The sequence below is a fragment of the Amyelois transitella genome, chromosome 21 (genome assembly GCF_032362555.1).
Source record: "Amyelois transitella isolate CPQ chromosome 21, ilAmyTran1.1, whole genome shotgun sequence".
Classification (NCBI taxonomy): domain Eukaryota; kingdom Metazoa; phylum Arthropoda; class Insecta; order Lepidoptera; family Pyralidae; genus Amyelois; species Amyelois transitella.
In genome coordinates this window covers 6,039,130-6,155,547 of record NC_083524.1, presented here as the reverse complement: position 1 = coordinate 6,155,547, position 116,418 = coordinate 6,039,130, and the positions used below count along the sequence as shown (strand labels likewise).

General features: G+C 34.7%; 1 protein-coding gene across 2 annotated transcripts; it reads left to right on the top strand.

The window, feature by feature from the left end:
- Positions 1 to 5,321: 5,321 nt before the first annotated feature.
- On the top strand, positions 5,322 to 94,294 carry LOC106135562 (synaptotagmin-10). Of its 2 annotated transcripts, XM_060950298.1 has the most exons (11): positions 5,322 to 5,439; positions 44,154 to 44,307; positions 45,795 to 45,936; positions 57,778 to 57,921; positions 69,385 to 69,507; positions 75,023 to 75,177; positions 84,468 to 84,636; positions 86,133 to 86,253; positions 88,696 to 88,867; positions 92,840 to 93,040; positions 93,314 to 94,294. In XM_060950298.1, exons 1-11 carry the CDS (start codon positions 5,328 to 5,330, stop codon positions 93,315 to 93,317), a joined length of 1,497 nt encoding a protein of 498 aa, XP_060806281.1. In that variant the 5' UTR covers positions 5,322 to 5,327; the 3' UTR covers positions 93,318 to 94,294. The 2 variants fall into 2 exon arrangements, with proteins under 2 accessions (XP_060806281.1, XP_013191364.2); XM_013335910.2 differs by lacking the exon at positions 93,314 to 94,294 and having other exon boundaries at positions 92,840 to 93,044.
- Positions 94,295 to 116,418: the final 22,124 nt, after the last annotated feature.

Here is a 116,418-nt window from a genome sequence, read left to right as displayed (position 1 = left end):
ACGGTTTTTTACCGTCTCTATTCATAATAAATCTGTGGTTTCCCATGTTCTGCATATTCGCCTTCTCTGCCAGTAATCTTCAGTTGTCAAAACTTAATTTAGAGTATAAAAGAGATCTTTATAAAGTGCCAACTGCGTAATTGAGACTTTTTAAGTAATTAAAAAGGCACGTTAATTTAATTAACTTGTAATTAGAAGGAACATTTTGAGATTTCTCAAAATTTTACTTACACTAATTAATTACTATAACATGGTATTTTTGTACTTATACTCGTAAAATAGGTTGATTATAACATATGTATATTGAATATAATTAATTACCCAATGGTAGACTGTTAGATAATGCTGTTAGCGTTAAGTCCATCTATTGTACTTTACAAATTGCAATTGTTACAATAAATAAATAAATAATATGAAAAAATTTATAGGTCTTGTTACTATTACAATCTTATATATAAAATCCTCGTGTAACAATGTTCGTTCCCGTACTCTTCCGAAACGCCTTGACGGATTCTCATGAAATGTGATGTGATGCATACTCGTACAGAGTAGGTCTGAGAATCGGCCAACATCTATTTTTCATACATACATACATAAAATCACGCCTCTTTCCCGGAGGGGTAGGCAGAGACTACCTCTTTCCACTTGCCACGATCCCTGCATACTTCCTTTGCTTCATCCACATTCATAACTCTCTTCATGCAAGCTCGGCGGTTTCGGGTACTTTTGACCTGACCCTTTACCAGGACGTCCTTAATTTGATCAAGATATGTTCGTCTAGGTCTTCCCACCCCGACCTTTCCCTCCACACTCTCCATGTATATCTGCTTAGTCAACCTGTTTTCATTCATCCTCTCCACATGACCGAACCATCTCAACATACCCTTTTCTATTCCTGTAACTACATCTTCTTTCACATCACAACATTCCCTTATCACGCTGTTCCTTATCCGGTCACTCAATTTCAAACCCAACATACTCCTTAACGCTCTCATTTCCACTGCATTTATTCTGCTTTCGTGCTTCTTTTGCCATACCCAACTTTCACTCCCATACATTAATGTCGGGACCAACACGCCCCTGTGCACAGCAGGTCGAGCCTTTTTATTAATTAAGCTATTTTTCATACCCCTTAGCAATAAGGGTTGTCCACCCTTAACATTTTTTTTAAACTAGTTATAACTTCAAAATGATTTATTTGGCAAAACAACGTTTGCCCGGACGGGTAGTAATTAAAAAAAAATTTGAATTTAGAATAAACTTTTCACACATTTTCGTTTCCTAATATTACCTATATCGTTTGATTAGGACGATACAATAATAATGCTATCACAAGTCTACTTAAACTGGCGGTAAACGATCGCCGGGATTCCGATGAGATTGCGCAAAAATGGCGTCGTTTCGATTTCTCCTCCATTTTCATTTACTTTCATATTGCGTCTGTTGCCTTTTTTCCTGGCAATTTGAGGCCTTAAAATAACAAACACCATACTTAAATGCGTTCTTTCCTGTTAAACATAGAAAGTCTACTTAGTAGGTAGAGAGTTTTTTGGAAAAATATTGAATGCACACAATTTTTACTGTCTTATTATATCTGATGATTAAGGTCTAAAAATACCCAATGAGCTTCTAGTTTTATATAAAACTTAAGTAAATTCGTTTATTAGGTATTTTAAAGCTTTTGTCGAAAAATGTATAAGTCGGCTTTGACCTATTATAAAATCAGATGTTTTTATTATTGTAAAAATGCTGCAAATGTTTTTAATAAATTATTAAAAGGTTGTGAATGTACTAATTACATGAAATAAATTAAATTGAATATAATTCAATTGGTGAGTTGCACGTTTGTGCATATTAGTTTTAATATCAGAAAAATCTCATGATGTCTCATTAACGATATCAATGGGTAGGAGATAATGTGGTCTTAATCTATTATAGTGCCGGGAACCACACGGCACATGATGACCAACCGACCTAAGTTAAAACCACAAAAAACAAATCAATCGGCCATTCGTATGGAAAACAAAAGAACAAACTACTTACAAGTTCGACACAAACTCGCGTAAATTTACACACCTGGATACATTTACATAGTTAGCTTACACATATCAATACATTTACATAGTGAACTGTCAGTTACACGTGCCATCGATTGGCTAAACCGCCGGTGCAAATGAGTTCCAGCGCTACGGGTGCTACGAGCTACGGCGCTACGAATGTGCTACGAGGGGCCTACGATTTCTGCTACAAACTATTTCTTATTACAATAGTACAATTGTTAATAGTACTTTTTTTAAACTGATAAATTACACTGATTGTAATAGTGGATAATACTTAAAGTCGAAAAAGTTAAATTAACATCATGTAATTGTTATGGAAGCGACCTAGTGTATTGCGTTTTCCTCTCTAATTTTTCAAATTGCCGTGCCGCGTGGTTCCCAGCGCTTATAAAAAAAGAATAGCACCACTCCATCTCGCTTCTACGGATGTCCTAAAACGCGACTAAGGGATAGGCTTATAAACTTGGGATTAATCTTTGCTAGGCTATGTGCTAGCAACCTGTCACTATTTAAATCTCAATACTACCATTAAGCCAAATGGCTGAACGTGGCCTATCAGTCTTTTCAAGACTGTTAACTCTGTCTACCCCGCAAGGGAAAAAGACGTGATTATATGTATGTATGTATTTTTGAAATATGTATGTTTGACATTTGTTTTTTTTCTATATTACCTTCTACTACGCTCCGTATCACAAAGTCAGATATCTAATTATGTATAAAAGTATCTGACTGATTGACAGACATTTCTGGGCGAATTTTGATATAAATAAGTTTTTTAAAATAAATGTTAATAATGTTTGTTTTGTTTTAAAATAAATGTTTAAAATAAATGTTTTTTAAAATAAATAAATAAGTTTTTTGAAATAAATATTTCTTTTTTAAATATCAGGTCTTATTTATTAAAATTACACTTATCCTATATTAGCCATATTATGAGCACATCCTAGGAAATACACATGTAAAATACACATAGTAATAACATAATGCCCATCTGTTACTAGGTCCAACATCCAAAGTGCTTTCGCAATTTGCCATCAACAAAGGTCAACGACCGTGTTCAATACAAGTGTGAGGGAATTGCGTAACGTTGTAATTTTGTATGATTTTAGCGTAATGTAATTACTGCTTGATTGATGGCCAGCTCCTTGTCACGTTAATTAATCTAAGACATAGACTAGCCTGTCATTTGTTACTAGTAGTTACTAGCCTGTAGGCTAGAACAGTTACTGTTGGTATAAACGCTAATGATCGTAGCTATTGAGCGTAGAAAGAATATTTGTTTTTTTTTCAGAGTGAATTTGTTCCCATGAAAACTTTCGTACTTTTCAGCGGGAATTGAAACATTATTGATTTTACACACACATAGTCACGTCTTTATTCCTTCCGGGGTAGGCAGAGCAAACAATCTTGAGAAGACTGATAGGTCACGTTCAGCTGTTTGGCTTAATGAAAGAATTAAAATTCAAATAGTGATAGCTTGCTAGCCCATCGCCTAAGAGGAATCTCAAGTATAAAAGCCCAATCCTTAGTCGCATTTACGCCATCTATGAGAAGGAAATGGAGTGATCCTATTCTTTTTTCTATTTGTGCCTGAAACCACATAGCTTTTTATTAATATTATGGACGTCAATTAATATTGTAAATAAACACGCTCAACTGATTATATCTTCATTTTATTGTGTCAATATTAACAAGGACTAACATTATCTGCCGAGTGCAAGTTTTCCCTCTGTATTTAGAGCATCTGAAAACCGAAGCTGTAATCTTATAATAATTTAATAAGTAATAAACATTTTTTATTACTTAAATTTTATTTATCTTGTTACAGACGAATACACATTTAATACCACTGACTCCAGAGAGTAATTTATACGAAATAAAGCGTTCAGTAGCGGTGCACTTTATGTGGCTGTTAGTCGGTAAATGAAGGTAGTTTCGGTATTAAATTAGTGTTTCTGAAACCACTTGTTGATAATGAAAAGTGTAATAAAATCCCTTTATGTTATAGCGTAGTGTTGCTCGTGGCTTTGCGTGAAAGAGGTAAAAAGGCAATGAAATATAATGAAAAGTGATGTATATTAAGTAAGATTTTCGAAACAGTCTAATGGATAGTAAAAAAAAATAGTTTAACAGTTAGTTTCAGTTTTTTTATGTTTATGTAGGTATGTATGATTGAGTATATTGTCATAGGGCTAAGGCGAAACTAGCTTTTTTACACAATATTCATAAAGTTTCATTCATTCATTCATATAGTCACGTCTATATACCTTGCGAGGTAAACAGAGCCAACAGTCTTGAAGAGACTGATACATACATATAAATACGTGTTTATCACTTACGGGGTAGACAGAGTTAATAGGCCACGTTCAGATGTATGGCTTAAAAATGGAATTGAGATTTAAATAGTGACAGGTTCCTTGCCCATCGCCTAAAACAAGAATCCCAAGTTTATAAGCCTATCCTTTAGTCGCCGAGTCTTACGACATTCATGTACAAGTTTGTGTATTTTTTTATCAACTCTCATCAATATGTGGCTCCCTAGTGGCTCCCGTGGTAGAGTTATCATATTTGTGTGGAATCTTCAAACTTAAATATAAACTTCACCCTTATTAACATACTGCTAACTGCGTCACACTCATTCCACCTGTAACCCATCCTTCACGTCCAAGGAATAAAAACAAAACCTCAAAATAGAAAGAATGCAGAAGAAAAATTAAAACGAGGGATAAGCTTTATGAAACTTTTGAAAGCTCGTTTCACAAACATATTTCGTGGTTTTATTTTACTCGTTACATTTGTAGGCGCTTTGGATGCGGTAGTACATAAAATTAATTATTAGATTAAGTTATGTTGACGTCAGTTAGACCTTGTATCCAATTTTTGTCAATAACTTTTTTAGTTCTATACATGCCAATTCCATCATTAAGCCAATTATATAAACGTTTTCAATCATTCAATAATATCAAGAATATGACTATTTTCTTTGTTTGTGTGTATGTAAATATGAAGTATTATTAAACTCTTACCTGAACGCACACGGTAAAGCTTGCGATCTGAATTTGTAGGTTGGGGAAACTTAAAAATATGTTTTTTCCAAGACTTTCTAAATGCTACGAGTTGTCCAAATTAGTAAGGTACTTAATCATTGAGCATTAAGAGTAAAAGGCAAGGCATTCTGTACGCTCAATATTTTGCATCAACCCTCCGTCTGCCGCGTCCAATTTCACCTGCGTCCCAGCGTCACTCGCGCCCAGTCCGCCGGCGAATATGGGCGTCTCGCGACTCAGTACCACCCCGCCTGCCGAGCTGCCGCTCGAGCGCGCCAGAAGACCCCACCTGTTGATCGTCGACGACTCGAGGGAAACGCGCGCGAGCGAAGGTTAGTTGCTTTTGAATTTGGAATTTTCTTTTTTAAAATGTAGTTTTTTTACAGGTAATTTTTTTGTTTTATAGGTAAAAATAATATTCCGGTTATCCGAAGATTTTTAAAGGCCTTTCGATAAAAAATTTGGTGTTAAATATTAAATATTTTTTTTTATTATTTGTTATTACATACAAAAATAATAAAAAGGGAAGGTATACTATACAAGTGTGAATAAAAAACGTTTAAATAAAAGTTAGTTAGAAATGTATATTTCTGCCCAAAAATGTAAGTAAATACTTTATTGTTCACAGAACAGTACAAAGACTTATCCCTAAGTGGGATTTATATCTTTTCCTTTGCAATTCGATCTACGCTATAAATAAAGTAAACTTATTATAATTAAATCATTGAAATTTATTTTAAATGATTAAAATTGTGGCTTAACGAAAATTCAAGATGTGATTAATGACCAGTCTAATGGCAGAATTTTTTTATATTTCATGAAGACAAGCATAACATTTTCAAGTCACATGATATTTTTAAAATTATTCTTTTTTTTAAATAAATGAATGTAAACGTACCTAATTACCATTGGAATTAAGAGTTCAGGTAAAATAATTTTTTTTAAAAGGTTTTAATTTCGAAATTTTTTTAAAGTTGTTTTTTTTACATACCTATTTCATTTAGTTGTAGTTGCTTTAAATTCTGTGTCATTTAATGCTCATCAAAAACATACACGGAAGAAAAGTTCATTAAAATATGTATTTATGGTGTTTTTTACCAGATTATGTTTTTTTTTTGCTTCAAGCTTTGTTCTCATGGTTTCCAGAAACTGGAACTATAATGGAATTCTACGAAACAAACAATACGCGTAAAGTGGAAACTTCCTGAGTTAAAGTCGGTTGAATATTATTTTTTACTGTCGTACTTATACCTTATATACCTTAACTTCTAAGTACTTTTCAAATAGCCCTCCAAAACTAAGGAGACTTAACAAATTTATAATCAAATAAACAAATTTACAGCTGAATAAACTTCTGTATAAGGTATGTATTAATTGAGTACAATTATTTGAGTAAAACATTTAGTCGAGAATGCTGAACTACAACCTAGTAACATACACGCGATAAAAAGGCAATTGTGTTAGTAACGATATTATTATTTTAAATTTTGCAAGTAATTCAGATATATTATCTATGACCGAACGAACAGTTGAAATATTTGCACGTAATTCGTAAGATGTTTTAGGCGATGGGCTAGCAACCTGTCACTATTTGAATCTCAATTCTATCATTAAACCAAATAGCTGAACGTGGCCATTCAGCCTTTTCAAGACCGTTGGCTCTGTCTACCCTACAAGGGATAAAGACGTGACCATATGTATGTATGTAACTCGTACCGACCAAGGATGGAAATGAATAATATAAGGGTTTCAATATTCGCCATTTGCCCCTCTCGTCTGTCATCCGTTGAAGTTTTGTTAAAAATAATTAAATTATATCGGAAATTTTCCAACTGTTTTATTGATTCACCACAGTTATTAATTATTCTTCTATAATTACTCATGAAACCTCGAACAAATTGTGAGATATAATAATATATTAAAATGTTTAACTTGTTATTTGTGTAAAGTTATATTGTGCTTTCACAATTCACATGCATATATGAACCTATCACGTGTATCTTTATTCCTTACGGGGTGGACGAGCTAGCAGTTTCGAAAAGACTTAAAGGTTACGCTCAACTGGATGGCATAGTGATGGCATTGCGATTCAAATAGTGACATTGCCTTAAATAGCCAGGAATCATACGGCACGGTTGAAATTTGTGTAGAATCATGTACTGTTTCTGGATAAATTGAAAAATAATTTATTGTAATAATCATCTATCATCAACACACAATAAATATTTTTGGTTGAAATTTGGTAGACAGGTATAAAAATTTAAACTAAGTAGACTTCTAATCATTTCCCACTGGAATAAAGCCTGAAAAAGAAGCAAAGTTACAAAGAAAACTTTCTCAAGTAAAACTATCTCAACATATTTCCACAGTTTTTATGTAAAGTTCTAAGTAAGTTTGTCTTATAGAAGCCAGTGACTTGTTAGTTCGTCGCCCATACGAGACTTTATTATTTATTTATATATTCATATCAAGGAAAAAAAATAGAACTTTAATTAAAGAGAAAGTCAGTACAAGGGCACTACTTATTTCTAGAGAAATTTATTCCAGTAGGCCCACGACAGGAAAATGTAAAGAAATTTATATTTTATATAATTTGCTTAAACTACATATCTACTGCACTTAAGATATAATATAGAAAAGTAGTAATTAAGATAGATATTCATTAATATTTATTTTACTGATCTGCACTCACAAATATAATATTCTGTTTGTAAATAAAAAGTGTAATGACACAAAAAATAACTTAAGGTCTTGAAATTACCATTACATAAAGAAAAATCTAGAAAACGTTCAAAATAACGTCTCCAAATATGTTAATCAGATCCCATTCACCTCTTAAATCTCTCTTCGCAAACCCGGATTTCTAGATAAATCTCCGAGCACATTGAACGACATAGCAAAAAAAAAAGAAATTAAACCGACTTTATAAAAACACTAAATTGCTAATTATTAAAAATTAAATTAACAAAACTTAGTATCTAGGCGAATAGTGGATTGGTGCGCTACCTACCGACATCAATTTCTGGAGCCACTATGAGAATTTCCCAAAAATTGTCGAGGGAACAGAATTAACTATAATTTTCGGTATAAGTGAGCGGCGAGATGGCATCTCTACTGATTGACTGAGTGACTAACGTATGACAGACTGAAATTTGATATGTACGTGTATCTTGGTCACAATATGTTTTGTAACTTCGCAAACAAACTTTTTTCTGTACACAATTTTTCGATCTAACATGCAGTCGCGTCGTGTCGCATCGCATCGTGTCGTAAGTGCGTTCACACACCCGGATTTCCAGATAACTGTTTCAGCCATTCCCCTTCGTTTCACCCCGCGTATGTACGTAAACTGCCTGCCAATTTACGTTCAAAATTTATGGAAATGCACGAATTGCGAACGAAAATTTGTCTTTTTTCAAACGTCAGCAGCAATGTACCTACGGATAAAATAACCTTATTTACGTAGTGATTGTTTGATTTGTTGTTTGGTTTTAACGCGATGGAATATTTTATTAAGAGTTTGAGAAAATATTATGAAGATGTCAATGTGTGAGTACCTCGAAATAAAGCTCAGGTTATTGTAAAAATAATATTAATTAAACTTGGAAGCCATTTCCAAGCGGACTACGAGCTTGGAAGCCATTTTATGTATGAAATTTCACCTTTTATACCATGAAAAGTATACTAAAATATATATTTTTCAAAACCTTCGATGTTGACTTTCAAAAAGTCTAAATAAATCAAGGATCAAAATAAATATTTTAATTAATTAAATTGACTTAATCAAAAACGTTTGGGAAACTCTCATTTGATTTCACCTTCTACGAAATGATTTTACTCCCGCGAATTGATCTTACAGAACAAACAGACAGTAATTCCTTTAAAAGGTATTGTGAAATAAAAACATTGCAGAATAGTTCCTACCCATTAAAATCATTATGTAAAAAACTAGCCAAGCTCGATAAAGCTGCTTGTTTATCTCTAAAAAGTAATGAAATCTGGATAAAGTCGTGCCAAGTCTGAGGTTCTTTAACTGTGATTTCTTTAACATTATAGTTATTTCTGCGTTCTGGTCTTATCCAGAGGTTTTCAAATAGGGCCTGAAAATGCGGCGAAATGGCTCCAGAAAAGGATAGAACGGCAGTGTTTGCTTCGCGCTTGACTTGGCGGTGTCACTGCCGTGCCCTCAAGTTTAATTTTAATAATAGAGTAATTAAACTTTCTTTTACACTTTTTCTTAAAGGCGATGGGCTACCAACCTGTCACTATTTGAATCTCAATTCTATCATTAAGCCTAACAGCTGAACGTGGCTTGTCAGTTTTTCAAGACTGGTGGATCTGTCTAACCGTTAAGGGATATAGACGTGATTATATGTATGTATGTTAACTTTTTCTTCTAATTCACTTGCGTTCTTGCCAGGATTGCCTTATTGCATATTACAGTCTCACTTTTGCACAAACATTAGTTATACACAATCAGTGCTCTTAGAGTAACGAGATTTCTTGGAACGAAGAATATAGTTACTTACTATGCACCTAAGTACATTTCGTTGTGAATTTAAGTAGTGAGATGGTGTTTGTACAGTACACAGAATATAAAGCTACCAAAATTCACTGCAATTTCGCCTCTACTACCGCTTCATAGAGTTACAGGTTAGGACACTTGATATACGGTTGACTGTATTTTTTATTATGTTATGCTATTTATTTCATTTAATTAGTTGTAATAATAAATTAATATATGAAGAATGTTACACATGTGACAGTACACAATATAGTTAAAATTGTGCTTGTTGATTTAAAATAAAGTAAATGAAATAATGCATTATTAAAAATACCGTATAATAAGTTCACAGGAATGTGTACATATAATTAAAATGACATAGCTATTTTCGAGAAACAATAAAAATCGTTTAATCTCTCTCACTAAACTTAAAATAATACACACACATACATACAAATAATTAGATCTATATCCCTTGCGGAGAAGACAGAGCGAACAGTCTTGATTTCAAATTACTTCTAATATTAAATGCGAAAGCAACTCTGTCTGTCTGTCTGTTACGCTTTCACGCCTAAACCAGTGAACCGATTTTAAATAGTTGACCCGAGAGGAAGAACATAAACTTTTAATTGCGAAGAAGAGACAGATGTGGTTAAAATAGGGATAAACGCGCGGGCAAATGCTAGTTTGTTTATATTTTGACTACATTACTCTACTTATATAGAACATGACACCAATTCAGAGGTAATTTGTAATCCAATTTCGCTCATAATGAGAATCTTCAAACAACATTGCGTTGCTAATTGGCCGTCTTTTACTGAATTATAATTATGTTTGATAACAATACAAACGGTTAACCGTTTTCGTAAGAGTAGAATAAGACTTCATATTTTCTTTTGGGTTCGTAGGAAGAGAGTTAAGGGCAAAGTTTGTATAAATTTATTACTTGAGCAATACAAAATAATTAAAACCTTGTGTAGTAGATCCAGTTTATCTTTTATTCTGGATGTCGTAGAAAGCATATTAAGATGGAGTCTAATAACTATTCATATTATAAATTCTCAAGGTGAGCTGCTTTTGCATATTCAGTGAAATTCAGAAAAAGTGTAAATTATTAATTACGAACTCTTTTATAAAATAAAACTTCGTGTTCGTATGTATGCATATGGAAAATTCCATAGAATAAAGCCTATATTTATTGTGGTTATTAACTTAAGCCATTTAAAATTTCATAAAATTCTGTCTAGTAGTTTAGCCGTGTAAGGGTTTCATATAAACAGACAGACAGACATGTAAAACGTTCGTAGGCAAAACCACCTTCACAGGAATTTCAGATTCCATTAAACATATTGTGGTTCTGTTTTGGAAGTACCGAGAACCACGCGACATATTGTAATTAGACAATAATCCTTATATAAATATTTTGTCAAGCCATAAATTTTCTCAAACGTGAATGCCATTTTTCATTACTTAAGGCACACCTGTGTTTCAAAACGAAACATGAAAGTTGTTAAGAACATATTGGAGTATTGCGTATGTAAATTAAGAAAAATACATACACAAATGTACGTCTTTATCCTTTTTCTTTATCCCTTACGGGGTAGATAGAGCCAACAGTCTTTTGAAAAAGCTATGACCAAGTCTGTTGGCTCTATCTACCCCGCGGTACAAATAAATATTATAAATTGACAGTTAAATGTTCATATAGTTTTTGATAAAGTCGCCCGTGTGAGAGAAGAACCTGCAATTAAATCAAGAATTTGACTAATCATACAACTTTTGATTTACTGAATGACAGATAACGTTATAGCTGAAACAACTGAGCGTAGCGAATTGAAATTAGATTATGTATGATCTTTTGAGAGTTCTAACAAAGGATATTCCGAAATTACTAAGAAAATCGAAATTTATTGGTGAGATTCTAATCATTTTATCTAAATAAAAATTAAAAGATTCTGAAATATTAATTATATAGTAATTTCCCATCAGAGACAATTCACTCAACTTTAAAACTGTACGGAATTTGTATACACGGCTTTTTTTTGCGTCACCTGCTGGTCCAGATCACAGATTACAATTAATTTAACCTTTTCCCCCTTAATCTGTCTGAGAGTTTTTTATAATTATTTATTTTGTTTACCTTCTTAACGCGATCTTTTAAGAATTCTTTCTTTCGAAGAATAAGAAATAAGATCCAAGGTAAAATTGATCCCAAAAATTTTAATAAAAAGATCTTAAATAACAATAAAAGTGAAGTATTTGTTTAATAGCCGTTATTAGGAGAATTTACATCGTCTCCCAGTGGGGATGAAATAGACGTTTCTTAGGCAGGGAGGTTGAACCCAAAATGCAGCACACATGCAGTTGGCCATATGTTTCTGAAACCGTTTCTTCCAAAACTCTGCTGAGATTGAGATCTCGGCCCAGTTTTGGAAGACCCTGAGACTTAATTAAAATGATTAAGGATGCAATGCTATGAGGGATATCAATGTGGGGTAAGAGTTGTTAAGCACTAGATCATAGAATAATCCCATTGAATACGTATAAAGCAACACAGGAGAATCATAAATACAACATGCTGGAAGAAAGAAATCACTGACATGTACAAATTAAATTCTATTGTCACAACTCACAGAACACTAACGTCACATATGACTAACATTGCGGATCAACTAAGCCGTAATCAATTAAATCTTTTGTTTCTTTCAAATTCAATAGAGGAACCGATTGTATTTTTAAAAGCTATTATTTTATTGTAGGTACATGTTACGTGATTCGATTAGATCCAATTTTTATGATTTAAATTGAAATACTTTATCCCGAGGTGGTCCAAAATTTACCATATCGATAGTCTGATTATAGAACCATGAAGAAATCGAACGCACTCTTTAATATTTATAAGCACACATACAAACATACATATAGTCACATCTATATCCCTTGCGGGGTAGACAGAGCCAACAGCCTTGTAAAGACTGAAAGACCACGTTCAGCTGTGCTTAATAAGATTATTTTTTTTTGTAACCTTATCGTTCAATAAGAAATAAAAATTGATTGGTTTATATTTTTACGGGTTATTTAAGCACCGTGATCTTAGCCTATACAAGGCGGGGGTCGTTTTCAAGGGCTATTGTTTGCCCATTAGGGGTCGTCACGCCTGCAATGGTCCATTAGTGAGATTCGAAACCACGCTGTGCTATGGAAATCGTTACGGATATTTGCAAAGAAAGCGAAATTATTTTATGTTAATTGTTTATGATAAAAATTCATTGTTATTATGATGGTGGCCGTCCAGTTAAGTTTCATACTTCAACCAATATGCAAGAAATATATTCAGCCGCTTATTAACTTTTTAGATAAATGATATCGATAATGTTTAACCCCGAAATTTTCCAGTAATATCAGTCTAATTCAACTAATTGAGCTTTATGATTAAACTAGCCCTAACACGCAACTTCGCCCGCGTGAATTTGGCGCCATGAACAAAAAGCGACGAATGTAATACCACCTACACAAAAGCGATGAAATTAGCACCATCTACAAAGGTAGGATTCGAACCTATTGCGCCACATGCATTTCAACCGGGCAATTACCGATTCAACCGCTGACGCTCTTGTTGATGATAATTGTAAGTTATGTTTTATTTATAAATTGTGTAATTCAAGTAGGTACATTTTACTTGGTTTGAATCCAGTACCTCTGAGTCATATTACCGCTGCGCCACAAGGGCCTTAAACATAAAAATATACAGCGTAATTCACATTAATATTTATCCAAAAACTTTTCATTTCCATCAATATTGATGGCCCTCGTCTTCTTTAATAAAACAACCGACTTTCTACACGATATGAATTAAATATTTTCCCGGATATTATACTTGTCCTTGCGGTCGGGAATACCCGGGTATCCGTGAACTGGACGATCGGATATCCGGGCAAGGTCGGCAGATGGTCCGGATCATTATTGAGGACCGATGGATGAAATTTCGGACTATTAAATATACATAAAATTCTCAATTTTATTCAATATTATATATTAGACATTGCTTTTTAATAAGATTGTACTTTTGTTTACATATACTTAATACATAATATGACGTGTTCCTAACGAAGTACTTTACTTATATACTATTCCTACACATATATATTTTCTTGTGCTACTTCGTAAAAAAAAATTCTGCGTGCAAATGTCCGTGATGTCAACCCGGGCACCCCCAGTAGGTCAGCGCTGGCCGTGTAGCATATTTTTTACAGCCAGCATTATGCTGAGACCCCCTTTCGGAAACACCATCCTACCTGTCTACTTTTGTACATATTTTTGTTATTTTTTTGTCTTTTTTGTTATTGTGTTTTTATGAATAAATTCTTTTTACTTTTACATTTTAAGTAGACAGAGCCAACAGTCGTGAAAAATCTCTAAAGCCTGCGGTTAGGGCCTAGGGAATTCCGTTAATATAACATTCTCCGACCTGAACACTTTCTGTTTTCAAAATTTTGTCGAGATTAGTCCAGTGCCTTTGGCCACATATACAAACACACTTTCATTTATGATCCTTTTCTTGTATAGATATAGCGAAATATAATTGACAAGGGTGCAGTAGTTAATATCCTTAAGTCCTATCTAAGGATACCGGACCACTATGACCTTAGTTCGAATCCCAAAATGTAAATATTAGCCCACTAGAGAGTAATCTCTCTTTTCAAAGATATGTTCGAAGTGTCCTCTGTTCATTAATTTGTATTTATCTCTATGGGACCGACCAAATGGACCGTTTAGTTACATTTACTTAGTTATTATTATTATGTCACGTTGTAAGATAAACTGAACTTAATGAATCGCACAATGATACTTATGACTTTTATGGTGCAGTTTATTTGAAATTTGAGCGAATTTGCGCCTTCGTAAAAGCTAGACAATCCAGGATTTATAGTCATAAAGCGCACACTGGGCTCATCTCAAAAGAGCTGAGATTCCAAGAAGGAAGACAGAACATAATAGACAGACTTACAAATGTCATGACAGCAACTATATCACATATATGTGCCATTCTAATTAAATCCTTATAACGGAAGACTTTAGCTTCGAAATTACCTTGAATATTCTTCCATGCAGCGTCCTTGTGCCAGTTTCCTTTTCAGGAAAAATTAGACGAGTTATAGCGGGAAATAACGATGTAAGAAAAGCTTACAGAGCTTCCGAACCGAGCTTTCCGATAAGATACTTGACCTTCCAGGTAACGATGCGTTTACAAAGAACTTTTATTCAATCGATGCGCCACTAGAAGAATAAAAGCATAGAAGGATGAAAGCGCGTAATAGTTGTTCATTTTATAGTCATTTCAAAACACTAAGTAAGAAATAGTGATTTTATTTTACAGATTTTGAGTTTACGTCTTGATTTTACAATTAGTATCAAAATATTCATATTCAGCTATATGGTTGAATATATTTGATTAAATTGAAGTAATGAAAGGATTAGATTGGAGAAAGGAAAGGATTCGATTGAAATAATGAAAAGGTGCTAGCCCATCTTTTATATTAGGAAAAATTTATACAAAAAAAATTAGAAGAAACAAAATGTTAGACTTAGGGCCTTAATTTTTTTAAAGAATCACCTCAAGTAAATGAAACCGTGGAGGCTTTTAACAGTAGCTGAACAAAATATCTAAAGATTATGAAAATAATATCCCTTACTCCTTATTATTTTTCAATACCTTTAATCCATTGTCTAAACATAGCAATTGATTGTGCCGAAACAATAACAAGTTATGTATTAGGACGAAGGTGACATCACGCGACCTTAATCATAGTATATCAACAAGATTGGATTGATTTATGATTGGGAATTGATTTATTATGGATATCTTCGATTGACAAGTATGATTGATAATAAATAAGTCGAAATGGACAACTGTTGTAGGCTTTTCTGAGCATTTGAATAGGTCAACCTTATGGATACGCTGGAGAAGACCTGGGGGGTCAAATGTTTACTCTGAATTCTACTAGAAATCGAACCCAAACCCTCGAGATTTCATCCTTACGTACTCGGCAATATGCAGACAATACTATATTTAGCTACATTTCGCGTGGGCGTAGTAAACAAACATTAAATATAACTGGGCCACGCGAGTCACTCCCACGTTGAATAACATTGACTCAAATTGTGGGACGATTTTGAGATATAATCATATTAAATTATTATACATACATACATCAAATCACGTCTCTATCCCTTGCAGGGTAGACAGAGCCAACAGTATTGAAAAGACGCTAAAGTAATAAGTTGCATGATGAGAGTATTGACTGTGTATAAAAAGAAAGAAGTTTATACGTTCAGCTGCTTGGTTTATTGATAAAAATCGCCTGGAGATGAACCCCAAGTTTATAAGCCTATTCTTTAGTCGCTTTTAACTACATTCATAGGAAATAGATGGAGTGGTCCTATTATTTTTTCTATTTTTACCGGAAACCACACGGCACATAAATTATAATATAAGATAGATTTTGGAAACTGGAAAATTAATTATGCTTTTAGACGATGGGGCTAGTAACCTACCACTATCTGAATCTCAATTTCCGTCAATAGGCCATCCAGCATATTCATTGATTGAGTTCTACAATGTAGAATAGGAATGAAAACAGCTACGTCTTTTATTCTTAATGGATGCTTTTCTTTTTCAGACATGTTATGATAAAATATGCATTCATTCCGTTATATGAAAGTGAAATTGAGTTAAAGTGCACGAGTTTGTTACTGTTTATATTATCTACTTAAACAATCTTCTTGAATATATGTACATACATTATAATCATGTTATATCCCTTGCGGGTTAGACAGAGCCAACATTCTTGAAAAGACTGATAGGCCACCTCCAGCTTTTTGGCTTAATGATAAATTGAGATTCAAATAGTGGCTGTTTGCCAAAAGAAGAATTTTAAGTTTATATGCCTATCCCTTAGTCGCCATTTACGAAATCCATGGGAAAGAGATGGAGGGGATCTATTCCATTTTTCAATTGGTGCTTATAGATTTTAAATAAATCTCCGTGAAATTATGATGTACCTACATATTTACAATTCTGGAAGGTACTATTTTTGTGCTCCCTATGTTCAAATTACGTAAAATTAACATTGGGTGAAAAGTCTTATAGGTAAATACCCTCGTGACTCAAGAGAAACCCGTATACCCGTGATTTGAAACTAGAACGATAATGCTACGTGCAGGATTGATAATAATTTTTATACAGAAAAAAAATTCGAAGGTTTTCTCTGCCTGTAGGCCAAATATCATTAAAATCGGTCCATTAGTTTCTGAGTATATTGTTCCCAACAAAAATATCTTTTATTTTTATAATATTGACCCAATGGTTGACTGGTAGATAATGCTTCTAGCGTTAAGTCCGTCAATTGTGCTATACAAGTATATTTGTATAATGAACAATAAAGTTTACACATTTAAGATTTTGCCTGGCAACTCTATCTTAAACGTACCACAATTATATTGTATCCACGAAAAATGTATTTCAAAATTCACAATATTTTTTGCATTTCATTAAACGCTTTGATATTGAGGATGTATCTGTATAGGCTGTAATCTCCTAGTTATTTCCTGTTTTCACTGCACAAATAAAGTACTGAATTTGGTTTGATGAAAAATTAGTATGGCATTTATTAAGTAGTACTTATAACATTTTTGATGTAAATTTCTTAAAAGTGGTTTCAAAAATACACCTTCATGTAAAAAATACAATACATAACTACTACGATAACAAAACGACATCTTTAGCAAATTATCCGGAATAACAAAGCAATAATTCATACTTGCACCTCAATGAGAATCGAACTCAGGACGGTGCGGCTGACTATTTTCTTAACCACTACGCCACAGAAGTCAGCAACACAGTGAGCTGTTTATGAAAATCAGACGGAAATTTTACGCAAAATGTTGTTTTCTACCGAAAACCGAAAAATGAAACAGGACAATGTTAATTTGAAATTTTTACAACATTAGCCTCTCTGTTAGCAAAATATTATTTTATATGTTTGAAAAGGGTATCGGGAGCATTGTTTGTTGTTTTGGAAGGGCCAGAAATCAGGATTTGTTTCATGTTTAACATTTTATTTTATTACCAAAGACAATTTCATTAGCAAGAGGCGTTTGTTCAAATGTTTGTGTTTCATATTCTAGTTGTCATCCTAGAGAATTCTAATAGGAATAATTCACTTGAAGTTACCGTCATCATGTCAGGAAAAAGAGTGAATTGATTAGAATATAAAAGGAGAGTGTGAATGGTAAGGTAAGAGTGGGAAGGTCTAGACGACCGTACTCTGATCAATTTTAGAACGTCCTGGCAAAAGGTCAGGTCAAGAATACCCGAAACCGAGCTTGCATGAAGAAATTTATGAATGTGGATGAAGCAAAACAAGTATGCAGTCGTGGCAAGTTGAAAGATCTCTGCCTATCCTTCCAGGAAAGACACATGATTTTATGTTCATATATTAATAAGAGCAGTGATTAAGTACATATAAAATCCACCGTGAGAGTTTGGTGGCACATTAAACCCTTTGAAAGACGTATAAGAGCCTGTTAAACTGTATAACAAAGCATAGTGAAATCTGACAAGTAAAACAGATTAGGGTGCAAAAAATTTCGAAAGTTTCGTCCGCATCTAATAGATACTTTACGACTAAACAGTCTTCCAAAGGTCCAGCCTAAAGTACACACATATATACATACATACATGTAATCATGCCTTTGTCCCTTATGGGGTAAACAGAGCCAACATTCTCGAAAAGACGCCAAACGAATAAGAAAAGAAAGAAGTTTATGCTAGAATCGTGGCACGTGAAAGATGTAGTCTCTGACTGCCCCACTGTGAAACGGACTTCATTTAATGTATGAACCCGGACTTTATTGGGAAAATCCTAAATACCAGAAAAAAAATGTTAAACAGAAATTTACATCTTTAGATGCTAAAGAACCTAATGTTAGACCTAAACTGAACTAAAGCACGGTATCTACCTCCAACAGGTATATAAATTGAATGAAATCTATTTCAGTTCATTCAGGTAGCAGGTTGCGCGCGCAGGACCCGGATGATCTTGACCCGGAAGTGGGTCAGGAGCGAGTCACACGCAGCCTCTGACCTTGTTCTTGCTGGGTCTATGTTGCGGCCGCGTGAATGGACAGCTTTATCTGAATCAAAGGCGAGATTAAATCGGAATCGTGTTGGCAATAGTTTGTTAACTTTTTAAGATTTTTTGACTAAATTTCATGATAATTATAAATATTTAGTAGTCAAGTTTTTTTTTACCAAAGGTTCCAAACTTAAATATATATTTTTTTTTGTAGTTTAGGTGTCAATTTACTACAAAATAAACAAATGTGATATGTATAATACGTATATTAAAATTACTATACACTTAAACGTTACGCAATAACTTGTTTTTAAATTAAAAAAATTCTCATAAATTCTCATTCTCACTACTTACCTATATTTTTTACAAAGGAAATTTTTATTGATACATTATTTATTTGTTTTTTTTTTTGTGCAAGAAACATTTCGACATACATTTAATTTTAGATACTCTAGTGACGTGAAACATGCAAAATGTAACAACTAATATTTTAATAGTGTTATCGGAAGTCGTTCCATACAAGCTAACAAAGATGTTAAGCTTTGAGTTAGGCCTCAAAATTAATGTAAATCTACTAACTCAATATTTACTTCAAAGAAAATCTGAAACATACGCATATAATTGTCTTGTGCCTCCCAGTTTTTTTAAGAATACGACCACCCCATAGCTATGGATGTCAAAAAGGCGACTAAGGTAATGAGCACATTTATGCAAACTTCCATGCTACTCTGGTGGAGATGAAAAACAGCTGCTCTTCAAATTAATTAAATCAAGAAAAAAGCTTGTCAACTTGAGAATCTTCTTTTAGGCGATGTTATGGTTCTGCCTTCCCCGTAAAAGATAAAGACGTACGTAGATGTATGAAAGTAAACAACGTTTCATTAACTGGCTCATTAATATGTTTCACAGAATTAGATTCGATGCGATATATTTGGTGTGGAAACATTATGTCATCTTGTATAAATAATTAATTTGCGTTACGCATCCATTGTTCCAATTCAGTTATGACGTAATGGGGAAGCCAGTATCTCGTTACTGTTTATGTTATGTATATGTATAAAGTCACGTTTATTTCCCTTGCAGGGTAGACAGAGCCAAAAGTTCTGAAGAGACTGAGAGGCCACGTTCAGCTGTCTGGCTTTTGATACAATTGAGATTCAAAATAGTGACAGGTTGCAAGCCCATCGCCTAAAATAAGAATCCCAAGTTTATAAGCCTATCCCTTAATCGCCTCTTACGACGTCCACGGGAAATGAGATGGAGTGGCCCTATTCTTTTTTATATTGGTGCCGGGAACAACACGGCTATACTATTAAGGCATTGAAATTGATTCAATTCCTTTCTCATCTTTCTGTGTTCCCAGTTGTACCATCCGTTACTTTGTCCGGTTTGCAGATATACCTACATACACACATCATAATCCCTTACGTGGTACACAGAGCCAATTATATCAAAAAGACGGGACGGCCACGCTCAGCTACAAAACATAGAACTGTGACTCAAATAATAATAGGTCGCTAACCTATCGCCTATAAAAAAAATAGTCTCAAGTTTTTAAGCCTTTCCCTTAATTGACTTTTACGATTTACACGAAAATTAAGCGGCTGGCCCACTCTATGTTTCTTCGGTGCTTCCAGACCAGCATGGAAGATATACCTAAAAAAACTATAAATAACTGAGTTAGTTTGGCGTTACACTGTGATTTGATGCACTTAGTCTCTGCCTACCCCTCTGTAAAAGCGGCGTGATCATGTATCTGTTGAAGTTATTAACAACTCTTTTCTTTTAAATGGAATTAAAAAGATCTTTTTGAGTGTAATATTTTGTAGTTATAAAATTCTTAGAATCTGTTTATTTTCCCTATGTGTAATGCATGGTAAGTCAGAAAGGGGTTTAAAAAAGATAATTTAAGTAAAGAATATAACTAAATACAGAAGTGCACATTTCCTTTTCAAAAATAATTTCTTTACATTTTCCCGCAATGGTTAATTGTTGGAGAATTTTATGAAGAAGCTCCAAACATCTTTTAGATCTTGAAATATTATATCCTATATCCTAACTAGGCCCGGTAGAATATACAACCAAGCACGCAATGACTGCGGGACAACTTTTCTTGATAAATAATAAGTCTTGATAAGAAAATCATGAATATACAAACTTAGATACGGGTTGAATAAAAATATTCATCATTTCGCTAACACATTATATTAAACATAAGAAGGATTGATAAACGAATAAATAATTCGACTTAATTTCCCTAGCGGACTGAGATAAAACTTAAATTTATAAACGAACGATTTAATCTACCTAGATATTACATGGAAAATACCTCAACCTTTAAATAAGATAATAATCTCAATGAAAATGGTATTAACTGTAATTGAATAATATTGAATATCAAACCGCAATTTAAATAGGTATCCCCAACGCTACGGTACCATAGTATCGATATTTTCATAAAAGATATTTAAATTATGAAATTCAATAAAAGAGGAGAATAAAATATAGAAAACACAGAAAAAACACTATAGTTCAGACATAAAACATTGTTGTTATTTTGCATGTTAGATATAATGGCGATCAAGATTTAATAAAAACTTTTCCATTTAATACTGAAATAATTCAGCTATTATTTATATCAATATTCTGAGTCGTAGTATATGTGATCTTAATAGCTTTATGCACTATGAAACTGTGTAAAACATTCTATATAAGATACTTGTAAATATTTAACATATGTACATACAAACATAAAATCATGCATCTTTCAACTTGTCATGATTCCTGCAACTTCTTTCGCTTCATCATCATTCATATATTATTGTATGTATTTTATGTTTATTCACTAATTTTTACCTACCAGACAACGATTTTAAATGAATACCCTTATAACAAACTTACTAACTTTTTGTACAATTTTTATATTGTGTCACGGGCCGCTAATTATTATTTTGCAATTACTATGAGTCCGAATTTTCCAATAACTCAAAGTCGGCTTAACGTATTCATTGTTGACACATTTATAACATACAATCATCGTACTTGTATTTTTTTTAAATACAAACGAACATACATGTCACCGAAAATGTATATATCTGTCATGCATTTCCTATTATTCAATACATCGATTAGCAAAATTAGACGCTATAATGTGTGACAAAAGATATACAAGCTTTCATCCCAGCTCCATTCGCGTAAATTTTTATCGCAATAGGAATAACTTTTTTGTGATTATGATAATTTTTTTAACCATTATCGTTCCTATTACTCCTGTGTGTATTTACTCTATAGACTCATTGACTCACCTAATCTAGGATCCATGGTCAAAAGCATACCCCGGGCTCTTCTCCAGAGAGGTGAGGATGCAACCGGGACTAAAGCCAGGAGGAGGAAGACTTCTGTGTGAATTTACAAATATATTTTTGTAGATAAAGCCCGACAACTGAGCGTATCAATATTTTTAAAGACTGTTGGCTCTGTCTACCCCCCGTGATTGTATGTATGGTATGTATGTAAAGGTCGAAAAGGTAACAATCAAATATATGTATAAAGTAATTTGTCCCGCAATTCATACTATCTCTTTCCCCCAGTCCGACTGCGTTTATCTTAAATTTTAGTTTTCTTTTTAAAATATACCTATGTTTGTCTTCGGATAATAACTTTATTAATTAAAAACTAGATTCTTGAACAAATTTATTTAATTCTGAATGATTACGGTTAAGTCGTGAAAGCAACTGACCGAAAGATCAATTTCGAAAAACAAACATAGAATTACGTACATAAAATACAAGTTGGCATAAATAACATTCAACCGGCTTCAGATATGTTAATCACATAACTTTACGAGTAGAATGTAAGGTACTTCAGAGGGAGATTAACGAATATTATGCTTAAATTATCTTCCTTGCCGTGAAATGATGATTGATTCGCTCCAGACGGCTTTGGTGAGATGTATCGCATATTTAAAGGATTATTAATGAATGAGAATTATTTATCAGATAGGAATATAAAGCTTGAAAGCGATTAGAAAATACCTTAAGATGTATGAATAAGTTTTTATACAGACGCATAAGTCATGTTTTTATCTCTAACTGGCTTTATAAGGATAGTAAGAATCAAGCAGTTGATTAATCTTTCGCAATCTTTAAAATGTTACCTGCGGAAGGAATTAAAAGAAATTTTTATAATTGATGTACAAGTTAATTTAAATATTTATTATATCACACACATTATATCACAGGATTAATCCATCATTCATTTTAATCTACAACCTTATACATCGCAACCTAATTAAAATAACGTTTGATGTATAAAATTTGTATAAAAATATCAGAAATCTTTGAAATAAAAAACAAAGTGCTAATTAAATTATTATTCTTATAATTTTCGCCGATGGAATTAATTGGAACGTTTTCTATTGTTGTTTTTCTGTTGATGTTTTTATTTATTGCCAGTTCTAATGTTCTAATTCTTCTTAATTTTATGTAGATACTTGGTGTATTAGGAAAATTTGTGTATTTTTTTTTTAATTCAGTACTGATCATTCTCAAAGCGTGTACGGTTAAATTAAAGAGTTAACCTTAAAACAGTCTAATCTTGAGTAGTCGTCGATTCCCTCTAATACCTCACCTTTTACGAGTACTTACTGAAAACCTTCTTTAATTAGTTTACTTTCTTTAAAAACTAGCGCATATTTTAATATCTCAGAAAAAACATAAAATTCTTCTCCTTACCCTTAAATGAAGATGTAACGAGCTTACCAGCGTTACCATAAAACCTTTGTTTTAAGTATTCTGAGTAAAAGCTTATTATTATTTTACGACTAAAGCTGTTTCATCACAATGACCAATTAGGTTTTTGCTTTTTTTTATGGACAACAACCGTCACATCGACATTCTAAAATACGTGCATACATACATATAACCACGTCTTTATTACTTACATGGTAGACAGAGTTAATAGGCCACGTTCAGATGTATGGCTAAAAATGGAATTAAGATTCAAATAGTGACAGGTTGCTAGTCCATCGACTAAAAGAAGAATCCCAAGTTTTTTGGCCTATACCTTAAATGCCTTTTCCGACATCCATGGGAGTGGTCCTATTCAAATGTGTCGGGAACCACACCGCACTTTTTTAAAATACGTAACTTTTCCTTTTTTATTTAATGAGTAGGTATATCATGTTAATGAGCTTATTCTTTCATTAACTTTTACATCTGCACGAAGAGAAGCAGATGGGACACATTATGTTTTTACATTGCTACCAAAAAAAAAAAATATTCAAATTAAATTATCCATCTTAAATGCTCCAGGAACAAAATACAGGTACCTACATCATAACCTGTCCATCTGTCACAACAAGGGACGCGATGCGTCAGGCGGGTCAAGTGCACGCCCGGACCAAAACTGGGTCATGACCAACGTTCGGGTAAGATCCCGGCTGGGAACCGGGAGTGCGCGCGCAGTAACCTAGAACCTTCGGTGAACGATACCTTTGAAGTTCTTCGAGTCGTGTTTCTATCAATTTATGTTGACATTGAGCTTTTTATGTCGAGAACTCTGGTAAAAATAGTTGCGTTTCTTTGAATGTATAGTATTTTTGGAATGAATGTAGAATATACGAAATTTGATCGTTCGTAAGTACGAGTACGTTTTCAAATGTCATAAACGCAAAGGTCTCTTTGTTACAAAATATACCTTTCAGTACTATTTTTCACCACCCAACTTGTCTTCGAAGCAACTTTGACAAGGCACGAAATGTTCCTTAGAGATGCACTCTGAGAGAGAGAGAGACGAGAGACTAAGTGATCTTCCCGAAATTCTTACCAGAACGGGAACAATATGTCATTTTTCATTTTATACGTTTTATTTTAGGTCTGTTTTTCTCAAATTATATTTTCTCATCACAAAAACCTCTCTTCTTCTTCGAAATGGCTGCAAATGTCACCAAGCCCTTGAATTTTGTATCGCCAACTATTCTTTTGACGCCCAATGAAAATGTGGGTCATATCTCGAGTTATCGCGGACTACGTGACACCAATAGCGAATCAACGGACCGAAGTAGACTGAATTTTTCATTTCACGTCCCGCTCTGACAGACTTTTGGACCTCAGTTGTCGAATGCAAAACTATACTACTATTTCCTGAATTTGTATGTTAATATGGTATGTAGGTTGGGAGTTTAGACTTCGGTTGTGGGCTGGGAATCACTAGGAATGTCAAATTTTATCATTGAGTCCTCAAGGTTATGGTGTTCTTTTTTTCAGATTTGTGACTTTTACGTTTAGAACAGCCTTCATAATATGAATTTATGTGCCGCATAATTTATTATACATATAAACTTAGGTGCAGCAGATTTAGGAAATCAATTATTCAGTATTTGTTCGTTCCGCTGGGAGTCTTTGACGGCGAATTAATATTTTTCGGGTATGTAAGGACCCGTGTCTCTTATCTTTTCTTCTTTGCCAGCCCTTTTCTGGAGTGGGCCCGTCTATCTCACTATCACTAACACTATCTCCGTCGTCTTCAGGTTTTATTAAAAAAGTGGTTTAAAAACCTTATTGTGATTTTTTTATCAAATATTATTCTTTCTACTCTATCATGCCTGTAAGGGATAAAAAATGATACTATACAGGCTATAATAAATAATAAATAATAAATATATACGGGACAAATTACACTGATTGAGTTAGCCTCGAAGTAAGTTCGAAACTTGTGTTACGAGATACTAACTCAACGATACTATATTTTATAATAAATACTTATATAGATAAACATCCAAGACCCAGGACAATCAGAAAAAGTTCTTTTCTCATCATGCCTTGACCGGGATTCGAACTCGGGACCTCCGGTGTCACAGACAAGCGTACTACCGCTGAGCCACAGAGGCCGTCTTGAGGCTATGAGAGCCTCAAGCCCTTTTGTCATTTGAGAAGATCAGTATGCAAGGCGCGGTGACAGCGGCAAGGGCATTTCTAAGCTAACGGTACCTTTTTAGGAAAAAAATCGAGAAGACTATTGTAATGTTTTCCTATATTAAAAAAATATATATTTATAAGTACGGAACATATTTTTATTTTATTAATACTACGGATGGCCTTTCAGTCTTATCGAGACTGCTGGCACTGACTATATATAACGGGACGGGATAAAGACGCGATAATGTATGTATGAATTATGTATGTAAGGAACATTTTTCACAAAATGATCTAGCTCCAAAATAAGTACGAGACTTGTAATATGGTACACTAAATCGACGATACCAAAACGTATACAAATAAAAACCGATCAAGTATGAGTCGGAATTACGCACGAAGGGTTCCGTACCATCGTCATGTTTATTGTAACACCTATTTATTAAAACACTACCTGTTGTTATAGATTTATATGCAATAAAGGCTATCTATGCAAATGTTTTATACTTAAGAAGTTGATTTTTCTAATTAAAATGTTAATAACGTTTTCGTAACTGTTTACAATATAATATTAATCTAAAGTATCGATATTCCAAAGATGTTTAAAGAAAGCCCTTGTTAAATAAACTTTTGATCGAAAGATCCAATTAATCGATCAACTGCACCCGTTTTTAATCTCCAACAACTTAGTTCACAGACTAAAGAAAATAAACTCTTCATTTTAACTCAACTAAGGTTCTTTGAAGCGTTTAACTTACGCACAACTAGCTGTTGCTCACGACTTCATCCGCCGTTTAACGAAATCTGATAATCTTAATTTAAAAAAATCTTCCTCCCTTCGAGGGGGTGGGAAGAAAAATGTTTGAACCAGGCCAGCAACCTGTCACTAGTTGAATCTCAATTCGATCGTTAAGCCAAATAGCTGAACGTGGCCATTCAGTCTTTTCAAGACTGTTGGCTCTGTCTATCCCGCAAGGGATATAGACGTGACCATATGTATGTATGTTGGATTTGTACTGACATGATGACTGGCGTCTTTCGTGTATCAAACCTTGCGTGTCAAAACCACGAAAGGACTTATAAATATTTTACGCCACTTTTGCATGCCCTTGTTTTCATTCGCTGGCGACGATTTTGGACTTTAGTATTAAAAGTATAAGGTAGATATTTATGTGATACTGTAGGTAGTCGTGAAATATAGGAGTATTTACTGACGTAGAAAATGATATTGGCAGTAAACTGTAGTTAACCTCTTTTATGCTTCTCCTAAATTATTATCAGAATCACCCATTTCGATTAGTCATAAGAAGTCGGATATTATTATAGCATGATCAATATCTACACTTTGTGCAAAATTATTAATGCTACATTTATAACATACATATAGTCACGTCTATATCCCTTGCGGGTAGACAGACCCAACAGTCTGGAAAAGACTGAAAGACCACGTTTAGCTATATAATGGAATTGAGATTCAAATAGTGACAGGTTATTAGCCCATCACCTACAAGAGGAATCTTAAGTTTATAAGCCTATCCCTTAGTCGCCTTTTACGACATCCATGGGAAAGATATGGAATGTATCTATTCTGAATTGCCGGAAACCACACGGCACATTACATTTTTAGTAAATAGGAGGTTCCCCTGCAAAGGTTTGGATAGAATATACTTAACTTCTGACTTCTTTATCGTTACCTTTATTCACTCTTTACATGGGGTCAACACATTTTGTTAGATTTTCCCATCGGTTCTGTCATGCCATCATACTAGTCACTCTTTTTCTATTCATACTTTACGCTATCCATACATCTATCTTTCTTCGATCATCATCTATTTTTTGCATAAACCTTCCACTTCCATATTTAAGGCTGTCTCTGTAATACTTTCTACATGTTGACAATTGGTGTCTAAAAAGGAAAAAGAAATATATAATCGGGCTCAATACATAATAAAATTAAAACGTAATTTGTGTAATCAAAAAACATTTATCTGTTATTAAATAAAGTACTCCCTTAATTGCGCAGCGCGGCCTTCAAATTCTGCCTTTGAACCTTTGTTCGGGAGAAACGAAAACACTAGTGTGTTTGTTCAAATAAAATAACGCGCCTTTTTTAAAAGCGTTTTTTTTTTGTTTACAACGCCATGTGCCCAATTTATTACTTTTTTACCATTTTTTACCAAATTGTTACCAAATTGTATTTCGTTTTTGTTTTAATATATATTTGTAACAACTAAATAACTTCTATGTAGTACATTTTATAATGTAAACTGTAAAAAGGAAATTTAAAATTTAAATACCAAATTGTATAGTCTATTAATTAAATAAATAATTACTTTTTAATTATACATGTGGGCATAATTCGATTAATAACGACTATTTGAAGGTTTACAACCATTTGATTTAGGAAATTATCGGTTAGAAATATTGATCAACTTTTATTGTAAACGAATGTTTGAAAAATGAAAGTTGTTAACTAAAGTTGTCACTCACATACAAACACGCATGTAGATCTTTATCCCTAACGGGGTAGATGTAGTTTGTCTAAGTAAAGGTCGGAATCTAATTTAAAATTTATCATACAATTTAAAAGTATTAAAAATTGTATGATAACCTCTTTGCTTACCTAAGGTTTTGTTCTCTCAAGACACACATAAAAATCTACATGACTATTTTATATGAAATCTGAATGAGTTACGACTAACATTTTCTTTTCATAACTAAAGAACAATAAAATTTAAATGAAAAAATGGAATGAATAGCATGAAGGTTGTTGAAGATCTTAATATTATTAGGTAGTAAATTAAGTCACCTCGAAAGCTCTTTCCACGGAAACTTAAATTAATTTATGGCCACTTTACGTTTTCGTAGCGGTCGCTTAGTGGCCTCGTAGCGGTCTCGTAGCACTCTCGTAGCACTCTCGTAGCGGTCTCGTAGCACTGCTATTTGACGAGTGCAAAACAATCTACGTCGCGTTATTATGATTGTGATATAGTCCAAGCTATGTTAGGAATATATTTTTATAATCACAACCGTCTTTAAGTGACTTCTATCTATGTAATACGAACTTATAACTGGAAATAATAAGAATTTGGCGCCTTTTTCTCTCCCATATTTCCGTGTTCCGGATTCTCACTTTTTTCATGACAGCGTTTATCTACCTGTTTTGTGGTTATTAGGTATCCTTCTGACATTTCTTTCTCCATATTTCCAGGTCTCTGCCATTCTTAATTTTAAATAAAAAAAATGTTATGTCAATTTATTTTTAATATAAAAAACAAGAGGACATTTAATGAAATCTAATAATACTTATAATCACAGAAATCGAAATATTTATATTTAATTATTTATTATTTTGTCTCATATCGTTTCTTGGACTATAAAGGCACTTTAACATTTTATATAGCAATTACTTCTTCCTAGTGGTCTCGATATAAGAGTTCTTAAGTCGATTAAATTCAATTTACAATAATAATATAAGTATGCACTACTTTAAGTAAATACTGTCTAAATTTTGGTACTTATTTCAAAAGACAACTTAATTTTTAACGAGAAATTAAATAACCTTTCGACGAAACCTTAATCCATAAACCTGTCCAGCTCAATGTGGGCTTGCAATTTTGTGACCACTGGCTCTGTCTATCCCGTAAGGGATCATCCACAAAGACGGCAATAAACAAAATTCAACCCACAGTACATCGCACTAAGTCTTCATCTAAAAAATACATAAATACCAATTCCCGGTAACAAAAGCGTCCCTCGGGATGCGGTCGGCCTCAATCCTGACGTTCAACACCTCATCTGCAAATCACTTCCCGGGTTAACCTAAGGAGGTCGTCTTTTAAGGGAAATAGTGAGGATTATTTATATTTACAAAATGCTGTGCGATGTGTTTACGGCCTCTGTGGCGCAGCGGTAGTACGCTTGTCTGTGACATCGGAGGTCCCGGGTTCAAATCCCGGCCAGGGCATGATGAGAAAAGAACTTTTTCTGATTGGCCTGGGTTTTGGATGTTTATCTATATAAGTATTGTATTATAAAATATAGTATGGTTGTGTTAGTATCTCGTAACACAAGTTTCGAAATTACTTCGAGGCTAACTCAATCTGTGAATTTGTCCCGTATATACTACTAGCTGTTGCCCGCGACGTCGTCCGCGTAAAGTTCGAGTTGAATCTTAATCATACAGTCTGATACAGACAGACAGACAAAAATGTAAAAAAATTCTCTATTTGTTTCAGTCAAAATATTAAATGTACAGACAAAATATTTTTACCGTATGATTATATGTAGTATTTTGATTTTCAGTTTTTTTAATAAATACTCAAACAACACAAAAAAAAATATTTTTAATAATAAAAATTAATATATATCTTGTTATTGTTGGGACTCGAACTCGGACCGCCAACTTCACAGTCTCACGCGCTAACCACTGAACCATCGAAGCCGTTGCGGTGGTGTCGAAATTAAAGTAGACTACATACATATGGTCACGTCTATATCCCTTGCGGGGTAGACAGAGCCAACAGTCTTGAAAAGACTAAATGGCCACGTTCAGCTATTTGGCTTAATGATAGAATTGAGATTCAAATAGTGATAGGTTGCTCGCCCATCGCCTAAAAAAGAATCTCAAGTTTGTAAGCCTATCCCTTAGTCGCCTTTCACTTATATTTATATGTTATAGGTTTACTATTACTATACTATTTTTTAATTGTTTATGATTTTATTTTTACGGAAAATTCTGCCAGCAACGACAATCTAACTGATGATGAAGATGATAAAGAGACAATAAAATAATTATTCAATTGATTAATCATAATTAATTATTTTTTTATTGAAATTATTATAATAGATATATTTTTTTAAATAAAATAAAAATCATTCTTTTTGAAAGGCTATTGCTACAAAAAAAATCATTTTCCCCTATTTATATGCAATATATTATATTATTTTAAAAATCATTAATTATTATTTTAATTATAAATTTCATCGTATTTGAATAGATATGCAAAAATATGAAATTGAAAACAGTAAGTACTTTTCAAATATTAGATATTTTACTCTGACGCGCATGCGCATTGTGCTATCGCGCTCATACTCGAGGCTGAGTAATTCTTGTGTTTAAGGGGTGTTTGGTCATTACAAACTGTCTGACTGATTTAATACAACTTTGTAATAGTTATCTGAATAACATATATGAAAGTAAGACATTTAAAAATAAATTAAGTAAATTTTTTTTTGATAGAGCTTTAAAGCGTCTGACAAAAGTTCTGGCGCATGGAAAGCGTCTGACTTCTCTGATATGACTTCAGAGTAATAGTCTATAAAATATATATAAAAATCAGTCATAAAAATTTAAGTTAAGTAACTGTGATTTTTAGTTACCTTTCTCGCCTGGTACCTGCGCAAGTGTCACCGGGCAAGTCTCACAAACATGCAGGTATTAAAAGTACATGAAAGACTACTGAGAATCGAAAGAGCCATTCTTTAGAAAATAAGTTGTGTCTTACGGCTCTGGGATCTTGGACTATAACGTAAAATATAAAATATCTGAGCCGCGTGGCATGGTAGGTACCTCGCAAGCCACACCTGTCTGTCTTCCTATCCTTGTTCTAGTGAGTTATCTTAAAAGATGGACATGTACTGTCGCAGACATTTTTTTAGATTATTTTAAGAGAAATAATTCTTTCTTACATATATTTTTGGTATCTTGAACCGTTTTCGCAGCGCACGCAACGGAAAAAGGATGAATAATTATCCCCTTTTTTTTTCACATTTTCCATTATTTCTTCGCTTCTTATAGTTGCAGCGTGATGTTTTATAGCCTATAGCCTTCCTCGATAAATGGTCTATTCAACGCAAAAATAATTTTTCAATTCGAAGCAGTAGTTCCTGAGATTAGCGCGTTCAAACAAACAAATAAACAAACTCTTCAGCTTTATAATATTAGTATAGATTTAGCAAGCAAAGCGAAGCTAGTTATTCAAATGAAACAATCAATGAAATGAACGAACAAATTAATAAATAAGTAAACAAAACCAAATTGCTAGTTAACTTGCGCGACAAAACGACATCGGGTCTTCCCATACTCCCTAAGGGGAGTCGGAGTGATTGGTCAGGGCTTTTGGCCCTCTTCAATCATCGCTGCCTGCGACTGTAGGCAGGTCGATGGGGCGGCCGTGGCGGCCTGGGTCTTTACGTCTTCACTGGGAGTTCCCATCGAAGGCAGCGAGGGGAGGGTTTCACCCGACGGTCCGGAGCGGCGCGATGCCGCGCAGGTGGTTGTGTGAGGACGCGTCCGCCCTCTCGAACATCTTCGTGGCTAGCCGGGCCACGAAGTCGTATAGGCTCTCCCACTTCAGGTCCCTGAGGATCGTCGAGTTCCTAACGTAGCGCGGGGCTCCGACGACTGCTCTGAGACTTTGGTTTTCTTGTGCTCTGAGTCTTCTCTTGTTGGTCTCAGAGCAGCATGCGTACCACGCCGGGGCCGCGTACGTGAGGCGGGATCTGACATACGTTCGGTATTCATAGCGCGATTTAAAATACACGCAGGCGCCATCTAGTGATTATGTCCCGAAGTTATAAAAAAATATTTGTTTGTTTTATATATTTTTTTACTTTTACTTTTTAATAACCACTAATGTAAATCCAATATTTTATGGCGCTTACTTCAAAAACGACGACTTGCAACCCCTATTTCACCATTGTGAAAGATTTTTTGAAATTCCTTTCTTTGCAGACGTCTCCAAGTCATAATCTATCATACTGCCATCTTGTATCTCCATTGATTCAAAATTCACTCCGCGCATTTAGCGCCACCTATGTAAGAGAGCACAGGTTTTCGCAAATTCCACGGGAACGATAGTTTTTTCCAGAACGAAAGGTATCATATGACCGTCTCCATACTCTGAACTATATATATGCGAAATTTCAAGAAGATTGATTCTAAATTCACTCCGCGCATTTAGCGCCATCTACGTAATTAGCGCCATCTACGTAAGAGTGAATAGGTTTTTTACTAATCCCACGGGAACGATAGTTTTTTTCCAGAACGAAAGGTATCATATGTCCTTCTCCATACTCTGAACTATATATATGCGAAATTTCAAGAAGATTGATTCTAAATTCACTCCGCGCATTTAGCGCCATCTACGTAATTAGCGCCATCTACGTAAGGGTGCATAGGTTTTTCACTAATCCCACGGGAACGATAGTTGTTTTCAGAATGAAAGGTACCCTATGTCCTTCTCCATACTCTGAACTATATATATGCGAAATTTCAAGAAGATTGGTTGTGTAGATATCGCGTGAAAAGAAAACAAACAAACAAACAAACAAACTTACTTTCGCATTTATAATATTAGTTAGGATTTTTTACTACAAAAGACCTATTCATAATATTTATTTCATGCATACATATAACTTCGTCTTTATCCCTTACGGAGTAGACAGAGACTTATTATTGATACACAAATTTTTTAAGTAAGCATGTGAATAAAGTTTCCTACATACATACATATGGTCACGTCTATATCCCTTGTGGGGTAGACAGAGCCAACAGTCTTAAAAAGACTGATAAGCCACGTTCAACTTTTTGGATTGATGATAGAATTGAGATACAAATAGTGACAGGCTGCTAGCCCATCGCCTAAAAAAAGAATCCCAAATTAGTAAGCCTACCCTTTAGTCCATTGGAAAGAGATGGAGTGGTCCTATTCTTTTTTGTACTGGTGCCGGGAACCACCACATCCTTATCGAGTTAAATCGATTAGCGAATGGCAGTCAATGAGAAATCGTTAAACAATAACATTACATTATCTTTCATTCCAGACTATGAATCTGAATACTGAAATAATATTGATTCGGTAATACAATAAAGTCGACGATAGTCTTTTGTTTCCGGTCCTGGGATTGGACCACAGAGCAAGAGAAGTATAAGGGTGGAGCAGAGTCGAGTTGTATGCTCTGTGGTTGATAATACTGGTATCGGTTTGGAAATAGTTATCAACAATAGACATTGGTGCCGCTTCTGAAGAGTCACGTACATAATATCTACTCTTTATTCATTATGGGTTAAGCAAAGCTAATATTCACGTGAAGTCTACATTTAGCTGTAGGCTTAATGATAGAAATAGTGATAGGTAGATCATCGCCCCAAAGAATAATATGTATTAATTTCATAAACCTTTCCCTTGACTGGCTTGTACAGACTACGAAGGGAGGAAAGCATGTCTGCTTTGGAGTTGAGGAGAACCAACAGTCTTGAAAAGACTGATAGGCCACGTTCAACTTTTAGGCTTGAGATTAAAATAGTGACAGGTTGCTAGCCCATCGCTTTCAAAAAAGAATCTCAAGTTTATGAGCCTATCCCTTAGTCGCCTTTAACGTCATCCATAGGAAAGAGATGGAGTGATTCTATTCTTTTTTCTATTGCTGTGGGGAATCACTCGGGACACCTTTATAAGTGCAATCTACCTTAAATTATTTATTTTAATTAAATAGCTGTTCTTACTCTTTTTAATCTGAGAAATTACTCGTACTCCCAAAATTATTTATACCTGCATTAAAAGTGAAAAAAATATCCAAATAACAAAAAAAAACCGATGTCAAAGAAAATACAAAGTAAATAACTTTAAGTGAGTGGCATTTGATGTTCTCGCCTCGTTAGATTCGAAAGGAGACGCCGTATAACCACCTTATTACGAGAAAATTATGAGGCGTCCCTCGATTCGACTCCATTCATCTAAATGAACATTTCATCTAAGTAGGTAATTGGTTCAAGTGGTTTTGACCCAAGACTAAATAAAAGTACGTGTAAAAATTACACAGATTGATTTAGCGTCGAAGTAAGTTCGAGACTTGTGTACCGAGATACTGACTCGACGTTACTATATTTTATCATAAATATTGATATAGATAAACATCCAAGACCCAGGCCAATCGGAAAACACTTCATTTCTCACCATGCCCTGGCCGGGATTCGTACCCGGGATTTCCGGTGTCACAGACACGCGCACAAGCGCTGCGCCACAAAGGCCGCCAAGAGAGTAAAAAAGAGCTTATTAACCTATCCCTTAGTCGCCTTTAACGAAATTAATTTAAAAGTAATGGAGTAGAACTTTACTAAATTGCCAGTAACCACACGTCATCTCGCCAAATGTTTACTTAATGTAAAGTTTCACTTACATGCTACTCTAAAAAAAAGCTTATAGCTATTATATTATTTTAGCTAGCTGAGAATTTAACTGAGACTAGGTACACGATGAGAGAGAGCTACCAGAACCACTCGGAAAATAAGTAATTTTATCTAGAAATTACTTATTTTCCGAGTGGTTCCAGGAAAATTAACTAAGTTAAACTAAATCGTCTTCAGTTCGCTCGTGTTCACAATGTTCTAATTAATCTGAGATGCTGATTGCTAAAGCTGCTAAATTAACTTCAGACTAATGTGCGAATCTATAAAATGAACTTGTTACATACATACATAACATAAAATCACGTCTATATCCCTTGCGGGGTAGACAGAGCCAACAGTCCTGAGCGGACTGATAGGCCACGTTCAGCTATTTGGCTTTAAGATAGAATTGAGATTCGAATGAATTCGAATTTTTCTACTAAATGTCTTCAATACTTCTAAATCTTTAAATACACCGTAAAATTATAAGAAAAAAGGTTTCTTTGTTTTTTTTTGTTAGTTACAAAATAATTCTCATTTTGATGTTAGCACGGAGACGGAAAAATATCTTTAAGAGTAACAAAGGATTACGATTTTTTTTTCGAAATATCCCATACTAGAGGCCGCCCGCGACTTCGTCCGCGTGGAATCAATCCCGCGGGAACTCCGGGATAAAAAGCCTATATGTTATATAGCCAAATAGCTGAACGTGGCCATTCAGTCTTTTCAAGACTGTTGGCTCTGTCTACCCCGCAAGGGATATAGACGTGATCATATGTATGTATGTATGTATGTTATATACCAAATTTCATCGTAATCGGTTCAGTAGTTTTTGCGTGAAAGATTAACAAACATCCATACTGACATCCTGACATACCAACTTTCGCATTTATAATATTAGTAGGATAAGTTCAGCATAAAGGCGTAAGTTCGAATACACATTAGTTTGAATTCTAACCGATGCTTTAACGGTGAGGAAAACATCGTGAGGAAACAGCACTTGCTGGCAACTGCATTTGTAATCATGGTTGGTAAAGGGTCAGGTCAAAAGTACCCGAAACCGCCGAGCTTGTATGAAGAGAGTTATGAATGTGGACGAAGCGAAAGAAGTATGCAGAGATCGTGGCAAGTGGAAAGAGGTAGTCTCTGCCTACCCCTCCGGGAAAGAGGCGTGATTTTATGTATGTATGTATGTATGTATGTTGACCCAATACGAGTTATGTTCACCTGTAACATCCTGACCCACTTAATCCAGGATCCATGGTCAAAGCCATACCCCTCCAGAGAACACGACAGGACTAAAAGAGTATAAGTAACATTTCATTTCCAAGCGTCACCAACTTACTTTATTATTTTCAACCCGAGTAGATTTTACTGTTTCTGTGAAGCGTATATTTTTAAATTAACTTGACAAATACTGGCAATTTCTTATATAACAAATTACATAAATAGCAGCCGTAAGCTCAATATTATTCAGACCTTAAGTTCAAACGAAGTATTTAAAGTAGAATTATTCTATAAATAACAGCTGTCCGTAATATTTCAATGTTAAGGTTTGCGGTCCAATATGGCATTTTATGTGGTTTTATCAAATTCGGTTTTAAATGTGAAAAATAATTGGTAAAGATCAACAATTGAAAAAATTCGTTATCCCAATTCCATCTCGGCTTTAAGAATAAATACGAAAGATTTTTGTTTATTACCACTTCACAGTTAAACCAAAAGCCATAATTTTCATACATATAGTGTAGAAAAAGACACTGCGCATGCTAGTTAATATATATATTTCCATTCGCATGACGTCATCGTCGTAGAAGTTTCGGGTTTCTATGTTTTCCGACCTTTAGCTAAAGTTTTTAACGTAACACAACATAACTTATTAGGTACACAACTAACTAAACAAAGAATAAATGAAAGTAAAACCAGACCACACTTCACTTCACTTCACTGATGGGCAGTTACTTGAGAATTAAAGTTTATATTCATAAAATATTAAGTCGTACATATAAAATATAAATAACAAATTAAAAAGACGTAGACTTTATATATTTTTTCCTAATCATAGTTAAAACTACATTATTATTACATTCTACCGAATGTGAAAATTCAAAGTTGTGCATACTTCCACTGAAACTTTAGAAAAATGACTTATTCCTGCACCTTCTTATTCTATCGCTTTATATCTTTGTGATACTGAAGTCAAAGAAGTATTGTGCAGTCGACTGTACAAAACCCTATTATTTTGACGCCTACGACGTCCATTATTATAGTCCTTAGATGTAAAAGTTCAATGACCTTAGGTCAAAGATTCCTTAATGTGGTCCCTAAAATTTTATGACTACAAATTGATTGCACAATAAATTTTGTAATTTCAGATATAAATTGACATTTTTTTCATTAGACCGTGTTACTGTTAATTAAATTAAAGAATGATATATGGTACTTATCAGCATTCACTTGGGTTAGTGAAGAGGTAAAAAGGGAATAAATGAATGTAAAAAAAATTTGATTAATTTTCTTTTCTTAATAAAATTTTGTATTAATATAAAAAATATATTAGGTATTCAGTTGTAAAGAATATATTATTTTTTTAATTAAGACTACAAGACTATTTTTAAAAATATTCTAGAAAATAGAATAATCTTTCCCATTTTTTGACAGGAAAGGAAGAAAACCTAACGTCCCGGCCCCCTCACACAGGGTTCTTTAATAAAAAAGACAGTGTTAAAAGAGTTTTTATTGAAAATACGCCCCTTTAGCGTGCTCCCTCTAAAAATAAAAAGTGGTAAATGGTACGACGGATTATTGGAGCGTGTATGATCGATGGTGCAAGTAACATGGCCGCTTAATCATTAAACACTGTGTTAAATTGACAAAAAAAGCACACATTACATGCAATACCTACTTCTTATTCAACGCTAGATGTACGAGGCTTCGCTTCGTAACTTACTTTACTCCCGAAGTTTTTGTCATGTCTTCGTGCCGAATATCGTCGAAATTTTGAGTTCATTGCAAAAAATCAATTAACGCCTCTTTTGCAAACGACGAAACCTGTATTCTTTTGTAGGTGGTGATTCACGCGGGCGGAGCCGCGGTAACAAGCTAGCTAACATTAAGCAGGTGGTACCTTATAATAATAATTAATGTTTAATATAATAATTTCATAACAGACGCAAATCTAACGAGAAACTGCCAAATAAAGTTTCGTAATATGATTAATGCGGAAAGTTGGTGCCGCTGGTTCAATTTTAATAATGTGTATTTCTAAAATCGGTTTGTCTAAAAACTTTACGGGTATAGGATATAGGAACTTAGGAAGTACTTGTTACTTGCATATATTAAGTCGAATTTTAAAGCCATCTACGGATGCCTTAACCTAAGATTGCTACTGTACTCAAGGGCAAGACTTGTAATCTTTGAATTCTAGTAAACTGCCACAATTTGAATCTCAACTCCATCATTGAGCCTTAGAGCTGAGCATCTAGTCTTTCCGAGATTGTTGGCTCTATCTAACCCGTAGAGAATAAAGACGTGATTGTGTGTGTATATATTGTCCAACCTTTCTACGTTTCATAGTTGTCATCATACTCCGTGGTTTTCACCAGTACTCAAAATAATGACAAATATCTATGTTGTAGGTATAAATGAACCCCTATTTACGAGTTGAGCATTTTCGAGCTGTATCGTCGGTTACATAATGCATTTGACGAAGGCTGTACGCTCGAAATATTGAGGATTATAAGCTCAGTGTGTTTGTAGTTCGGAGAACGGCTAAATAGGGTGCAATTTCGTGCTAGCAACATGCTGTTTTTGTTGAATGTGGGTAAATACGTTGAGCTGTCGTAGGTATAATTAAGGGTTTTTTCGCTTTCGTTACAAAAAGGTACGAATTTCTAGTAAACAACGATCACGTAAATAACATAAACATAAACATCATGTTTTTGAAAATCGAAATATGATTCCATTATATATAAAATTAAGAAATGAAATATAATTCCATCGTTTAAAAAAATTGCTCTAATTAATATCACACAAAAAGATTTCTCTACTTTGAAATTATTTCATAGAAATTGAATGTATTTTATATTTGGAAATGAAAGTGAAATTAGTTGTTTTAAATTTTCTTCTTAAAATTTTCTTTTCTCCACGATTATTTACAAATGTTTGATCTCGATTTTCGCGATGTGACAATTTTATATTCACCTTAACGAATTAGTAAAGGTACCCCTTACAGGATTGTCATCAATCAAACTTCTTAACCACTAGACCACAAAGGCAGATGACCAGCATGTGAACCCCAATAGCCAACAATGCTGGTATTCGCGGAATGGCAAAACCACACCGATTATTGATGGCCTACGTCCAACTCACCACAAATTGCATACTTACTCGTATGTTACTATATGCATTGTTGCAATACGAGTTCTACAAAAATGTTATTATAAATGAAAGAGGAAACTGATTGATTGACTAACTGACTAATATAACAAAGAGCTATTCTAGTGATTCGATATGAAGATTCCTTAACGTGGCTTCTTTACAAAATGTGCCTATGGGAACGTGATGGAAAAAAAGGCAACCCTTCAAACTTTATATTAATTGAAAACAAAATGTTTAATCTTTCCTTAAAATTGTTATATGATCCTTATATTTTAAGGCAGTTTAAGAAAAGTTAGTCTTCCAAGGGCCATTAACATCTCAAGTTTAAATAAAGTTAATGTTTAACTTAGAAAATCAATTACACGATGTTTAGTTTCTAAAATCCGAAGATAAATTAGTCGACAACATTAGTTAAAATAATAGAGATGTTTTTACATTTTTTTTAGTGATATGTGTAGTTTTTCTCTGATTTTTTGCAAATATTACTATAATTATATACTTGATCATTCATCGAGATAAACAACCCTTTGTTTCCTTTACGCAACCTTATTTTTCGACTAATTAACTTCAATTTACTATAGTTAAAGGGTTCGTAGAATCGCAATCTTACATAGTTTTAATAAATCACAGCACTTTTCTTAAATCCTGCTCTTTTATCTGTTTAGTTATGCCAAAAAATAAATACAATTTTTCCGCGCCACATAATATCATAATAATAATGTGATTTTGCAAAATGGTCGTCTAGGGTAAAATGACAATGTTGGCAATATAAAGAAATTTTGTTTGTATTCCTCCTTACTTGAGAGAATTTTCTTCAAGAAAAATATTATTTGAAAATTAATTCAAAATACTGGATTTTCGGTTGGAAACAAAGTTTTCTTTAAATTTATTCTTCAGCGATGCATAGTTACACTTCATCGCTTCGTCTCATATTTATTTTAAAACTAGCTGTTGCCCGTGACTTCGTCCGCATAAATTTCGATTTTTTTCGCGTAAACTTATTTGCAGGCAAACTCATGCCTTGAGTTCATTCAAATGACGATAACTTTTTTAAGTGAACCGATATTAATGAAACAAACTTTAAATGTTTTTCTGGTTTAAAACAAAGCAATTGGTGAAAGTTTGAAGTAAATCGGTTCAGTACTTTCGAAGATAAGCGTGATCATACAAACAGACAGACAGACAGACAAGAAATAAAATAAAAATTTTTTTTGCATTTTTTTCATCGTTCTAAGTGTCCCTGTACCAATTTCAGTCAAAAATACTAAATGTACAGTCAAAATATTTTTCCTGTTTTATTATATGTAGATAACTTGAACTATATGAAAAGTACCCTTCTCTATGTCCTTCTCCGTACTCCACACTGTATGTTTTGACAAATAAACACACTTTCACAATTTTATTATACAAGTATTGATTATTGAAACAAAAACCAGTCAACGTATGCAAATGTTACCCGTATACAAATCAATCAATTAGTTGTTTTATTTTTGTTTCTCTAAACCTATGTACTGAATTGATTTTTTATGTATTTAATCAAGATTACTTACTTAATTCGTAATATATAATATAACTGAATTCTAAAATTCACTTTAATATCATAACAAACGAATTAAAATATTATCCTCGTGTTTAACGTTAAATTTACCTATAAAAAGTTTTTTCAGCGAAACTGAAATCCCTATTTTCCTGGGAATACTCACAAATTTCACGCCTCTTCTCGATATTATTTATTTTTAAAAACAATATGCTTTTTGGGAACTGTAGAAAATACGTATATAAAAGAAAATCACGCCTCCTCCCGGTCAGGACAAAGAATCACGCCCGAGGGATAGACAGAGACTACATCTTTCTACTTTCCACGACCCCTGCATTGTCAAATAGGAGATTGTGATGGGGAAAATGATAGCATATTTAATCCAACATGATGAATTTTTCAGAACAATAATGAAAATTTTTTTTCCTGTATATAACAGAACAGGATCAGGAAAGCCAAAGATGAAATGTTTTGATCAAATTAAGGAAAAAAGACGTATAATGATACCAGCAAATACACACAAAGACGGTAAAACGAAAACAATGGACCATACTGCACTTAGCCGACAAAGAGCTCTCAAATATAAGAAGTGGGATGTTTACATAGAATCGGAATAATCTGTTCAACAATTCCGATGTATATGATGTTTACTTTGACAAATGTTTCAACCGGGGAATAACAGGTTTATTTGTCGTACAATCTGCGAGCAAATCTGATAATCCCTGGGGATTTTAGACACGTCTGAGTCCATACTCCGGGGTCGGTGACCTTAAGATAATAGCCATCTTTCGACCATCCCTACGGGAGTTTCCTAGTTTTCGGTAATGTAACTCAAAGTTTTCTTAATAAAGACATCTTGGGGTTAATTTTTCACTTTTGTTTTTTAAAGTAGGAAATGTTATTTTTATTATAAAATGCTGGCTTTTGCCAACAACTGCACATTACTCTAAAACTAGTCTAATAATTAATAATTAATGTTTTTCCGTTTCCTGTAGGAGTGTTCAGAAAAACCTTTAGCCTTTTGTAACCGCGGACGCTAATATAGAAAGACAAATTTTTCGCTTTTAAAAAAAAAATACGGATCTAAACGTGGTCATTCGGTTTTAGTCGTTGGGTCTGTCTTCCCGTAACAAATGAAACCGATTTACATGTATGACATACATACATCTGGACATAAATTTGATACCACATGCTAAACCTAGAATAAAAGGGATTTTTTAAAATAAATAACACGAATCCGCCTTCGACAAAAACCATGGACATTTTATAAAAGTAAAAAAAAACTTTACATTAATTAATTGATTCTGTGCAGTGACTGAGAAATTTTTAATATTAATATTTTTAAGAAATTATATTTATAGAATTATCTTTTAAGAAATTTAAATTTACTGTCTAATTCTACTAACTTTAAATGGTATAGATATAAAAAATATAGATTGTCTTCTGCACAAAGGGTAATATTTTACGCGTATCATGCGTTTATCTCAGTCATATGCGATAAAGAACGAGACAAAGCTAAATAGCTTAACGTCATCACCTGATGCCGACAGAATATGAACTAGGGTGTTATCCGTGCATGATTCTCGGAGATTATGTGTGAAGACTATATACAGTAAATACGTTTTATTTACCCCACTTCAAAACTAGAAGTATTAAACTTGTTTGTGGCGGTGTCGTTCCCGATCCTCGGTAAATATATACAAAAAATCACGTCTTCGTCGGTCACGTGGTAGACAGATCCAACAGTCTTGAAAAGACCGAAACGAGCTGTATGGCTATTTGATGGAATTGGATGGAAATGGAATTTAAATAGTGACCAGTGGTTATTTCATTGCCTAAAAACCCAAGTTTATTATACCAATTCCCGTCTGATTTCCTTAACCTTTGCAGGAGAAACTTACCCGTATTAGATCTGCACTATGTAAATGTCACCTTAAATTCCCTTAGATACCGTTTACGACATCATTGGGCAAGCTATAAAGTCCTATTCTAAACGAACCACACGGCGTAAAACGTTTCAGTGTTTTTCCGAATTCATGCCCAATACTGCTTAGCAACAATACTCTTAAGCACATAATTGAAAATAATAGCTTTCCGCACCCACGTCTCATCACCTGCGCGGCCCCGTGAAATCTACCATCATTAATCTACGCCAAACGGCCTCCCTGAAAACGGAGTACAGATTTCGGGGAAATAAAGAAACACTGTCAAGAAATAAGGGCCTTGCTACATTGGGGCAACTCGACACCTATGATACCTGTAGTGTATAAAGTGCTTTATTTCCTGATTTGATTTTTATGTATCGTGAAAAAAACAATGATCAATGTGAAAATTTCTGTCATATTTCGCGGGTATAGCGCACACAAACAAAAGTTTGCAATTAATTTCCGATCACATCCATCCAATATTATTCTTACTTAAAATCAACTGACATACATGCATTCATATGGTCACGTCTATATCCCTTGCGGGGTAGATAGAGCCAACAGTCTTGAAAAGACTGAATGACACTATCACGTATTTAAGGCATAGAGAAACGCGTACTAAGTAACAAAATACTTGTGAGTTCCCTTAAGATATAATTAAACTTGGACAAGTTCATGTGACCCTTAACACGACGAAAAGCAATTATTTTTTTAACAGCTATTTTTATCGTGCTGTGTGGTTCCCGGCACCAATAAAACAAAAAAAGAAAAGGACCACTCCATCTCGTTCCCATGGATGTCGTAAAATGCGACTAAGGGATAGGCTAATAAACTTGTGATTCTTCTTTTAGGCGATGGGCTAGCAACCTGTCACTATTTGAATCTCAATTCCATCATAAAGCCAAACAGCCGAACGTGGCCTATCAGTCTTTTCAAGACCGTTGGCTCTGTCTACCCCGCAAGGGATATAGACGTGACTATACGTATGTAAATCATTCATGGATTACCTTTCTCAGCTTCCATTAGCAAATGGATCATGTCGGGTCTTACAATGTTCCTCTCCTCTCTGTCACCCATTGTGTTCATGACAATGCTGTAGAAGAACTTCTTTATTCTTTCAGAAAACAATAAATATAAATAAATAAATATATACGGGACAAATTACACAGATTGAGTTAGCCTCGAAGTAAGTTCGAGGCTTGTGTTACGAGATACTAACTCAACGATACTATATTTTATAATAAATACAGATAAACATCCAAGACCCAGGCCAATCAGAAAAAAAAGTTCTTTTCTCATCATGCCCTGGCCGGGATTCGAACCCGGGACCCCCGGTGTCACAGACAAGCGTATTACCGCTGCGCCACAGAGGCCGTCAAACAATGACACTTTCAACAGCTGAAACAAACAAACCACTATCTACAAATGATCCCTGATGAATGATATGTATGTAGATATTTTTTACCATTCTTTCCAGGAGCGTGGCCCCCGGAAGGCTTGGAGTCCCAGACGGGCGTCCGCGGCAGTACGGTAGACTACGCCGCGGCGCTGCTGCTGGCGGCTATGGCTGCCGTCTTGTTAGCCGCCGTGGGGTACCAATGTGCAGCCACGTGGCGGTGGCTAATGGGCAGGTGAGAACTGGCTGGCAACAAAAAAAATACATACATATGGTCACGTCTATATCCCTTGCGGGGTAGACAGAGCCGATAGTCTTGAAAAGACTGAATGGCCACATTCAGCTATTTGGCTTAATGATAGAATTTAAAAACTATATTTACTAACTAACAAAAAAAAATGATAAAATTAAAGTAACTATAAAAATATAAAGGGATAGGCTTACAAACTTGGGATTCTTTTTTAGGCGTTGGGTTAGCAACCTGTCACTATTTGAATCTCAATTCTATCGTTAAGCCAAATAGCTGAACGTGGCCATTCACGCTTTTCAAGACTGTTGGCTCTGTCTACCCCTTAAGGGATATAGACGTGACCACATGTATGTATGTATGAAAATATTTAAACATTTTAATTATGGCAGTGGCAGCCGTGCTGTAAAGCACACATACAGCTTTAAGTGTGTGAGTGAGAAGGAACTGAAGAGAGAAGTGTCTCTAGGGAGTGCCCTAGTGTCCCAAAGAGGAGATGTTTTTAAGTTTTTTTGAGGTTTTGATGATCACCATGCTATTTCAATCAGTTGACTTAGATTTTGATGCAAAAGACATGATAAATCTGTTAAAGATACTTTTGCCTGAAAGTCAACACTATTAGTTAATGAGGACATGGATAACACAAATATTGGGGTTACGTAAATTTTTGGCATAAAAGGTGCGGTGCGTGGACGCTGAAAGGCCTCCGTAACGATATACAATGATTGCCATATAATAAATTGTGTCCCCGGGGATTGCCTGCAAATCTAGGCAGAATCAATTTATTTTTATGGACGAAACGGGGATACTGCTATTTATAGAACCAGGTTAATGTTCATTTGAGTTTTATTCTAGTAGTTAGTTTTATTTGAGGTTCTTTTCTTTAAAATGCAACAGCAGAGCCTTAAAGATTGTGTTTGTTTCTGTGTTTCATCATCTTTATAGTCCTTACAATGAAAAGAAAAAAAAATGATTTCACTTACCATTTTAATCGAATTGGGGAAGTTTTGGCAAAAGGTCAGGTTAAGAATACCCTAAACCGATGAGCATGCACAAAGATAGTTATGAATGTGTATGAATCGAAATTAGTATGCAAGGATCGCGGTAAGTGGACAAATATAGTCTCCGCCAATCGCTCCATAAAAACTACTTTTTTGAAGTCCTTGAAATAATAGAAATACATAGATACATATGATCACGTCTTTATCCCTAGCGGGGTAGACAGAGCCACCAGTCTTGAAAAGACTGATAGGCCACGCTCAGCTGTTTGGCTTTGTGATAGAATTGAGATTCAAATAGTGACAGGTTGCTAGCCCATCGCCTAAAAGAGGAATCCCAAGTTTATAAGCCTATCCCTTAGTCGCCTTTAACGACATCCGTGGGAAAGAGATGGAGTGGTCCTATTCTTTTTTGTAATGGTGCCGGTAACCACACGGCAAATAGAAATATACTTATTTATTTATTTTTCTGATTAGGAGCAGACGGGAATCTGAGGACAGCAACTGCGACTCCCTGTCCCGACAAGCAGCCATCCGCATCAGCCACTCCCTCCCTGATCTGCAGACGGAGCCTCTCAAGCAGGAGTACGTACAGGAACACAAGGATCAAGGGAAAAAGGTAAATAGATACTTAATACATGTGAAATAGAATGTTTTTTTTCATGTACAAAAGATTTTCATGTTTACACAAGGTTCTGAAAATTCCAGTGTTGCAGACTTCTATAATCTTCTATAATTATTTAAGGGTAAGTGAACCGTATATCTGTTTCGACCGCTAAACACTAAAGATTATACATCTCCTTCCTCCTGGCTTTAGGCCCAGTTGCTTCATCTCCACTCTGGAAAGCGGCCCAGGGTATGCCTTTGACCATGGGTTCTGAATTGAGCGAGTCAGGAATTTACACGAAGCGACTCCCGTCTGACCTCCGCAACCTTTGCAGGGAACCTAATGTTGGATGGATCATGGTATATTCTAGTTGCTATATTCTCACTCTTCGTAAAAACATCGGTTATTTAAACATTATAGGTTAGTATAATTAAATACTTAAACATAACAAATAATACAGATTGAGCCAGTCAAAGAAAGGGCAAAATACTTACATATATAGATAAACTTCTATTACACATAACAGGCTGCCTAAAATATGAACGACATTTTACGAAATTGTCTAACTTGCTAATGTTGAGATTGTATTAAGTTGAAATTCAATTAGACAATGACACTCTTGTTTGTAGAAGACACGAATATATTTCAAACAATACCTGTTGGAATGTACACTTAATAGTTCATAATGAGTAAAGAAAATGTAAGATAAAGTTTAAAGTACCACTTACGAATTACGTTAGGTAAGCCGTAGGGAATAATTTACTAAGGGCGTAGGTGACACCGCCGACGTAAGAAGAATTAGGTTTAAAAGACAATTAAATTTTAATTCGGCTAATCCTTTTAAGAACGTTGACACCTGGGAAGACGATTCGGGGACCTGTTAACCTTGATTAAATTTAAATTAATGAAAATGAGGCAAGATGATTAAGATAAAATAGATTTTTGTGTAGGTAAATTACGTATAATCAAGAAAACTTAATGAATACAAGAAGATATGTCAAAAGTCCCGAAATAAAAAGCATGGCATACAGTGTACCAATGAATCTATTCTGGGTTATAGAGTATAGCTGCGGATATGCCCGCGTTCTTCAAAAAAATCCTTGGATTTCCGTTACCGTGGAATTTTCGAAAAATGCTCTCTTAGTGCAACTCTCGACGACATAAAAAACCTACAAACCAAAATTAAAGAAAATATTTTAATATCGAGCGGGATGCGATAATAATTCAGTCAATCGGCTAGTGTCCTTTAAAATTTTAATTAAACAAAGCTGTAATAGAGTCAGAGTAGGAAGAAATCAATATGGTACATACTGCGAAACCCAGTAATGTGCAATACATTTTTTCTCAACTTAAATATAAATCTTCAGTCAAAGTTCCTGCCACAAATTGTAAGATTGTTTGCCGAAGCCCGTATGGCGTTTATAAATAAGCTGAAAGCATTCCTGTGTATGGTGAAGTGTTTCTTTTGGGATGTGTTGTGAATATATTTGCTATTTTGTAACAAGTGTATTTATACTACTAAGTAGGCTAACATTATTTTTGTGCTTAAAGACCTTCCCTACCTCCCACAACTCTGTTCATGTATAATGTTATTGGTAACACATTTTTTAAAACTGTATCTGGATTTTATTTTACGCGAAGTACGCATCTTTTATCTAACTTGGACTTCAAGACTTTGATAGAAATAATTTTACCTCACATCTTACACAATCTTATCTAACTGTATCTCACCTTTAAATTAGACCGTGAAGTTGAATTTGTTATGGAAAATGCTGCAGTGCAGTTTGTTACCGCTTCTTCTGCGCTGACGCTTTAGAAGCGGCCGTAAACTTAGTTTTAAGTAAGTTATTTGACGTCGACCAATGTTGTTAATCGATATGACAATTATTGAGTGATATGAAGTGTCACATAATGAAAAAAAGTTTTAAATTTGAGACCAAATTGCAGATAAATATGAAATTTTGTTAAAATAAGTCCAATCGTTTTTTTATTACACAAAAAATATCGTAGTTCGAAGTAATATTGATAAACTTCGTGACAGGAGAATTACGAGATATACATACATACATAAATCAAAAAACAAACAACGATCGGAAATGGTTCTACCTATATAAATATTACTAGCTTTTGCCCGCGGCTTCGCCCGCGCAAATGTATTTTAGATTATAAGGATATGCCATAAAATTTCACCCATTTTTTAATCCCGTATCGTGCGGGACTGTTTTAAGTTAATATTTGATTTAAATTCATAATGGCTTCTCCCGTCTTGTCCCGTCTCTTCTCGTTCTGTTCCGTCCCGTCTCAAACTGCTGTGTCTCGTCCTGCCCCGTCCAGTCCTATCCTGTCCCATCCCATCCTATTTAGTGCCATCCTGCTTTCCGCAACTGATACGATTTTTTTACTAACCAATATTTAAGACTTCTCGCACTTCGACGCCCATCAGAAAACGAAGTTTCATACAAACTTCCAACCCTCATTTTTCGCCCTTAAGATGCAGTTTTCAAAATCCAATGTTTTAATGATTATTTCATACTAACCAAAATTTAATTCTAAAATTTCATGTGCCCAACGTTAAAATTGTCGAAATTTCATACAAATTTACAACCCCTATTTCACCGCGATAGGAATGCAATTTTTTAAATCTTATTACTGTATTCGAATTTTTTACGTCTGTCAGTTCGTTTGTCCGCTCACCCATCCTCCTGTCACCAGGCGTGTCTCATGATAGCTAGACAGGTGACATTTTCACAGATCATAAATTTCGGTTGACGTTAAAATAAAAATACTAAAACTACCATACACATAAACATACCAAATTTCATCAAAATCGGTCTAGATAGGCTGTAAAAGCGGAACGATGATTCACCCCCCTTTAACTGTTTTGGAGGTTATTTTTTGAAAAAAAAAGTAGCCTATGTTTGAACGCGTATCTTAATCTATATGCATTTCAAATTTCATTAAAATCGGTTCAGCGGTTCAGGCGTGAAAGCCGAACGATGATTTTCATACAAACTTTCACCCCCCCATTTGACTTTTTTGGAGGTCGATTTTAGAAAAAAAGTAGCCTATGTTTGAACGCGTATCTTAATCTATATGCATTTCAAATTTCATTAAAATCGGTTCAGCGGTTCAGGCGTGAAAGCCGAACGATGATTTTCATACAAACTTTCACCCCCCATTTGACTTTTTTGGAGGTCGATTTTCGAAAAAAAGTAGCCTATGTTTGAACGCGATTCTTAAACTATATACATATTAAATTTCATCAAAATCAGTCCAGCGGTTCAGGTGTGAAAGCGGAACGATGATTTGGAATACTTTGGGGGTCGATTTTTGAAAAAAAAATAGCCTATGTTTGAACGCGGGTCTTAAACTATATAAATACCAAATGTCATCAAAATCGGTTCAGCGGGTCAGGCGTGAAAGCGGAACGATGATTTTCATACAAACTTTCGCCCCCCCATTTGAGTATTTTGGGGGTCGATTTTTGAAAAAAAAACGTAGCCTATGTTTGAACGCGGGTTTTAAACTAAATACATACCAAATTTCATCAAAATTGGTTCAGTGGTTCAGGCGTGAAAGCGGAACGATGATTTTCATACAAACTTTCAATCCCCCATTTGACTATTTAGGGGGTCGATTTTTCAAAAAAAACGTAGCCTTTACTTGAACGCGGGTCTTTAACTATATAAATACCAAATTTCATCAAAATCGGTTCAGCGGGTCAGGCGTGAAAGCGGAACGATGATTTTCATACAAACTTTCAACCCCCCATTTGACTATTATGGGGGTCAATTTTTGAAAAAAAAAGTAGCCTATGTTTGAACGCGTATCTTAGTCTATATGCATTTCAAATTTCATTAAAATCGGTTCAGCGGTTCAGGCGTGAAAGCCGAACGATGATTTTCATACAAACTTTCACCCCCCCATTTGACTATTTTGGAGGTCGATTTTCCAAAAAAAGTAGCCTATGTTTGAACGCGATTCTTAAACTATATACATATTAAATTTCATCAAAATCAGTTCAGCGGTTCAGGCATGAAAGCGGAACGATGATTTTGAATACTTTGGGGGTAGATTTTTGAAAAACAAAAAAAGGCTATGTTTGAAAGCGGGTCTTAAACTATATAAATACCAAATTTCATCATAATCGGTTCAGCGGGTCAGGCGTGAAAGCGGAACGATGATTTTCATACAAACTTTCATCCCCCCATTTGAGTATTTTGGGGGTCGATTTTTGAAAAAAAAACGTAGCCTATGTTTGAACGCGGGTTTTAAACTATATACATACCAAATTTCATCAAAATTGGTTCAGCGGTTCAGGCGTGAAAGCGGAACGATGATTTTCATACAAACTTTCATCCCCCCATTTGAGTATTTTGGGGGTCGAATTTTGAAAAAAAACGTAGCCTATGTTTGAACGCGGGTTTTAAACTATATACATACCAAATATCATCAAAATTGGTTCAGCGGTTCAGGCGTGAAAGCGGAACGATGATTTTCATACAAACTTTCAATCCCCCATTTGAATATTTAGGGGGTCGATTTTTGAAAAAAAAAGTAGCCTATGTTTGAACGCGGGTCTTTAACTATATACATACCAAATTTTATTATAATCGGTTCAGCGGTTCAAGCGTGAAAGCGGAACGATGATTTTCATACAAACTTTCAACCCCCCATTTGACAATTTTGGGGGTCGATTTTTGAAAAAAAAAGTAGCCTATGTTTGAACGCGGGTTTTAAACTATATACATACCAAATTTCATCAAAATCGGTTCAGTGGTTCGGCCGTGAAAGAGGAACAGACAGACAGACAGACAGACAGACAGACAGACTTTCGCATTTATAATATTAGTACTAATCGGTTCAGCGGGTCAGGCGTGAAAGCGGAACGATGATTTTCATACAAACTTTCATCCCCCCATTTGAGTATTTTGGGGGTCGATTTTTGAAAAAAAACGTAGCCTATGTTTGAACGCGGGTTTTAAACTATATACATACCAAATTTCATCAAAATTGGTTCAGCGGTTCAGGCGTGAAAGCGGAACGATGATTTTCATACAAACTTTCATCCCCCCATTTGAGTATTTTGGGGGTCGAATTTTGAAAAAAAACGTAGCCTATGTTTGAACGCGGGTTTTAAACTATATACATACCAAATATCATCAAAATTGGTTCAGCGGTTCAGGCGTGAAAGCGGAACGATGATTTTCATACAAACTTTCAATCCCCCATTTGAATATTTAGGGGGTCGATTTTTGAAAAAAAAAGTAGCCTATGTTTGAACGCGGGTCTTTAACTATATACATACCAAATTTTATTATAATCGGTTCAGCGGTTCAAGCGTGAAAGCGGAACGATGATTTTCATACAAACTTTCAACCCCCCATTTGACAATTTTGGGGGTCGATTTTTGAAAAAAAAAGTAGCCTATGTTTGAACGCGGGTTTTAAACTATATACATACCAAATTTCATCAAAATCGGTTCAGTGGTTCGGCCGTGAAAGAGGAACAGACAGACAGACAGACAGACAGACAGACAGACTTTCGCATTTATAATATTAGTACTAATCGGTTCAGCGGGTCAGGCGTGAAAGCGGAACGATGATTTTCATACAAACTTTCATCCCCCCATTTGAGTATTTTGGGGGTCGATTTTTGAAAAAAAACGTAGCCTATGTTTGAACGCGGGTTTTAAACTATATACATACCAAATTTCATCAAAATTGGTTCAGCGGTTCAGGCGTGAAAGCGGAACGATGATTTTCATACAAACTTTCATCCCCCCATTTGAGTATTTTGGGGGTCGAATTTTGAAAAAAAACGTAGCCTATGTTTGAACGCGGGTTTTAAACTATATACATACCAAATATCATCAAAATTGGTTCAGCGGTTCAGGCGTGAAAGCGGAACGATGATTTTCATACAAACTTTCAATCCCCCATTTGAATATTTAGGGGGTCGATTTTTGAAAAAAAAAGTAGCCTATGTTTGAACGCGGGTCTTTAACTATATACATACCAAATTTTATTATAATCGGTTCAGCGGTTCAAGCGTGAAAGCGGAACGATGATTTTCATACAAACTTTCAACCCCCCATTTGACAATTTTGGGGGTCGATTTTTGAAAAAAAAAGTAGCCTATGTTTGAACGCGGGTTTTAAACTATATACATACCAAATTTCATCAAAATCGGTTCAGTGGTTCGGCCGTGAAAGAGGAACAGACAGACAGACAGACAGACAGACAGACAGACTTTCGCATTTATAATATTAGTACGGATTCACATAAGAAACATTGAATCTTTCCGCTGCTGACATTTCAGAAAGGAAAGAATAATAACTTCGGAAATATTTTTTCTTAATTGGACGCCCATATCTTGCCGTTGTCATGGCTAATCTTTTACTAACAGCCTAATTATCAGTTTAAGACAATTCAAATATTGGTCCAAAGTTGCTGAGATTTCTTGAAAGCTTTCGCTTCGGCGAATTCGCGAATAATGCCTATAATGAGATCACAAGGAGTTTGAATCTCGTTAGCTTTAATACGACATTGATATTCTCAAACTTGCTCGGAGATATTGTTATGGCCTCAATACCCGTTTTTGAGACGTCTTTGAGTATTATGATTTTTTTTGTGACGTAATAATATAAATTCATCTGATTCATGATCCTAGTTGTATAAAGTTCTCCTGCCAATAAGTCGTGGAGATCAGCTTCGAGTTATTTCTTATTCCACAAATGGACTGAAAATTTTCATTTCTTTCCCAAAAAGAAAGTAAAGAATATATGCTTCTAAAGACAACTCTAGTTTGCGATATCGTGGGTCACAAGTACAGTGCACATCAAACAATTGCCACCACTTTTCCTACTATGAGAAGACTCTCGACATGATTTCTTGGGTCTTCGGCTGTTTTAATTACTAACTTAAGAATTACATACGTACATAATATAATCACGTCTTGAAAAGATTGACAGGCCACGTTCAGTTGTTTGGCTTAAAATGGAATTGATATAAAAATATTGATAAGTCGCTCGCCCATCGTCTACAAGAAGAATCCCAAGTTTATAAGCCATCGTCTAACTTAAGAATTTTTGGTGAACATTTCGTCGTACGCAGTATAAATTTAAGTCCTATTCTGAAAAGTGGTAAGGTGCATGGCTCACCTACTTCAGAATTAAATAAAACTGTAAGTCAGCAGCGGATTTTTTACCAATTTGATTTTTCCTCACGAGAAATATAATTGCGAAGTCAGGTCAAGGTCGTAAAATTAATGAAATTTTTGTCCACAAATTCGGATATTAAGATCGTCTGACGCCAAGTGATACTGGAAGCTTCCTCAAGCAATATGCAAATAGTGCTCGGAGCAAAATTGTTTGCCTCAAACAGTATCGTATCGGTCAATAGTATCGGGATGAATTCTTAAGGTCACTGACCTATCTATTGTGTCAATATAGACCTCAAGGTTTATTCCACTTTCCTGGGTCCAAATGTTTTTTACGTGGATACAGTTTTAGTTCTCTTGGGGTGAGTCTAAAAGTTGTTAAGAGTATTTACATTGATTACATTGTTGGAGATTTGAATGATAAGTGCCTTTCAAGAGCATAAATGTTCCGTGCTTCTATTTTTTTTCCTTATCCGTAGTGAATTATTTATTGAATCATATTGTTCTATGATTGATATGATTGATTGATTATATTGTCCATAATGTGCTATGATTAACTTTCAAATTTTTCAATCAGTTTTGATACTGCTAAACACACAGTAATTTTCGTTGAAGACAGAATATTTCCACTTTCCTTTCACTCAATATTGAAAACAAACCCTTTATGAGGGACAAAATAGAATATTCTATGGGCACCTGAATGATCGATTTCTTTCGTGTTAAATGTATTGGAACGTTTTAGACGCGGTTAAACGGCTCCTTTATTTTTAGTATGGTTACAATACCCTTTTGTGGGTTGAAAAATGGCGCTCAGTTTGACACATGGATAGAGTTATGAATTTTGTGTGTATATCACCTTGGTGTATCGTAGGAGGTGACTGAAGGATCGAGGACTAACTGCATCAAGAGTTCTTAAAGAAACTTTTCAAAACCTTTTCCCTTGTCACTTTTGTTTAATAGCAGAGATTTAAAAAGTCAACAGCTAAGAACTAAATTACGAATATCCAATGATGAAAGATAATAATCTGGCCTGGGATATTTAAAACTTTAGGCTTAATGTTATCGAGAGGAGACCACGTACCGGAAATACCGTAACCTCCCGCGAGATGGACCTCTACCAACCTAGTGAAGTCCGTGGTGAAACCTTGGATGAAGGTTGCCTCACAGAAAGCGTGGTGGAAATCATTGGGGGAGGCTTATCTTCGGCAGTAAACATCCTACGGCGGCCATGATTCATTATCAAAATGATAATGAATCATGGTTTAAAGCCATTAATATGACATATCTGCTAAGTATGACAAAAAATCTGTTATCTGTACTTGATAGTTTTCGTCCTGAGTACAGACATTTTTTACGAGGGTAAAAGCTTCCAAAGTCTAACAAGGTGATCTTATGAAGCAAGGTAAGTAGCCTATAAACAGCCAAATACATATAAAACAAGTTTGTTATGAAGAAAACAAGTTAATTTTCTGAATTATAAAAAATGTATTTGTATTGTAAATCTGGTATTTGTTTAATGAGTGATTTCTTAAAAACTTAACCTCAAGTTACATTTTCGGATTTATAAGTCAAAGGTCACGGGTTCGAAACTAACCACACCATGTATCAATTACTCTTTTAGAATTTACCTGCAATTAGAGCGTTTACGATGCGGGAAAATGTTCTAAGGAAACCTGGATATCTAGGCAAAGTAAAGTCTAATTATGGTCCAAGATAGATTTCCCCATAAAAACAGAACCATTAAGCATATTTTCTGATGAAGTGTCTTTAATCTGGATGAAACAAAAGGAGTACAAAAATATTGTTACAATTGGAAAGGTTCAGCTATTTGGCCTATCAGTCTTTTCAAGACTGTTGGCTCTGTCTAACCCACAAGGGATATAGACGTGACCATATGTATGTATGTATGTGGGAAGATACCTTTCCAAGCCTATTCCTTAGTCGCCTACTATGACATCCATGGGAAAGAGATGGAGTGGTTGGTCCCATTCTTTTTTGTATTGGTGCCGGCAACCACACGGTTAGATGCCTTCGAGAATAAAACGTATTCATAATATATTATGTAGAATGAATGAATATGTTTAACGTTTAAACGTGGCAACTAATATAAAATTCTTTATGTCTACAGGCACGTGGTTTCAATGTAACACGTGTAGGTAGTATTTTCTTCTTTTGTACTTTCATTTTTTCGGTTTATTATACTCAGAACACAACTAGCTGACACACATAAAACGTCATATTTCTCGTTACTGGGAAATCGCAATATTCCCCTAGTCGTATTGGGAACAAATAGAAAATAAATATCTGTCTGAAACAAATTTGAGTTGTTGGCTTAATAAAATGGCATATACTCGGATTTTGCGGTGTTAGCATTTTACTGAGTCATTGTTTTCTGTAAGAAAATGGTCATCTTGTCACGAACCGAGTGAGTTTTGTGATTTGCGACCTATTAACTTTTTAATTACTTGCCGTGTGGTTCTCGAGAATATGTAATATGTGTAATTATGCCCTATATATACTATATATTATTTATTAAATTCAAATAAACTAAAATACTAAACCCATAATGTCTATTTTTTATGTATTGAAAATTAAAATTAGATAATACGTATACTAATCCAACTAAATAAAAGTAATTCCGGTCCGGTCCTTAAACTCAAATATATTTTATTAAACCTATTTGGAAAAGCTTTTACTTTGGAATGTTTCATAACTAGCGACTTATACTGAATTTAATACCAACTTAATAAGAAAGTCAGCGAACCGCTGTCTTTTCAAAGATTGCGGAAATACTAGATATGTCATTTTGTGAAGGAAAAGAGTAAAATTCGGATCTAGACAATCTGACGCAGACTCTCCTCATCAAGTGAATCATGGTTCAGCTTTAAATGTAATAGCTGAGACTGCAAATTAAAATAAGGGGTATAAGTTAAATACATGAAGCGTCAGGTCATGTGGGGTAAGGTGCCCAGTTAAAATCCGTGATGCGCAGAAAGGCACAGGTTCAAATCCCACCTCGGTCATGTACCAATGACTATTTTCGAAGTTATGTACATTAGTTTGAATACTAACCGACGCACTTGCGGTGAGGGAATACATCGTAAGGAAACCTGCACATTCAGGCAACTGCATGTGTAGCCATTATCGATCCAATACGGGTTAGGTTTACCTGCCATGGTTGGTGAGGTCAGATGGGACTTGTTTCATGTAAAAACTTGACTCACCCAATCCAGAGACCATGGTCAAAGGCATACTCTGGGCTCCTCTCCAGATTAGTGAGGATGCAACCGGGACTTAAAGCCAGGAGGAAGAAGAACTATATATATGTATGTTTTAAAAGATTTTCCATGATACAGTATCTACATTTATCTTATAAGCAAACAAATTGAAATTCAAAATTGTAATTCAAAATTCAAATTCAAAATTTTTACATATTCATTAGTATAGGATACTTCATATCGCTTAATAGTTGTCAAATCTTTTGGTTTCATAACATTGATTGACGTCAAAAAAAAATAACTTAAAACTAAGGTTACTGCCGCTTCCAAGGCGTCAGTGCAGAAGAAGCGTTAACAAACTGCACTGCAGCATTTTCTTCAACAACGTCAACGTCAACTCAAACCTCTCTCCATTAACGTAATGACTTCTTTCTCAAGACCAACTACAAACCGAACCAATATATCTTATCGCGTCGAAATAAAATAAGAAATTAAAATTATTGCATTCATATTTTGTTTCTCTGGTTTCTGTGAATGGTATTTTGACTTACATATATATAATCACGTCTTTATCCGATACGGAAAGACAGACCCAAAAGTTTTCGCACAGACTTTTTGACTTGCTTATAAAACTTATGTTTAATAAACCAAGCTTTAATTTTAATGCATTAAAAAGAAAAAAAAATAAACTGCGAGATGGCTTGTACATAGAATGAGCATTTGTGTGCACTTCCAATTCAGATATAGTATGTCCATGGCATCTTGAAATTTTTAAAAACCCGTTTAATATTTGCACTTATTACTAAGTGCAACTTACTGAAGCTTAACGCCGAGCTTTTCATTAAGACCCAGCTTTCCGTTATAACTTCCAGCAAATAGTTTCCATCCAAGAAGATATTTTTTAATCCTAAAACATTTCATTATTAACTTGTATATTATAAAGTAAGATATTAACTTGCTGTTTTATCTGTTTAAGCGTTTAACTTTGAAATATAGTGTTAGCCTTAAGAATCTCAAGCTTATAAGCCTATCTCTTAGTCGATCTTTACGACGTCCATGGAAAAGATATAGAGTGATCTCATTCTTTTTTTTATTAGTCCCTGAACCACACGGCACATAAAACATGTACATTTCCTTTATTTTAGATAAAATCCGTGGTTTTATACCTGTAGCGTTTATAAACACATACATTCATATTATCACGTCTATATCTCTTGCGGGGTAGACAGAGCCAACAGTCTTGTAAAGACTGTTAGGCCACGTTCAGCTATTTGGCTTTAAAATAGAATTGAGATTCAAATAGTGACAGGTTGCTAGCCCATCGCCTAAAAAAGAATCCCAAGTTTGTAAGCTTAGCCCTTAGTACCCTTTTACGACTATCGTACGAGTGGTCCTATTCTTTTTTTCTATTGGTGCCACACGGCGCTTTATAAACACAATACAGTTTAAATAAGTGTTATTTTTATTGTCATAGGTCCTACGTCAGACCACTCTCCCGATCGTGCCAACCCGCCATCAGACCTTCCAGAGACAGCTCTCGCATCGTCTAGATCTGCCCTCTATACAGTTTAGCATCTGTAGTCTGGAACGAGCAGACTCCTCCATTGGACTTATAAAGGTGAGTAAACACTGGTTGTAGCGGGAGCGATGATTCGGCTCGACCGCCACCAAAGAGAAGATCTTCTGTCAGACTAGGTGTTATGCTTGGGGAACCGCGTCTCCGGCTACGTTGAGTCGGCGGTTGTATCTATGCTCCAGTCCATGAAATCTTTGTAATAGCGATTTAGATTCTTCGCTGCTATTGGCTGGAAAGTCGCCACACTTCGTTATATTAAAAAAAGCGGACTCACTTCAAGGTACTTTCACTTTTATACTGGGAAGAGGAAAGCGACATTCAGGGAATGCTACAGTCAAGGAAATTCTTTAGAAACTGACCAGACATTCCGGTAATAAGACGTAACGTGTCGAAAGGATTATTTAAGCTAAGCCTCTTCTTCGCCTGGCATAAATCTAGGTCATATTCCTCATTTTTCTGGACAGACCCAGTGCCTTTGGAAATGATCCTGGTTTGACCAAGTCATGTTTTTTTTACACTTATACATAATTCTTCTAAAACCTCGTTTCAATAATAGTAAATTTATTCATACTTCTTTTGTACAAACACGTTGATAGATAATTATAATTTATCCTGTTAAGTGGTTCTAATCTTAAGTGCCGAAAACCACACGGCACAGCACGATAGATGACAAAATTTTGCACTAAAATTTATTTTATACAAATTAATTCGTGTTCTGATTAAAAAAATGTCTTCAATCATGCTATTAATAGGTCCAGGAAGGTAATTTTAACAAAGTCATCATATTTCTCCGCAGTCGAAGTTGTCGGCAAAGCAGAAACTTATTATTACACGGAAACAAACTCCAGAAAATAAATACAAAGGAGATACAGAATAAAAACTACGCAAACTTTGCCGAAACACGTAATTACAAAAAAAAAGTTCGCTTTTATAAAAGCAGTACTCTTTCCTCTTTTAATTAAAGTCTTTGCTTCGCATCTGGGTCGTATTACAGCGTAATTACTACTATCCTTTGTAAATAAAGACGGTACAAAAGAGTCACTTCTAAGTGCAGTGTAAACATACTTCTTAGCACAAATAGGCATGAGGATATTGTGTAGATTAAAATTTTAATGCACTTATTATTAAATATTTTTCAAAAAATATTAGTTCTAAAGTAAGTTTTCATCGCAAAGCTCGCTACAGCAAGAAAAACTGCTTTATCGATCGTTCCAAGATACGTTATTCGCCTTCTAATAGCTGGTGTGATTTTAAAACCAACAAACTAAAAAAATATTTCCTTACTAAGCGTTATATCACCATGGATGGACATGGATAAGAAGAAAAATGGCTGTCTATTGAAATATCCATTTTTCTTCTTATTTAAAACAAATTAAGTGACTGCAAAAGTAAATAATGAAACAAATTGCTAATTGTATTAAAATAGAATATAGTTAGGAATACCCATAGTCATTGAGAACGGATGAAAAGTGTAATTATTCCTCCACGGAAGCGAGCGAACTCAAGGGAAAATAAATTCCATCATCTCTTTGGGATACAGGCGTGATGGGAGGTACACATGTTTGTAAACAAACAAATAAGAATAAAGCCTTGTGAGGAATGCCAACCGACTGTTTTCAAAATTGCTCTTTTCAAAAACTATTATGTCACAAGTTCATGAATAGTTTATTAACACAGGGTCCTTTAAGTATCATCATAGTGAGTTAGCAACTTGATTATCGAAGCGTCGAAGACTTTGTAGCGAATCCCCAATTAAGGTCGACCTTCGACAAGCTGGGAAATGCGATTTGAAGTTTGAACACAGTTGCGACACGACACGATGTGACTTAATCGATTAAATGCAAAATTGAACACCTTATTGAGAACACTATGTTTTAATTAGGTTAAACAAATAATAATTAAAATGAACTCAAATTAAAACTAAAACCAAAAGTACTTATAAAAACAAAAGAAAAAAAATTACTACAAACTAAAATTAAATTTACAAATAGTACAGTCCCTGCATAGCATCAACATGCGGGAGTGTGCCCAGAAGGCCGACACGACACGATGTGACTTAATCGATTAAATGCAAAATTGAACACCTTATTGAGAACACTATGTTTTAATTAGGTTAAACAAATAATAATTAAAATGAACTCAAATTAAAACTAAAACCAAAACTACTTATAAAAACAAAAGAAAAAAAATTACTACAAACTAAAATTAAATTTACAAATAGTACAGTCCCTGCATAGCATCAACATGCGGGAGTGTGCCCAGAAGGCTGGCAGTATTATGTAAATTTGGCTTGAATTAATTTTCTCAATTAACTTGCGATTAAGGAATTCAGAACATACAATAAAAATAATATAAAGCTATGAATTTAAATAAATATTAATAATTCAATCGCCGTATACTAATATATAAAAAATATATATATCGTACTTTTTTATTCTAATTATGTATCGTGTTTGTTTTTTTTTTAATTACGTGTGGCGGTTATTCGATGGTTTTGTGAAAAATAATTATTATCCACGACGAATAGAGCTAAAAGGAGACTTTTGTTGATACTTGATATAAGATCGCCAAAACTTCCAGTAGCTTAAAGTTTATTCAGTCCGGTAACGTCCGTCCTAACGGACAAACGGACCCATTTTACGAGTTAATATAAACTTACTGTGTGCGAGTTTGTATCTTCTGGAATCCTGACCAACTGACCATAGACTCAGTAATGTTCAAGAAGTGAATTTCAATTTTCTTATTTTAATGACAATATCAAGTCAAAGATGTATAAAAGAGAGCAGTGATTTGTCGAAGAAATATTCTCACTAAATAAAGCAATCAATTGAAGTAGTGTTCTTCGAAGTTATGTATTTTCAGTGGATTCTGTCGGACTAATAATAATCGAATACAAGTTTTGTTGAAACTCAGTGTGATACTGTCGAAATAGTCGACTCTGTAAATTCAAAATGACGTTTTCCATGATGAAATACAAACGTGATGTCTAAAATTATTAAAGGAACATAGATTCAAAGATCCTAACACCCTATCGATATTAATTTCACCCTAATATCACAGTTGCGTCTTCTAGGAGTTGCCTGTAATCCGCCTTTGACCAGAATCCTAAAAGAAGTCGTTTTTTTATGTACACAGAAAACATAATTAAGTAATAATGATAAAAACTATAAACAGTAGTACATAGGTTCTGCTTATTTCTACAGAAATTCCAGCAGATCTGAGACAGGAGACATTCTTTATAAAAATACATAAATAATATTATAAAATATATAACATGTCTTGTATTACAAGGAGCGACTTGTGTTTGACCCTTTTAACAGGGAAACCTAAAGCTTAAATCTTTTGAAAGTTATTGCACTTAATAAAACTAGTTATTCCCTAAGTCGTCTTTAACATCCATGGAAAGAGGTTTAAAAGCGCCATGAAATATACGGCTCTATGTATAAGTATGCTCTGTCTGCCGCTATTTACGTCTGTGGTAAGTTCGAATCTCTAGAACTTACATCGTAAACTAAATGATACAATAAAGTTTACGCACCTGATGTCCACCTCCAGTAATCAGCCTCCGGAGGTTTTACGATAATGAAATTAATTGTAATTTATCTTTATTACAATTTAGAAATTCTAGTCCAAACTTAGGTACATATTACAACCTAATATAATAAATAGACCAGGAGAAAAGGTAGTCATTAATAGTTGGTATATTACTACGAATATATACACACAAAAACATAGTGTCACGTCTTCGTCCAGGCCGGAACAGACTTAACCAATAGATTTCCGCGTTAAGTTGATTGAGTTGGAGTTAGATTTAGATGAAGATTAAAAAGAAGTCTAAGCCCATCGTCTAAGAAAAATCAAAGACTACATTATTCTAGGTATTCTGGTTATTCTGGTTACATCAATCTCTTAATACTTCTTTTGCGACATCCACTTTCTTCATGCAAACTCATCAGTTAAGAGTACTTTGTTCATGTTTCTCCAGGAAATTCCCTAAACTCTTATTAATTAAATATTAAGATTTTTTAAAATTATATTTTATACCCGTGCTACAAATACCAAATAACACAACATTACGTTATATAACAACTTACTTATCTTTCCTACACCAAGCTTGAAAATAAATCTATGCAGACAATATGGAAAATACCTGATTCCCCTTTACGACGTAATAAAACAGGTAATTCAAAGACTTACAATAATGTCCTCGACGAATATTTTCATTACGTTCGCCGCAATTTCTGAGCGGTTTCAACTTTATCACCCTTTTACAAGATAGTAAAACAAATAAATGTTATGCCCACGCATTAAATAAGGAGTTTGATTACAGTATAAAAGTTAATTGTTTCATAATCTCTTTAAATTTGGAACCTCCACCGAAGTTACTTGGTAATTGGAATGTTTTTTTTTTTAACTTTTAGTTATTTAACCTGTGCTATTCAGTTCTCTTGTAACAAATAATAAATCTCTGGCAGGAAAGATCTGAAAAAATTTAATAAACTCAATATTGCTCATGCTATTTCTTAAGTAATTCACATTTCCATGATTATTTTATGATATCGCTCAAGAATATTGTCAAAGGCATACTCCGGGCTATTCTCCAAAGAGGTGAGGATGCAACCGAGACTAAAGCCAGGAGGAAGAAGAAGAAGATCGCCCAAGAACATTGTAGTTTTGTTATTACATTAGCCATTGTAGTATTGACTTCTAAATCCTAAAAGTAACTTCCCAAAAGTAAATTCTGCAGTATGGTCACATTTTCCGCTACGACTTTAGTACCAACCACCACGCCATAAACACACCAATCAGCTCAAAAACTAAACAGAAATACGCTATGACAAATTGAACTCATTCTTCTTAATATTCAAAAGGTGACCCTCCCAAATTAATGATCAATTTAACCTTTTAAGCGGCAGCGAAAAATGTTTTATTGTAACTCGTTAAAAATTTATGCTCGGTAAGGTATTTCCCTTGCGAAATTTGTACAAAATCCCCCAAAATTGTTGGTGTTTATATTGTTTGATGGGCTTTACCCCACTGAATATTGTTTACACTTTTTCCCAAATTGGAATCCGTCAATTGACGGGAATGAATATAAATTACTAGCTTTATTCCAACGGATACATTTACCTACAATATTTTCTATAATAAATGAATCTTATGTTTTTTCCCGTATTTCCGTGAGTATGTTCACTCGTAAACTGGAAATTTAATATTAGTTGATTGCAATTTATTTGCGTTATTATCTTCTTTATTTTGTTATCCCTTGGATTATTGCCAAATGTTCAAGATGCAACTGGAAGGAATACTTATAAATATAATCGATATGTAAAACTCTTCCGTTACTGAATGACTGACGGACAACGCACAACCCAAAGTATGATGGGTCTAGCGACTTGAGATTTAGTGTGAATGTTTCTTATATTGTCTAAAAGAGCATCAAGAGAGGATTTCCCGAAATTCATACAGGAACGGGAATTAACGGAATTAACGCGGGCGTAGCCGCCAGCTCCTCTCATAATCATAACAGAAAAAAAAATTGTATCTTTTTAATGAACTAAACTGTACCTATATTTCAATTCATACACATATATAATTCTAGTAGTAACTCAGGGTGCTTATAAATTTCTACGAGAGTCTAACAAAGTAAATTTGCATTCACTTTGTTAGCACATCTACAAAAGTAGAAAGACTTTGTACGATTTATATGCCCAAAAACAGTATCGATTTGAAAGCGGCTTCGTAGACCATGTTAGGAATTATTCAAAAATTTTCAAAAAAGTATGTCTACATGCAAAATCTTTGTTCATTAAAAACAAAATAAGTAATGCTCCTAACAAAACAAAGGAAACCTGGAGTGTTATAAACAAGGAAACTGGTAGAAGTAATTTTAAAGAAAATATTAATGAAATTATATTTAATGATAGGAAAATTACCTCTACAACAGAAATAGTAAATTTATTTGAACATTTTTTTACAAATATACCGTTGGAATTAACTTCTAATATTGACTCATGCCCTAATGAAGCTGAAATACTACTTAAAAATAATGTCAGCATTTGCAGTTACAAATTTAAATTCTTAAATATTGACCCTACTGACATTATTAATACCTTTAAAGAACTTAATCTGAAAAAGTCTGAGGATTATTGGGGTATGTCGGCTGTTGTGATATGTCATATTATAAATATTATAGCTGGGGACTTAGCTTATATATTCAATAATTGTGTTGACCAAGGGATATTTCCAAAATTAATGAAGTATAGTAAACTAATTCCATTATTCAAGAAAGGTGAAAAATCAGATCCTGGTAATTATAGACCAATCTCAATTTTACCAATTTTGAGCAAGGTGTTCGAGAGAATCATGCTTAATCAAATGCAGCGTTACTTTAAGTCTAATAAATTATTTCATAGTCAGCAATACGGCTTTACTGAGGGGAAATGTACAACAGATGCAGGTGTGGCTCTTGTCACTCATATTCTCAATGCATGGGAAGACTCACAGGATGCCATCGGAGTGTTTTGCGATCTGACCAAAGCATTTGATTGCGTAGATCATAGAACTCTTCTGCTCAAGCTCGCTCATTACGGGTTCGATACTGCTGCCGTTGAACTAATTAAATCATATCTTAGTGATAGATTACAGACGGTAGATTTAAATAACACAAAATCGAAAGGAGCGACGGTAAAAATTGGGGTACCGCAAGGTTCCATTTTGGGACCTTTTCTCTTTCTGATATATATCAACGACCTGCCTTGCATGATTGAGAAACAGACTGGCATCGTGTTGTTTGCAGATGATACGTCACTAATTTTTAAAATGAACCGCCGTAGCGAAATCTGTGATGATGTGAATAGCACTTTAGCCGCCATCTCTAACTGGTTTACAATCAACAACTTACTGTTAAATGCAAATAAGACCCAATGCATTAAGTTTACACTTCCCAATGTGCGGCAGGCAAATGTGGATATTAGTATAAGTAGTAAAAGATTAGATTTTGTTGATAGTACTACTTTCTTAGGAATAACATTAGATTCAAATTTGAAATGGCATGCTCACATTTTAAAACTTTCTAAAAGGCTTAGTTCTGCAGCATACGCTATTCGTCGTATTAGGCATTTGACGGATGTGGCAACTGCTAAGCTAGTATATTTTAGTTATTTTCATAGTTTAATGTCATATGGTCTACTGCTTTGGGGATCAGCAGCAGACATACAAACTATTTTTATTTTACAAAAAAGGGCAATTCGATATATCTACGGTCTTAAACAAAGAGATTCCCTTAGAGATTTTTTCAAAAACCTAAATATTTTAACTTTGCCCTCCCAATACATATTCGATAACATCATGCATGTTAGGAAAAACTTAGACTCTTTCAAAAAAGTAGGTGAATGTACTAGTAGATCACTGCGGAACAATTACAAGTTGTCGATCCCAGCACATCGGCTGGCTAAGGTAGGGAAATCTTTTCTGATTAATTGTATAAGATTTTATAATAAATTACCAAAAAGTGTTCTTGAAATGAATGATAGAAAATTCAAACAGTATATTAAAGTTGAGCTTTGTAGGAAAGCCTATTACAGCACGGATGATTATATTAATGATAAACATGTGTGGCCCGAGCTGGACATAATGGCCTCTTAAATGCTTGTGTATTTTTGACATGATCTTGACATAATTTGTACAGTATGTACATATTTTATTTTATATTTATTTTATTTGACGAAATATTCGTATTGACATAATCAGTTCTACATTCATACATGTTTTTTAATGTAGACAATGTGCATTCGTCCACGATTTAGATTTAAGAGATCTATATTTGTAAATTGACGTCCTATGAAAATGCTGCAGTGTAGTTTGTTCCGCCGCTTCTTCTACACATGCGCTTTGGAAGCGGTAGTAGTTATAATTAGATTTAAGTTATGTGACGTCAATAAGTGATACCTTGTATCCAATTTTGAAAATAAATCTATTCTATTCTATTCTATTCTATTCACTTCACCTTGAGGCTAAGAAATACAAGCACTAATTAGTATTGCAAGCAAGAAGACAACATTGATATTATGCCAGTATAGCGAAAGCCAACATGCCAACATTCTATGATCAATATTATCTTTAAGCAGTCAGACAAACTTAGCATTGAGAGAAATAATGTGCTATTTTTTGTATGATTATTAAATTAATTCGCACCCTTGTATCCTTGATTTTTTGGAAACTTTTCTCACTCTATTCGATTCCAAAAAAAAAGAACAAAAAATATTCAATAAACATAATATTTTTTTAAAATTAGATATTACATTCGATTTCCCGAATGTAAAGCAAATGCAAAGAAAGTGACAACACTGACAGCGGCGACATGTACCAATCATACGACAATCAAAGTCGGCCCGTATGTTGCCTTTTCAGTTACCGTCTGAAATCGAAGTCTGAAAAGAATTTAATGTATTTTTAAAGCGGTAATTTTTACACCCTTTCTCGGGCGAATAATTGATAAATAGAACTTTAACTACAAAATAAAGTTTGCGAATCGAGCAGGGTTTCTTAAAAAGTTCACTGGCCGACTAATTGACAAAATTTTCATCTTACAGCCCAATGTACATGCATATATACAATCACGTCTATATCCCTTGCGGATTCAGCTAGACTGCCAGGCCACGTTCAGCTATTTGGCTAAATGATACTGTCCAAATTATTGGGTATAGATGATTGAAATTCGGAATGTAGATTTTTTATCTAGTCAAGGGGTCCAATATGATATGTTAATAAGAATATGTTTCGAAATTCCTGTAGAAAAGAAAATTTTCGTTGCACGCGGGTGAAGACAATGGCGTGCTCCAGTCCCAACTGATATTATCCCAACCATTGTCATAAATGCAAATGTAAGTTTGTTTGTTACCTCTTCACTGGCTATTTACTTAAACAATTTTCTAGAAAGTTTGCGTATATATAATTAATTAATTCTTTCAGACTCTAAAGAGTCTGGAGAAGGATATAGGGTACATTTAATTCTGGTAAAAATAAAGTTTCCGTGGGAATTTAATAACGCTAAATTCATAACTTTTTGTTGGTAGCATTTAATTCGTTGCTTTTTATAGTAGGTGTTAATTTTGTCACTTTCTGTAGATTACGCCACTAATTCACACGGATGAATCGAGTATACAATAACTTCACTAAAACAAGTATTAATTAGTACTGTAAGAAGACAAAATATTATTACACAGCATCAAAAGCCAACATTTTCCATGATCAATATTTCCCAGCCACCATGTTGTTCTAGTCTAGACCGCTATAATTACCTAGGACGCTCACGTTACGGTTAATTTGCATACAGTTTCCCAGATCTAGGTTGGAACAGGGTTGACTAGGACGAGATAACGGTTATGTAAGTCCATTTTATGCGATGTTTTGGTATAGAAGAGTTACTTTTTTAAATTTACTTTTAATGCTAGTCAGGAAGCAAAGAAAATACATGCTCCTAAGCAGAGATTCTAAAAATCAATGAAAGCTCCATTACCTAAATCTATATATATAAAACTCTTCCGTTACTGAGTGACTGACTGACAGACAACGCACAGTCGAAACTACTGGTCGTAGACAGCTGAAATTTGGATATGTAGGGGAGCACTAAGAAAGGATTTTTGGAAATTCAACCCCCAAGGGGGGGAAAAGGGGTAAAAACGTTTCTATGAAAAATCTTATTCCTTGGGTTTATAAACTTGAAACTTGGCATGAACACGTACATAGGCAAGTAAATATGTTTGACATTATAAGTTTTTTCAAACTACCCTCCAATCGTGATTTAGGGGGTGCGATTGGGTGACTGATTTATTAACGCACAGCCGAAACCGCTCGGTATAGGAGTCTAAGATTTTGAACAGATGTTCCTTTAGTAACATAAGTGAGCACTAAGAAGGGATTTTTGAAATGTCAACCCCCAAGGGGGGGAAACGGGATAAACTGAGCCGGGGCTGCGGGAAAGTTCTAACGAGATACCGTGGCCCCGGAACGCAAAGGGCAACTGAAGGAACGAGGTGGGTTTTAGTCAGTAAAAGTCTGACACTCCCTTCCGTTCCACCCAGAGCGGGAGAGGTCATTTGATGATTTCCCATCCTTAAAAAAAAGACTTTGTATGACAACTTTCAGTCGTCTCTTTAACATACATAATAACATACATAATTATGTACATACATGCATAACATTAATAACATCACGCCTTTAAATCCCTATTTTGTGTTAACACTACCCATACAAACAGCTAAAAGGAAACAAGTGAAGAGACGAAATTTGTCCGCATCCATTTTCACCTAAATTCTTAACGTTAATGAGATTTACTTTTTATTATCATGTCAACCTAATAGCCTCACATGTACGTATAACTTCGTAAGAATTTTCTTTCAACTCCTAACCGTTGAGGAGTTGTACCTTCCATCATCAGCTCATTCACATGGGATGATGACTATCAGACGCAAATACTTAAACAGATCTATGAAATTGTCAAAAACGTAATTGCCTGTAAATTTGAGGTTTGCCCTTGACTTCCCTGGAATACCATCATCAGATCCTGACTAGGTAACAAAGGGACCAACTTGAAAGTATACTCTACCGAACAAAAAAAGAATCACGTAAATCGGTCCATAAATCTCGGCGTAATCGGTATGCATAAATAAAACACCCGAATTTTATTTTCTATTAACTATCACGAGTTGTCTCGATGCTCGATAGATGGCGTTGGCATCGAGATAGATCGCGCTATGGTTTCGTTACCGTCATTTAGCTAGGTAGCGTAAAATATTTTAATTTATCGTGTAATTTTAGCAGCGCCAGCGCCCCTAGCGGACATACGCGAAACTACATATTACACACTACAAATATTTGTATGTATACTAATATTATAAAGAGGAACATTCTATTGTTTTATATGTTTGTTTGTTTACACATGTAATCGATAAACTCAGAAACTACTGAATCGATTTCAAACATTCACCATTAGAAAGCTACATCATCCCTGAGTAACACAGGCTATATTTAATTCCAGTTGTAACAAGATTTCAGCCTGTGGAGTGGAAGAAAATGCCCTGTCGAGATCATTAAAAAACGCTATATATAACCGAATTACACGTGGGCGAAGCCGCGGGCGGAAAGCTAGTTAATTTATAAAATAAGGACTAAAATCTAAGCTTTATTTTCTACCAGGCAGATGTTAAATAATAAATAAATGAAACCACATATGCCGAAAAGACGGAACCTAATATGCCGAATATTAGGTTCCGTCTTTTTTTCGGGAAATCCTCATTTAATGCTCCCTAGCACGACCCAAAACAGTATGACAAATTTAAATTTTTTCAGCTATGTATTGATCGATCATTCAGTTTCAACTTATACCGCCCGTCGCTGAGATTGCATTATACTCAGCCTCATATAAATTTACTTAAAAGACTTACAACTTTGTTTGAGTACGAGAGTGAGAAGTGAGTTTTATCACACCACTTTTGTTCGCAGCCGGAGTTGTACAAGAATGAGCTGGTTCGCCAATCATCAACCGACAGTGCAGAATTGGAGTTCTGTGGCAAGCTGCATTTCGCTCTCAAGTATGATCAGGAGGTCGAAGCTCTGGTAGTCAAGGTAAGTTTCGTCAGTATCATTTAACACCCAAGCGTGTCGGGATAGACAGAGCCCATAGATACGAGACACGAAGCCGTATTATAATTAGAGCACCCACTAAAATTACATCTTGGCTAGGTGTAACTTTAATGCCACTTAAAAGCAATGTGTAACTGAGGTAATTTCATCCTCTTAAGAAGATAGGACCACTCCATCTCTTTCAAATGAACGTCGTAAAAGGCGACTATGGGATCGGCTTATAAACTTAGGATTCCTCTTTTAGGCGGAGGACTAGAAACGTGTCACTATTTGAATCTCAATTCTATCATTGAACCAAACAGCTGAACGTGGCCTATTAATGTTATCGAGACTGTCGGCTCTGTCTACCCTGATATAGACGTGATTATATGTAAGAAACAATGTATGTTATGTAATGTTAGAAATAATTACTTCAAATACATACAAAAATTGTTATTTATTAAAAGACTGTTGAGCATAATAATCACATTAAAGCCAATATATAAATTTAATAGCCTTAATAGGGTTTTTGTTCATAACAGCCCACTTGAACTATTTTGATTTTTATTATAGATACAAAAGTTCATCTTATGGTAAGATACCTAGCCCTATAAAAAGTTTTTATACTTATTACAGTTTTAAAAGGCTCAGGACGTAACATTCAATATAAATGGAAAAGAAAATTTCAAGTCACATCACAAACCAAGAAGTCGTGATTGCGGAGGCCCTCCCTAAGTTCTTGCATATATTATGGAGTCAATAAAGAACTCTGGGCCTGAATCCACCCTTAAGCCCAAGGTCAAGGACCTTTACAATGTCAACGACTCCGGCAGGTGTCGCAAATGGTCAAAATTCCAGACTTACTAACGAGAGGATACGATTTATGACTTTGTAAGCTGCGGGTTAGACAGTGCCGCGTAATCTCTTTATAATTCTTTCAGTTTCTGGTTATTAGTATATTCTGAAATGAATTACTTAGTTAGGTTATACCTGAAGGTTTTATCTTAAATTTACCTATTTTTTTGAGTAATTAAATCATGGCCTTTAGTGTTATACATTATTTAGCATTTGTATGCAAAAGATTCGGAAACAATATACGGAATTATAAGTTAACCGAAAATAGTAAAGAGCATTACAGATGTTTTTTTTTGTCTAGTTTATAGAAGGAAGTATGCAGAGATCGTGGCAAGTGGAAAGATGTAGTCTCTGCCTACCCCTCCGGGAAAGAGGTGTGATTTTATGTATGTTTATAGACTTCTATAGGCTTTAAAGTTTACTTTATGTGAAAGCCTTAGTTCTGTCGCGTTGTTCCTCATAGACCGCGGTAGGTACTTGAATTATGTTTATTCAAAAAAATAATTTTCTCCAAGTATCTGATTTCATTTTGACTAAATTTATATGGAATATGAATACTTCCTTACTTTCTTAGACAAAACTCGTTCATCATTAGCCGAGTTATCGCGTAACATACAAAAAAAAGTACATATTGAAAAAAGCCTCCATTATGAAGTCGTTTTAAAAAAGCCGACATTTCCTCAAAACCGTTTACAAAGTGTAGTAAATTTCGCGGCCCTTATCCCTTGATGAAAATCTGAATAGCGCAGGTATGTACGTTTATATTATGTTACAATGGAGTTTTATTCAGGATGGGGGCTGTAAAGAGGCGAGTTGATTGCACGGCTCCCTCATCATGGTGGAACGGCTCCAAAGGGATGGTTAAGATTATCTTTGTACCTTTTATATGAGTACAGTAAGTCACAATGAGAAGTGTACTTATATCGATATCGTAGGTACGATATGTCCTTCATGGGATATGTCTATCATTGCAAGTAATTTATTTCTATTTTAACTACTATTTATACGCAATATAGATATTACAATACAATTTCGTGTGAGGTTCTCTGTACATATAAAAGCCTATTTTCCAGAAGTGTCAGTGGTGTCCTGAGTCACGTAACTTCTGTCATATTTGATATAGTTTGTCTCACATTATAGTTCAGAGATGTTACTGCGAGTTGTACTCGATCAAACGCGTCGAGCGAGTAATCACGAATTTGTATGGAATTGCATTGGTGCCAATGTGTTACCACTAGATGGCGCTTATCAAATCACATACAAATGCGCGTTTACTTGCTCGAAAAATCTCTAAACAGCCATGCTGATTTCAGACTCCAATGCTTATAAGGCGGCCGCTGTTACATCGTAGTTAGACAATGAGTAACGCAAAGGCCATATAATTATAAAAAAAAATGTTAGTTACAATGAGTAAAAGATAGGTTATATAAGTATGCCTCTTACAGAAATACCAGAGTAAGAAAAGTCATAACATTTCTGGGTCAATGTGAAGCTTTAGTAAAAGCAGTTTCCAAAGTATGCTATTATAAAAGTTCCAAGATTATATCTAATGTCGGAGATAATGAATTCCAGGATCATAAAAACCATTCCTAAGATAACGGAGAACTTTGCAAAAATTCCACTGAGATTATTGAGTTAATAGGTACAGAGATAACATTACCGAGCTTTGAATTGGATAAGTAAACTTTATTCTAACCTATCAATTTAAAAAATAATTCTTGAAGAAAAAGCACATATTAAGCTGGATCCATTATTTTTTTTACGATTTACGTACTCTTTCATTCATAAAAAACGTACCTAAAAGTTAAAAACGGGATCCTATTACTAAGCCTCCGTTGTCTGTCGGTCCACCTCTCTGATACCAGGCTGTATCTCATAAACGTGATAGCTAGAAAACTGAAATTTTCACAAATTTTGTATTTCCGTTGCCGCAATAACAGCGAATACATTAAAAAAATTATTATTCATAAAAAAAAATATTATGAACATTTTGCGTCAAATTTATTATTTTAAGAATATAATTTTTATTGTCATGTCTATTTATTTATTTCAATGTGTGGAAATCTCACCCTGTTGCTAATTGGTCAGGTCTGGGGGGAGCGAATTAATTAAACGTATTGCGCTCCGACTGTCGCCGGTTTGTATTTGTACAGATTCTTATGTTCGTATTAATATGTGCCGTGTGGTTCCCCGCACTTAAGAATAGGACCACTTTGTCTCTTTCCCATGGACATCTTTAAAGGTGACTATGGAAATAGCAAGCAACATGCGTATAAGATAATGTCCTGATTGTATTTGTGTATGCACATTTTTGGCTTCTCTTGGTCATTTTTCTTTTTTTTTTAAATATATTCGGGACAAATTACACAGATTGAGTTAGCCTCGAAGTAAGTTCGAAACTTGTGTTACGAGATATAACTATACTATACTCAACGATACTATATTTTATAATATAATACTTATATAGATAAACATCCAAGATCCAGGACAATCAGAAAAAGTTATTTTCTCATCATGCCCTGGCCGGGATTCGAACCCAGGACCTCCGATGTCACAGACAAGCGTACTACCGCTGAGCCACAGAGGCCGTCGATTAGATAACCCATATCAATTTTTGGCAATATCTTTCAGGTATTCATACATCGGCCATTTTATTATATGTATGGATTCTAGGTAGAGCTTCAATATCGTGTTACATTCAGATTTTGTGATAAGTTTCATAATTCAAAGAAAAATACCTACCTTAGCGCTGTAAACTTGATACTTCACCAAACTTGACACTTTACCTAAAAAAACTTGTTAGAAATACGAATATTTCTAGTCTTCCCAAGGTATCTATGATCAAAGCAAAAGATTATCCCTGCCCTTTATAATGCTGATCAAACCCTTTTTGTGGAACGTGACAATTTATTCGACAACTTGTACCTGCATGTCCCATACCCAATTTAAATCTTTTTAGAGAGATTTTGGGCTGATTACGGGTTAAATTGAGACTAATGTTACCATGAGAAAAATGGGTTTCGCGACTTCTCAATCTTAATTTTATCAGTCGAACATCTCTGTCTACCTCGTGAAGGTTAAATTGATTATGTGTTTGTGTAGTATTGTATCATGGGCTACTTTATAACCACAGGTAAATCTGTTTCCATTAAAAAAACTAAACACTATACCTATCCTTCATTAATTTCAACAATGAAACGATACAGATATGTCATTTTTGATTACAAAGTCATTTTTTTTTAGTTTATTGTTATACAAAAATATTATTGTTTTTCACTGTTCTGTAAAAAAAAAATCCTAACAATTTTAACTAATAAAATTCAAAGGTCAAAAGTTACTCAAAGGGTTCGTTAAAAGTATTGAAAGAAACACCAATTTAACTAAAGGTTAATGATTTAAAAAGTTGTATCCCCCTTGTTTGAAAGCATATCCTTGTTTCAAATAAATAATGAACGTTACAGTTGAACTTCTAATTGAAACTTGTAGTTCACTCAACTTTTAGCTTAAGCTTCGCTAGATAATCTCTTCTTGGTATTATCATCAACAACATAACGTGTCAAAATAAAGTAATATAATAAACATGGAACTATGAATAAAAACTTTTGCATTATATTTTCTTAAAAATTGGAAAATACGAACTTGTTTACATATACATACATAAATTTACATCTATATCCCTTGCAGGGTAGACAGAGCTTACAGTCTTGAGAAGACAGAATGGCCGAAACAGTGACAGGTAGTTTGCCTTTCGCCTACAAGAATAATCCTAAGTTTATTAGCCGATCCGATATGGATATTTTGCGGCAAATTAGTCAAGGGGCCATATTCTGTCTTCCTGCAGACTGCGTAAAATATCCTGCAGACTGCATAAAAATCATCGTAAGTCAAGATTCAAAATTACCAAAAACATTTATCATCTCATTATTTGATTCAGCCGTCGTGGTCTTGCCCCTGAACCAAAAGGGCCCGGGTTCGATCCTGAGTCAGGTCACGATGGTAAAATACTTCTGATTGGCCCGAGTCCTTGATGTTAGTCTATTCTGCATTTATTATAAAATATTATGAATGTGGATGAAGCGAAGGTAATATGCAGAGATCGTGGCAAGAGGAAAGAGGTAGTCTCTGCCTACCCCTCCGGGAAAGAGGCGTGATTTTATGTATGTATGTATATGTATGTATTATAAAATATGGTATCGTTAAATTAGTATTCCAAGTCTTGAATTTTGGCGTTAACTAGTCTGTGTATTTTAATTTATCTATTCAAAATTCAAAATTCAAAATTTTTTTATTCATTATTATAGGATACTATTATATCGCTTAATAATTGTCGTATGGTTTAACAACTTGGTTGACGTCAAATAAATTACTTAAAAACTAAGTTTACTGCCGCTTCCAAGGCGTCAGTGCAGAAGAAGCGGTAACAAACTGCACTGGAGCATTTTCTTCAACAACGTCAACTTCACAATATTAAATTATACTTAGAATAGAATGTGGACGGGAGAATACATTGTTCACGGGAGATTTATATATTTATGAGATTTAATATTGAAAAAAGAAATATATATATATATATTATGGATTGCCAATTTTAAAAAGATTTATGTACAGAGTGTACTGAAATTTTGATTTGTGTTCAAATTCAAAATTTAAGTTATTGTTCCAGATCTTCGAAGCACGTGACCTGCCGATCAAGGACGTGACAGGCAGCAGTGACCCGTACATCAAGGTGTTCCTGTTGCCCGACCGCAAAAAGAAATTCCAGACTAAAGTCCACCGCAAGAACCTGAATCCTGTCTTCAACGAGACTTTCCTCTTCAGGTTAGTTTTGAGGCTACAGAAAATGCGGTTGCATCTTCTCTTCTTTTTGGCCTTTGACCATGATCCTATGGTTAGTCACATGAAGCAATTCCCGTCTCAATTGTAGTGGATGGCTAACAATGAAACATGGTTACAAAAACGACAAGTAAATTAATATTCGTGACTGATTGTCAAAAAAGATAAAAATCCATGTTCATATCTGATTACCTAAGATCAACTACGACAAACATGCATAATTATAGTTCATCTATACCCCTTGCGGGGTAGACAGCCTATAATCTTGAGAAGACTGAAAGGCCATGTTCAGCCCCTATGGTGGAATTGAGACTCAAAAAAGTGACAGGTTGCTAGCCTCCTACAAGAGGAATCCCAAGATCACAAGCCTATTCCTTTGTCGGCTTTTACGACATTCATGGGAAAGATATGGAGTGGTTCTATTGTAAAGTGCTGGAAACCACACGACTCTTCAGCTACGAACGTGGATTAAAGGGTCTGACCTCCACAATCCCTGCAGGGGAAATTTCAGATCACGGTACACATCAATTATCACATGTCCTAAATACCTGTGTTGGAGCTTATTATTTTTGTAAAAAAAAAACAGTTTTTAATCTGTAAAATAGCACTCATACAATTACAGTAGTAGGTCCCCGTCTCACGTGCACAGTCCCACGTGTAGCGTGTAACTTGAGATAAACACGTTTAACGTGATTAGTTCGTCGATCACTACCTAATTACGTTAGTTTTGCTCGACACTGTATCATGTGAAATTAGGAAGTACACGCTTTCCTTAAACTTTATAAGTTAGCTAGCGCACTCTAAGATGAATTGTGAACTCAAGAGACACGGAATATACATATAATAAGTTATTGTATCAGTTATGCCGTGACATATTTTTCAGTTCCATTGTTTCTTGTGCGTGTTTTAATAGACACATATAATCACGTCTATATCCCTAGCGGGGTAGACAAAGCTACCGGTCTTGAAAAGACTGATAGGCCACGTTCAGCTGTTTGTCTTAGTAATAGAATTGAAATTCATATAGTTTTTTCGCAGAATAGTACAAAGAAAGTCAAATTAATCAAACGAAGAATGTAAGTTAATTTAATTACACCTCAGATACTGATGACATTATTACACTCCATCGTTAACGAAGTTTTGCCAAACTTTGGTATTTTATAATTGAGAAATCAAGAGTACAGCCAGCAAGTTAGTTTGCGCACTAAATATTGTGATATATTGTCTGGGAACTTGTATTATAAATTTTCGCAGATAGTAGAAACATCTTTAAAACAAACATACATCTGAAACATTATTTATTTATTTATTTTGACTTCAAAATTAAGATTTTTGTGTGTCCAACGGTCGACTGGTAAATAATGTTTTTATAGTATTAAGTCCGCATATACGCTACACTCCTGTATTTTGCAAATTAATTTGAATGAAATAAATTAAAAAAAATATATTATAAGCGCATATTAAAAGGGTTATAAATATTAATTCGATGAATGATTTGAAAATGATATTTTATTAAAGTCAAAGTCATTGATTTGGTTTTCTTGGAATCTTGGCTTAACTGTAAAAAATAACCAAAATATAATCATTTTTTATCACAGCCACAAATGTTACGCATAAAATAAAAATATATAAGAGTAGAAAAAAGATTTTCAAAAATAAGTATTTAAATATTTATGTTAATAGGTCGTACGAGCAACCACACCCCGCGCCTCGAATCGGAAATATAACATTTTGTTGCATTCCTTAAGTCAAATTCAAAAACCGCTTTATACTCGTATTTTCCTTTGACATTTAGGACTTGCAATTTTCATCACTTCTTTGGCACTCGGATATTATGCATGGAGGTTTTACTTTGACCTTCTTTGAGGTAACTTCCTTTAGAGCTGACTTGGGTTTAACTTGCATTATAAAATATTTCGTTGACTTTGTAAAGTTTGTATGTTTATGAGTACAACGTTACTTACTGAAAGTGGACTGTATATGGTAGAGTGTTTGACTTTGTACTACATCCCTGAATCTAGAATGCGCATACGCACCCCTGAAATCCCGTTAATTTCCTTTCCCGTAGGAATTGCGGGATATTTTCTTTTTTAGCACTCAACACTTTATAAGAAACCTATATGCATTTACATTCAGAACCAGGCATAGGCTATTCGTTAATATATCGGTCAATCAATTAGTCAATTTCTTCTCTTATATAAAAAAAATGTGTGTTGCTTGAACGCATTAACATAAAAAATGTTAAGAACCTCCTGCTTTTTTGAGCTTGGTTGAAAATATCAGTCCATAATTCCTTGTGTAGCAAAGTTGGTTACAGGTTTTCAGGTAATTCGATCAAGCAATCAAAAACTTTTATGTCATTCCCGTTAACTTTTGTTTGTGACCCCTAACTCATAATACAAAGTTAGGTCATACTATAGTCGTTGAGTGCTTTCCATTTATTTTATTACTAGCTTTCCTCTGAGACTTCACTCGTATATTAATAATATGCAAAATATCAAGAAAATGTAAAAAATACTAACGTAAAGTACCCAATGTCCGACAGACCTCCAATGATCGACACATAAAAAGTAAAATAAAAAAAGGATATACTAATGTTGTGTATTTGAACGTAAACGAAGTATAGGTTTAGACAAGATTCATCCAGCTCTCATTGCAAGTGTCACTTTCTACATTCGGTTATTTTGATAAAAATGGTGGAGCTTTAAATATCGACCGGCAGAAGTTTTTAACGGAAAGCCAGTTTTATTAGTGAAATCACTAAGGAGGTGAGTAAGGTTTATTGCTCATAACTTTTTTCGGTTTAAAGCTACCATTTGAAAATTTTAGGCTGGGTGCACGATTAACGGACCGTTAAATATTGGGTGTCCATAAATAGAACATGTCGATTACTAGATCTCGATTATTGGAACATGTCGAAAACGGTTGTCGGTAAATGGATTTCTGCAGTCGAATATTAGGCCAAAAATACCATAAATCTATATTGGTATATCTTGTAAATTTTTATATCACATTCATTTCTATCTATTCATTTCTTATTAAAGTAGAAATGAATGTGATATAAAAATTTTACTCAAAACTTCAAAATATGATAAAATAATAAAAATAAAACAAATATTGTAAAAATACTAGAGTTCGTGCGTTAAAGTGTCGATGATTGGGGGTTTTACCGTACCCAGTTAGAATAGAAACACTTAATATCGTTCCCATGGATGTCGTAAAAGGCGACAAAGGGATAGGCTTGTAAACTTGTGATACTTCTTGAAGGCTAGCTAGCAACCTGTCACTATTTGAATCTTAATTCCTTTCAGTGTTTTAAAAAAAAAAGATAGTGTGTACCAGCTGCTTCTCTTGCCGTTGAGATTATAAAAGTCATATCATCATGAATAAGGTTTATAAACTTGGAATTACTTACTCGATGGGCTTACAGCCTGTGACCGGTTGAAACTCAATGCCATAACGCTAGTCATTGCCTTTTAATCTTTTCAAGACTGTTGGCTCTGTCTACCCCGTTATGGATAAAGACGTGATTATATGCATGAAGGAAGTATAGTTACCGGATTATATTACTGTACATATGTAATCTATACTCATTTTATATATTGAAATTCATGTTAGCACCTTTAAATGGAATTTTTTTGTCATATCCTAAAATTTAAGAGTACATCGTGTGTCATCAGGCTTCTATATACATACATACATACATAAAATCACGCCTCTTTCCCGGAGGGGTAGGCAGAGACTACATCTTTCCACTTGCCACGATCTCTGCATACTTCCTTCTATATAGAAACAAAAATTACGGAGAAAAACAAAAATTCTATGCAATGAAGATACTAAAACAAACACGATATTTGCATTATCAAAATTTTTGAATAGCGTTTCTGCGGTACCTTGGTTAATTGTGTAAAATTCGATCCGTTATTTACTAAAAACTTTTAATTGACAGCTTTGGAGCGCTCACAAAAAGATACTTCAAAGATACTACCTGATCACTTTCACAGTTGATATTCAAAATGTAACTTAAATAAGGAAGTCGTGATTCAATTGTCTTTTAGCAGCCATTAAAACTTCAAAAGTCCGTTAACCCCGGACACAGAGCTTTTTGGTAAAGTTTTCAAGTGGCAATAAAGAAACAAACAGTCAAGCGCATTAAATTAAATAGCAATTTATTCTCTTTTCGATTTCGATTTTTAATGCCGTTTGGTTTCTGTATTTTAGAATAGGACAACTCCATATTGTTACCGTGGATGTCGTAATAGGCAAATAAGGGCTAGGCTAATAAACTTGGGATTCTTCATTTAGGCGATGGGCTAGCAACCTGACACTATTTGAATCTCAATTTCATCTTAAAGCCGTACAACTGAACGTGGCCAATCAGTCTTTGCGAGAATGTTGACTCTGTCTACCCCGTAAGGGTTAAAGATATGACAGAAAAATCGCAGAAGTACTATATATCTCATTAGACTTCCGTAAACTCATTTAAATGCGATTTTTAAGTACCTGTCTCCTTCCTCCTGGCTTTAGTCCCGGTTGCATCCTCATCACTCAGGAGAGGAGCCCGTGGTTCGCTTTTGATTATTGATCCTGGATTGGGTGAGTCAGATTTTTACACGAAGCGACACCCATCTGATCTCCGCAACCTTTGCAGGTAAACCTGACCCTGATTCGGTCATAGTTACACATTCAGTTGCCATAATATGTATGTCACGATGTTTAAGTTGAAAGATCAGATATTTCTGGGAAAGTACTGGATTAAGCGAATGAAGTATGCAGTAATCGTGAAAAAATGTATTCTCTACCTACCCCTCCGGTAAAGAGGAGTAATTTTATGTATGTATGTATTTTACCGGTACTCTGTACATTACCGGTCTCTTTTTCTCTCCGCCTTATACTTACTTACTAGATCTGTCACTACCTGAATCTCATTTCTCCATCATTAAGCCATCGGTCAGCTTTCGCCGCTTCTCTGACTCTTCTCTTCTCAGGCTCTGTCTACCCTGTAAGATGTAGTCGTTGATATGTTGTACTACTATTGAGAAAGCCGGGATCTGCTTTCTGATGGTCGATTTAATAACATAACTATGTATATGTAGGTTAAGAATAGTGATTTATACGGGCTTTTGCAATTTGGTAGCGAAATTCTGAAAAGATACTGCTTATTTTGTAACTGTTAAACGCTGACTTGTTCGCTATAAATATAGAGATTTTTATGAATTTTAATGAGGAGCCGCCTATAAGGGCATTAAACTTTAGTTATCTAGTTACTAACTCGTTAACCGCGTTTCTAATAAGTTAATATTATCATATAATTCAACTTAGTTTGATTGCCCAAGCCCTTCCTAAACCTCAAAGATAACTACCAACCCTTTAAAGAGCCACTGAAAATTTTAATTACTACGTGGGCACTGTACCTCAGGGCAATTATATGGAACACGATAATATTACTTCGTTTTGATATTAAAACCAACAGAAATACATACATACATATAATCACGCCTCTTTCCCGGAGGGGTAGGCAGAGACTACATCTTTTCATTTGCCACGATATCTTCATGATTCTTTCGTTTCATCCACATTCATAACTCTCTTCATGCAAGCTCGGCGGTTTCGGGTACTCTTGACCTGAGTTACTTTGAACGTCCTCGATTTGAACAAGGGAAAATATCTGATTTGTAATCATAGAAAATTCTAAGTTTATGTGTTACTAGAGGCCGCCCGCGACTTCGTCCGCGTAGAATCAATCCCGAACTCCGAACCAGGAACTCCGGGATAAAAAGGAGCCAATATATTATTCTGGGTCTTCAGCTAGCTATATACCCAATTTCATCGTAATCGCTTCACTAGTTTTTGGGTGAAAGAGTAACAAACATCCATACTATTATACTCACAAACTTTCGCATTTATAATATTAGTAGGAAACTCGTAGGTATATAATAAGTTTGTTTATACTAAATCTATGACTGAAACGCAACTGAACCTGTTATGGTTCCGCTAATTTTTTTCCTATCTTAGCATCGATCTCTCACATAGGAACTAAAGTGAAAACCAACATTGCCGTTTCCAAAACAACAAGTTTTCAAGAGATATCAGAACCTCGCCGGCAAAAAATACAAGAACGATCGAAGTTCAGTTGCGCTGGCACAAGTTGTGAGCGGTAACTGGGGGTTATTTAACTTATGAAAAGACCTTCCAATTGGCTAAGTTAAGTTTTCCGTACCTACGCCAAATTTAGTAGAAGTTAAAACTGTATTTAAAAATGACCTTTTATCTTTTGCATTGCAATTACCGGCACTTAGAATAGGACCACTCCGTAGCTTTCCCGTGGATGTCGTAGAATCCTCCGTTCTTCAAGTTAACTCTTGCTACCCCTTTTCACCGTACAGGTTTTGCCTCCAATTCTTTCGCCGTTATGGCTGTTAGGCTCTGGAATTCACTTCCCGAGTCCATTAGGACAACCTCAAGTCGTTCTAGTCTCAAATCACGGGTATACGGGTTTCTCTTGAGTCGCGAGGGTATGTCATACCTATAAGCCTTTTTACTCATTTCGGTAATCGCTGCACCTATTTATTTATGTATATTGTAGTTTTTATGTATGTATATTATATAAATAAATAAAATTTGAGTGTATAAAGTCTATGATCGGTTTAATATGCGCGTTTTATTAAGAAAAAAATTATGTGCTATGATAGAAAAAAGTTCATTTGTCCAATTGCCATGCGTGTAGGTACTTTATGACTAAGAGTTTTACACGTGTTCCCGCACGAATTTGATATTCCAAATTCAAATCACTTAACTCCCTAGGGAGTTCCATACAACTTTACTACTCTCCTGATATTGAATAATTTATGTAATTTGGACATTGTCGATCAAACGGTGTGAAAATTATATTGCTACATTTCAAAGTGACGTCAACTCAGCGGAATAAACGTGTAAGGAAAATGTTTTATTAAGTACAGGCGAGGATAATAATATTAAACTTATAAAATTACAGATAAATATTAAAACTATCTCTCAACCCGGGTGGAAATCTTTTTGTTAAGTGAAACCTGATGTAATTCTATTACAGACTCTTAACGTACCAAGTCGACACTACACGAAGTCGCGGACCAACAGCAGTAAAGATTTATTGGCAATAATTAGCAAAAAAAAATTATTTTTGGAATATTATTACTGTTACAGGAATGAACTAACTGTTATAAATACAACTGTATTATATGTTGCCAACCGGGAACATATTTAAACTGCAAGTAGGTATTGTATCATGTAAGCGACGAAATAAATAAATAATGATCAAGTTTCTCTGCGCCGACTGTACCGGGTACAAATAGTTTGAGTAGTATTCATCCGTCCGTAATCTAAGTTGGAGACTTTCATAAAGTATCAACTCTTTTTCTCCGTTGCGCAATATTTCTACGTTTTCAACTTTGCAGTGAATTTATTCATTGAGTCTAGTTTCTTTGTACCCGTTTAGAGGTCCCGTGTTCCTTTTCGTGAGTAAGTTGGTCATGCAATAGCTAAGCGATTGTTGGCTAATTGTAGCTTCTAATGCATATTAAATTGATTTCTATGTTATTAATAAAATGAAGATGAGGGAAACGGTCTAGCGAAACGTATCTATTTGACTTAAAATTATACATTTGTAGAAGCTGACTGATTAATACACAAATAACCAATACAACCGGTTGTATAAGAATCTAATTATTTGGTTTAACGATTCCTTGGAGAATTTAAGGAGTTAAAGGAATTCGCTAAATAAGAACTCTGTGGAAGGAGATTTTGTCAAATTTAGTTTTGTGTTAAAGTAAGTTTTGAGTTACTGTTTAAACTGCTACAAATATTAATAAAAATGCAACTAAAATAAAGTACTCTCTTACATTTCAAAGTAGCTAATAACTAAAATTATTCTGAGTTTTTTATGTAAAATACTTCACTACTTGATTTTCTCTCATATTTTTTGTAAATTTCAAACTTAATTTTGCTATCAGAAAATATTTTTCAGCTGTGTCCCGACGCTGTTATGGGTAAAAGTTTATACTTCGTGTTTTCTAAGTGGTTTTAGGGCGTTGAACTCATTTTGCGTTTTAGACTCATAAATTGGCTTAACGGCTTAAAGGCGGGATGTTTACTTCTATTCAAACTTGAATCTTTGAGGATAACTGTCAATAATCAAGATTAGATCTTTGTAAATTAAACATAAATTTGTTTTAAGGCATCTGATGAGCTGAAAGGCAGTTGATTTTAAGTAATTTAAGTGTAAATTAGGTTTACAAAGCGCTCGTTTAATATAAAGTATACAAGTCAATAATGAAAAATTCTAAGTCTAAGTTTATTTATAATTCATATAGATTCCAAGACTTGAAAAGGACACTACAACTTGACTTACTTACTTAAGGTCCTATGTCCCCTAGCTGGGGCAGAGGGCATCCACAGTGCGTCGCCATCCCGCTCGGTCTTGAGCTTCGCGTTTTATTTCGCTCCAAGTCTTCCCTAGATTCTTCACCTCTGCGATGATTGTCCGCCGCCAGGTCTGTTTAGGGCGGCCACGTTTAAACGTAAACGTAAACGTGGCCACACTACAACGCTTAAGACTTATTTATTAGTGCAGTGTGACAAATGCGGATGATAATTTCGGCGCTTCAGTAAACTTACATTTATAACTAAGCTTATGTGAAGACGGTTACTGAAGTTTCCCAAAGTTTGACATATGAAATAATCTGAGTAACACACAGAAGACACTATTAAGATTTCGTAGGGAGTCAAGAAAGGTTGGGCTATTAGAGAGCAACGCGGGAGCAGCGTACTCCTCCCATGCTTCGGCGAGTGGTGATCAAATCGTCTTTGGTATAAAAGGTGCCGTGTGGTTTTCGGCACCAATAGAAAAAAGAATAGGACCACCCTATCTCTTTCCCACGGATGTCATAAAAGCCTATCGCTTATAAACTTGATATTCTTCTTTTAGGCGATTTGCTTGCAACCTGTCGCTATATGAATTTTAATTCTATGTTAAAGCCAAATACCTGATCGTGGCCTATCAGTCTTTTCAAGACTGTTGGCTCTGTCTACCCCGCAAGGGATATAGACGTGGTCATATGTATGTATAAAAGTTCCCCATCTAGAGGAGATGGGGCCACCTTTAATTAAAAATTTTAGTCAATATGTAAAAAAAGAGAAATATTATATTTCAATATCAGCCTCAGAAATATACTGAACTCTTGATTCGCATGTGTTCCTCTTTAATACAATCTCCATGGTAACAAAGCCTGTTGTTGCAGCGTTCCGTACGAAGAACTCCGTCAACGCTATCTCCAGTTCTCCGTGTACGACTTCGACCGGTTCAGCCGACACGACCTGATCGGCCACGTGGTGCTGAAGGGCCTCCTTGAGTCAGCAGACCTGGTGCAGGAGATAGAGTATACTATGAACATCTTAGCAGCGCCACAGGTAATAGTTCAGAAATGCACTTTGATATGAATATCTGTTTTGTAGGGGGTAACTATTACTGAAAAGAATATTTTATCAGTGGTGTACTACGGTTACCTCTATGGTACACTTACACTTGTGAATAAATCCTCTGATCAGCCACGTAGTGCATAAGGACCTCCTGGAGTCAGAAAACCTGATGCAATAGAAAGAGAATACTATGGACATCTTTACAGCGCCATAGTTAATTGTTCAATCATTTATGTACTTACTGCTTTTTTACCGCCTCTGTGCCGTGTGGCACCCGGCACCAATACAATAAAGAATAGGACCACTCCATCTCTTTCCCATGGATGTCGTAAAAGGCGACTAAGGGATAGGCTTACAAACTTGGGATTCTTTTTGAGGCGATGGGCTAGCAACCTGTCGCTAGTTGAATCTCAATTCTATCGTTAAGCCAAATAGCTGTACGTGGCCATTCAGTCTTTTCAAGACTGTTGGCTCTGTCCACCCCGCAAGGGATATAGACGTGACCATATGTATGTATGCTTTTTTACATCTATAAATGCTGCACTCCATCAAATTAAAATCAGCAATTTTTAAGAGCTATTTCGGTAGCGGTATGTGGTATCGAAGATTTTTTTAAATATATTCAACCAACATTCTGAAAGGGATGTTAACCCGTAAAAAGGAATGTTATTATGTTGATTTATAAAACAGAACTATCAATGCCAATCCCAAGGGTTTCATTTTACGAGAAATGACAAAGGTTTCTTCAGAAATGCGAACCCGAAGGTCTAAGGTCCTTCGTCTATGAAAAAAAAAGAAAGTAATATTGAGAGTTGGTGATTAATGATCGTGTTTCAATGCTTTCAATAACGTTGACAATTTTCAATGCTGTTTCTGTACCTAATAAGAAGTTTGAAAAGGTTGTAGGAAGAAAGAAAGTAATAAATTTCAACATTCTTAGCTGATATTTACGTCATTTTAACTACACTATCACGTCTTTAACCGTTACGAGGTAGGCATAGCCGATAGTTATGAGACTAAGGCGACGTTTGAAGGATAAATGATTGAATTAAGGTTGAAGAATACTGTCAGGTTGTTAGCCCGTCGCCTTAAGTAATCGCGGAATTGAGATTAACACATAGCTTCAGTTTGCTAACCCATCACCTAAAAGAAGAATCCCAAGTTTAATAATTCCTCTTTTAAATCTGACCAGAAAGAGCAACTGCACACGCACTACATCTTTTGCTTCCAGACCAGCGTTATGCTTTAAGCTAATTAGATTTATTGCTTACAGTTCATAAAAACTCAGTCAGATTTTTCAGATTTTAGTGAAACAATTACTTTTAAAATATTCCCTGTTACCAATAGTGGGAATACAGGGACAATAGATATCCACTTTCAACGATCTCTCTCGCTTTTACTACATTGTACATTCCCTTCAAACGAACTCGACGATTTTGCATTTATAATTATTTCATTTTATTAAAATAATTTTGGTTTGTCGACAGGAAAAGAAAGATTTAGGAGAACTGATGCTCTCACTATGCTATTTGCCCACGGCTGGGCGACTCACGGTCACCGTTATCAAAGGAAGAAATCTTAAAGCGATGGACATCAATGGATCTTCAGGTAAAGCCCAATTTAGTTCATTACGATAGTAGCGACCCGCCTTAGCTTCGTACAGATAGCATTTTTTGACACAAACCTTCCTCTGAAAATCCTATATATTTATCACATTTTAAACAAAAAAAAAATTAAAATGGCGGCCGACCGATGAGAGGTTAAGGTTAACCATTATACATATAGTTGAAGTTCCGTTAACCTTGCATTTCTTAACTTTTTGTTATGCATTACGTTAAAAGTTCACTTTGTTATTAAAATTAATATTATTTTCTGTTGTGGTCTTATCGTTCCAGACCACCTGTCTCGTCTGTCTGTCTGCGGGTAGACGGAGATTAGTCTGAAGGATTTAATTAATGGTTGGCTTTATTACAAAAGCGATATATTAACTGTTTGCTATTTTAATCGCTAATTTTAAATACTCTCAAGGATTTTGACAGTTATCATGACTCTTGTTGGAATAAGAATAAAATTGTTGTAATGGCGGTGAATCTAATATATTAATATAACTCGAACAATCTATTTATTTCGCCACAACAATGCTTTATTTTTATCGTCTCATCCCGCCGTAACTTCGCTACGTGCTGCTCAAACTTGTGTAATCTTCTGAACTTTGATCCATGGTCCGTGCAAGCTCAGTATAAAATATTAAGAATGTATGAAAATACGTCGTGTGGATACACGCATATAGGTACAGTCAATGTGTTACCCTTGATCCTTTATGGGGTAGATTTGCCTGAAAAGGTAACGGAAGGTCAGACGGGAGTCGCTTCGTGTAGAAACCTGATTTATATAATCGAGGTCTTGGTCAAAAGGTGCACCCAGGGTTCTCTCAAGAGAGGTCTCGTCGCCAGGAGGAAGAAGATAAATAATGTTATGTTAACTACGTATTGAAGTGCATCTTCGTTTTAAATTTTATTATTATCAATTGTAATACATTCACAGTATAGAATTAACTTAATCATAGCCTGAGTAAAAACATACTTAAAAATAACCCATCTGAAACTAAAGTACCAAGAATATATTTTAGCTGGCATGCATGCAGACCTCTCCAGAATTTATTGTATATTTATTTTTCATCATTACTGAATTTTAATTTAAAGTTAGGATGACATTTGTGCACAAAAAAATATTAAAGTGATACCCGATAGACGTTTAGTCATCTCTATATCATTTTGCATTACCTTCAGCAAAAATAAAATCTGGGGTTGTTTAATAAATAAAAGGTATTAGTTATAGTATAGTATAGTATAGGTTATAGTATTAGTCAAACAAGTTAATAAACCACAAAAAATAAATTGTTTAAAAAAAATTTAGAAAATAGACTTACATTCTAGTAAGACTGTACTATGCTATTGCTGTCATCTCAAACGTTTCGGGATGAAAAATGTCGGAACACCTATTGTTACCAACGTATTGTAAAGTTCAAGGGATTCTACTCTGTAACCCTTTGTGAAAGGGTAGTCTATTGTTTCCACCTGAAAGCAATAAAGATGCAAGATAAGTGGCTTCTTGGAAGCATGAGGTTTTTGATTTGAGTGACATTTGTAAGATCTATAATATCCTATGCTATTCATGTTAAAATTGCAACGCACTTAAAGCGTTCATTTGCGCACTAATATTTTATAAGAACTAATTGTACATCAAATTTAGCAATAAAGATTATGATTTATGAATAAAATATATTATAAAATTGTAACTAATCAATGCATTATATTTCAATGCAATGCGGTTTCTCAGATGTATTTGACGTGACTTAAAAACAGGTTTACTACAATTTCTCCCTCATCCCTCTAAGGATGCAATCAAAGGGTGTTAGCTTTTGTTATTAAGATTATCAGTGAACTATGACAAATTTCGTTTTACAGCGGACAAAGTCGCGGACGTCAGCTGGTACGATAATATGACAAAAAGTCGTACAGTGAATATAATAAAGAGGGACGAGATGATATATTATTATTTAGTATGACATGTAATTTTGTCTGCTTACAAAGAAGTCAAACAAATTGATTTTCCAGACGAAATCAAACACTTTTACCCTCGACAGCCTTCTGAATGACTGAACTGATTTTTATTACGAGACTACAAATAACATGTCTTTTAAACATGAACCTTTAAAGCCTTTGTAACTGAGGCGTATTACTTATCATGCTATTGCTACCCTCTGCATATGACACATAAAATTAAAATATAACTGAATATCATATCTGCAGTAAAGAGCTTCGATTCGACGAAAAAAAGTGATTTAAAAAAGTCAAAAGATTTCTCTTTATGTTTGCAAAGAATTAAATACAAATACTACTTTACTACTTATGGTATATATATACTAATTTGACACAAACGAAATCTCCAGAAGTGACACATTTTTTCTCAATATGCAAAAAGAAACATTCAGTTGTTTTAAAAAAAAACAACAATACTTTCCGTTTAAACTATCTTCTTTCTTCACAGATCCTTACGTGAAAGTCTGTCTCATCTGCCAAGGGAAGAGAATCAAGAAGAAGAAGACTACGGTTAAGAAGAATACCTTGTGCCCTGTCTACAATGAGGCGTTGGTATTTGACCTGCCCGCTGACAACGTGTTTGACGTCACGCTTCTGGTCAAGGTCATAGATTATGACATGTAAGTAATTAGAATCGTTTACTTATTACACATGTCGCTGGTCGATCGATGTCCCAATGTGGGTGGGTGTTTCGTGAAACTGGCACTTCGTGATTTGGCCCACTATATTAAAAATGTTTAGGGATTTTAACTATTCCGTTTAAAAAACCTGGAGACCATACACAGACAATATACTTTAGTATGGATGGAAATCCATAAATTAGGAACGCACGACTAACATTTTAAATAAGTATAGTTAATGATCCGCCTTCAAACATAGGCTTCTTTTTTCTGAAAAATTCTACGAAAACGTAAACATTACACATTTCAGTTTGCTATGCATAGATGGGGCAAAATCTAGCTTACAACAAAATTCCGACCGCATTTTGTTGAAAGCTATTAGCAAAGGAAAAATGAGCGAATTAACTGGACTGTAAGTAAAACTTGCATACAAATGTTAGTATAATATTTGCATATCATTATCACAAGGAAACTGGTTCATAACAAGATGTTCCCTCCATAATGTGTACAGTCCCCCGCCAGAAAGTTGTGAGAATATCGAGTTTTATTATTAGAGACCTTTTTAATTACTTGACTAAAACATCAGTGATAATAATATGTTTTTTTTATAATTATTAAAGTCATCGAAAAATATTAAAAGAAGAATCTCAAGTTTATAAGCATATCCCTTAGTCGCCTTTTACGACATCCATGGAAATGAGACAGAATGGTTTTATTTTTTTGTTATTGATGCCAGGAACCACACGGCACAGTAGATAATCCGTGAAAAGTTAACAAAAAAATAAACTTACTTTCGCATTTATACTTAATACTAATTTGGGATTGGGTAGACAGAGCCAATAGCGACAAGACACGAAAAACAGCACTCTGTGTCATAGTCCTTTATATTTCTATTCGAGTGTACAGTCTAGCGCTATAGAGGGGCAATGGAATGTTCGAGATGTTATGAAAACATATCTCAACTACCCGGCAACATAAAAGTTGTAGCAATATTTCGCAGTCGAATAACTATGCTAACTCGAAGTTCCCAGAGTAACATTCATTCTCAAAGATAAATACATATGTACATATAGTCACATCTATATCACTTGCGGGGTAGACAGAGCAAGAATGTGACGGTTCTGTTCAGCAGAATTTTTTGCCTCGATTATAAAATTAAGTAAGAACAAAAAACTACTACATTACAAATCTTTTTGTCAGAACGAATTCTATTGGTAAGCTAGTTCTTAATAAGACTGAAAGGCCACATTCAGCTGTTTGGCCTAATGATGGAATTTAGATTCAAATAGTAACAGGATACTAGCCCGCCTAAAAGAAGAATCACAATTGTATCATAACTTTTCCTTTTATTGACGTTTTTAATCTGCATGAGAAGAGAAGCAGTTGGCGCACACTTCTTTTTCTTTGCCTCCAGAACAGTATGAAAGCTGTTTTGATCCGCGAAAAAGGTAATCGGAACAAATGCGAATCCAATAGCGTCTAAGCGTGAACAAGCTGATCAATTAAATCAGTGATTCCCAAAGTGGTCCTTATCGACCCCTAGGGGTCTATGACAAATTGCAAGGGTTCTACGTCAGCGAAATGAAATTCGGGGGTCCATGAAATGAAAATGAGGGTCCACGATAGTAGATCTCAACACATACAGTGAAAGTACCTATTTACTTACATCATACTATCTTATAATATCAAAACATACATTCAGTCAGAAAAGTATCGGGAATGGATTATTTATTTATGGTTCCAAATTCAAATTTTTGTTTTTTTTGTTGTTGTTAGATTGGCACAACTGTTTTCCATTTTGGCGCGGAGTTTGAGTTGCATCTGTTGTTTACATTAAATACAGTGCTATTTTTAGTTATATCATATCTAGTGTGTATTGCTAATTTCATAATGGATAAAAACATCGAACAAAGAGTTTGTCTTAAATTTTGCATTGCCAATGGAATATCGTGTTCGGAGTCACTGAAAATGTTACAGAAGGCTTACGGTGAATCGACTTTATCAAAAACTCGTGCTTATGAGTGGTACAAAGCGTTCAAAAGCGGTCGAGATGTGATGGAAGATTTGCCTCGCTCTGGTAGGCCATCAACGTCTGCAACTGAAGTTAACATCGCAAAAGTGAAGGAAATAGTGACTGAAAATCCTCATTCAACTTTGAGAGAGATAGCCACCGAATTTTCTGTATCTCACGAGTCGATCCGTACCATTTTAACTAATAATTTGGGTATGAAACATGTTGCCGCTCGGCTAGTCACAAAAGACCTGAATTTTTTTCAAAAACTCAATCGCATGAGAGTCGCTGAGGACATGCTAGAACGAGTCAATTCCGACCCAACATTCATGAAACGCATTGTTACTGGTGACGAGACGTGGGTTTACGAGTTTGACATGCAAACTAGTCAACAAGCTTCGGAGTGGCGCCTTCCAACTGAACCGAAACCGAAAAAACCACGCTAAAGTCGTTCAAAAGTCAAAGTCATGTTGACTGTTTTCTTTGACTATCGCGGTGTTGTGCACTCGGAATTCTTGCCGGAAGGTCAAACGGTAAATAAGGAATATTATTTGAGTGTTATGCGGCGTTTAAGAGAGCAAATCCGACGAAAAAGGCCAGATTTGTGGAAAGAAATTTCTTGGATTTTGCACCATGATAATGCACCTTCGCACAAGGCCATCATTGTGAACGAATTTTTAACCAAACACTCAACAAATACCATCGAGCAACCACCATATTCACCAGATATGGCTCCAGCCGACTTTTTTCTTTTTCCTAAACTCAAATTACCACTTCGTGGCACCCGTTTTCAATCGGTAGAAGACATAAAAGAGAATTCGCGGCGAGAACTGACCTCAATTCCGGAAACAGCGTTTAAAAAATGTTTTGATGATTGGATTATTCGTTGGCGTAAGTGTATCGTTTCTAAAGGAGCATATTTTGAAGGTGATAAAATAAATTTGGATGAATAACAAACAGTTTGTGTATTATTGATCTTTTCCTGCTACTTTCTTGACAGAGTAGTACATTATTTATAAAAGTAGGTATCTATGAAGTTAAAAATTTAATATATATGATTATAACATTGTGTAAGTTGTAGGATACAGGAAATCAATATCACGTAAGTAGGGGATCTACCCAACACGGAAAAACATGGCAAGGGGTCTACGATACAAAAAAGTTTGGGGAACTCTGAATTAAATCAATCAAATCAGTCATATTAGAAACTGAATATTTTAACTTCACACTTAACACTTATACCAATTTATTTTTTTAAATCTTACAAATTATTTATCTTATTCTTTTAACGTTCAAATTCCAACAAAATGACCCAGTTCTACTCAAACTTACTTATCAAATCCACAGAGCTATAAATCATCCAGAGCGCGCGTTTAATCTCAGCTATCCCGTCGCTAAAAACGATTAATTAATCTAAGTTAACACTTGCACCCATTGCTTTGACGTATATTCATTTATAATACAAGCGGGGCGTGAAACTGAGCAATGATTACATTTCTCAAATAGTCTTTGAGAAACATGATTAACATTGCTCTATTCGTTTCTGTTGATTTCAATGAATTATACGTGTGAGTAAATTTTTATTTAGAACCATGAATTCTTTAATCGATATTCGCATGCTCCTATATCTTACTTCAAAGGGATTCTTCGATCTCTCTTAAGGCAATGAGCTATCAATGAGTTACATTCTCTGAATCTCAATTCGATAATCGGCTCTGTCTACCCTGTTTCACGTCTTTATAACATATAAAACAGACCTTGATCACATCGGGTACATGTATTCTGTCAAAAGGTCGGTACAAGAGAACATTCAATAAGCTTGCATGAATTACATCATATAATGTAGGTGTAGTACCAATCTGACTCTATATAGGGTCACATTTATATACATTGTATATGAACAACTCCACCTTAAACAACTTCAAGAGCCAATGACCGTTAAACATTTGTTTGTTCACCAGGATAAGTCCCAACGAGCTGATAGGCTGCACAGCGATCGGCTCCAGCCTGATCGGCATCGGCCGCGACCACTGGCTGGAGATGCTGGACAATCCGCGGAAACCCGTCGCCCAGTGGTACCCCCTGAACAAGAGCCCACCAGCGAATGTCGTACTGCCGGCCAATGATCACCAGAATGGAACCCTGAGCTGCTTAAATGGAAGGTGAGCCCAGTATAGAACCACTTCATCTTTCTTGAGTTTCGGTAGTTTTTGAGGTAACGTGGATGTTCCTCCATGTAATTACCTGAATTTTTGACCGTGGTCAAATCGAGACAATCCGACTTGAGGCAGGAGTTACATTGCTGACTCTGAACAAGTTGCCCCGGTTCTATGTGAATCTGATTATTGGCCTGTGTCTTAATAGTTTATCTACAAATTATATTTTACAACATACAACGAAGTCAATCAAATAATACATGTCTTGTCTTGTTTCAGATGAAGAGACTAATATTATACGAACAAGATTGACAATCTATTTACTGGATGGCTTGGCGTGGCCTCAGATAGTGACGGCCGTACTCTCTCGATGCCAAATATTTAGCCGTGATTAGAGATTAATTATTGGTTGTATGTCCATTTACTGTAGCAAGTCGGAATCTATGTAAGTGATATTGAAGTAGACTTAGAGAATAGATATATGTTCAAGTAGATGATGAATTTATCCCGTAAATATTCGTTTGAAGTTAGTCGAATGGTATCATTTAGTAGCAGTAGTAATTGAAAATGTACCCCAAAAAATATGTTACGTCAAATTGTTTCATCAAACCCATTGACTGTCTCCTTGCTTACCTTAACATCTTAACCTGCTTTAGTTAAATTTTATATGATAAAATAGATCTTACTACCTAATATACACTGTTACTTCTATACATTTTATATTTATATACTTATATATCTAAATACGCACATCTCAAATTCAAGACTTGATCGTGTCATGTACATACATTGTAATTGTAATTATCATAAATGTTGTATACTTGTTGTCGTTTATAATATAATAAATATATGAGCTGCTACTATCTAATTTCAAGGTAAAAGCATCATATCAATGATAAGTGTTTTTATGATTGCGATACTAAAACTAAATCATTAAAAATATCAAATTGTTTGTAAAAATAAAATGGTGAATGTATCGGACATTCTTTTAGTGTTGGACAATAATATAGACGGGTTTCGAGAATGAAAAATATATGATTTATACTTAATGCACAATATAAAAACTTGTTATGTATGTTACAATCTTTGTAATATGAAAATGAAGCTTTAAATCGTGTTAAAATTATAAATATTAAAAATTGTATTTATCGGAGTATACTCAGATTATGATCTAACATTGTTAAACTGTCACATGTATAAGAACAGGCATTTCAATTTGATTGAGATGCATTTTGAAAATATTATTGTTTCATTGAACTTTATTGTATCAGTAACCGCAGTTTTTAATATATACATATGATAATACTTACATTTATTTAGCAGCTTTAGCCAATTTAATTTCGGAATATCATAATAAACAAACCGGTTTATATTTGTTCTTTTTGTAATTATCAACAATAATTTCCTACCGAAGTCTTACATTCCGAGATATGTCTTTTTGTTATAATTATAAAATTAATTTGTCATAGGTTCTTGTGGAAGACAATTTAAAGCAGCCTTTAAACGGGCGGAATTATTCGGTACGCTGAATACTTCAAATTTGCTTTTTAAATTGCAACAAAGACTTTATAAACTTATCAAATCATGCAAAGTACCAATTACTCCTATCATATGCTAATTATGATAATAATGACACACTATGATATAAGAAAGAGAGAGATAGATCTGCTTTCAAAAAAGGAGATAAAAAGTAAGTAGTAAAGAACACAGCTGAACGTGACCTTTCAGTCTTTTTAAGACTGGTGGCTCTGTCAACCCTGCAAGAGATGAAACGTGATTATATGTATGTATGAAGTCTCTAGTTAATAACACTTAAATATATTAGTATTATGTCATAATTGAATCAAATTATGAGGGTCTTCGTTATGGTAATGATTTCTGAAGGAAATCCTCTATTTAAATACAGCAAAGGGTAGAGTTTGTAAACAGATTTAACATTTAGAGATGTTGGCACAGAAAAGGTCGCGTGAAACGCAAATTTGTTTCAAGTCTCTGTAAATTTCTTCTTTGTAAACTTTTAAACTGTTTCCCAATGGATGTTATATCAATTAATCGAATATTATTTTTTTTGTTTCACTATTAGTTTGCTTTGTCCAAATTACTTAATGTTTAAATATAATTTTGTTTTCATTACTTATCGATATAACTCACGAGATGACATTTTTGACTAAAACGACTAAAACTATATTTCAAACGTGGTTGCCAAATCATAATAATGTTAATTAATACGGTCATATCTGTTAACTAGAAGTTTCATTTTAAATTAACATCTACGGTGAATGTAAATTGTTTTATAGATATACTTGTTCAACTATGAAATTGAAGATTTTTATAAACAAAAGAATTTAACATAAAAAAGTCACTTGTAATGCCAAATAGACTTTAAGCACAATATTAATATTCATGCATTTGTCAAACATATCGACAATGATTCATCTAAAATTGATTGGTTTTAAAACCTGAATTGTAATGATTTAAGATTTAAAATAACTGCTTCGTAGTAGCTAAGGAAAAGTTTCAGTAAGTTTCTTTATTTGTCAATATTATCAGTTATTGACGTCAAGTACGAGTAACCATATTTTACTTACTTATTGAAAAGCGCAAGTGTAGAAGAAGCGGCGTGACAAACTACACTGGAGCGTTTTGTTCAAAATAAACTGTAATTTTACCGTCATGTACCTATTTCTTCAAATTTCTAATGCGACGTTTGAGCTGCATTGAATTATATCAATGATCTCAATTAAGATATTATAATATCACAATAACTTAAAATATTATTGTAAGGAAATTAGTATTAATTCTTCCAAAGTATTTTTCCTTGTTCTTTTTCAGACATTTTACTTTTTACACCTATGCTTAAAAAATTATACGTTTTATGTATAACTTTGAGAAATTTGATAAGAATTAGAATAGTAGGCATATATTCAGAATTAAAAACAAAAATTTAACAAAAAAAAAATGTATGGAAAAGACAGTACAAGCGTTGGTTGAGCAAGAAGGAATATTTTTGTATGAGAATAGAATACTTGTCGTAACTAAACGATACTTTAGTCTTTATACTGTAACTGCAAGTTTAATTGGATGTAAGTACTTATACTGATTTATGAATAAAATGTTGACATTTTTAAATATTGTGATTTTCATTTCTAATATTTTTCTTACAACACGAATTAGATTTTCTAGTTTTTAACCGCCTTTTAAAATAAATTGGTTCTTAGTTTGACCTGTACGTATTTTTGCCATTAGGTATTACGCGTTTGCGCATTTCCGATTTTGATGAGGTTTGAGGATAAAGTTTATAACATAGGAGAATATTTGAGAAATTTTATCGGTTTCATAAAGAGAGGATATCAATTGGAGGCAGTTTTTTTTATAATTCATTTTATTTGCCAAAGTTATTGCGTTAATTGTTTCAAATAATGAATTGATAGCTTGATTCATTTTGCGTCAAAGTGAGTAGAAGAAAACATACTATAAATTGAATACACGGCGCACAATCACTCCAAACATTTTAGCTAATAGGATTCTTCTTGTAGACTTTGGGCTAGCAACCTCTCACTATTTTAATTTTAATTCCATCATTAAGCCACACAGCGGACTTTCAGTCTTTTCAAGACTTTTAAATATATGTATGTATCAGCTTATCACTCAATTTGTACGGTATGCCAAAATGTATATCGTTCGCTTGACATTTCTCTGAAGAATTAATAATTTTCTTGCGAATAACTCTGACATTGTTCAATCAGATAATTGACCTTGTAGATTGTTCAGATGAGACTTTTCATCTGATTTGCTCTTTAATTAATTAATTGTTAATTTACGGATTTTTACCCTTAGACTGCGTAGCGCAGTAGTTAAGTTCTCGCCTCGAAGTCACAGGTTCGTGTTCGGTCCTCGGTCAGGCCGTGATGGCAAAATACCTTTTTTATTGCCTGGGTTTTGAATGTTTATCTTAAGCTTTATATTACTTTTATGTTAAGCTTTACTATAAAATCATTGAAGTATCCCATAAAACAAGTCTATAACTTGCATACATATTAAATATAACTATATCCCTTGCGAAGTAGACAGAGCCCACAGTCTTAAAAAGACCGAAAGGCCAGCTGTATGGCTTTACGATGAAATAAGATTCAAATAGTGACAGGTTGCAGGCCCATCGCCTGAACGAGGAATCATAAGTTTACAAGTCTTTTCCTAAGTCCCAAACTTAATTCAGGATAAGCTCAATCTATGTCATTTTTCTCGTATATTTTTACCCGCAATTTCGCCCGCGCGAATTTAGCGCCGCCTACAAAAGAATAAAGGTTTTTCACAAATCCCACGGGAACTATAAGTACCCTTTGACTTTCTCCAGGCACTTAATTACATAAACGCAAAATATCAATAAGATTGGTTTTATAAATACCGCGTGATAAGAAAACAAACAAAATAAACTCATTTATAATAATCAGTAGATATATTCGTTGAATTTCTATATCATTTTGAAATGACATTGACACACGTTCATTACAACGAAACAACTTCTGCGGGTGTTAGATACTTTGTGTAACAAGCGATTTCAGATACAAACAAAACACGATCCACATCATAAAGTTTTAGCTTTGTACAAACTTTATCGAGTGAATTATTGATGATGATAAGTTTGTTGCGATACAATACAATTCAACATATTATGTTATAAATAGGACAGAAGGACTAGATATGACTGAAGAATATGGAACCACTATATCACCCCATGTTTCATTATAAGATGCGTAAATGAAAAGCAATTAATACAATTTTTCAGCTCCCGTAGTGTCCCGTTTTATCGCGGAAAAACTACCGCTGTCTTGTCACTCATTGTCTCCCCTTCCAGTCATAATAAAAAGCGAATAAGAAGCGCGCTTGTCATGCTACGGAGGTTGGCCACTGTGATTATTTCTGTTTTAATTTAGTCATTATGCCATTCAGCCATGAGGGATTATGGTCTCAATGTCTTGTGACAATAGGTTCTATCTACCCTGTGAAAGAGTGTTGATATCATGTGTGTGTGTAAGTATATAAATTTTTAGATGTTGTTAAGCAAGAAAACTTTGTTTTTATCTATTATAGAAATAAGAAAGAGATGAATACCATCCACTGTTTATCCACTTGAGTAAAAATAAAATAAAATCAATAGCGTCATCGCACCCCACGCCCCAATTAAAGGTGACACCCAACTCTATCAACTTTTCTGCTAACAAGAAACGCTTTTAATGAACTCTTTGACGGCATAATGAGACAGTCGATAGTCCTACACACAGAGCAAAGGGGACTGTTCCAGCAGACTTTTATTTTGCTCGTGCTCTTTTTTGTAGCTTAATTATAAAGCTTGTAATCGAAAGAGTATATCTTAGTCGATCTTGCAATGAATTTTGGACCAAATTGTGCACACACCTTTAGTCGGATGAATGCTTTAATTATCACGATAAATAAACTTGTAAAAAAAAATGAGGCTTTAAGTGTAACGCACAAACTGTATGACATTGTCACTTGCTTATCCTTAGAAGTCATCTTCCTCCTGGCGTTAGTCCTGGTTGCGTCCACGCCGCTCTGGAAACGAGCCCAAGATCCCCCTGTGACCATCCTGAATTGGATATGTCAGGTTTTTATACAAAGCGACTCCTGTCTGATCATATCCTTGAAGAGAAATCTAACCTAGGACTCTTGCTGTGTAGTTTTTCTACCACGACTATTTTATCCAGGTCATTTATCTGTCTCCGAGGTGGTAGCAGAATCTAGTTTCAATTTTCAGTTGCTTTGGACTTGATTTCTTCAAGTTCAAGTTCAAAACCGTGACCTTTGCAATGAGTGAAATGAATTGAACTCCGTCATAGGTAACAAACAATGTTCTCTCAATGGCACACAGGGTCTGTATAACGCTATATCGACTCGAATACTCGAAGGAAATCAACTTGGCTACGAAAATAATTATACTGGAACGCTGCTCGGGGAACAGTCTGATAAATATTTATTAATAATATTTACTTACGATATTAAAAATATTTTTTGTATTCAAATGAAACGAATTAAAAAAACACATGTTTTATCAATACTCACATGTATGTAACCAGTTATCTTTTGTATTAAAATGTAATGTACCGATATTGCGCACTCTGGTCCAAATTATTTTAGTCTGCCTATTGAAGTTACATTGCGTAAATCATAGATTTTACACAAAGCAACTCCCATATCAGCTGACCTCCGCAACCTTTGCAGGGGAACTTAACGGATACTGGATCCTGTTAGCACATCCACAGGCTTATCCCATTTAGGGATCACTTCCAGTCAACCATAGAATAATTAAGATGAGAGTTACTTGAAAAGGGCAGAAGTACGTACGTACATCCTATATAATGTTACATATATACACCAAAATATATATGTTAACAAAAAACAAATCTCTGAATAAGTTAACAACTTTAAAAGAGATTCTCGAAGGAAGAAAACACATTGAGGACATTCAAAACTCGATTAGGAGCGATTTAAATGTAGGACAAAAGTTCAATTTCCTTTGAAAAAGTTTTTGTTTGTAATTATGTTAACAAGTTTGTTTGCATGACAAAACACTCCATTACTTTTGAATCGAATTCCCTTAATTGCAAATTATTATTGTTTTTACACAACTTATGCCCGTGACATCGTCCGCTTTTAATCTCTTTGAATTTTAACTTATATTATTCTAATGTCTACGATGTTTTTACGTAGTTTTAACACGAAGCAACAACCATTTGACCTTCGCAACCTCGCTAAACCTTACCCAGTTTTGATCATGGTTCACATCCAGTTGTCCGAATGTGCAGGATTCGTCACGATATCTTCCCTCTCTAAAAGCAGAGTGAGAACCAGATTTTTACTGTGGAAAACTTATGTCTAATCCTATGTGGTTTCATACTACAAGTATGCAAAAATGTAACGAAAATCGGTTGAGTGGTTTATTTGTGAAGAGATAACAATTTATTTTAACCATGGAATATTAGGGATGTGTTCCGTAAAATCATGAGATTCGATCCTAAGTCAGAATTAAAAGATTAAAATTTATAATTTAATCGTCCATTACTTTACCGCTGTTATCTTGTAAATAAATTTACGGCTTTGAGTTATTTTGAAGGTGACATTTTACAGTTAATCCGGAAAAAGGAGATTAAACTAAGCATCTTTGGGGTAAGAAGCTCTCGGTATTATATATGTATATCAACGCAAAGTACATGTAGCATTCTGGACTTATATTTTTAATACACCATTTTTTGCTAAGAAATCCACATATACTTACTTAAATTTTACGTTAGAAGTTTATCTCGATGGCGTTCCTCCCTATGGGAAACAGGGTACTATTCCTAATATGGAGATCATCAGGAAATAATTAATTAGGACCCAAGGACCCGCCTATAACTCCTAATATTGAGACAATATTGACATCAGAAAATAATTAATTGTTGGTCCCGGTTCAAAGCCATTTCCAACCTCCTAGACCTTATTTAGAGGTACCTTACCCAGCTTGGATAATGGTTGTTGAACTAAGTGGAAGTAAGTTTCCCTTAGTAACCATTCGACGTACACAAGAAGTGCTCCCCTTAGTCATCATTTGACATAATAAATTCTATATACATACTTATATATGGTCGGAATGGAAAGACCTAGACGAATGTATCTTGATTAAAATAAGGACGTCCTGGTAAAGGGTCAGGTCAAAAGTACCCGAAACCGCCGAGCTTGCATGAAGAGAGTGATGAATGTGGATGAAGCGAACGAAGTATGCAGAGATCGTGGCAAGTGAAAAGAGGTAGTCTCTGCCTACCCCTCCGGGAAAGAGGTGTGATTTTATGTATGTATGTATATATGAATATAATCACATCTATATCCCTTGCGGCATAGACAGAGACACGTTCAACTATATAGTTTACCTAATTAGAAAATTCGAAGTGTATTCTTATATGTCGGCAGCTACACTACTTATTTCCATTTATGACATTGAAAAGAGATATTCTTAAAGAAATACAGAAATAACTTGCAGAATTCCTATCCTTGTGTGAGAATTAAAATTGTGATCCAGTTTCAAGTTCACGTGGTGGGGGAGAAAATAACTCAATTCGAGTTTACTTCAGTCGCTTGAAATAAAGCTAGCGACTGAAGTAAACTTGCAAAGACATATAGTTAGATCACTCTCTTTTTTATTTTTTAAAGCAACCATATGAAAATAATGAGAAGTAGGTAGTTGACTTTAACAATCTGCAAGGAAAGATAAAACATCCTTGCGTCTCTCTTCCCCGAAACAAATAAATTGGGGATTTTCAAGGGAAGGTGTATTGGCATTATTTGAGCTTGCGTGTACCGCTTTAGGCCTCATCTTGATTACCACTAGGCAGATTGAAGTCAGAAGCACTCAAATCTGTTATAAAAAAACAGCTGGTATCATCTGGTTAGTACTAATCCCATAAAATGTCTCAAACTTATTTTGGGACTTAATCTGTGTTTATATAAAGTCCCGTATATGTTTATTTTGCCCTGTGGTTTCTGGCATTTTAGAATAGGACCACTCCATATACTTCCCGTGGATGTTGTAAAAGTCGACTAAGGGATATAAACTTGGAATTCTTCTTTTAAACGATGGGTTAGAAACCTTTCACTATTTGAATCTCAATACCATCCTGAAGCTCTGTCTACCCCGCAAGGGATATGCATATGACTATATATATTTATTTATAAACATTGAAACCCATTTAATATTGCTTGCTTGTCAGATTTGTTACATAAAACAGATAAATTGTTTGAGAATCGTCCGCCAAAGGCTTAGTGACTGAAGGCCGGTACTCAACGCGGTATTTTTAGAATTTAATACGGCAACAACCTTCACCGTGCGTAGAGGAATCTTATGCAATTTTATCGACAACCAACATTTTGTCTATTAAATTTAGACAGGGAATCTTATCAAAATCATATCCAAACCATACAGCTGAACGTACACGTACGTAGCTTTGACCTTTCAGTCTTTTCAAGATTGCCGACTCCGTCCAAAGCCAAGTCCAAAAAAAGCTTGATCTGTGTGTGACAGCCAGGTGGAATGATAACTTAATCTTATGTACGAAAAAGATAGTATATTAAAATGTCTGTAATGTAAAAAATTGCTTTAGAGTTTACATACATACAAACATTCACGTCTTTATCACAAACGCGGTAAACAGAGCCAACAGTCTCACAAAACCTGAGAAGCCAATTTCAGCTGTATGGCTTAAAGATAGAATTGAGATTCAAATAGTGACAGTTTTTTTTAAAAAGGCCGCGAACTTTTGGATTTTTTTTTTTTTTTTACACAGATTGAGTTAGCCTCGAAGTAAGTTCGAGACTTGTGTCACGAGATACTAACTCAACGATACTATATATATTTTTATAATAAATACTTATATAGATAAACATCCAAGACCCAGGCCAATCAGAAAAAGTTCTTTTCTCATCATGCCCTGGCCGGGATTCGAACCCGGGACCTCCGGTGACACAGACAAGCGTACTACCGCTGCGCCACAGAGGCCGTCAAAAGTGGCAAATGGCAGTTCTTCGGAAGCAGCGTGAAGAGTTGCATGCTTTAATCTTTCATCAGACATCTATGTATTGAATAGTACAAGAACATTATCAAATCTGTCTTTTAATTACGCTTTCTGGTTTTCAACAAAAGTTAACACGATTATTTTTTCCACAACTCTAATCGAAAGCGATGGGCATTCTGTCACTATAATCTAAATTCTAAACCATCATCCAACTAAAAATGGGGGGTATAATTCTTCAGAAGTCTTGTAACTTTTAGCTCTGTATTATCCACAAGGGATTTTTATCTTTATTCCTATGTGATAAATGCGTAATTTTATCGATAAAAGTAATATACATCCCTCGTAAATTTTATCTCATTCTCAATAATCTGTTGAAATCTATTTACCAGTTTCCTTTGGCTGTCGACAATAAGCCTGTTTACATCACTTCTGTAAGCACCCAGTCTAATAAATAAAATGTATTTTAACCTACTGCGCGAAAACGTGGGATGTTATATGATTAAATATGTATATGTGGAATTTTAACCTCTGTTATCACATACACTCACGCATATCACGTTTTTGACCATTACAGGGTAAACATTGCCGGAAGTCACAAGACGCGAAGGAAATAAAGCTGGATTTTAACCTGTCAGATCCTGTCAATTCTATCTTAAAGCCGAAAAGCTGAACGAGGCCTATCAGTCTTTTCAAAACTGTTGGCTCTGTCTACCCACACCACAGTCTTCAGTTGAGTTTAACTACTTATTACCAGACTTTAGCTTACCAGGCTTCCTTCCAGGATGAGTGTAGTCTGAATAAATTCAAATAGTCCCTTCTACCACCAGCATATTGCTTTTACCCTAAGTTCTTTTTTTAAGCCAATAAATATTAAGCTGAAGAAGCTTAACATTATGAATACCAGTTATTCGAGATTACGGTTTCTGAAACGCGACTGTAACTTCGCCAGTTTAAAGATACGTGCACGTTGCTACCTGTGTTTTATACAATATTATAAGTCGCTTCTTTGGTCTGTAGGTAGACTGTTACAACGAGGTCAATTTCCCCAAAATTCCCACGCGAATAAATCCTTGGCAATGATCAAAGATCAAAAGATACAAAAGGACTAATCTTGCGCCCACGACGATCTTTTTTATATCAAAAATTAACATTTAATTGTCTATTTTCAATGAACCACAATTACTCCAATATACATTGCGTTTTGACCTTTAAAGATACAGAGGCCGATATTAACCCTCAAATTCTGGCCTCAGGCCAGGTGAAGGCCGCTTCAAAGACATCGCTTTCATGAAACTTGGACTGACCTTCGTCTTGACTGAAACAGAGGGTTTAAAAAGATCAATATATACAATCAAGGTCAAAAATGCTTTGGTGGTATTATAGGCGTACTACTACTACTCGTATAAGGTAAGCCATAAAATTTTTTAGGTATTTTATTTTTTAATTTTATGTATAAAAAAATGGAGACAAAAAATTTTCGGGTTCTATTAGAATGGACAACAATTATTAATAAATTGTGCCGTGTGGTTCCCAGCACTAATACAAAAAAGGAAAGGACCACTCCGTCTCTTTCCTGCGGATGTCCTAAAAGGTGACAAAGGGGTAGGCTAATAAACTTGGGATTCTTTTTTTAGGCGATGGGCTAGCAACCTGTCAGTTTGAATCTCAATTCTATTATAAAGCCATACAGCTGAACGTGGCCTTTCAATGTTTTCAAAACTGTTGCCTCTGTCTAACCTGCAAGGGATATATATGGACATGACTTTATGTATGTATGTTTACCCCAATGTAGACTTTGTATTCATAAGAAGTCAATTAAGTCCCGATTTTTAATGAAGTAAGTTAAAATAGTGCTAGAAAAAGGAGGTTCTTGTTCTATGAACCATAAACATCCACGAAACGATTTATGGTCTGGTATGTTATATGCTGTTTTCTTACCTCTTATATGTAAAATTATAGCCTCATTACGCAAGAAAGTTGCCTAATGAAACGGCGCAACCGCCGGCCGCAGCAGCGCAGTTGTGTGTTACTTACAAAGAAAAACGCAACAGTTATTAGGGTGAGCACACACTATGTATATTTGTAGTAAGTATAAATTTCCGGTGCCGTGTGGTTTTAGGTACTTTAGAAGAGAACAACTCTATATCTTTCCCATAGATTTCGTAAATGCGACTAATGAATAGGCATATAAACTTGGGATTCCTCTTTTAGGCGAAATGCTAGCAATTGTCAGTATTTTAATCTTAATTCAATCCTGAAACCATACTGCTGAACGTTGCCTTACAGTCTTTGAGACTATTGGCTCTGTCTACCCCGCAAGGGATAGACACGTGACTATTGTATGTATGTGTGTAAGTATAAATTTAGACTTAATATTAAAGCTCGTTTATCAATAGAATATTTTATAACGCTGCGATAAGAACTGCCCCCTGCCCCCGCCGCATGACAAGAGCGACGCCATTTTTATCGCTCGAAAAATTAACGCTGTCCGGTCCCACGTCTTAATTAAAAGCGAAACAGCGACGCAAAGCACATAGAACTATGTGAGCTGGTCATAATCTGCTTGGTTAACTTCGTAGATGGTCAACAGACTGCGAACCCAAGTAGGTCGATGTAAGGACAGCATTAGTTTCTCATTCTGTAATAGATAGAACCAATGAAGTTCAACAAAAAAGTATTCAAAACATGATAATAATAACTTGTTACAACTTACCCCATAAAAGTGTTACAACATACCCCACGGCAAGGTTTCTTGAAATATAATTACAATTACTATGATCACACTAAACAAATGATAAATGTATCTGTATAAATCAACAACTGCTTAATAATTTTATGCCTTCAATAATCAATTTTGTACAAATAAAAAAAAGTCCGTTACCTGGCTTCATCGGAGCTTCCTACGCCGTCAGGTGGGATACTGATCGCACTTTTATGATAGAATGGGTATTAAACAGTAGGTAAGGTTGGAAATCAAGCGTATATTCTTCTATTATGTAGGTAAAAAATGCATGTTACTACTTGCCCTGTTACATCTAGCCCCCCACTCGCTACTAGGAGGGGATACCTGACTCACAAAATTTATCTAGGTGTGTGTTAGCGAGTGAGTGGTACCTCTCCACCTTGAGGAGTGATGCCGAGGATTGGAGTTGATGATGAAGAAAGGTGTACCTCTCCTTAAATAATGGACCACCAGTTGATCTCTCTGTGCTTGAGGCTTGAGGCCCTCTGTGCCCTTGCACCATCATCCGATGACCTGATGACACTCAAAATGAGGCTGTTAAAATGGTAGAATATCATAGTGGAAGTGATTTAACTTTTTGCATTAATGCTCAGCTAATCTCAAGACCCTTTAAATGTACATTTCTGAGACAGAGATATTTGTTTGTCTGTTTGTAAATACTTTATTGTACATAACAAATAGTACATTAAAAATAACGATGGGTAACGATATTTAGGGTTTAAATTGTTTTTATTATTTTTATCTCATGTGCGTTCACCCTAACTAACCTACTCTTCATTACAATGGGAAGTTTGTTACAAAACTCATTCCTACATTGTTCTACTACCCTCGTGTAGCGAGCCATTTTATTTTATTTTGCATATATGTACATGTTTTCCAATACTGATCTAGGCTAGTGTGGGCTAGCGTGACACGCGCGACAAAGATTTGATCGCGCGATAAACTATCGCTGTTTCGCTTGTTATTATGACGTGAAACGGGACAGAAGTAATTTGATAGCGATAAAAAAAATATGGCGTACCCGTTACTTCTCTCCTTACACATTATAGAAGAGATTGGGATTCTTTGTGATGGGCTTGCTATTGACTTTCTTCTTCTTTCTGACGTCAATACCGGTTACATATTCACTTCCTGGGAGCAGCTGGCAGTAGCTAGTGTTCTAAATACATACATACACACCTATATATAGTAACGTCTATATTACTTGTCAACCTAGACAGGGCCATCAGTCTTGAAAAAACTGACAAGTGACGTAAAGCTGTATAGCTGAATGATGGAATTGAGATTAAAATAGTTGCAGGTTGCTAGCCCATCGCCTACAAAAAGAATTCCAAATTTATTAGCCTTTCCCTTAGTCACCATTTACGACATCCATGGCAGGATAGTGTTGTACTTTGCAATAACCTAGGTATAAGATGTCAATTTACTCTCAAAGCCTGCCTTGCACCCCGACTTCACCCCAGAGACCTCTACTGACAGACCTTTAGGGAACACCGTATGCATATTAATGTATTCGTGTCAAGATGTAAAGTGAAGCTAGACGTACCTCGTCTATATTTTGGTTAATAATAAGTCTTAATCGGATTTTGGTATTGAGGTTACTTGTAAACTCGTGTCCTGCATATGGATATATTTTAGATATAGTTAAAGTCGATTGAAAAACTTTTCTGAGGATAAATTACTGTTGTTTAACACATAACATTACATTTGGTTAAGAGTTTAGCAACACCTACAAAAGAAAACAGATTTTTCGCAAATCCCACGAGAACAATAGTTTTTACCGTTATTAAAAGTGCCCTACGTCGTTCTCCAGACTCTTACGTATATACATACCTAGATATAATCATATATCCCTGGTGGAGTAGCTGTTTGGCTTTAAGATAGAACTGAGATTCAAATACTGACAGGTTGCTAGACCATTGCCTAAAGGAAGAATTTTAAGTTTATAAGCCTAAGTATATAAGTATATATACTTATATGTTAGCCTTAAGTATATACGCAAAATTTCAAGAACATTGATTCGGTAGATGACGCGGGATGCGAAAACAAACAAATAAATACACTTACCGTAACCGTAAACTAAACCGTGTGGTTCCCGGCACCATTACAAAAAAGAATAGGACCACTCAATCTCTTTCCCATGGATGTCGCAAAAGGCGACTAAGGGATAGGCTTATAAACTTGGGATTCCTCTTTTAGGCGATGGGCTAGCAACCTATCACTATTTGAATGTCAATTCTATCATTAAGCCTAGTAGCTGAACGTGGCCATTCAGTCTTTTTAAGACTGTTGGCTCTGTCTAGCCCACAAGGGATATAGACGTGACCATGTGTGTGTGTAAATACACTTACTTTCGCATATATTATATTAGTTGGAATATTTAAGAAACTTTTATATGGATGAAGTACTGTCGTAGTTTAAATTTTTAAGATTGTAAATTTAATAGCGCGATAAAAAGAGCGTCGCGCGTTCCATTCTAGCCCCGTAGGATTGGCTTTACACGCGAAGAGACTTCAATCTACCCTCCAGCACCTGTGCAGGGAAACCTAACCCATATTGGAAACATGAAACAGTTTTGAGTAATATCTATCCAGTATGGATAGATATTACTCAAAACTGTTTCACTCATATATAAAATAAATTTGAATGTTGTTTACATATAGTGTGGCGTACGGGTAAGACATAAGTTACTTTTCACCATTTTACCTCGAGCACCAACTGATATGCACAACTGATCAAAATATTTATTGAGTACCAATTAACCTATCACATTTCTACTTGACCGAAGCCTTTAACAACAATTCAATATAAGGAATAGACTTTAACAAAAACGGAAACTACATCAACTCAATCAAACGCTTCCCTTGTTTTTTTGCCCAATAGAGACCTCTCTATATACTATTTATTCTGATAATAAAGAGGCCATTATTTTATAACAAATATTTTCTCCAATACAAAGGGCCGAAGCTTCATTCCATTAGTTTTCCAATACTCGATAACTTCCAGAAGCGAACGATGATAGGTTATGAATATTAAACATCCTTATAATTTTGCTTGTAATTTTGTTATTACAAGGCGACAATCATTATTTCGAGTGTTGTATATAACATACATAAATCACAGTGGAAATTTTAGGAGCTTTTAACCAGCAGCTCTGTTTGCTTTAAATTTGTATCTATATTTTGCCATTCCCATGGGAAATTTGAAATGGCTATCTCTTCGTCTTAACAAGATAAGTAACAACATTAGAAAACCATGCGTAGCTCAATAACTTCATGTTGGAATTAATATTCAGAAATATAGGCCGGTTGCTTCTCCATCAAATTTTTGCAAGAATAATTGGGATTTTAATCCCGTGATTGTATTTCGTAAGTAATCTACAAATAATCTTCTTCCTCCTGGCTTTGTCCTGCTTGCAACCTCACCTCTCTGGAGAGGAACCCGAGGTATAATTATATGGCCTTTGACCACGAATCCTAGATTGGGTGAGTCAGGTTTTTATACAAAGCGACTTCCATCTGACTTCCGCAACCTTTGCAGATAAACCTAACCCGTATTGTATGGTTTCCCTCACCGTAAACGCATCGGTTAGTATTCAAACATAACTTTGAAAATAGTCATTGGTACATGGCCAAGGTGGGATTTGAACCTGTGCCTTTCTGCGCATCACGCATTTCAACCTTACCGATTCAACCACCGACGCTCGACGGAGATAATCTACAGATAATGTTTAGTGCCGTGTGGTTACCGGCACCAATACAAAAAAGAATGGGACCACTCCATCTCTTTCCCATGGATGTCGTAAAAGGCGACTAAGGGATAGGCTTACATACTTGAGATTCTTTTTTAGGCGATGGGCTAGCAACCTATCACTATTTGAATTTCAATTCTATCTTAAAGCCAAATAGCTGAACGTGGCCTATCAGTCTTTACAAGACTGTTGGCTCTGTCTACCCCGCAACGGATATAGACGTGATTATATGTATGTTAAAATTCATCAGCGCAGTAAATCCACGCGCGGTAGTCGTAATGTAAACGTGGAACTTTCTAGAAAGTAATTTGCATCTGTTTCAGTCTAATGGGTTTGTGTGTGTTATTCAGTTGAGATCAACTTTGATACCGCGTTATTATTGGGGTTGCATCGATACATAACATGATTACTCGTATAATCTCATACCAGCTATAATGAAATAAAACATTAAAAAAAATGCATTAATGTTGATATCAGCTACTACAAAACGTTGCACTCGATGTATAGTGAATAACAAAATAAGAAGTCAGTTGGATAATATAAATAAAAAAGACTTTTTTTTTCAATTTTCTTTTTTTAATTATTTCTATATAACTATGCCTTTTCTTCGCCACAAAATCAAATGATACGATGAAATTGTTTTAAACCAACATTATTCAATAATCTCCTGTCTTATTTTGGGATATGATTGTTATTGATTGATTTATTTCAAGCCTATAGACATCCGATTTGAACCCTAAATCACGTGCCTTCTCATGTGCCCCTCCGCGTGTACCGACCTTTATATAGACACACAGAGCAAAGCATTGAGGCCCTTCGAATCGACCGCTATAGTAATAGGAAGACAACAATCGTTAGCAAAATATGACACTCTAAAATTGCATATAGTCCAATCATACAGTCCCTGTTAGGAAGTCCTGATGCTGGTGAATAATGCCCATCTACCCCACTAGTCCCACTGAGTTGCCCCGTGATGGGTGGCTAAGATATACATACATACATACATATAATCACGTCTATATCCCTTGCGAGGTAGACAGAGCCATCAGTCCTGAGCGGACTGATAGGCCACGTTCAGCTATTTGGCTTTAAGATAGAGAGATTCGAGATTAGAGAGATAGTGACAGGTTGCTAGCTAAGATATTACATCAATATAATCAAAAAACATTGACGTGCTTGCAAGAATGTAAACCTTTTGCTACTAAGATAACAATATCAATGATGGTCACGTCGATGATAGAAAAATACAGTCGTCTACCGACAGGTTTTAGACACGAATTTGTAATCTTGATCAAATTAAGGATGTCCTGGCAAAGGGTCAGGTCAAGAGTATCCGAAACCGCCGCGCTTGCATGAAGAGAGTTGTGAATGTGGATGAAGCGAAGGAAGTATGCAGAGATCATGGCAAGTGGAAGGATGTAGTCTCTGCCTACCCCTCCGTGAAAGAGGCGTGATTTTATGTATGTATTCAATTCAATTCAATTTATTTCAGAAACAACATACATTGCATTCGAAAGAAAAAATTCATTACATACAAAAATTAAAAATCTATACAATTAATTACCAAGCCCAAATATAATATAATAACATTCTAATATCAAATGTCAAAAACAATGTAGAATTCAAATGTCAAAAAAATAAATAAATTTAAAAATCATCTACACTATAACAACACCTCTTCAGCAGTAATGATCTTAAGTTATTTTTAAATTTGGAACGATTTCGCTCCACTTTTAATTCTTTCGGCAATTTATTATATAAAAGTACTGTCTGATTTCGCGGACAATGTGTCACAATTTGTAGCGTTGGAGTAATTATTCGTGGTAAATCTTTCCGTCTAGTGCTTTCTCTCAATAACATTTCCTCTTCTGTTTCATATGCAGCTCTATTTTTAATAAAATCGCTTAAAATTACAAATATGTACAGAGAAGGAACAGTTAGTATTTGGAGCTTTTTAAAATGTTCTTTACATGACTCCCATGGTGGTATTCTTACCATGGTACGTATTGCCCTTTTTTGCGCTACAAAAGCTTTCATTATATTGTAGTTATAGCTTCTACCCCAGTATTTGATACTATAGCGCAATCTTGATTCAACCATGGCATAGTACAGCGATTTCAATTGGTCTGTAGTTAATTCGTCTCGCAAAGTTCTAAGCGCGCAGCAAGCACTACTGATACTATGTTCAACGGCATTTAATTCCTCTTTCCAATTCAAAAATTCGTTGATATGTATACCGAGAAATTTCACAACTGCCACCGAACTTAGATCCTCATTGTTTAATTTTACGTCAAGCTTATCTCTATGATTGGCGGTCGTTTTAAATAGCATAACTTTGGTCTTAGAAGTATTAAGTTTAAGATTGTTTGCTGTAAACCAATTATAAAATAATGTCATGATTGTATTCATCTTTCTGTTCAGAGCGTCAATATTTTCATCCCATACAATAGCATTTGTGTCGTCAGCAAATATAACTAATTTAATGTCAGGTTGCGATAATGTCATATAATTTATTAGGTCATTGATAAAGATTATAAACAAAATAGGTCCTAAAATAGAACCTTGCGGAACTCCTCTACTGACTCTAATCAATTTAGATGTTTTTGTGGAATTCAGAAATTCTCCATTTGCATCTCTTATCTCAACAAATTGTTGTCTATTACTTAGGTATGACTTTAATAAATTCAAGGTTTTACCTTGAATACCATAAAAATTTAATTTCATTAATAGAATATTGTGATCCACTGAGTCGAAAGCGGAACTGAGATCTAAAAAGACGCCACGTCCGCCAACTTTAATTATGTATTTGTAACGCATCGATGGTACGCCAGATAGATCGCCACATTTCCATGCGATTGGAACCCATTATAGTTTAAATAAATATTTTAAAGAAGGTAACTAAAATGACACGCTTGAGAAATTCGAGAAAAAATAATGAGATATTTGTGCGGAATCACAATTCGACATTAAGTGATTGCAATGTATTGTATTATACCATCCAAATTATGCCAGGAAAAGGCAAACGCGGGCAAACCACTCCATTACTCCTGCCAAGATAATCATTGCGTGAATTTCTTTCCCGTAATTACTTATACTAAAGCCTGACTCGAAATTAGAGGAAGGAAATTCCCTTTTCACGTACTGTGAAATTTTCGTACTTCGTTCTGAACGTCTTTTCGAGACTTTATTCTTTGGCTACACCGCAAGGAATAAAGACGTGACTATTTTTTATGTATGAATGTATGCATTTTCTGTGCGTCATAATACACTTAAGCTAACCTAAACTTGATAAAAACAGGAGTATGTCCGCGGCTCCACCCTCCCAAATCAAAAATGTCTCAAGAAATTTCGATTCCCGCGAAATTTCGGGTAATTCTCATTCAGAACGCAGCCCAAAACAACGTATGGAATATTGCAAATTCAAGCAACTGAATTTAGATTCTCCTTCAAAGGTTACGTAAGTCACATAAAAACCTACCGGGATTCAGTAAAACTATTTTTTTGGATACCCAACCCAGAAAATCGTATTACCTACAAACAATAATAATCCAAGATCGTAATGATAGGGGAACCCCGACTCCTGTCCAAAGACGTGAAGACGCAAACGGGACTAAAACCAAGGGAACGAAATAATTTCGCAAATTTGCAAATCAATAGCATGTAAAAATGTCATGATTGTCAAACCCTAATTGACATTATAGTCACATTCCCGCCCCCATTACCGAAATGTCCGTGATCGAGATATGTAAACACTTATCCGGAATATGCTGGATAAAACCGGTTCAGTTTGAGCGATTTCGCGGAATGTACATATTGAAGTGCGCAGACGACATGGGGTGACATTTTGTGGTACAATTCAATAGAAATAAACGGAAATAGCTCAAAGGTTTTGTAGAAAGATCGCGTATCTACATGAAATTTTAACAGCGCTTCCCACACCCGGGTCTTAGGAGAAGGACTTTTGGACTGTAAGTATATTTTTTTAAGTACTCTCATGAGCACACCTCTAAACACTGAGATACACACTCAAACACATACATATAGACATGACTATATAAAGGATAAATAAAATCAATAATTATATAATAATAAATAATATTTAGAAAATTAGAATAAAATCAGAACTTACGGTAGGTACTAAGTAAGGGCATGAGTTAGAACGGATTTTTTGAACGCATGAAATTTAACTATTTCCTTAACTACTAAGCGGTTGCTGAAAAAGGCAACAGTACTCTGAACCATAGGAAACTATAGAATCAAAAGTAAAAAGCAATAAAAACACAAGAACAACTTTCTCTCGTGAGATAGACAACCACATCGGTTGCTAATAAAATGACCAAATTAACCACAGGGTATAACGATATGCGTCATTACGGTCGCGTGTGACGTCATACATACTGCATCACTACTTTCTGCTTTCCATATGTTTTTTCTTAGCTTAATACTATTGTCTACTATTGTTTATTGATGCCTTGTAATTATTTAAGTTACATATGTAATTATAGGTCTACTTTAGAAGAGCGGAATCTCCAAACAAAAGTGCATTATGCATTTAGATGCAGGCTGCAGCCACTAATTTGTTACACGCTTGTAAGTTACTCAATAAATATTTTTTCATTTTTTTCATTTTTTTCATATCTTCAATTCTTTTGATCGGAGAACATTGAACAGAGGTCTTCTACCTCCTGGCTTCAATCCAGGTCACATCCTCATATTTTAACCATGATTCTGGATTGGGTAAGTCAGGTTTTTACATGAATCAACTCTCGTCTGATCTTCGCAACCTTTGCCCGGGAACCGAATCCATATTGGATTATGCTAAAAGATACATACATAGGTACATCACGTCTATATCCCTTGCAGGGTAGACAGAGCCAACAGTCTTGAAAATACTGATAGGCCACGTTCAGCTATTTGGCTTAATGATAGAATTGAGATTCAAATAGTGACTGCCTACAAGAAGAATCCCAAGTTAATAAGTCTATTCCTTAATCGCCTTTAACGAAATCCATGGAAACGAAATGAAGTGGTCCTATTATTTTTTAATTGGTGCTGGGAACCACACGGCACCAATTAGAAAAGCTAAAAGGTGCTAAAGGATGTACCTACTACATAAATGTGTCGGCTCCCTTAGTCACTTTGTACGGCATCCATATGATCATTTCTTCTTTATGATGTCTTCTTTAAATTGAATAAACTGTCTGTTTTTAAGTTCAATAAACGTTTAATTGCTTTTGTTTGAATCATATTCAACTCAGTATCTTGTTGTATGTGTGTTTGTACTTATTCACACGTAAACTGCTGAGTAGATTGGAATACAACTTTGCAGAAATTAACTTATTAACTGCTACCTTTTGCCCGGATTTTGCTTCCTTGAGAATTACCAGAAGGTAATTTGAATATAACTAAATTCAAGGGAAAATGTGACTAAAATTTGGGGGGCTTTAGGGCTTAGCCGTGAAAACTTAACAGACAAAAATATAATTTATACATTGAAATAACACATGTATAAGAGTATATTAGTTAAATTTTAATTTAAAGTCTACACAAACAATTTAATTTTCAATAATAATTTGAGATTTAACTAGGCATTGTAAAAAATAGTAAAATAATAAAATAAAATATAAAAAAAAATCGATTTTAGCAACAAAATAATAATAGCTATATGATAATGCCGCTTAACTATGAAGAGGGGATTAACTTCTTTTGTAATAAGATTTGTTTGTTTGTTCTTTTATAATCTGAGGTAATCTCCGAAACGTCCCAAGGCAAAACGCAAAAACCTTTTCCTAAACTAAGATATATACCATCTATACTTTTTTATCTTAAGACATATATGTATAAACATATAATCACGCCTTTATCCCTTGCGAGGAAGACAATAGTCTTGAAAAGTCTGTAAGTTCACATTCATCTGTATAACTTAATTATGGAATTGAGATATAAATAGTGACAGGATGCTAGTCCATCGCCTACAAGGAGAATAGCAAGTACCTATATTAGCCTATCTAAAAGAGAAAAGTAATAACACGTCCTAAGGTTTGGATAAAACAATATCAGAGAAGATATTTATTTAATATCCTGTCCTTGTTCTCCAAAATTTAATGCCAGTGTTCCATAAATGCGTTCGAACTGTATGCTATAATTATAGAATTCGGAATTATTATCAAATTCGATGAAAATCTTTATTTGTCGTATTTTTTAATATGATGTCTTGAAGAAATTTCGGAAGAATTAGTTTTGCTAATGTGAAAATTAGATTTTCTTTCTTTAGGACTATCCAGAAAAGTCTAAGTTATTCACGATTCTTTACTTTTTCTGTCCGGCGATAATAACTTACCAATATTGGTGCCAGCAGGGTTTAATGGCGTCATAGTAGTCACTTGCATGCTTAATCTATTGTTATAATTAGAATAAATCTATTGCTATAATTCTTTGTGCAAAAAAGGTATTCTATCTGTCTATCTTAGTAAATCGAGGCAAAGCCAAGAAACATCCTAAAATATTTGAAATATAAAGCAAATTTGAACTCATTACTGGACGCACATCTTTATCCTTTATAGCTTTCCTTACGGGTAAAATTACACTTAAAGGGGAACGAACCCTGACAATGGTCTTTAAGGTTCAGTGAACCCATTTCTGCACCAATAGATTTACTTACCCGAAATACTTTACCTTAAATACAACACCTGCCCTCGTGGCATGGCACGTCCGATGCTGTTCTTATAGCCCGAAAAACTATCGCTGTTGCGCTTTTTATTATGACTTGAAACGAGACAGCGATAGTTTCTCGCGCGATAAAAACGGCGTCTCGCGTACCATACTACGGGGGCTGGCATTTGTGTTGATTTCAATTAAATTTGGCAAAAGGCAGTGCTTATTTTTTCATTAAAAAAAGTTAAACGCTATTATAGTAATAAATATTGCGTCTGATTGTAGCCGTAAAGGACCTTTGTTGTCAATTTTAATTGGAAATAATTCTTTGACATGATTATAGAACCGTAGCTTGGTTATGGAACGATTGAGATGCTCTTTCCTTGAAAGATAACCTTTCAACAAGGCTACGTTAGAAATTAATTGCGCGAAAAAGAAAAAAAGAGACGTAAAATATGGAAACGGGTAGTCCACAGCATACTAATACAACTGAGTTAATAAAATCAAATCTAATCTAATTTATTAAATGAAAATTCATCCATTTATCTGTTTAAAAGTTTAATAAAAGTTGGGCATTTTGATTCGGTGCATAAATATATATTTTTTTACATTGACGTTACTAAATTTGAATTTTTCATATCAATATTCAAGTGACATATTAGTTACGACGGGATCA

Excerpts from the sequence above, each read along its gene's own strand:
- LOC106135562 (XM_060950298.1), top strand. The coding sequence starts at position 5,328 with ATGGGCGTCTCGCGACTCAGTACCACCCCGCCTGCCGAGCTGCCGCTC. Across the intron at positions 86,254-88,695 it reads GGACATCAATGGATCTTCAG|ATCCTTACGTGAAAGTCTGT; the intron begins GTAAAGCCCAAT and ends CTTTCTTCACAG. Across the intron at positions 88,868-92,839 it reads AAGGTCATAGATTATGACAT|GATAAGTCCCAACGAGCTGA; the intron begins GTAAGTAATTAG and ends TTTGTTCACCAG.